This window comes from Physella acuta, unplaced genomic scaffold, assembly GCF_028476545.2.
Source record: "Physella acuta isolate Inbredline_101_S28 unplaced genomic scaffold, ASM2847654v3 ptg000117l, whole genome shotgun sequence".
Taxonomy (NCBI): domain Eukaryota; kingdom Metazoa; phylum Mollusca; class Gastropoda; family Physidae; genus Physella; species Physella acuta.
This window is the reverse complement of record NW_026731637.1, coordinates 202,340-346,518: the sequence shown is the minus strand read 5'-3', so window position 1 is coordinate 346,518 and position 144,179 is coordinate 202,340. Positions and strand designations below refer to the sequence as shown.

At 38.6% G+C, this 144,179-nt stretch overlaps 8 protein-coding genes across 13 annotated transcripts in view; 6 read left to right on the top strand and 2 right to left on the bottom strand.

The window, feature by feature from the left end:
* The window catches only part of LOC131934759 (rho-associated protein kinase 1), an 88,069-nt gene extending 56,868 nt beyond the window's left edge, over window positions 1–31,201 (top strand). Inside the window, exons 3-10 of the mRNA XM_059290875.1 lie at window positions 22,091–22,169; window positions 22,335–22,387; window positions 27,161–27,306; window positions 27,620–27,685; window positions 27,781–27,913; window positions 28,028–28,054; window positions 28,780–28,898; window positions 30,936–31,201. Coding sequence (XP_059146858.1) covers window positions 22,091–22,169; window positions 22,335–22,387; window positions 27,161–27,306; window positions 27,620–27,685; window positions 27,781–27,913; window positions 28,028–28,054; window positions 28,780–28,894 — 619 coding nt within the window. The 3' untranslated portion in view covers window positions 28,895–28,898; window positions 30,936–31,201. The remainder of the gene's footprint in view (window positions 1–22,090; window positions 22,170–22,334; window positions 22,388–27,160; window positions 27,307–27,619; window positions 27,686–27,780; window positions 27,914–28,027; window positions 28,055–28,779; window positions 28,899–30,935) is intronic.
* Window positions 31,202–33,451: 2,250 nt separating this feature from the next.
* On the bottom strand, window positions 33,452–49,207 carry LOC131934779 (uncharacterized). Its single transcript, XM_059290904.1, is given in 4 exon segments — window positions 33,452–36,481; window positions 47,695–48,037; window positions 48,039–48,356; window positions 48,897–49,207. Coding segments are annotated over 3 exon segments (3,201 nt in total). The 5' UTR covers window positions 48,162–48,356; window positions 48,897–49,207; the 3' UTR covers window positions 33,452–33,746.
* Window positions 49,208–53,427: 4,220 nt separating this feature from the next.
* Window positions 53,428–91,442, top strand: LOC131934760 (zinc finger FYVE domain-containing protein 9). Of its 4 annotated transcripts, XR_009385836.1 has the most exons (18): window positions 53,429–53,796; window positions 55,027–55,088; window positions 55,315–57,264; window positions 57,787–58,064; window positions 58,303–58,402; window positions 59,071–59,214; window positions 59,856–60,008; window positions 60,119–60,223; window positions 60,388–60,444; window positions 60,547–60,615; window positions 60,788–60,967; window positions 61,225–61,449; window positions 62,216–62,403; window positions 62,657–62,837; window positions 63,135–63,378; window positions 63,676–63,958; window positions 64,458–65,199; window positions 91,433–91,442. XR_009385836.1 is itself a non-coding variant. In XM_059290876.1 (17 exons), exons 2-17 carry the CDS (start codon window positions 55,040–55,042, stop codon window positions 64,596–64,598), a joined length of 4,347 nt encoding a protein of 1,448 aa, XP_059146859.1. In that variant the 5' UTR covers window positions 53,429–53,796; window positions 55,027–55,039; the 3' UTR covers window positions 64,599–66,610. The 4 variants fall into 4 exon arrangements, 3 of the variants coding, with proteins under 3 accessions (XP_059146861.1, XP_059146859.1, XP_059146860.1); XM_059290876.1 differs by lacking the exon at window positions 91,433–91,442 and having other exon boundaries at window positions 64,458–66,610; XM_059290877.1 differs by lacking the exon at window positions 91,433–91,442 and having other exon boundaries at window positions 53,430–53,796; window positions 62,657–62,807; window positions 64,458–66,610.
* LOC131934765 (putative dimethyladenosine transferase) lies at window positions 67,367–70,840 on the bottom strand. Its single transcript, XM_059290884.1, has 12 exons — window positions 70,582–70,840; window positions 69,577–69,650; window positions 69,397–69,483; window positions 69,158–69,219; window positions 68,979–69,072; window positions 68,808–68,857; window positions 68,520–68,643; window positions 68,215–68,307; window positions 68,062–68,126; window positions 67,840–67,903; window positions 67,593–67,699; window positions 67,367–67,496 (listed from the first exon to the last, which is right to left on the bottom strand). The coding sequence occupies exons 1-12, from the start codon at window positions 70,667–70,669 to the stop codon at window positions 67,454–67,456; spliced, it is 951 nt and encodes a 316-aa protein (XP_059146867.1). The 5' UTR covers window positions 70,670–70,840; the 3' UTR covers window positions 67,367–67,453.
* LOC131934762 (acid sphingomyelinase-like phosphodiesterase 3b) lies at window positions 74,709–81,707 on the top strand. Its single transcript, XM_059290881.1, has 7 exons — window positions 74,709–74,840; window positions 77,032–77,224; window positions 77,424–77,680; window positions 78,528–78,691; window positions 78,996–79,173; window positions 80,549–80,742; window positions 81,019–81,707. Exons 1-7 carry the CDS (start codon window positions 74,777–74,779, stop codon window positions 81,349–81,351), a joined length of 1,383 nt encoding a protein of 460 aa, XP_059146864.1. The 5' UTR covers window positions 74,709–74,776; the 3' UTR covers window positions 81,352–81,707.
* On the top strand, window positions 85,350–116,116 carry LOC131934761 (acid sphingomyelinase-like phosphodiesterase 3b). 2 transcript variants are annotated; one of them, XM_059290879.1, is made up of 9 exons: window positions 85,352–85,488; window positions 92,978–93,170; window positions 93,620–93,876; window positions 94,840–95,003; window positions 97,910–98,087; window positions 98,650–98,843; window positions 99,379–99,646; window positions 109,835–109,980; window positions 115,981–116,116. In XM_059290879.1, exons 1-8 carry the CDS (start codon window positions 85,422–85,424, stop codon window positions 109,900–109,902), a joined length of 1,389 nt encoding a protein of 462 aa, XP_059146862.1. In that variant the 5' UTR covers window positions 85,352–85,421; the 3' UTR covers window positions 109,903–109,980; window positions 115,981–116,116. The 2 variants fall into 2 exon arrangements, with proteins under 2 accessions (XP_059146863.1, XP_059146862.1); XM_059290880.1 differs by lacking the exons at window positions 109,835–109,980; window positions 115,981–116,116 and adding an exon at window positions 101,283–101,392 and having other exon boundaries at window positions 85,350–85,488.
* A 265-nt stretch (window positions 116,117–116,381) lies between these two features.
* LOC131934763 (acid sphingomyelinase-like phosphodiesterase 3b) lies at window positions 116,382–123,545 on the top strand. 2 transcript variants are annotated; one of them, XM_059290883.1, is made up of 6 exons: window positions 116,382–116,450; window positions 117,416–117,672; window positions 118,817–118,980; window positions 120,795–120,972; window positions 121,519–121,712; window positions 122,284–123,545. In XM_059290883.1, exons 1-6 carry the CDS (start codon window positions 116,407–116,409, stop codon window positions 122,614–122,616), a joined length of 1,170 nt encoding a protein of 389 aa, XP_059146866.1. In that variant the 5' UTR covers window positions 116,382–116,406; the 3' UTR covers window positions 122,617–123,545. The 2 variants fall into 2 exon arrangements, with proteins under 2 accessions (XP_059146866.1, XP_059146865.1); XM_059290882.1 differs by lacking the exon at window positions 116,382–116,450 and adding an exon at window positions 116,913–117,005.
* Window positions 123,546–126,777: 3,232 nt separating this feature from the next.
* Window positions 126,778–138,415, top strand: LOC131934788 (acid sphingomyelinase-like phosphodiesterase 3b). The gene is made up of 7 exons (XM_059290920.1): window positions 126,778–126,893; window positions 128,063–128,255; window positions 130,224–130,468; window positions 131,793–131,956; window positions 134,283–134,460; window positions 135,408–135,601; window positions 138,001–138,415. Exons 1-7 carry the CDS (start codon window positions 126,830–126,832, stop codon window positions 138,334–138,336), a joined length of 1,374 nt encoding a protein of 457 aa, XP_059146903.1. The 5' UTR covers window positions 126,778–126,829; the 3' UTR covers window positions 138,337–138,415.
* The last annotated feature ends 5,764 nt before the right edge of the window (window positions 138,416–144,179 follow it).

The following is a 144,179-nucleotide window of genomic DNA, read 5'->3' as shown; positions in this document are numbered from 1 at the left end:
TTAAAATGGTTTATAATTGCAGCTATCGGCTCTGTTGACTCATTTGTCACAATACCCCCAGGTGTCATTTAGCCGAAGGGCACCCCGCCGACGTCCAGAGGCGGAAACAATTTGTTATAATTGCCATCAGCGGGGCCATCTCGCCCGTCATCGTCAGAATGCAAAGAGGCAGGAGCCTGCAGTGATTCAGTCTTACTGCTGCTGGTGGGCCGGGCCCAAGCTCCAGCATTCACAAGCTGGTTGGACACTGTCCTACCCTGACTGTTTATTTAAAAGGTGTACAGGTGACGGCTGTTATAGACAGTGGTTCTCGGGTCAGCACGGTCACCGAGACATTTTTTAACAAGAGCCCTAAAAACATTAGTCTAAGAACAGGCACAACCCTATTCCTGAGGGCAGCAAATGGGTTGGCCATCCCATACAATGACTATTTTATTACCGACCTTGAGGCAGGAGCGGAACTACAGTGCCGCCAGACCTCGCAAAGCGGGGGGGGGGGGGGGGGGCACGCCATTTAGGGGGCCACAGCCGACCAAAATAATTTTTTTATATTTAAAAAAAATAAAATAATTTCCTTGCTTTTTTGACTTGATGGTTTTGTAAAAAAGATTACCGTAGCTTCTATAGACACCATCCGAAAATAAACATAACACGAGACACCATAACTTACATACAAAGCTTTCATGGTTTATATTCTTTTGAACGACTAGAGGTTAAGAGGTCTCATAGCAGAGTTAAAATAAAACTGATTTTTACAAAACTCACTAATGCACTTACACACATGGCATAATGTTGTAATTTGATTTAATTGAAAAAAACACAATTTTTTTCAAAACTCGAACAGGCCAGCGATGAATATCCTATGTTCCTATATATATATATATATATATATATATATATATATATATATATATATATATATATATATATATATATATATATATATATATATATATATATATATATATATATGTATTGGGGGGGGCTAAAAAATTTTTTGCGGGGTGGCCCTTTTTTTCTAGTTCCGCCACTGCCTGGAGGTCAACCAGGAAGAACTACGTGACAAGGGGTTCCTTGTCATAAAGGATCCAGTTGGTGTCTCAACTCCACCCTGCCTGTTGTGTATGAAAGTCCTAAAGGACCTGACCACATTGGCCCATCTGATCAAGCCTCCTGTGGTCACATCGAAAGCATGGAGAGGAGGCAAGGCCCTCAGCCCCAGCGAGAGAACTCTGGTGCCCGCCAAGAGTGTATCAACCATTCAGGCGACTGGAGAGGACCTCAGGATGAAGGACAGGGCGGTACAGCCATTAGATCAGCCTTTTCGCCCAGATCCGTCGATGGTATCAGGCCCAAAATCCTACCTACACGCCAGCATGACCACTGTAAGGGTGGACCGACCTGAGGAACCAGAGGCAGTTGTTCCACCTAACCCATCCTCAATTAAGACACCGGGTGGTGGTGCTGGGGTACGCCCCCAGACAGAGGCAAGCAAGAAGGACAAGCAGGTCAAAAATACGCTAGTAGCTGAACTAGCCATAGGCGACCTGGTTCTTCTTAGACAACCCCCACTAGGCAGGCGTAAAATGGCTGGCCTGGACGGCCCAACGGTATATGTGGTGGTCGAAATTCCCCCGATCACTGGCGGGTGTTACGCCATAAAAAAAGAAGAATGGTCCTTCTAGCACCCGCAGGGTGTCCAGCACCCAAATTAGGAAATATGTGCCTCCCAGGGTTCAACCGCCCTCCCCAAGGCCTGTAAAAGTTGAATCGCCTGCACCTCCAGGCTACAATCATGTAGTGTACAAAGTCCAATTACCAGGACCCGGAACATCCGGTAACCCCACAATAACCGTCATACCACTGCGTAGGTTGACCAGGGAGCGCAAAACCCCCAGTAGGCCGGATTTGTATGTATGCCCTGTGGGCTGATTTTTTTGTCAAATTGCAATTTGTAAAAATTTATTTTTGTAAGATATTGCTTTGTAAAAATTATTGGTTCTTATGAACCCTAAGGGAATTTTTTTTAACTGGCTACAATACTTTGTTCTGTTCACATGTCTGGTATCTGCATTTTTGAATTTGTTTGCTTGTAGGTACTGCAGGCTTTAAAGGGGGTGAATGCAATGGGCTGGGGAATTATTTTATTATTTTATTACAAAAAGGTGAATGTCTTTTTGTGTTCCTCTGAGGATTGTTGTGGTTTCTAGTTAAGTAGTCCGCTATTCTGGCGCTGATATGATTAGGATTTTAAAATGGTTTATAATTGCTTTGTCTTGTTTATATTTTGATGTTGTTTATGCAAACATTGTTTTGGAATGTTGCTCCACATTGCTTTATGTCCTGAATGTTAGTTATTGTTGTATTAGTGACTATTTTGTTGTGCGTAGAATTGTTTTTTTTTGTTCGTGAATGTGGTGTATGGACAGGGAGAGACATTCTGCGGGAATGTCGAGGCCTGTGTGTTGAAGAGTGTCTGTGTCACATTTATGTGGTGTATGGTAACGTAGGGTTATTTTTATAGTGTTTTATTATGTTTTCCTTTTAATAGTTTGCTTATTTTGTATACAAAGTGACTACGTACTATTTAGTCACTTCGACTTTGAGAAGTCTCAATGGTTGTTGTATCCAGACCACCGTTGTAGTATGATGGCCTGGGTTTAGTCATGGATTAATGTAGATTTTACTTTCATTTATGAGAGCCTCTTGTTTAGGCTGCTAATTGTGTGCATTGAACTAGTAGTTTTATGCTCAGTGACCTGATATTTACGTTTAAGTGTGTTCTTTGTGAACAACTTGTGGATGGTTAAGATTTAATCTTGTCACCCCTCATTTGAAAGTTCATTTTGTACAATATCCATTTTATTTTCAATTGTGTCAACTTAGTACCTTGTGTATAACTTTTTTTTACATTTTGAATTGATTAGTCTATTTTTCCTCTTTCTGGGACGGTGGTCCGAAATATGGTGTTTTGTTCCGTTGAGCTCTGTTTCTGTTTTGTATGTCTCGAGTGTTTTGTTTGTCTAGATCTAGATTCTAGATTCTAGTTTTTTTAAGCTTTGGTTCCATATTTTTGTTAAATAAATTTTATTATATTGTTAAAGTTTTTGTTTTATTTTTAGAAGGTTTTTTATTTAGACTAAGGTTAAGAATAAGATTAACCACCGTGGGTTTCACCACGGTTGCACTGACCCGGACAGTTATATAGATAAGCCTAGGTTAGATAGAGTAGTCATCCCCACCCATAGCAGGGCTTACATCTGTATAAGGTGCCTTTATAAAATATTCTAATCAGCTGACAAGCAATGGACCTGCAGTTTCCTTTCCTGCTAGTATTGACATAACAAAGATAAGCAAAATTGTATTCTACGGGGCCTCTTTAGGTAAACAATAACCCAAAGATAACAGGCCTCCCGTATAAAGAAGGATGGCTGAATTTAGCCTGACAACTCAAGCAAAAGCTACACTAGTGAGTTAAGATCGTGAGTTAAGATCGATCTGTATGTGGTTGACGTTCTACATACAGCCGGTGTGACCTAATTGGTCTTTCTTTTTTTATTATTTGATTTTACAATTATTTAATTAACCTTGAGTGGTCTGTGCTGCAATCCAAAGAAATTTTTCATCACGCTATGTGGTGGAAATCACCAATAATTTCGATTGGTTGATTCGTACTTTGGCGACTTCCTACCCAATAGTCTTTTGACTTTGAGGTGGACATCCCATAATTCTGGGGTCGCATAAATACCAGGAATGTTCTTCTCTCGTGGCAGTTGACCAGACATTTTGCCGAGAGAGAATGCCATGTACGACGCATTTTGTATGATCTAAGTAAAGCAGCATTTTTCCTCTAATTACCTGTGCATTAAATATTTTTCTGTGCCTCAATTTAGTATCGTGTATGTTGTGTTGATTACCTAAGTACTTATCCATATGTTAGTAGTTACCTTGTGTTATTCTTCAACTCGTAATTTGGGTCTTTCATTATTTGTATATTTTTAATATTGTACATAGAATCTAGAGTTTATTATTTGGACTTGTATACATTTTGAAAGGTTGTAAATTGATTAAAATTATTATTAGTTACAGAAGTTCTTCGTGTTTTCCCCCTAGACATAAGATACGAGTTCACGGAGAGTTTTTGTTGACTGGTAATATTTTAGTTTCGTAAGTCATCAGTCTACAACCATCCAAAAGAATTCGGGTCGTGCGTTATCTTTACCAGTGGTAGAGTAGCTCCGTAATACCGGGATAACTCAAACCGCAGAAGTACATACGCTTAAGTGAATAAACAGTGTGGCAAAAAAAGCGACTCGCACATACCTGGCGCTGAGCTAGTCGCAGATAAATAAGCCAAGAAGTAGGCTGTACAATATATACTTGCGATGAGTTATTAAAAATGTGATATTTAGAATACATAACATGCTAGTTTTGAATTCTTTGATTCATAGTTTTAGTTTGTGTTGGCTGTTGCTGTTGACTTTTTTGTTTTGTGTTTCGAGGAACTTGTTTACAATGTTATTTAATTATTCTCCGAAAAAGGCGCCACTATCCACAAAATTGTCGTAGGGAAAGTGGCCGCTCCCAACTACGTACGTTACTGTTCTCAATTGTGTGACATTGTACTCCATGCTGCTACCAACTGCTAATAATTACTCTATCTTTTATTGTAAAATTCCGCATGTGTGGTTTTTTAAACAATTACTTCTTGTAGTTGTAGAGAGTAGTATTACTTCATTATCGGGAATTAAAATGATGACTATTACTCTTTTGCCAAATAAACAGCGGTTTATTGTCGAATGCCAGTTAAACGTGACACGGAGTAACTTCGGTGATTATAAGTGTTGTCTGAGCGCCAACTGTACCTTTGTTTTAATGATGTACGGTTGCCAGTCAAGTGCGAGACACCCTATGTCTATGTATAACTCTAACTCGCTCTGAAAGTCATTCTAGTACGCTATGCAAAATGGTGCAAATGGGCGATGCATAATCGAAATTTTAATTGTTTGAAATGGAAATCACAATTGAAAAAAAAAGCTTAAAACAGAAAGACGATAAATGTAGACAAAATAATGGCGATACTGATAAGAGTAAACAAAGCTTTATTAATTACTGCTTAATTTATTAGTATCACATCTAACGTGTATGTATGAGAAATTAAGCGATATTTATTATAATTGTTTTATTATAAGATTTAAGGATCTTGTTTAGTTACGACATGACGAAGGGTTACGAGGTAGGGTCTGAGTCTAGGCCTCAGTATAGGATGTAGATGAAAGTTTTTGGAATTTATTCTCTATGCTGCTTTAATTGGGTAAAGTGAATATGTGTGGAATTTAGATTTATTGCATTTAAATAGTCTGGCTAATTTAGGTTGTGTGTGCATTTTTTCTCTTTATTTATGTGAGCGGGTGAATGGATTATTTTGTATTAATTTATTTGGTGCGAATCTGTGAGTGCATGGTGGTCCAATGGGGAACGGCCACGGGGTTCCCCTTCCGCCCGAAGCGGTCAGTATAAATTGACCGCTCGGAGGATTTTCTTTCTTTTGACCCGAGGCAAGATCTAGATAGGGTCGGTTTCTGTGTGGGCGCGTGGCGCACCGCACGCGTGGAGGTATTTGTTTTTTTATACTTTATCTTTATGTGATTTGTATGAATGCGACTGCCGATGTTTCTCGTTTTCTTTCATTTTCGTATAAAACGAGATAGTAAGCATCGGCATGTCTGGTATGCACGTGATGTGTTATTTTGAAAGATTAAAAATATATGTTTGTATTTTCTAAACTCTTGGCGTGTGTTTTCGGACCACGTGGTTTAGGTCAGTGTGTTTAGGAATGTTTCCTAAACTGTTGCGAATGCGTGTGTGCATTTACTTGTTCTACTATATTATGCTGTGTTGTTATTGTGGGTTCCCCACGATGACTTGGATTGGCTTAGTCAATAGTCAGCTGTTTTAGACAGTAATTAGATTAACATATTTTAGTTGCCTCGAGTTTTAGGTTGTTAAAAATTAATGTGTGTGCTGTTTCGTGCAACGTCATGTTGAGTATCGCTTGCTTTGTGTCTGCCTTCATTGGGGCCTTAGCGGAGTGTGTTAACTTTAATGTTATCAATATGGATGTTGTTTAGGTAGACCAATGGCTTCGGGCTGCTCCTTGTGTAGGAAAGATTGGTTCTACAATGAATTTGTTTTACACGTTATTTTTAAGTTGCTAGTTCTTGGTTAGACAGTGGTTAGTTGTGTTTTTGAGAATTGCTTTAGAATTGTAATAATAGGGATTAGTTTTACTCGAGGCTTTAGCTAGATAGTAGTAGTAGGTAGCATTTTGAACTTGTGTATATATTTATGTATATATCTGCCATTACCATGCATTTTGCTTACGTTTTCCTTTTCTTTTTCTCTCCCCCCCCCCTTCCAGTGAGGTTGCTTGTGCAACTTGGCTGGGTGTTTTGTTTGGTGTACGTATTGTTTTCTACGTAATGTATTGTACGTAACGTATTGTACGTAGTGGTTTTACGTAGTGTTTTGTTTGGTGTGGACTTTTGGATGTCGAGAATGGATGAAGGGAGGTTTCTGTGTGTCAAGACCTGGACCATCCTAGACATCATAAGTCGGTGCAGCACCATCAAATAGTCGAACGTAATGTTTTGTTACGTTAAATTGTTTTGCATATATTGTTTTGTCCCGTTGAGTTTCTTTAGCCGGGTTTTGTGTATTCAGTAGTTTTTTCATTTTTTATATTTTGATTGGTTCCATGAAATAAATTTTATTAAATTGTTAAAAGTTTTTTTGTTTTTAATTTAGACTAAGGTTAGGTTATTAACCAGTCTGGGTTGCCGGACTTGCACTGACCGGACAGTAGTAGATAAGCCTAGGGAAGGGTAAGATAGATTTTAAGGTATCCCCCCCCCCCAGCAGGGCTTACATTTATAAGTCAGGAACGCTTTGCATCTATTTAATATTTTCAATATTTCCTCTTTCAGTGACTATCTATATGGCTTTCTGGAATGCCGCGCAGAGTAGAAGACTAAATTTTAGAGGACAATATCTGTGTGACAACATAGTTTAAAGGACTATTGCTTGTTCTTTATAGGTTTACAAACAGATTAAAACTATACAATATTTAGCTTTAATTATTTTTTGTGTGTTTCCCTTAGCTTAGAGCTGTGTTGTATCTTCATTCTCATTATTTTGATTATTTAATTTAGTTTAATACACATCGTTAAATATTTCAACGGATTATTAACGTATTTTTCTAATTAGTCTTTCGATTTAATGACATTTTGGGAAAAAACTAATCTATTCGAAGGTCTGTATAAATGATGATAACTAACTACTAAACCCGTTCAATATACTATAAGTGTACTAACAACTCTGAAATAATAATGTCAATGTTATTAGCCACAATTATATCTGTTTTTTAATTTGCTAAAAATGTCTAAAAAATAAATGATATCTGCAGATAGCTACATGATGGTAATCTAGCTGTGTTCTAGTTATATTATATATATTCTAGATATTATTTAAAACATCAAATAAGGAAAAGAAAATGTGGTAAAAGACAATCCACAATGCTATCAACAAACCTGACATTTTCTTGCTCAGGATCAGATAGCTTTTACTAAGGTAATTTTCAAGTTTCCCCCTAAATTTATTGTAAAATACTTAATTAAAAAGATTCATCAATAAACTATTAAAACATTGTTGTGTGTTTTTAAATAATTTTTTTCAGTATGAACACAAGCTTCATTTAAAATTCATTTAATTTATTTTAAGGGCAGGTTAAACCCCCCAAAATACATATTTAAGTAAGAATTATTGATTTTTCAAAATCTATTGTTTCTGAAACTACATTCAATTTTGAACATTTTTGTATAATTATTTTGCCAAATTACGTATGGCTAGTATTTTTTACAATTTTTTTATTAATGAGAGTAATGAAGTAATTCACCTATAGTAAGCAACATTTGACAACATGAAATTTAAAAACTAATTAAAATAGATGTTCTAATTGCTGAGCAAGAGGCTCCAGATGCAAATTATGTAACTGGGAGGTTTTAAAAATGACTTTTTTGGTATAGTTTTCGCTTTTTCTCGTTTTTTTTTCAAATTTAGTATATTTTTCACTATTTAGCGTTTTTTTTCAAAGTGTTACTTTTCAACAAAATCGTACCAGTTAAATAACTATAACTAAAAAACTACTTGAGATATTTAGCTGAAATTTTGCACACATGTTCCCTAAACACTGCTTGTTAATTCGAACTAAAAGAGTGTCAATATCTTTGAAACTTCACATGTTATTAAATAAAAAGCTGTCTACTCTCTACTTTTTTTGAAAATTTTAGGTCTCACATTTAAAAAATTTGGCTAAAATCCATTTTTTATTATTTTCTAATTGTTTTAGTTCATCTTTTTTGAAACTGTGTATATAACACTATGATAACTAATAGTACTAAAGTACATTGTACGATTTTGTAACATTTTTTTAAAAGTTAGTTACGTTAAAACCCGCTCTACAAACTTAGTCTAAGATTGTTGGTAGGTGTGTCTGTGTGAGGGGTGCGGGCGCTTTTTTCGCGAACAAAAATCGCAAGTATTTGTTCTGGATTGTTGAGTAGATAACTCTTTTATTTTAACAATTAGAAAAGAACCAATAGTATTAACGCGTAATGTACAATTTTACTAACCATTTTTGTTAAGAAATGACGCGACTAGTTCTTGGTAAGATTCTTAATATTATGATTCTCTCAACTTCAACGTGAGAGATCAGACACTTTTACTTGATTTGATTACATCTTGATTGGATCATTGTATTTAAAAGAAATAAATCGTGTGACCTACTTAGATTTTTCTTTTTTATTATTTAGTTTTACATTTATTTAATCGACCTTGAGTCCAGAGAATATTTCCATCACGCTATGTTGTGAAATTCATCAATAATTCCGATTGGTTGATTCGTACTTTGGCGACTTCCTACCCAATAGTCTTTTGACTTCGAGATGGACATCCCATAACTCTGGGGTCGCATAAATACCAGGAAGGTTCTTCTCTCGTGGCAGTTGACAAGACATTTTACCGAGAGAGAATGTCATGTACGACGCCATGTTGTATTTCATAAGTTAAGCAGCATTTTCCCCTAATTACCTGTGCTTTTAGTATTTTCTGTGCCTCAATTTAAAATCTAGTAGATTGTTTTGATTACCTAAGTGCCATATTCTATGTTAATATATACCTTGTGTTATTCTTCAACTCGTAAGTTGGGTCTTGCATTATTTGTAAATTTATAATATTTTACATAGAATCTAGAGTATATTATTTGGACATGAGTTCTTTGTGTTTTTCCCCTAGACGTTAGATACGCGTTCACGGAGAGTTTTTGTTGTCTGGTACTCTTTTTGTTTCGTAAGTCATCAGTTTATAACCATCCAAAAGAATTCGGTACGTGCGTTATCTTTACCAGTGGTAGAGTAGCGCCGTAATAAGTGGGGGCTCATCAGGGATATAATTTGTAATACAAGTTTAAAGTTGTGACACTAGATTTAGATCTAGAACAGGGGTCGGCAACCTGCGGCTCGCGAGCCGCATGCGGCTCTTTTGATATCAAGATGCGGCTCTCCAATTCCTTGAACAAATACTAATAATCTTAATAAAAAATAAAATATTTGAAATTAAAAAATGTTATTGGCTCTTTGAAACCAGGGACATTTTGAAAATTGTAACTTTTGGCTCTTCCGCTTCAAAAGGTTGCCGACCCCTGATCTAGAAGAGTTAGTTTTCTCCCTGTCCAGAGGCCGTGTAAACCGCTCAGGGCTACTCCTTTGTTATTTAGGTCAGGAGGTCAGCTTCGTGTCCTGTGTAGGGCGAGTTCATAGTAATACACGTGTTGTTGATCCTTGTTGTGTGTTAATCGAGAGTTCTCTTTTCTTAAAACTGTGTAATCATACAAGATGGAGTCGTTTTTATTGAAACCTTCAGTTGAAGAAGTAGCGAAATTATGTAGGAAAGATTTAATTGGTGTTGTGAAGGAGTTGAAATTAGAGTACTCTGGTACTCTAACTTCACGAGTTTTAAAGGACAAGATTATTGTGTACTTCATTAATGACGGCGTTTTGAGGAGAATCTTTTAGCAGATGTTCTAACTAGTGAAGTGAAACCTGTAGATAGGGCGTTAGAAGCTAAGGAGTTGGCCTTAAAAGAAAAAGAGTTAGTGGATAGGAGTGCTTTAGAGAAGATCTTAAAAGAAAAAGAATTAGAAGCTGAAATTGCTTTAAGTGAGCGGCTGGAGTGTGTTAATATTATTATTTGTAACTTAGAAGGCGAATGTATCGTTTCGTTTCATGTCGTAAACTGTTCGTACTTTTTAGTTGTGTAGTCCCGTATTATGGCGCCGCTGTCTAACTGTTTATGTCCCTGTTTACAGCTAGTTTGTATATATTTCGTTTAAATTGTTGTTAATGTTTATATTAAGTGTCTTTTTGTATAATTCTGTCGTATGTTTCGTGGCGTTTTGTTTGTTATCGTGAGTTAGGGACTATTTGTTTACGTGTAGTGTGTGAGGTGTGTGAAAGCCGGTTTCCGGCGTGATGTTCGGTTCACTTTTGTATGCCAAAGGGATTAGGTAAGGAACGCGATCCTTTTACCATCCGATGCTACTTAGTCAGAAGAACGTCTATCTAGCTTTCTTTATTTGTGTATTTGTTCATTGTAAGCCTGGTAAGTTAGATACCAAATTTATTTTATTTATTTTGCAGTTTTCTTATGGTTGTTGGCCATGAGCTTTTTTCCATATATATATATATATATATCTATATTCTAGGGGGGATAACTAAAATCTACCCTTCTAGGCTTATCTAACTACTGTCCGGTCAGTGCAAGTCCGGCTAAACCCAGACTGGTTAATAACCTTAACCTTAGTCTAAATAAAACAAAAAAACTTTAACAATTTATTAAATTTATTAAATGGAACCAATCAAAATTGTAAAAAAAAAAAGAATACATAAAAAAACTACAGACACTAAACAAAACAGACTTTAACGTGACAAACAATATATGCAAAACAATATACACAAAAATAATTCGTTCGACTATTTGATGGTGTTGCACCGACTTATGATGTCTAGGATGGTCCAGGCTCTGACACATAGAAACCTACCTTCATCCGTTCCCGACATCCAAAAGTCCACACCAAACAAAACACTACGTACAACCACTACGTACAATACGTCACGTACAATATATTAGGTACAAAACATTACGTTCCACTATTTGATGGTGCTGCACCGACTTATGATGTCTATGATGGTCTAGGCTCTGACACACAGAAACCTCCTTTCATCCGTTCTCGACACCCAAAAGTCCACACCAAACAAAACACTACGTACAATACATTACGTAGAAAACATTACGTAGAAAACATTACGTACAAAACAATATATACAAAACAATATATACAAAATACCCAGCCAAGTTGCACAAGCAAACTCGCTGAAAAGGGGGGAGGGGAGAGAAAAAAAGAAAAGGAAAACATAAGTAAAATGCCTGGAAAAATATATACAAAAATATACTCATTACTGTCTAAAACAACCGACTATTGACCAAGCCAATCCTAGGCATCGTGGGGAACCCACAATAACAATACATCATAATAACATAATAAAGTAAAACAATCAAGTAAATGCACACACGCATTCGCACACAACGACTGTAATGATCGCTCTCCGACAGCCGCGGAGGGAGCGAACACCCCGGGTTCTTTTGGGATGGCACTGACAGAAGTCACTACTAATGAATACACAACAACTTGACGTGAGCTCGTTATTGATGTCTAGGGGTAAAGCACGACAAATTGAAGAGACTCAATACGACTTAAAACTGTCAATACCCTTTTAATAAGTGTACAAGAAACAATAACACTGGGTCTATACAAAATGGTACAGACTCTAAGAGTACAATAAGCAAACTCAAAACTCCAACTTACAGTTAAAGAATATCACTAGATATCACAGCTGTGGCTTAGGATATTAAACACAATCAAGGAAAATTACTTGAAACAACTGAATGGCATTATAAATACCACAAATATTAATAAGAGACAAATTGCCGCTACAATCACAAAGATGGCGTCACACACCTACGGCACATACTCTCTTCAAGTCCAAGGTCAAAAAGCTTGTCTTGGGACTTGCGGAGAGCGAGTTATATCCAGTCCAAAACTAAGGGAGATGACTCTCAAGTCATACGACTATTGGTTGAGGATCTACTAAGGATCCTCAATGTCGCAAGATCATTGGTCGAGGATCTGCCAAGGATCGGGATAAACAATCACATTCCAATTACATCAGGTGACGGAGTTCAGTTGACCGAGGAGATCAGGTGACCCAACAACTCTCTCAAGGTCAACCACATAATTCAAGAAACTAAATAATATAAATAAAGAAAAGACCTAGGTAGGCCACACGTGGTCCAAAACACAAGCCAAAGGGTTTAGGAAATATAAAATTATATTTCAAAAAGAACACACCACATGTGTACCAGACATGCCGATGCTCACTATCTCGTTTTTAGACGAAAATGAAAGAAAAAGAGAAACATCGGCAGTCGCTTTCATACAAACTGTTATGATGCATGTTTGACTGGGGAAATGGTGCGCAGGATTGATGGTGCGGCCTTCTATTGAACGAGTGAATGTGTGACGAGATACGAAAGATAGTGACGTTTTAGAGAGTTGGTTGCTATGAGTTTATGTGTGAGGAGTTGAATCCTTATCGTCGGTGTGGAAGGACGTGTGTTGTTGTAGATACGAGATTAAAAGATCTGTACACGGATTACTTGGTTCCTCTTATCTCTGAGCGTCGTAAACTCGTTTGAATGTGACATAACCTAGTGGTTATCAAGGTGTAATACTCTCTCCCTGGTATTGGAGACGAGTGAAATGGTAGCTGGCTGAATCAAATAAATAAACCCTCTCACTGCACTGCAACATAACCGTAACATGGGGAAGCAGTATAACATGGTGGAGCTAGCCAAACAACGATATATAAAGCCAACGACCGTCCTATGAAGACTCTGTTTGTCTGGAAATCCGACTGGAAAGAAGAATCTATTCTGAAGTTACCCGTGTTGTGAGAACCGGTGGAAATATATATAGGTCTAGGAACAAGATAATCATCGATATAGATCTACGTCGTTTCAGTACAGCACAATTTAACTACGGACATTTCTGATTGTTCACCGTTAGCTGAATACTCCGATGACCTCCAGTCAGCTGTGTCAGCGCAACCTTGACCGTGAACCGTTAACATGGCGGCGGCAGGAAGAAACTAAAGTGATGTGTGTATAAACATTGATTCTGTATCAAGTATCAACGTCAATTACTTCATTTGTGTAAGACAACGAGAAGAACCTGTGTGTCTGGACTTATTTAACAAACCAAGGGGATCTGTGTTGTATGCCGGGACGTATTGGACAAGTCAAAGTCAAGGGGACCTGTGTTTCAAGTTTCAAGACGTGTTGTACAAGTACAAGCAAGACTACTGCAAGGGGATCTGTGTGTCGGGACCTGGATCTGTGTGAATTCGTTTTTTAAGATAAGTGCCACCATTTTCTAACTATTTAGAGTACATCTGTGGGGTGTTTTACCACATTGTTGTTTCAGCTATCATATGTAATATTAATTATATATTAGTTGTATAATTGTATACGTTAGGAATTGGATCTAGAATCTAGAATAGATCTGGATTCTGTGGTTAATCACAGTTAGTGAATTTAATGGTGATCTGGCTGGTAGATCTAAATATTCTAAATTGAAGGGTCATATATTGTGTCATATAAATATTAAATTAGAGTGTTGTGCGTAAGAAGGTGATTTGGTCACTTCTTAAACAGGTGAATCTAGGGCTCAGATCTAGATTGATTTGGATCTATTGGTGGATACTTTTTGTTGGATCTAGAATGGACACAGAAGAAATTAGGAAAATGTATAAGTTAGGACAGAGTCTGGAATATAAGGGTGAAGATCTAGAGAACTGGGTAACAAGGCAAATGAAACTGGTAGAGGAGACAGCTAGTAGGGCCTATAAATGTGAAATGGCCAAACAGGAATTAGATATAGAATCTAGAGAAAGTTAGGATTGAGGCTAATGAGCAAGCTAGAATAGAGATAGAAAAGGTAAAGTTGGAATATGAAGCAAAATTGGAACAGGCTAAAGTAGATAATGTGGGCAAACAAGTAACTAAGAAGTTTAGAAATTCTGAAAGTAACATTTTAGGGAAGATTCCAAAATTTGATGAGTACAAGGACAACCTTGACTCGTACATAAGGAGGTTTGAAACGATAGCAAGAACTACCAATGTTCATGAGTCACAGTGGGGGACACAGTTATTGGTATTGATAGGAGGTAAGGGATTGGATGCATGCCAGGGTTTAACAGAAGTTGAGATGAAAGACTATAGAATTCTCAAAAAGACTTTGTTAGAATATTACCACCTAACAGAAGAAGCTTACAGAGTAAAATTTCAGGAATTATTACCAGAAAACACAGAGGATTTCAAGATTTTTTCAAATAATATTAGAACAAGTTTTGACAAATGGTATGATGCTTCGGGGTTAGATTTGACAGTGGAAAATTTGAAAGAATTTATTCTAGTCAAGAAGGTTTTGACCTCAGTCCATAAAGATTTATTTGGTTATCTCCAAGAAAGGAAACCCAGAACCTTAGCTGCATGTACTGACCTATGTCAAAAATATCAGGCAGCCCATCCAGATAAAACTATTAGGAAAGAGACAGAATTTGGTCATATGTTTTTAGCTCAGGGAGTAGAAAGGAATTGTAGTAAAATGATAGACAACAAGAATATCAGAAGGAATAATGCAAGTCCAAATGTAGCTTCCCAGGGATCATATAATTGTTATAATTGTCAAAAGGCAGGTCATTTAGGGAGAAATTGTCCTGATAGGGTTAGAGTGAGGGATGAGGTAGGAACCAGACCACAATTGAGATGTTTTGGTTGTAATAGGCCTGGGCATATGAGAAAAGATTGTAGAGAATTCCAAAGGTCAGGGAGAAATAGTTATAATCAAGATCAGGATAGTGTATACATAGCAGTGTTAAATAAAAATTGTCAGGGGATGAACACTTTCAAAGCTTCAGTGAATAGGATGAACACAGTGACAATTAGGGATTCTGGTGCCTCCATTATTGCTGTTAGAGATAAATTTGTTAAATCCCATCAGTACACTAATAAAAGGAAGCGTGTAAATGTGTTTGGAGGTAGGAGCTATAGCTGGCCTGTGGCTAGAGTTTTTGTCAGATCAAAAGAGATTACCGGATATGTAGATGCTGTGGTTTTTAAGAAAGGCCCGTATGACTTGATTATAGGAAATGTTCCTGGGGTAAGAGATTATAATGAAAGTAGTAAAGTCCAGAACTTAGAAAACAAAATCAGCATCCTTGAAAAGGAAATAGGAAAACTTGTTAGTAAAGTACATGAGTTGACCAGTCTGATAAAGTTTGATGGCTCTGACAAGGTAGATAATACAAAGGTAAATATAGGAGATAGGAATCAGAATAGAAATAGAAACAGAAAGTGGTGTAAGGAAGATGATACAGAACAAAATAAGGCACAATGTTTTATGGCTAGAGATGGAGATGAGGAATTGAATGATTTACAGTGTGCTCTAGTGACCTCTGCTGATGGAACTGAGACTATAAAGATTAATGATCCAAATTGTGTTTGGGCTGACATATTTGGAGCAAATTTGCCTGATACTAGTGATTGATTTTTGTTTAAAATTGAGGTAATCGTCAAAGAAAAGACTGTAGTGTAAGGTATGATATATATATAGACATGTTGATATGTTGATGTGCTTGATTGATAGTACTCTGAGGAGTTTTGTCTGATTAATATATGACAATGTGGGTTGATGAAACTGTGACATAAAAATTGTTCTGGAGATATTATACTTATGAAAATGGTAAATAATGATATGATAAGTTTTTTTTTTGTTGTGGCATGATAATTACACTAATGTTATGAACTAATGATGTCTATAGTCACTTTGATGGGGTTTGATTGCTTTTGATATGTGTTGATGTGATTATGCTTACTTCTCTAGGTTGATGAGAATCTTAAGTTACCTGATCTAGGATGTGGAAATTATGTGGTACTATAATGATTTACTGAATTGATTATTTTCTAGGTTGAGAGAAGTTTTATGCTGAGTTGATATGGTTATATTATGTATTAATAGGACTTTATTACAGGAGCTGGGGGATCCAGTGCCATGTTGATTAAGCTGTATTAGTGATATTATATGTAAAGATGGGAACAACCACAGATGTCCACTAAATGGTGGCACTGGGGGCTCTGTTCGCCATCACAAGTTGTATTGGTCTAAACTAATGGGATGTTGGGTATAATTTTTCTTTTCTAGCTACTGGTGTCAAGAGATGGACATTACAGAGTATGATGATGATGAGAAGTGTGTGAAAACCCAAGAATACTTATCTAAGGGAGATATTTCAAGAGAAATTATTTGTTGAATGCGAGTGATTAAAATAAAATTGTGTGGGAGTAAAATTACAATGTAATGTAGTAATTAAGACTTGGAAATAGAATCGATGTTCATGTATAGCACCTAGTTGATATTGTTAGGTTAAAAGTATGGTGGAGATGATATGTTGGTAGACATATGTTGAATTTATGGAATTGTTTGAAGCTAATGGGATTAGCTTAAATGGGGAGGGGGGTAATGTTATGATGCATGTTTGACTGGGGAAATGGTGCGCAGGATTGATGGTGCGGCCTTCTATTGAACGAGTGAATGTGTGACGAGATACGAAAGATAGTGACGTTTTAGAGAGTTGGTTGCTATGAGTTTATGTGTGAGGAGTTGAATCCTTATCGTCGGTGTGGAAGGACGTGTGTTGTTGTAGATACGAGATTAAAAGATCTGTACACGGATTACTTGGTTCCTCTTATCTCTGAGCGTCGTAGACTCGTTTGAATGTGACATAACCTAGTGGTTATCAAGGTGTAATACTCTCTCCCTGGTATTGCAGACGAGTGAAATGGTAGCTGGCTGAATCAAATAAATAAACCCTCTCACTGCACTGCAACATAACCGTAACATGGGGAAGCAGTATAACACAAACCAACATATAAAAGTAAAATAAAAAAAAACAAATACCTTCACGCATGAGGTGCACCACGCGCCCACACAGAAACTGACCCGATCTACATCTCGCCTCGGGTCAAAAGAACGAAATTATCGAGCGGTCAGTTTTTATACAGTTTTTCATGGCAAATGGCTTAAGGGTGTAGTAATGCATTAAGAAGAGAAAAATAACACAAGCAGAAAACTTTCTGGTTTATTTTTATACACTAGCCGTACCGACTAGGCTCTACATTGGCATTTGAGATGAACTTATCTGTAAAGGGCTGTGACGTCTGCTCATTAAGCTTCATATACCCCGCGCACCCCGGTGTCTGAGAATATATAACATTTTCTACTAAATGTCTATATCAAAATATGGACGTATGTAAAAATATAAACACAAACGCAAACATAAACGCAAAAATAAACAACGCAAACGGAAATATAAGCACAAAAGCAAACTAAAAAGGCAAAAACAAACGCAAATATAAAAGCAAACAAACAGAAACGCAAACACAAACATAACGCGAAAATAATCTTAAACGCAAACGTAAACATAAACGCAAACATAAACACACACACAATCATAAACCCAAAAATTAAAGCAAACGGAAACTCTAACGTTAATATAAACGCAAACAATAATGAAAAAAAAACTTAAACTCAAACACAAACAATAACTGAAACGAAAAGATGAATGTAAACATAGAGTACGTTTAGGAACGGCTTCTAAACTATTATTGATTAAAAATAATAATTAGTAATCAGTACATTCGGTGTATAAAATAGATAAAAGGTAGTATTTAAAATACAGTCTTTTATATACAACAGTGCTTTATATCAATCCATGTGACCTATATAATTAGTTTCCAGCAACAAAACAAACAAAAAGGAAGGATTTTTTTTTCTGATTTAATTTTTTTGGTAGGTCATCTATCAAGGGAAGTAATTGGTACAAAAGATAGTTATTTGTATAATATAATTTTTTTCAGAAAAAAAAGATATTTTTTAAGGGTATAAACTTAATGTAATTGTGTTTTACGTCAATTAAAATGTTGAATTGTAAAATGAAAATTTGTTTAGAAAATTGTAATGATCAATACTGAGTTTTCTAGTACATAGAATAACATTTGTAAAATATTATACAATAACGATGAAGTCAAGTTTTTCTTACTATACACATGTCACCCATAAGTCCGCCACATATGTGAGCGGCTGGAGTGTGTAATTATTATTATTTGTAACTTAGAAGGCGAATGTATCTCGCTTTGTTGTCCATCAGGGTGAGGTCGACTGGCACAACCTCCAGAAGCATGTTGGCCAAAAGATGACCCTTAGGCTGGTGCACCTTCAGACCAGTCATTTTTGCGTGCTGGCAGCGGTCACATGCCTGGCAGTACTGGCGTATATCTGCCTGCATCCCTGGCCAGTAGCATCGTTGCCGTAACAGCTGCAGGCAGCGGTCTGGTCCTTGGTGGCCGTTGTCGTTGTGACTTAGACGGAGTACCTCTGGTCGTAGTTGATTGGGGATAACGCATTGTGCGATTTCACCTTGACCTGGCAGTTTCACCGTGCGCTGCAGGATACCGTCCTTCAACCTTAGTCTCGACTTTTGTCTCAGGAGAATATGTGCTGGGAGCGATAAAGTCGAGGAATGTAATCTGTGGTCGGCGTCAGGAAAGGTATGATCTCCTGGATTATTGGGTCCACCTGTTGGGCATTCTTCACATCGGCCGGTGAGGCCGAAGACAGGAAATTGCAGTGGGCCTCCAGAGGGACAGGTTGATACTGACACCTCTGGCGGGACCCGGGTGGTGACCTGGTACACTCCGGAATACTGGTCTTCGGGATCTCTTGCTGCAGGTTTGTCCACAAGAAACCTGGACAGGACATCAGCGTTGGCATTGGATTTGCCGGACCTGTACTTGACCTCGAAGTCAAACACATCTAGGTCTGCAATCCAGCGGTGCTCAGTTGCACCGGTCTTGGATGATTTAATGTAACTGAGGGGATTGTTATCCGTCAGCACCAATGTCTTACTAACCAGCAAATATCCTCTGAACTTTTCAGCCATGGCCCACTTCAGAGCCAAAAGTTCTAATTTAAGGGCACTATAGTTCTTCATGTTCTTTTCATTCACGCGGAGTGGCCGGCTGGCAAAGGCTTTTACCTTCACCCCATCCGCCTATTTCTGGCTTAAGACTGCACCCAAACCGTAGCTGCTGGCATCTGTTTCCAGAATAAAGGGTCGGGTAAAGTCAGGGTAACCCAGAACCGGCGTAGTGGTCAAGGCAGTCTTAAGCTGGGCAAAGGCTGATTGTTGTTCTGGGCCCCACAGGTTGGTTATGTCCTGCCGTTTGTTTCGCTTGCCGAATTGTTCATGAGTATTGGTGACCACTTGGTGAAGGGGCTTGCGATGTTGGCAAAACCTTTAACAAATCTTCGGTAGTAGCTGGCAAGGCCCAAGAAGGAACGGAGTTCTTTTAGGGTCTTTGGGGGCTGCCACTCGCTGATGGCTGTAATTTTCCCTGGGTCAGTCTTCACACCATCCTTGGACACCACATGTCCCAGGTAGTGCACGCTCTCCGCCCCAAACACACATTTCTCAGGGTTAAGTTTGAGGCCGATATCCCTCAGCCGTGCGAGTATCGTGCGCAGGTTGGCCAGGTGTGAGGTGAAGTCTGGGGCATATATCAGGATGTCATCCAGATAGGCCAGCATGATTCTCATGATGTGCTCACTCTTCACCCCCTGCATCAATCTGGAAAAAGTCTGGACTGCACCACATAGACCAAAGGGCATTCTGGTCCACTGGTACAGACCAAAGGGAGTAACGAAGGCAGTCTTTTCCTGGTCTTCTTCAGCCATGGCAACCTGGTGGTAGCCACTGGCTAAGTCCAGCGTGGAGAAGAAGGTTGACCCCGCCAGGGCATCCAAAGTTTCGTCAATTCTGGGCAGCGGGAACGCATCTTTCCGGGTTATGCCATTCAGCCTCCTGTAATCGCAACATAACCGGATCTCGTCATTCTTTTTCTTCACAATGACCATTAGAGCTGCATAGGGGCTGGTGCTGGGTTGGATAATGCCCCTGGTAGTGAACTTTTCTATGTGTTCTTTAACTGAAGCGAACTCTGTAGGTGGAAGTCGGCGGTAGGGTAACGCCACCGGTATGTCACTAGTTAGTGGGATGCTGTGTTTGAATTCCTGGAGTAATTTCTCCAGAGACGCCCGCTGTGGTGGATCTAGGGTTTCTGCCATCATGCTGGAAAACGAGGGCTCTGGCATGGAAGTGTGGGTCTCGCTTGACAGGGATGAATCTATGACCACCTCAGCAGCCAGAGAGTTGACCCTGAACTGCAGGTTTGGAGGGACCAGCTCGAACGGGTGGATTGTTGCTAGACAGGTCCTACTGGAGATGTAGACGGGCTCCTCAGACAGGTTAGCCACCTGTACCGAGAAGAATCCATCACGGCAGGAAGTTAGACCTGGCACCACGAGCAGGTCTGGGTGAAATGGCTGTTCCAATGGCTGTACTAGCATGTCGTCCACCATCCTAAGGTCCCCTCCCGTCGCCCTAATGGTTGATATACTCTTGGCGGGCACCAGAGTCCTCTCGCGGGGGCTGTGGGCCGTGCCCTCTCGCCATGCCTTCGGTGTCGCCCCAGGAGGCTTGATCAGATAGGCCAATGTGGTTAGGTCTTGGAGGACGTTCATACCCAGCAGACAGGGTGGAGCTGAGCCACCTACTGGATCCTTTATGACAAGGAACCCCTTGTCACGTAGTTCTTCCTTGTTGACTTCCAGGTCGGTAATAAAATAGCCATTGTATGAGATGGCCAAATCATTTGCTGCTCTCAGGGATAGATGGGTGCCTTTTCTTAGAATAATGTTCTTAAGGCTTCTTTTAAAAAATGTCTCTGTGACCGTGCTGGCTTGAGAACCACTGTCTATAACTGCCGTCAACGGTACACCTTGTAAATACAGTCAGGGTGGGACAGTGTCCAACCAGCTTGTGAATGGTGGAGCCTGGACCCGCACCCCCCCCCCCCCAGCAGTGGGACTCCGATCTACTGAGGGCCCCCGTTTTTTGCTATCCGGCAATAACGGACTAGGTGTCCTTGCTGGTTACAATTGTAACAAATTCTTGTTTCCGTCTCTGGACGTCGGCGGGGTGCCCTTCAACTAGATGACACTTGAGGGTTCTGTGCCAAATGAGTCAACAGAGCCGATAGCTGCTCTGCGAGTTTGTCCACCATGTCTTCTAGCCTGGACCTGGGCTAGGCGCGGTCTTCTTTAGGGCGAGCTTCTGCCCCTGGTTCTTCATCTCCAGACCACCGGATGGCAGCGTCTCGTAGGGCCATAAAGGGGGTCTTAGGGTCTTGAAAAATAAGCTCTTGCATTTATGTCAGTAATCAAGGTGAATAATTCCGCCTTGAAACGTAAGTTTGATTATTTTGTCTTTTGGAATTGTTTTAAATATTCAAGTGATGTTTTATTAAATATGGGAAGACAGACCATGTCGTTTTTGTATTGTTTTTTTTTTTTTTTGCTTTTAACATATAATCCTTTGTGATGTCTAACCAATGTAAATACATCTAATAAACTGTTTGTTAAAAATTATTTTTAGTTTAATATTAATGTTGTGTCAGTGTGTAGATATTAGTTTGCTCAGGTCTGTTAAACCGCATTGTAGCAACAAGGATGCGCGGAAGTGAGAGAAAAAAAAATATCACCACTCTCTCTAAGCTCTATCGGTAACTAACAGATCAACAAACCATTACATACAGTTTGGGTTATATCATGCTTTTCATTTACTTATAAGCAGGTGATTTAAAATATTTAATTTTGAATTGAGTACTATATTAAATAAAACCAGCAAATTAAAGCATACATTATCTTTACATTATTGCTGGTTAAAATGTTGTCTTACAGCAAAATCTTCTTTGTTCGACCAGTGACACAGGGAGATGTGTACAGGGCAGATGCCAAAGATATTCCTAGAATTTTTCAGGTAATTTGTTTAATATAACTTGAAATCTTGTACAAGCTTAATCAGACAACAATGTCTAGACATTCATAGTGGTTTCACTATAATGGTATCATAAGTACAAATATATTTCAGAATGCAAAAATTAAATCACTTTTTAAATTTACTTGTTTTTAAACCTGTTTATAGATTTTATATGCAAGTGAAGGTGAGAACAGAAAACCAGACGAGGTCAATCAAGAAAGTGCATTTGCTCCTTTAGATCGTGTAATATAGTGAGACTTGTGAAGTCAAGGGAACTCACTCTTCTGTATTAGTATTATATTTATATTGTTATCTTGAGTGATGTCCCTTACATGTTTATGTATATAAGTGTCTCGCCACTTCCGTCCTCTCTCTCTTTCCTCATGGTGTGAATAAACTACTGTTAACAATCAATGTGGCTTCTCGTCAGTGATTCCAATCCAACACATTGGCGACGAAGATAAATAATCCACTAGAAAGAGCACCTACTTACGCAAAAAAGAGGTTTGCTAGAGCATATTGGCTAAGTATTTCTAGAATAATGGCGCTGTATGGCCAAATAAAAGAATTTGATTCGAATGATGAAATCATTCATGATTACCTAGATAGGTTAAGCTTTTACCTTGAAGCAAACAACGTGACGATAGAAGCCAAAAAGAGAGCTGTTTTGTTAACAGTCATAGGGCCTCAACAATTTAGGCTATTAAAGGACTTATGCGCACCAGCTAGTCTAACTACCAAGAGCTTTAACGAGCTGAGCAAATTGCTAACAGACCACCATGCGCCTACCCCATCAAAGTTTCTATGTCGAGCTAGATTTGACGGTAGGACTCGTCAACCAAACGAGTCAATATCAGAATATGTTGCTGCTTTACGTCATTTAAGTGAATTTTGTGAATTCGGCGATACGCTGTCTGACAGACTATGTGAAAAGTTTGTGACAGGTGTAAACAGCCCTGATATTCAAAGAAAGTTGCTGCTCGAGTCAGATCTAACATTAGAAAAAGCAATACAACTAGCAACTTCATTCCAGCAGTCATCTGATGCGGCGAGATCTCTAGCACCTTCAGAGATCCATGCAGTAAACAGCAGGTTAGTCAACAAACACCAACCCCATCAGAGCATTTCAACTTATGCTAAACAGCCTGCACGTTCAAAGCCTAGATCTAAATCTAGTAATAATTATCAAAAATGTCATCGATGCAAAGGTCCCCATGCATCTCATCGGTGCAAGTTCAAGTCTGCAACTTGTTATAAGTGCAGTAAGCAAGGTCACATTGCCAAGGCCTGCTTTGCAAAGTCTTCGTCTGTTGCTAAATCTAGCCAGTCAAGACAGTACCGCAACCAAAGGCAGCACTATGTTAACTCTCACCAAGACTACCTAACCCAACCAATGAACCACTCTACCTGTGAAAATGCTCAAACTGATTCGCAGCCGGATTTCAACCTGTTCTCTGTGAAATCAATAAGTCATGCTCCCATCAGTGTACTAGTTTATATCAACGGTAAGAGCATCAGCTTCCAACTTGACACTGGAGCATCTCTAACAGTCATCACAAAGAAGGACTTTGACGCTGTCACAGGAGGATCAGTGCCTCTACAACCATGTCACAAGTGTCTAACAACATACACTGGTGACAATGTTCCGGTAATAGGAGAGTGTTGTTCATGTAAGTTATAATGGTCAAAGTGTTAAACTTCCTATTCTTGTGGTTGAAGGAAATGGACCACCATTACTAGGTAGGAACTGGTTAGTTGATCTTAAGTTAAATTGGGAGAGTATATGTTCATTGATCAATACAAGAGAATCTAGTCTTACTTCAATAGATAAAGTTATATCTAAAAATAAAAGTGTTTTTGGTAATTCAGGTTTACTAAATGATAGAACAGTGAAGATAAGCATTAAAGACACAAATCCAAGATACTGCAAAGCTAGAGTTCCACCTTATGCAATGAGGAATAAAATTGAAAATGAGCTAAGTAGATTGGAATCTAATGGCATCATAAAGAAGGTAGACTATTCCGATTGGGCAACGCCCATTGTGCCAGTGTTAAAGAAGGATGGTTCTATAAGAATTTGTGGAGATTATAAAGCTACACTGAATAAGCAAATAGAGCTAAATAGGTACCCTATTCCTAACATTGAGGAAATTTCTTTGAATTTGGCAGGAGGAGACAAATTCACTGAATTAGACTTTAGTCATGCTTACACTCAACTAGAACTGCATCCAGATTCAAAAGTCTATACGACAATAAACACACATAAAGGACTCTACCAATATGAAAGACTATGTTTTGGCATATCATCTAGCCCTGGAATTTTCCAAGCTGTCATGGACAGTATTTTTAAGGATATTCTAAATGTTTGTGTTTACTTTGACAATGTGTACATAACTGGTAAGAATGACACTGAACATCTTAAAACACTTGATAAAGTCTTGAAAATAGTTGGTGAAAAAGGTTTAAAGATAAACAAAGATAAATGTCAATTCATGATGACAGAAATTAGTTTTCTTGGTTATATATTAAGCAAGCAAGATATCAGACCTCAACCTGAGAAAACAAAAGCCATTAAAGAAGCACCCAAACCTGAAAATACCCAACAACTAAGAGCTTTTTTGGGCTTGATAAATTACTATGCAAAGTTCATAGGGAATCTGTCTGGTAAACTATCACCACTGTACAAGCTGCTACAGAAAAATGCAACTTGGCACTGGGGTAAACAACAAGAAGCTGCTTTTAATACAGCAAAATAAGCTTTGTCTTCTGACACCTTACTAACTCACTATGACCCAGGGAAAAGACTTATATTAACATGTGATGCTTCACCAGATGGTGTAGGAGCAGTCTTGTCCCACATGGATGAAAAGGGTGACAGACCCATTGCTTTTGCCAGTAGATCTTTGAACCAGGCTGAGAAAAATTATTCTCAGTTAGATAGGGAAGGCTTAGGCATCATTTTTGGTGTTAAGAAATTTCATAAGTTTCTGTTTGGTAGGAAGTTCACCATCTTTACAGATCATAAACCATTGCTAGGTTTATTTGGAGAAAACAAAACCCTACCTGAGCATGCCTCACCAAGAATTCAAAGATGGGCTATCACACTAACTGCATACAATTATGAATTGAAATACAAACCTGGATCTGAGAATAGTGCAGATAGTCTTAGTAGATTACCTTTAAAAAACCAAAGCCTTAGCTATGTACCAGAAGATGTATTTGTTCTCTTCACTATCATGGATAACTCCAATATAAATGTGAATGATATTAAAAGAGAAACACAAAAAGATGAGTGCTTAATAAAAGTATATGAGTACTGTAAGAATGGTTGGCCTGAAGAGTCTGTGAATGATGACTTAAGGCCATATAAAATAAGAAAAATGGAGTTAAGTCTCGAAGATGGATGTGTACTATGGGGGTCAAGAGTAATTATCCCCAAAATGTTACAAAAAGAAGTTTTAAGAACTTTACATGATACTCATCTTGGTTCTTCCAAAATTAAGAGTCTGGCAAGATCATGGTTCTGGTGGCCACATATGGATGCTGATATTGAAAAATATGTAAAGCTTTGTTCAAGCTGTGCACAACATTCAAAGCAACCAGCTACAGCACCCTTGCAAAACTGGGACTGGCCAATCGAACCATGGAAACGTATACATATAGATTTCGCAGGACCTTTCATGAACAAAATGTTCTTAATTGTTATTGATTCACATTCTAAATGGTTAGAAGTTAAAATCATGAACACAATCACTGCAAATGATACCATTATAGAACTTAAGGAAATATTTTCAACTCATGGATTACCAGATCAAATTGTTTCAGATAATGGGCCTAGTTTCACAGCTCATGAGTTTAAACTGTTTTGTGTGGCAAATGGTATTGAGCATATAACCACATCCCCCTATCATCCTGCTGGGAATGGTTTAGCTGAAAGAGCGGTAGGCATATTCAAAACCGCTATGGTAAAAATGAGTACCGGTAACAAGTTTTCTCTTAGAGAAAGAGTAAACAGGTTCTTAACCAAATACCGCACAACTCCTCATATAACAACAGGTGTTGCACCATGTGAATTGTTATGTGGTAGGAAAATTAAAACCCACCTTGATCTACTACATCCAACTGTTCAAAGGTCTGTTTCCCAACATCAACATACACAAAAAGTAAATCATGACAAATCATCCATTGAAAGAGAATTTGGAGTTAATGATAATGTGTATCTAAGAAATTATGGGAGAAAGGAAAAATGGATACCAGGTCAAATTGTTCAATGTACAGGACCTGTGTCTTATAAAGTAAAAACAAATGATGGACTTATTGTCCGTAGACATGCAGACCAGTTAAAAATAACTTGTGCAGATAATAAGTGTGAATCTATCAATCCCACCAAATCTGAACAGTTCACACCAACTCAGTTTGTTCCACAACCAAGTTCTGTTGATATGAGTGAACCAAGTTGTCTAGAGTCAGAAAATGTAAATTCTGGAGTTAATGATTTAAATCCTAGACCTCCTGAGATAGAGAATCCAAATGGTCAGAATATTGAGTCACCAAATCAAAGGCCACTGAGAAGGTCAAACAGGACAATCAAAGTCCCAAATAAGTTAGACCTATGATTTTAAAGGTCAAAAGGACTTTGACATCATTGTTTGTATTTTAATTATGTTGTAACATATTGTGCATTGTTTGTAAGGATGTAATCTACCATAGTATTCATGTTACAATATAATTGGTGATTTTTAGGATACTGTAAATTGTTCTATTGAGAGATGTGTTGTGTTTACTAAGGGTAAAGGGATGTAATATAGTGAGACTTGTGAAGTCAAGGGAACTCACTCTTCTGTATTAGTATTATATTTATATTGTTATCTTGAGTGATGTCCCTTACATGTTTATGTATATAAGTGTCTCGCCACTTCCGTCCTCTCTCTCTTTCCTCATGGTGTGAATAAACTACTGTTAACAATCAATGTGGCTTCTCGTCAGTGATTCCAATCCAACACAGATCGCACAGGTGTTATCATCTATAAAGGTCATGATTTAGTTCCAATAAGCTTTCGTACACCAACTTCCTGTGACTCGTGCCATAAAACTGTCTGGCATGTGATTCACCCACCTCCAGCCTTGGAGTGTAAACGTAAGTGCTCTATATTTCTTTTAATGTGCTTTTCTTATCATAGAAGCATTTTTTTAAAACATGGAAATAGCCTATATGGGAAGATGAAGTAGAATTCAGGTTTCTTGACATGTTGTGGCCAGCACTTTCCCTAATGTGAGTCAGGTCCCTATTAGAGCTGGGTTGATGACCTGCAGTTTAGAGAGCGGACTAAGATCCTAACTCTAGGCCTTCCGTCTAGCTATTGAGCTCCCTACCACCTGACCAAACACTCCAAATATTACAAGACTATAATTTTAAAGAGCCAAGTGATTTAAACAAGTTTTTTTACCAGGTTGCCATGTAAAAGTACATCGAGACCACTATGACAAGAATGAAGAGTTTCTACCCTACTGTAAAGGTGAGCCTTGCTTTGTTTACTCTGTAATACATAAAATAGACATTTAACTTGCTTTGATCAGATAAAAATTCACATCTTCAACCCTTTATTTTCAGTAAATTATGATTCAAGTATTCAGGCAAAGGAAATGTTACTGCTGGCAGAGTCAACTGAGAAACAGAAAAACTGGGTTCAACATCTTAGTAAAAAAGTATCTAAAAAAGGGATAGTCAGTACAGGAAACCTCAGGTAGATACACAAGTTTGTCATGTACAGTACATGTGTGTGTTCATTCTCATACCTCCATATCACAGCATGTAGCTCATCCAGCTCATGGCTCAAATATTTTACTTTCTACATTAGAACTGCTTACTCAGATGGTAATGTCAGGTAGGTCAACATAGGTGTCCTCTTCCTTATTGGTTAATTTTTTTTTTACCTTCAGTGTTCTTGTTAAGTACAATGTGCTTTTAGCCCAGGTGTTTCTTTTAATTTGCTATCTGTAAGTAATTAATCTGTTGATTTACACAGTTTTATAGTGTAGTTTTATGTATATTAGTGTGATCAAATCTTTGCTTTTTTACTGTAAAAAACTTCTTGTTAGCTAAAAATAGTTGTTGTATTTATTGTTGTTTAGCTTTGTTTAGACAAGTGAACTACAGTGAGTGGAAACAAATTAGTTAAGAAAAAATATGATTTTACTCTTAAAAGAAGAAATAGCTTAAGAAAATGAAAAAAAAACTACATGTAAAAATTATTTGTTCAACATCTTTTCTTCATCTTTCCATACTTTAATGCTTTTAATTTATTTGCCAATGGGAGAAGTAGGCTAAGTTTTAAAATAATTTTTCAATTCATTAATTTTATTGGTATTAAGTAATTTATTAATCTTTTATACATTTTACATTCAATATATTTTTTACTAATGTTTAACTCTGAATCAACATTTTAAACTTTGTTATTATATTAACTTTAACAAATCAATATTTGTAGCTGGTTTAGACCTTCTATTTTGGTTACTGTTTTATTTGATTGTGACAAGGGGAGGATCCAGCAATATTTTGGCTTATGTGTTGTGGGCTAACATTTTTATTTCTGTTGTTTATTTTTCCCAGTACTGGTACTGTCAGGGGCACAAAGCAATATTCTTCTTATGGACCTCAGCAGAGGGGCCACCCCCAGGCTGGTAAATCTGCCACATTGCCGCCACCTAACGCTCGTAATTCATGAGCCTGTACAAATGGCTTGTTCAACTGGATTAAGTCTTATTAATTCAACCATTTAGTTATTTTTTTTTTACATCATAACCAATGCTCCTTAAATTGTTAGTATAAATATTTGTTTACCAGACCCACTTCATCTAATGAACAATGTTATATCATTAAATCCCTTCCATTTATCAAATTATTCTTTGCTGTACCGCATAGCCTAGTATCCCATTAGTAGTATTTTATACATTCAGTTGAAAAAGACATATTCAGACATTAAAAAATAAATGTTAAAAATATTTATTAACTTACAAGCTGCCTGGTGTATGCTTCAGTAATAGCCAGTGATTGTGTCAGTTTTCATGCTCTTTTATTTATTCTCTCCCTTCGAAAGCTGCGTAAGTGAAAAAGCTTGATTGCATGTGTCACAATTTCGTTTCGCTTTATATTTAAGTTAAGCTTTTCTACCGTTCATTTCAGTGCTTATACCTGCCATGTAGTGTTCTAAAATGATATTGTTTTTTTATTTAAATATTATTTAAACTCAGTGCTGCAGAGTATATTGTTGATAAGTCTTCTCTTGTGAGATATATTTGTTTGCCAGGAGCTCTTGATCATTCCACAAAGTTCTCTATGATCATCATGATGTGATGTTTTTGTTTGTCACTAACATCAGCCTAATGAAGTTTTTGTTTGACACTAACATCAGCCAGTTTTCTTGCTAAATTAACTTTAAAGATGTCTGTTAATATTTAAAAAAAAAAAACATTGATAAAATATGTAGATAGCTATTAATAGATTTGACCCACCTTTCTCCATAATTATACACCATTACAATTTGTATAGTTTTAGTAATTATTTGATTTGTTATTTTAAAAAAATAACATTTAAAAGTTTGCCCAAACTGTCTCAATTTATTTAGATGCTTTAACAAAATATTGTTTTTAACAATTTTCAAAAGTTAACAATAAATATCTACTTAATTCTACTATCCCTATTTTAAAATAAAGTAAGAATAATACATAAATGATGGAGAATTATGCCAGATTGAACTTAGCTGTTGTTAATGTGTACTCGCTGCTGAATGTTTCTGGTGTCATAATAAACTGGACTCAAGTATTCATTGTTATACTCACTCTAATAGGGTTATGGGAAACTTGACATGATTACACTTTCATTTATTTTTGTACTATTTATACATATTTTTAACATTTTCATGTACAAATTATTTTAACTTCTGCAATCAATGATTAAATCTGGTATTTGTTTTCAAAAGTATTTATCTTGACCAACCTAGTTATTTTGTTTGTTAGTCATCTGTTAAATCTCTATCGACTTTCTACTACAAGATTTTGTGCTTAATTGTTAGTACAAAATCTCTTCAAATTTATTAGGCCTTTTTAAATATCTTTTTAAAAAAATTACTTTTTTTCAACGTTATGCTATACATTGGTTTTTCATTCTTTAAAAATTGTAAATTAAATGTTTCCATTGGCATTTTAAAAAGCTCTTCAATAAAAATGGTACATTTAATGCAGTGCTTGGGAGGGGCATAAGGTTGGTGATCACTTAGTCAAACACAATACACTAGCTCCCCTCTAATTGTGTTGTTGGTGGTAATGTTACCACGTGGTGTGTTGTTATTGTCAATTACAACGTGGTGTGTTGTTATTGTCAATTACAACATGGCGTGTGTTCACCCTTACATGGTACATCACTTTTTTATTGGATCAAAGCTCTTGTGAACACATTTAACCAAAGTTGTTCTTGTGATATTTTTTAATAACTCATTGTTTTGACCTCTCTTACAACTTAGAAAAGCTCTCTGAACATGTTTGATCAGTTGAGTTAATTCATTTCAAACAATGACCATACAATCAGAAATATTGGCTGGGATTTGGTCAAGTTTGTTCTTGTTGTATCGATTTCCTCTTCAATGACTTGTAGAAATGATACCTAACTTATTTCTTTTATAGATTGTTTATTTTTTGTACTTAAGTGTTGTGTAGACATTTTCTTATTCACCAATTCTTTCCTTTCTCTCCTTTTTTTTCTTCTTTCAGTCAGCCAATTAAAGAAAGAGGTTACTTGCGCAGTGCAAAAGGTGGACAATCCTAACATTTCATGACCACTTTTCTTTTCACTTTCTGCAACTAGTTTTAAAAATGTTCTGTTTTGTTTACAGTAGGATAATAATATTTCAGTATTTGGAATAGAATAGAAATGTTTAAAGTAAGCAATTAAAAAATCATGTTAACAGTTTGTATATTTTAGGCTTCTTAAAAAAAAATAATAACTTACTGTTTGGCACTAACAGAAATATTTTTTTAGCAAATAATTTGAAAATGTTACTGTTTTAAAAAAAAAAAATTTACAAGTAGGCCTAACAAATTGTTTGAATGGCAACTATAATTTAGATTATTTTATTAAGTAATTAGATCTATATGTTAAAATAATAACTATGCAATTCTAACCTGAATGTTTTTTTTATATTACGCCCAGCTTGTCATGTTCATGTCTCTTGCATGAATGGTTTTTTTCTCTTGTAGTTATACATGGGGTGGTTCATCTCTCTGCTTTACTAGCATGAATGTTTTTTTCTTGTAGTTATACATGGGGTGGTTCATCTCTCTGCTCTACTAGCATGAATGGTTTTTTCTCTTGTAGTTATACATGGGGTGGTTCATCTCTTTTCTTTACTAGCATGAATGGTTTTTTCTCTTGTAGTTATACATGGGGTGGTTCATCTCTCTGCTTTACTAGCATGAATGGTTTTTTTCCTGTAGTTACCACTAGCTGTTGGTGAGGTCTTGAACCTCACTAAACTTTGTATTTTTGTTGTTGAAACAAGACTTAGGATATGTAGTTGCCTTGTGTGTGAGCGTGTGTGTGGAACTAGTTTAACAAGTACTAGAAGTGTGGGGTTGGACTAACACAATGCAGCTGTGTGTGGATGAGAGGGGCTGTACATTTTCAGTTCCTTTTTGTGATAGACATTGGCTAAGTTTGTACATAGATATAGTTCATCTTGTTACTGTAAGCATTTCTTGATTTGTCCAGTGTTTTCACCAGCAAGGGTTGGCCCTGGCCATTGCCACATAAGCCCATCATTATTTGGTACTAGCTTCTCATAATTCTTTTGTACTACTTGATTTGGCCAGTCATGCTAAATTTTATTTCAACAGTTTACATGGGTATACCATGGTTGCATTAAGGTTTTCTCTTGTACATCTGAGTTGATTTTAAACAGATCGGGTTTAATTAGCACAGGTTAATTGATTATTATTTTGTAAATTGTAAGAAGAATTTTTCTTGTTGAATATTTATTTCTGTATTTGAATCACTAATGATACAATGTAATTTGTTTGTGTTACATTTCTTCCAGGGTTATTGTTCTTATCTCTTGTATATATGTGAACTCTATTTATACAAAGTACATAATGCTCTATTCAAATCTATATTCCACCCTGTAACAGCTCCAGATAAGCGAACATGAGATGATCTGTTTTAGGCAGTTACCAGCAGTATATAACTTTAGTAGCAAATATATCAAAGCCTTTGTATGTTTTCATGCTGTCATATTGAAAGTGGCATTCCTATGGTCCCTTCCTTTGTTGTCTTCTGGCATGACATTTATTCCATGAATAAAATGTTTGATACATCTTTTGTTTGTCACTTCATCAATGTACAAATGGCGTGTCTGTTTTAAGTGTGTACAGCAACATGTACTAAGACCAAAGCTAAGCGTGATATAAGCTGATCAGTTTGTCACTTCATCAATGTACAAATGGCGTGTCTGTTTTAAGTGTGTACAGCAACATGTACTAAGACCAAAGCTAAGCGTGATATAAGCTGATGGAGTGATGGGTTGGCATTGACATTCACATGTGTGTTGGATGGTCCAGTTTACAGGAAGGAGAAGGGGTGAGAGCAGTTAGTTAACTGTACAGATAATCTGGTGGTATTGATTAACTGGATCAAATAATGTGGTCAGGCGTGGTTTTGTTTCTTCTAACTGTTCGGCTCACCCCATCTTCTTGACTAACTGAAATTTAAACTAATCAAATAGCAATTGACAAAATACTTTTATACAGTGGCCTAGCGGTAGAGAACTAGACTGCTAACCCAAAAGTCGAGTTCAAATCCGTTAAAGTCAGTAGACTGTCGAAGTCCACCCAGCTTTGTTGGGTACCTAACTCACGTTGGGAAAAGTAAAGGTGGCTGGGCATAGCGCGAACCACACTATCCCTTCATTTTCCGAGGTCACAGAAGCAAGTGAACTCTACTTCACTAGCCACACAGACCGGCAGGTGTGAAAAGGGACTTTACATACTAAAATACTTTTGAGAACACCAACAAATACTAGTATTAATAAATCCAGGGACGGCATGGTCTTGCATTAGAACTTGCTCTTGCTAACCGCAAGTCACGTGTTCGGTACATAGGCTCAAGACTGGTATAATGTACAGGGAAGTAGGTAAAGGCATGGCACATACCAGATTCTCCATTTTCGGCTTATGATAGAGCAAATACACCGATACAATGATTATTAGGTAGTGAGGATTTGTTTTGACGGTATGTTTATTTGGCAAAATATTTGAACAACATAACAAAAATATATAGGGAGCAGTATCACAGTAAAGTATATAGTTGTGTGGATCTGTTGGGAAAAGTTTACCAGAGCTGGAAGATGCTAGTTCAGCTGTTGAGACAGAATTGGCTTTACAAATGTATCCTATAGTGGTAGAACCGCAGCCGAAAGAACACACCTCTGAAGCTTTAGGAAGGCTGTATAATATATTTACACTGACAATGAAAACGTATTTTAGATTTTACATTAACTTGACGATAATAGAACACTTATAATTACATAATTAGTTTTTCTTGGGCCTCCATCCACCAATGAAGTCCAAGATCTTTTTAATTTCTAATCCATTTAGCTCCGGAAACCCTTCTTTTAATAGTTTTTTATCTAATGAGCTCAACAAGCTCCCATCTATTTGTTCGTTAGAGAATCTTATGACGACCCTGTCTTTCATGCCGATGTAGCGCAATGATCTGGACACCTCCTGCACACTCATTCCCTGGATGTCCGCAGGTGGCGTCCAGCCGTCGTCCTCCTGACGTGGCACGTACTCGCTGTAGCTGTACTCGCTGTCATTGGGGAAGCCCGGATCTCCCCGAGAACACACGGAAATAGCCGAGTCGTCGCCATGTTTTAATAATCCTTCGTTAAATCCCCCGACGGAGCTGCCTCGATCTTGAAAGCAAGGCTCGCTTTCGGCATAGTGCATGCCGCCATATCCGTAGGTGTAGATGTTGGTTGGCTGCTGGGAGTCTATCATGCTAGGGTCGACGGATCGACTGTTGTACAACACTGGACGGCTGTCGTAAGAAAAATGTTGGGATTGTTCAGCGTAGGAATGTACGCTACGGAGATCTTGAAAAGAGTCCTCGCGCCTGGAACCGTTCTGCGAGTTTGAGAAAGCACCCATCACCCCCGGCCGCATCTTGATGTTGTGCACACGTAAGGTTGCGTTAGGGTTAACCTGGACCTTTTGGTTATGACCTGAGCGGTGGGATGATTTATAACGGTTCCCCGTGCTTTCAGATTTCGTGTTCCTGTCGCGGAAATCTGTTCCCTGTCGCCACTGCGCCATTTTGGGCTGGCTGTAAATCTGAGACGTGCTTGTGGCGGGCTGCCGTGTGAGACCGTCGCCCTGGGAGACGTTGTCGCTGTAGGCAAAGCTGAAGAGCTCGTCGATGTCCACGGGCAGGCCGTCCCTGTTCCGGGGCTGGCTGAAGTCCAGGTGTTCGCTCTTAGCTTTCCGAGACCTTTCCGATTTGTAAGAGTCGTGCGGCGTTGCGGGTCTGTTCCGGAGCTGGTACTCTGACTTTTTAGCGTAGCGGGGTTCTTGTATCCGTAGCGGCACCATGTACCCGTCCTCATCGTCGTCCACCACAGCTTGACTGGGTGCTGGTTCGTCTTTAGCGCTGCGAGACGGGGGGCGGGGCGCGGGTGGGAGGTGCTCGTACAGCGACTCTTTGGACTCGTCCAGCGTGTGGACAGGAATGATGAACTCGCCGTGATCTACGGGGGAAGACGGTAAACTGGCTTGCGGCGAATCGGGCGGAATCGGAGGCAGATCGCGATTTTTCATGCTGGATTTCCGGCTCGCGATTGCCGCGTCGCCGGCATCGCCGTACGTCGGGTTAGGGAAGCTGCTGCCGTAGACGTTGCCGCTTCCAAGAGAAGAGCTGCTCCTGTAGGTTCCGCTACTGCCGAGCCCGGAGTCGTCCTGTTTGGCCTTGACGGCGTCACTGCTTTTCGGCGTGACGTCATCGTCGTCCAGCCCCGTGAAAAACTCGTGGTAGCTGATCTCGCTCCTGGCGATCCTTTTCGAGAACACGTCCTCGCCACGGAGCTCCTTTAATTTAGCTCTTTCCTTTTTGACTTTCCGGACGCTGAGTTTGTCCAGAAGTCCTGTGGATTTTGACTTCTTCAGCTCTCTCGGAAGTCTCTTTGGTAACTCGACGTCTGTGCTGGGAACCTGAACTGAGTCTATGGTAGTGTCGGGCGTACTCTTCGATGCCACGGCAGCAGATGTGTCTTCACTGAAGACATTAGACGTTGACGGGGCATCGCTCAGAGAAGTGTCTGCACTAGGGACTATTTTATTGCGGTTAATGTCTTGGTGTTCTTCGGCGCCCGCGGATGCGTCGGTGACACCACCAATTAAAAATGCTGGCTTCGGGGCGGTGGTTAAATTAGTTCTAATAGGCGCGAAGGTTGATACATAGGTATCGGAGTGAGGTCTGAGATCAGTGGTGTCTACAGACTGGGCCCTGAAGTAAAGGACGTCCCTCGGAACTTTTGTGTCTTTGCGGTCATTCACGATGGAAAGTTTATCCGGGGCGGAGCTTGTGTCCACCAAGCTGGCTTTGATTGACGGTTTCTTTTTGACCACACCCCTGGAGAAGAGAATGTCTTTGCTGACGGGCAGTTCAAACGTGTCGCAGCTGGAACTGTCCGCGCTAATGGCGCCGTCCGGTCCGATCAGGCTCGCCACCACCAGTTCCTCCTCCCGCGTGCCGTAGAGCCGGAGCACGCCCCGCGGGTACTGGAAGGTTTCCCTGTGGTTGGTGTGGATGAGCTGGCAGTTGACGGGCAGGCCAAACGCCATGATGAGGTCCTGGAGCTCGTACACAGCGTCGTAGTTGGCCGTGGTGGCGTCACCGACAGGGCTGAACACCCCCGACATGATTAACGGGATCATGATCTCCCTGTGGTCGGGGTCGAAGCACTGCAGGTACTTGAGATCCTGTTCTTTCTTTACCTTGCTCTGCTTCAGCAGCCGCTTGAAGATGTTCTTCTGCGGCACCATCTTGTTTTTCTTGCTGTCGGAGTGGACGAGGCCGGTGGTCAGCACCTCCCCGGGCTTGATCTCGATGGGAACCCAGCAGGTGGCGCCGTTGTCGTCTGGCTTCAGCTGGTACCCAGCGGCGGATGTCCGGACTAGAAACTTCTTGGAGCGGATGCTGGTGATGCCGCCGATGGTGTCGAAGTACTCCACCGGACGGCCGTCGTCCGGCACCACTTCCAGCCAGCCTGGAACACAAGAGGGGAAGGGAGAAAGATAAAGTAATATAAAATGTAAAATAGAATAAAACAAACATAGGATAAACGCAGTATAAAGGTAGGATAAAAACTTAGAATAAAAGACTAAAGAAATAATTATACCATGTTCGACTATCAGTCTTCATCAGAACGTTTACATTTTAACAATTTTGTTATGAACTCTATATATATTTTAATGATCCAGCTTTTGTTATTTATAATTCGTTTCGTTAAGCTAAAGAGAATATATTAGAAAATCCCCAACCAGTATTACTTATTATTCAATTTATTTAATTTAAACAATTTATTCAATAACGGTAGCAACAGTAGGCACGGAGGCCTTTTTATTAAATGGCCGTTAAAAAATGTAGTAAACACATAGCAGTAACATAGCATTCAAAGATTTGGAATAAAGAAAAATTATTATTGATATTAATGTATCGGAGTTGGCAGGTATCGCTCGACCTAACACACATGTACAACATTAACATGGCGCCCCCCCCCCCCCCCCCGAGTAACCTGAATATAGAACCCACATTCACTGATCATTACCGCACCAAAATGGCGTCAACCACGACAGCGCTGAGGGGGGGGGGGGGGTGTGAATAACAAGACTTGCCGCCCAAGAGGCAATGACATTTGGATGTTGACACGACACACAGGTTAGCCAGCCCCCAGCAGAAATGTTGACATTTGGATGTTGACACGACACACAGGTTAGCCGGCCCCCAGCAAAAATGTTGACATTTGGATGTTGACACGACACACAGGTTAGCCGGCCCCCAGCAAAAATGTTGACATTTAGATGTTGACACGACACACAGGTTAGCCGGCCCCCAGCAAAAATGTTGACATTTGGATGTTGACACGACACACAGGTTAGCCGGCCCCCAGCAAAAATGTTGACTCGCTCCGTCTCTGCCGCGAATTCCACGTCCCTATTAATCCCCGCGATGTCATATTCATCGATTATCGAATTGATTGAACAATCAGCTTATCTAACCTCAGAGGGAATTGAATCAATCGATACAACCGTGGCCCTTCTGTGACGCACATAATACAAACGTCAGTAAAGAAACGAAAAACAAAAGCAAAAAACATGGACAGTATACTATAAGTAGCAATGAGTCGCTTCACTTAGAAGTCAAGACATTTGAAAGAACTCAAGGCTACAAATTAACCTGATCAAGAATTTAATTAAAAAACAAACAAGAATAATAATCAATGGCAGGGATACATCAAATATATTTACAGGAAAAACAATGTGTATGAAAATTACGTTGATCATGGTATGGGTTGTGAGATTATTTTGTTGTTGTTGCCAATTCAGGATTTTGTCTTTATCTCTGTCTGGGCACTGAGCCGTCTAGGTAGTGAACCGTTTGGGAAATAAGCCGTCTGAGTACTGAACCGTATTGGTACTAAGCCGTCTGAGTACTGAACGGTATTGGTACTAAGCCGTCTGAGTACTGAACGGTATTGGTACTAAGCCGTCTGAGTACTGAACGGTATTGGTACTGAGCCGTCTAGGTAGTGAACCGTATTGGTACTAAGCCGTCTGAGTACTGAACCGTATTGGTACTAAGCCGTCTGAGTACTAAGCTGTCTGAGTATTGAACCGTATTGGTACTAAACCATCCGAGTATTGAACCGTATTGGTACTAAGCCGTCTGAGTATTGAACTGTATTGGTACTAAGCCGTCTGAGTACTGAACCGTATTGGTACTAAGCCGTCTGAGTACTGATGTTTGTCTAAGTAAGTAAAGACATCTGAACAATCTGTCTTTAGTTAAGTTTACAACAGGAAAACTCGCAGTAGACATTAATAGCCAACGGTGATTACTTCAATTGAGCTGCGTTATTACTGTTAAAAAATTCGCGCAAACAAACCTTAATAATAACCCACCACTTGTAACTGTCATGTCAACGATTTTCACACACCACCATGACACTCCCATCCCCACCTCCACTTATTACTGTCAATCTGTCTTGAGGATCACCATCAATCAGTCTCACTAACCACGTTACCCACAATTCTTGCTTCTACTGTCAACTAATCGAATGAAACCTCCCTGACTTACAACATGTTCACTGATCCCCTTCATGTTTTCGTTCAACGTTTACCGGCCACCGAACCACCTACACACCTGGGGCTCAATGTTTACACACAGATGGGCTGACACACATGGCCTTTCATATACTCGCTGCCATGAAATGGCTAGAATCACTTAGGTGGGTGTTTCAATATTAGTTAGCCATGCGGTATTTTTTTTAATGTGACATCGGAGACGGGAGAAGTAATTGGTTAAAATACATGAATTATATATAGGCCATTAGCATACGCTGTATACATTTCATGAACACATAGTCATTTAGGCCTACACATTGTGTATATACAAATATGGTAAACGGAAAAAAAGTCACAGGAAAAAAAAAACACAGAAAAAAAGTCACAGTTTTTGCTAGGAAAAAAAGTCACAGAAAAAAAGTCACAGTGGAAAAATTTTATCGGAAAAAAAGTCACAGAAATAAAGTCACAGAAAAAAAGTCACAAAAATCTTTTTAGAAATATTTTTATTAATTTGTTAAGAATTGTAAAATTTTGTATGTTTATTGTTGTGGGTTGTATTTTTTAATAGCATAAATTATTTATAGACGTCAAAACCATTATGATATATAACAATTGTAAGTAAAAATACTCTAAGATAATTTACACAACAATCTCAATTTTTGTTTTGTATTTAGTTAAATACGCGGTAGAAAAGTTAATTATAAAAGAAATGTAGGTAAATTTTGCCGTAGGCTATTCTCTGGTCGGCCTCTCCTCAGTAGGCATTGTCCGAACATATTTTGTGTTGCTGACGTTACGCGTCAATGACAGCCTTTGAACCTTGTCGGCTTTCTGCTTTGATCCTAAGTTTTGTTATGTAATGAGCGTGATAAATGTGGGCAGTAAAGGTGGTTGAACTAAACATAACTATTGTTGCCATGAATTGAGGGCAGCAAGTCAGATGAACTTACCATTTCACGGTAATTTAATATTGGTATTAAAAAAAAACACGGTGAAAACCGTGGACTTTAGAGCATTCTATTATATGCTACTAATCTTAAGTATAACATAATTACAATCTACATACTTCATAATAAATATTTTTAGATGAATTATAAAAATTCCTATGCGTATACAGCCTACAAACATTACATTATATTTAATTAACCCTAAGTTAATTTGCACTCTCTAAATATTTAATACATAAAAGTATTAACAAATATCATGCAAATATATATTTGTGACTTTTTTTCCTGTGACTTTTTTTCCTGTGACTTTTTTTCCTGTGACAATTTTTCTGTGTTTTTTTTTCCTGTGTTTTTTTTTTCCTGTGACTTTTTTTCCTACAATCACAAATATAGGCTCCTATATATATATATATATATATATATATATATATATATATATATATATATATATATATATATATATATATATATACTAATATAGGCCCCTCTATATACATATAGACCTAAATATATATTATATATATATATATATATATATATATATATATATATATATATATATATATATATATATATATATATATATATATATATATATATATATATATAATAGACATATTATCCTATGTATACTTATGGCATGGCCTCTATTATTTATAAGTTTAATCCTTGACATCACTCATGCAATGATAATCCACGGTTAAACTGCCCACAGCATGTTTGATCAGCTGACCTATTAAAATCAGCATCTGATCAGATACATCTAATGTAGGCCTTCATACAACTGAACGGGTATGTGTAGGTTATAAGTTAGACGCGATCGTCAGATGAAAATGACAAAAACAAAATACACGTAGAATATGCCAGTGGTGTGTTGTTTTGGGATGACACCATCTGATGGGGGTGACATTATCTGATAAGAGAACACCAACTGATGGGAGGACAACATCCCGTGCGGTGACACTATTTGATGGGGTGACACCATACAATGGGGTGACACTATGCCAGTGTCATCGAAAACTTCAAAATTTACTGGGGAAACAACCCTTGTCCAGTTAAATTATCAAGTTATTCAATGCCAATATATCGATCAGCACAGATTGCCATTATCCTACAAATAGGGGAAGGGGTGGTTACAGAAGCTTAGGCAGGGGAAGGCGGGTGGGGCGGCCACCCAGGGCGCTGACCCTAAGGGGCGCCAAACAGGGTATAGACAAATAAAAAGCTTATTTTCAGTTGTATTACACTGTAGACGTTTTTAAAAATAGACTACTTAGCTTGACGAAATAATACCTTTTAATTGTACAGTGGTAAAAAGCGTCCCGACCTCTCCAAGTTTAGAGGGGGGGGGGGGGAAGGAGGAGGCACTTTTTCACACACGTCACGTGAATAGCTATATAAAATTGGGGGGTGGTGCGCCCCACGCCGGAATAGGTCGATACGACTCTGGGTGGTGAAGTATCACAAAAAAAAAAATGGCTACATATAAAGAGAAAACAGTAGAATACAAATGAGAGCATGGCATGACATATCAACCAGAGCTTGGGATGGGATGGGGGGGGGGGGGGGCAAATGACACCCTGAGTCACCTTATCACCGTGACACCCGATCTAGTGACACCACAGACGTTGAAATAGTATCTACCTGGGTAAAAGACTTGCCTACGCTGAGAGATCTAGTAGCCTATATCGGCTAGAGCCAGTTATGTCTGCAAGTTACTAAAAGAATACTCGAGTACCTACAACTCAGCTTTACACGTGAAGATTTGAACAATAATTTTCAGCCGTTTTCATTTCTTTTTGCTTTCCTGTCCTTTTTTATAACAATTAGAACATTTACCATTGGGTATACAAACAGTCTAAAAATATACATATGCATAAGCTTAGACACGTACACCAACATATACATATTTTTTATGATATGCTTTGGTCACACTCTGTTAATTTTTAATTCAGCTACGCATCAGTGAACACGAAGACTACATTGTACGTTTTTTACGCCATAGGTGCACGTAGTGATGACACCTGAAGTTTCCTTGCAGGTGAAAGTGTCTGTGTTGGGGGTAGATGTATGGCTGTAGCTGTGTGTGGAATAGGTGTATTAGTGTTATCTGTGTTGGGGGTAGATGTGTGGGTGTAGCTGTGTGTGGAATAGGTGTATAGGTGTTATCTGTGTTGGGGGTAGATGTGTAGGTGTGTGGAATAGGTGTATAAGTGTTATCTGTGTTGGGGGTAGATGTGTGGGTGTAGCTGTGTGTGGAATAGGTGTATAGGTGTTATCTGTGTTGGGGGGTAGATGTGTAGGTGTGTGGAATAGGTGTATAAGTGTTATCTGTGTTGGGGGTAGATGTGTGGGTGTAGCTGTGTGTGGAATAGGTGTATAGGTGTTATCTGTGTTGGGGGTAGATGTGTAGGTGTGTGGAATAGGTGTATAAGTGTTATCTGTGTTGGGGGTAGATGTGTGGGTGTAGCTGTGTGTGGAATAGGTGTATAGGTGTTATCTGTGTTGGGGGTAGATGTGTAGGTGTGTGGAATAGGTGTATAAGTGTTATCTGTGTTGGGGGTAGATGTGTGGGTGTAGCTGTGTGTGGAATAGGTGTATAGGTGTTATCTGTGTTGGGGGTAGATGTGTGGGTGTGTGGAATAGGTGTATAAGTGTTATCTGTGTTGGGGGTAGATGTGTGGGTGTAGCTGTGTGTGGAATAGGTGTATAAGTGTTATCTGTGTTGGGGTAGATGTGTGATGTAGTTGTGTGTGGAATAGGTGTATAGGTGTTATCTGTGTTGGGGGTAGATGTGTGGGTGTGTGGAATAGGTGTATAAGTGTTATCTGTGTTGGGGGTAGATGTGTGGGTGTGTGGAATAGGTGTATAAGTGTTATCTGTGTTGGGGGTAGATGTGTGGGTGTGTGGAATAGGTGTATAAGTGTTATCTGTGTTGGGGGTAGATGTGTGGGTGTGTGGAATAGGTGTATAAGTGTTATCTGTGTTGGGGGTAGATGTGTGGGTGTGTGGAATAGGTGTATAAGTGTTATCTGTGTTGGGGGTAGATGTGTGATGTAGCTGTGTGTGGAATAGGTGTATAGGTGTTATCTGTGTTGGGGGTAGATGTGTGGGTGTGTGGAATAGGTGTATAAGTGTTATCTGTGTTGGGGGTAGATGTGTGGGTGTAGCTGTGTGTGGAATAGGTGTATAGGTGTTATCTGTGTTGGGGGTAGATGTGTAGGTGTGTGGAATAGGTGTATAAGTGTTATCTGTGTTGGGGGTAGATGTGTGGGTGTAGCTGTGTGTGGAATAGGTGTATAAGTGTTATCTGTGTTGGGGGTAGATGTGTGGGTGTAGCTGTGTGTGGAATAGGTGTATAAGTGTTATCTGTGTTGGGGGTAGATGTAGCTGTGTGTGGTATAGGTGTATAAGTGTTATCTGTGTTGGGGTAGATGTGTGATGTAGCTGTGTGTGGAATAGGTGTATAAGTGTTATCTGTGTTGGGGGTAGATGTGTGGGTGTGTGGAATAGGTGTATAAGTGTTATCTGTGTTGGGGGTAGATGTGTGGGTGTAGCTGTGTGTGGAATAGGTGTATAAGTGTTATCTGTGTTGGGGGTAGATGTGTGGGTGTGTGGAATAGGTGTATAAGTGTTATCTGTGTTGGGGGTAGATGTGTGGGTGTAGCTGTGTGTGGAATAGGTGTATAAGTGTTATCTGTGTTGGGGGTAGATGTATGGGTGTAGCTGTGTGTGGAATAGGTGTATAAGTGTTATCTGTGTTGGGGGTAGATGTGTGATGTATCTGTGTGTGGAATAGGTGTATAAGTGTTATCTGTGTTGGGGGTAGATGTGTGATGTAGCTGTGTGTGGTATAGGTGTATAAGTGTTATCTGTGTTGGGGGTAGATGTGTGTGGTATAGGTGTATAAGTGTTATCTGTGTTGGGGGTAGATGTGTGTGGTATAGGTGTATAAGTGTTATCTGTGTTGGGGGTAGATGTGTGGGTGTAGCTGTGTGTGGAATAGGTGTATAAGTGTTATCTGTGTTGGGGGTAGATGTGTGATGTAGCTGTGTGTGGTATAGGTGTATAAGTGTTATCTGTGTTGGGGGTAGATGTGTGGGTGTAGCTGTGTGTGGAATAGGTGTATAAGTGTTATCTGTGTTGGGGGTAGATGTGTGGGTGTAGCTGTGTGTGGAATAGGTGTATAAGTGTTATCTGTGTTGGGGGTAGATGTGTGATGTAGCTGTGTGTGGAATAGGTGTATAAGTGTTATCTGTGTTGGGGGTAGATGTGTGGGTATAGCTGTGTGTGGAATAGGTGTATAAGTGTTATCTGTGTTGGGGGTAGATGTGTGGGTGTAGCTGTGTGTGGAATAGGTGTATAAGTGTTATCTGTGTTGGGGGTAGATGTGTGGGTGTAGCTGTGTGTGGAGGAAGCTGTGTTAGCGTTATCTGTGTGGATGTAGGTGTGTTGGTGGTAGCTTTGTTGGTGGTAGCTGTTCTGGTACTTTGAAAATTCATTGATAAGACGGAGATAAACATTAAATACACGATTTTGCTCCTCTTTAATTCATCATAGTCCATATTTGAACATTTGATATTTCCCCGACTCTTCTGTTTATTCTTTTCTTCTGGCAAACTTTGTGAAATCAAAGCAAACATTGTCGTTTGCTTGCAAACAATACCGTTTCTTTTCAAAATTCTGCGCCAGCCGTAGTTTCGTATTTAACGAGTATCGCCACTTTTATGGTAAACACACATGTCCAATGTGTGTGAAGTCATTAAAGGCTCGTACGTCTAATGACGCTAGGGACCCTAATGTGACCTTATCTTTAGTGGGCTGACACACGACCTGACGTCTGCTCCCCAATTAACGACCAACGTTCAGTGACATTCAGGACAGGTAGCGTTGGTTTTACGATGGCGTCGCACAGCCAATAACTATTGGTGTAGGGGGGGGGATTTAAACCTCGTTTAAAATGTAGATCTAGATACGTTGGGATTTAGATAAGGAAAGATAAAATAAATCTTCAATCGATTTTTTTTCAAGTGTTGCATTTTAAAATGTTATAAAATATTTCTTGATTTCTTGTCTGTTTTACATTAAACCTTAGTGAAGTTTACCTGTTGTAGAACTACTTCAGGAGATCGAGAAAGATGTCAGAAAATTTTGAGAGAATCACATATGGTGCCTTATTGACCCCAGAGGTTAAGGGACGCCTGATTGGGTGATTGAAGCAAAGTTTAAATTTAAAGGTTGATCTGTGTTTAGTGTCTGCCGTTTGATTGGTTTTCTCAGTCCATAGTAGCCTAGGATGTGGCGTTAAAACCGTGAAATGGTACGAACATTCTACATCTACACAATTGTTAACTAACTAATTACTGCGGCTGGGAAGCTGTCTCTAGTAAAATAGTTATCAACCAGGGTTCGATCGAATCCCAGGGGTTCAGTGAGTCAGTCTCAGTGGTTCGGTGGAGGTCAACACACACACCCGACTCATTCAGGATCGGATTTTGTGAGTGCAGACGATAGAACTATAAGGAAGGGTTCGGTGAATGCACATGATACTGGTGGGGTTGGGTACGTCCAAAAAAGTTAAGACGCTATGCTCTGGCGGATCTAGCGAGTTTTTAGTGTTTGAACCTTTTTGCCTTAAATAGCGGTGCAGGTTATTTCAGGTAGGTCTACAGCAAACAAAAATTAATCCAGTCATCATCGTGGACTTGAACGCAGATTTAACGAATCACACAACACACTCGTGCATCACCATCACTAGCTCTCCACATCATCACCACTAAATCACTACATCACCCCTCGCCATCACATACAAATTAGATCACCATCACTTTTCAATTACTCAATAAATCCTCGCCACTGAATTACTAACACAAATTACCACCACTGTGTCACCAGATCACCATCACTAAGTCACCAGATCACCACCACTAATCAGATCACCACCACTGTGTCACCAGATCACCACCACTAATCAGATCACCACCACTGTGTCACCAGATCACCACCACTGAGTCACCAGATCACCACCACTGTGTCACCAGATCACCACCACTGAATCACCAGATCACCACCACCGAGTCACCAGATCACCACCACTGAGTCACCAGATCACCACCACTGAGTCACCAGATCACCACCACTGAGTCACCAGATCACCACCACTAACCAGATCACCACCACTGTGTCACCAGATCACCACCACTGTGTCACAAGATCACCACCACTGAGTCACCAGATCACCACCACTAACCAGATCACCACCACTGTGTCACCAGATCACCACCACTGTGTCACCAGATCACCACCACTGAGTCACCAGATCACCACCACTAGCTCACCACTGAGTCACCAGATCACCACCACTAGCTACCAGATCACCACCACTGAGTCACCAGATCACCACCACTGCCTCCCCCAAGCCCACCGTATCACCATCACCTGCCTGTCCAGATTCAGCAAATCACACCTCATTTGGCGGCTTTAGCAGTTTCGTGAACAAACAGCGCCGAGTTTTTTATTTACCCACGGTCTACAACACGATCAAACAAAATGGGCGACGTTGTCTGACGGTTTTTTTTTTTTTTGCTTACCGGAAAAGCAAACATGCTCTTATACCTCCGGCTACAGCTGGGTGTACAAGTCTACCGGCCACAGCTGTCTGTAAAAGTACAACCAGCCACAGCTGTGTGTACAAGTCTACCGGCTACAGCTGGGTGTACTAATACCAGTGGCTACAGCTGGGTGTACATGTGGACCACCGGCTACAGCTGGGTGTACAAGTCTACCGGTTACAGCTGGCTGTACAAATGTACCACCGGCCACAGCAGGGTGTACAAGTGTACCGGCTACAGCTGGTGTAAAAGTACCACCGGCCACAGCTGTGAGCAAGTCTACCGGCTACAGCTGGGTGTACAAGTGTACCACCGGCCACAGCTGGGTGTACACACGTACTAAACCCTCTTGGTGAGCATTATTTCAACAACCCCCGAGCCCTCATATAGCCAATCTCAAATAATACATAGGCCTACATATAAACATGGTCTATATGAAAACAATCGAAAATCATCGTTGTAAAAAAACAACCCACAAACCATTTTGTTAATGAAAGTAATGTTTTGATACTTGATGACCACATTCTGACATACTTTAAAAAAATAAACTAAAAGTTTCAATACCCTTATGGATTTTGATTAAATGGTGGAACACTAGTTTAAACTCGTTTAAAATTATGTTGTATGTTGTGCTTGTTTTTCGGGGATTTTAAAATCTACCTTTTGGTTTCGTGTAATAAAAAAACAACATTTAACGATGGTAAGACTTTTTAACACTCTGTAAATTATAATCGGGGTACACAAAATAGCCTAATATGGGTAAGACGCTATACAGTGAGTGTACTGAAGGTAAATGTAAGGTGCTCACAAAAACTGCCGTTGACAATTCTGTTGCAGTTTGTAAATGAATGATTCACGTGTTGTGGAGGGTGTAAGTGAATGATTCACGTGTTGTGGAGGGTGTAAGTGAATAATTCACGTGAGCTGCAGGTTGTAAGTGAATGATTCACGTGCGAATCCAACTAAGCAAAAACAGCCAGAATAAAACAGATTTAATGAAAAAGATGTAAAAACAAATATTCACAGACCGCACTGTCGAATTTTTCACATCTTATTTTTTTAGCCCCCCCCCCCACCTTACCCCAATCGTTACAAGTCGTCACAAAAAGCCTGACCTTCACTAAACTAACGTCACAACAAGCAAAAATCTGACGTATATAATGTTTTTATAAGTTTTGCTCTTATCTTAGATCTGCAAAGTAAATGCGCGCTCCATTTTTTGAGCCAATACTTTCGTCACACTGCGTCACATAATTCTCAACCCCACCCACCTCATTCTTATGCGTGTCGTCATTTGTGACGATATTCAAACACTGGCTTTCGCGTTTGAATTTCAATGTAACAACCACTCATTTTTTGTGGCAATCAAAATATCTATAAATAATCTCCAATTCAAATAGTAGCATACGAATACAGAAGTTACCAAAATGTGCATACAATCAAAGCTTCGACAAATAATCTCCAATCCAAATAGTAGCATGCGTACATAAAACTTAACAAATGTGTGTCGAACAAAGAGTCTATAAATAATTTCCAAAGAATAGCACACGTACACAAAAGAGTTACTAGACGTACCTTTGAAAGATGCGGGTATTTCCACTTGCTCGCCCGTCACAACGTAATCGTTTTGGCGTTTCTCCCACGTCATCTTGCGCGCTAAAATTATTTTCCTACGCCTTATTTCGTGAATCTGTAAAACTACGTCAGCTGAAGGTACCTGACCCAAAGGGCTATCCTTGCCCATTGGGTCCGGGTTCGAATCCCAGCTAGAAGATAATGTATTGTGGTTTGCAGAATTGAAAGACGACGATGGGTCATCATGCGTGACGTTTTTAAAACAATATTTCGAAATATCGCCATTTTTTAATTTCACAGCTAACGGTAGACGGTAGGAAGAAATGAGATCCCGTAAAGATCTGGTTTTTTTCTTCCCAGAGCAGTTCCTGAACGTTGGTGGGCAGGAAGAAACTCGAGCCTCGACTGTCTTTGGGTTTGTCCAGGCCCAGCACACCGTCGGCCATGTTTGTGGAACCTAACAACATGACGCTACAAGTTCATCCGAGTGGCCTCCCATTGATCAGGTGAATTCCAAGCTACGCTGGGGCCCGATTGTTTTATCGATTGCAGTTCCATTCAGCCACAGACATGGGCACAAAAGTTCCAGCGACATGTTAGCGCTAAAACAGCTGACGACATACATATGTTTATATTTCAGTCACTTTCTTCTCAAATACATTCTGGGAATAATTATATAATTATATAATAGTATGCACATAAATAAATAAATACGCAAACACACACACACACTCACACACACACACACACACATATATATATATATATATATATATATATATATATATATATATATATATATATATATATATATATATATATATATATATATATATATATATATATATATATATGAAATTTATGAATAGAATGCCAACCTGAACAATTAATATAATTAATAGAAGAATCGATCCAGCTAGTCTTGAACTATCTTTAGAATGATAAATTTGATAAATCCACTGACACTAACACACACACTAATACATGACGTGTCACGAATGTATACATCTTGTACTAATACATACATGTGTACAAGTAGTGAGTAACCACACACACACATATATATATATATATATATATATATATATATATATATATATATATATATATATATATATATATATATATATATATATATATATCAAACAGAAACATTCGTTAAAGGCAATATTGTGGAATGTGAGAAAACAAGCAGGACTTACTGTTGGCCAAATTGCTTGTGCAAAAAAAAAAATATCCAAACTGAAAGCACACATAAGCTTACAGTTAATACAACACAGCCTAAGGAGTTATTAAAATATTTCCGCAGAAAACATTCCGAAACAAAATGTATTGAACACTTCAGTGGAGTGTGTACAGTGTGTTAAACTCGGAAGACCTGTTTTAAAAAAACAACGCATGATCGTTTCATGCGTTTGTTGACAGTAGTGGAGTTGATTCTACACGCTCAGATTTGGCTTTGACAAGTACGTTTGGCTTGAATGGGCGGCCTGAGAAGGCGGCACAAACTGTCGCAAACTCCTGACGCAGGAGAGTGGCCTGTTTGCGCATGACTGGTCTAATTCAAAGCGAGATCTTCGAACCTCAGCAGGTACGTGGGCTTGGCAGGGCTACGGCTACGTGAAAAGACTACGTTAGATTTCCCCCCCCCCCCCCACTTCTCCTACACGATTAGCTGTGTTTAGGAAAGTAAACTATGCTGTGCACAGTGTTTGATTAAAAACGAACAATTGACTGTTTGACATCATCGGTATTTCTTCCTATACAGGTTTAGACTGAATTGAACAGTGCTCCCCCCCCCCCCCCCGAACACGTCCCATAACCCACCCCCTGCCGGTACAAAATAAAATGAGAGATACAATATATATATATATATATATATATATATATATATATATATATATATATATATATATATATATATATATATATATATATATATAAAATATATATATATAAAATATATAAAATATATATATATAAAATATGTAGGCCTACTTTAACCCCCCCCCCCCCATCACACGTAGAAAATATCAGAAAGAAACCTTGTATTTGAATGAGCTAACCGTTGAAAATGAAAGCGTGTGTAACAGGTTACGTACATACCGCTTCTGTTCTGTTCATAGTATTCGTATAGTCATGAAAAATCGTGTTCTGTCTACAATCGATTCAAAACATTGCGCATTAACAAAAGTAAAAAAAAAAAACAAAAAAAAAACTGTAAAAATAAAATACAATTAAATTGACAATACTGCAATATCTAAAAAAAAATTTAAGAATTATCGATGGTATTTAATTAACGATACAGAAAAGTTGAGATAGTTTGAGAAAGGATAACAACAACAACAAATAGACGAATAACTAACAAAGTGAATAACACTAAATATGTCTCTTACTCAAGTCGTCGTATTTCTTCGTTCTTAAATGTAACATTTGAGTAGGGCAACCAAGTCCAACGTCGTAGACAACTGCACAGCGGTCTCCAAAACTCCAACTGAGCAATTCTGATCCCCATAGAAATTGTATGACTGAGTTGGCTATTCACACTTCAGAACCTTGACTGCGTTGGCTGATGCTAATTGCGGTATTGTCGTACATGTTCGGTATTTTCCAGAGCCATACCACAATGTAATGTCTCTCTGAAACCAGCTTCCATCTTTAGAATCACGTGCTGCCTCATCCTACAGTGGTCTATTCACTAAACAGAAGACTACTCGTTGGCCCTTGTTTGTCAGCTTGTAGAAGACACCATCTTTAGTTGTGATAAGAATCAGCCTTTTGATTTGCTTGCTCTTTACAATTACTTGTACTACTTGCAGGTGTAGTGACTCCTGTGGCATCTTGATGTCCTTACTTTCGGTTTCAGTACCATAATTTGGGTGTGGCGTGGAATCTAAAGTAACTTTTGTCTCCCGGCTAACATTATAATTACATGTTTTCGTGCGATGGGTTGTATGTAGGTACCATCTGACTTTTTTAAGATCTGCTGGACTGTAGGACCGAACTGATCAAGAAAACGGACTGGACTCTTTTCTTCAAGTTATCCTTCATTTTATGTCGTGGAGAAAAAAAAAGTGGAGGGGGGGGGTGCAACACTTTATGTGCACTACGGACACTCATGGGTGCCTGCAGCAGTGGCGTAGGCAGGGGGGGGGGGGGTTAGGGGGGGTCATAACCCCCCCCCCCCCCATAGACCCCTCGGTATAGATATATAAAGTATCAGGGGGTGTGTAAATCGAAAGTTTGAGGGGGGGGGGGGGGTGCAAATCGAAAGTTTGAGGGTGGGGGTGCAAATCGAAAGTTTGAGGGGGGTGCAAATCGAAAGTTTGAGGGGGGGGGGGTGCAAAAATCGACAGTTTGAGGTGGGTGCAAATCGAAAGTTTGTACCCGGGTAAAGATTGGAACCCCCCCCCCCCCCTTGAGACGATCCTGGCTACGCCACTGGCCTGCAGTATTTATAGGTCATAAATAACTAAGGAAATACGAGAAATATTTCTAGGCTGACTAGAGAGTGAGCAAGTTATCTAGATCTATGTTTTACTGAAAATCCGATTTCCTCCCGAGTGACAGTGATCTCTCCTACGAAACATGGGGCCATCTTTTGGTACTGAGTGTCATTGTCAGGCATTTTTTTCTCGCCACCTTTAGAAACCCGAGACAAGCTACAAACACAATCAACATTTTACACAGAAGATACTCTGACTGCAGGTTATTTCTGTTCTTGGTGTAACGTGAAGGAAAAAACGTGCATATCACAATTCAGGATTAAAAAAACAACAAAATAATGAAGTAGTATTGGTTTCAGTTTCAGGCACAACAACAAAAGAACACAACATATTTCTGTTCTTTATTGTGTCAAAAAGTATAAAGGGAGGTGACTCGCTAGTCGCACAAAATATACAAGCTAAGCGATAGTAAGTATTAGCTACAGTAAACTTTGACTACTTTACGTCAAATAAAATATAAAGCTTTATTTTTACCCTACTGTAAAACACAATAAGTGTTCACTGTGCATCTACAAACACTTACATTAACAGGATCTATTTTATGTCTAATGTAAAAATAACGTCTACACACAATAAAATATAGTACTTTATATGGACTTTAGTAAACACTCCAGTCATTGACAATCTTCAGCCGAAATAAGCCCCCCCCCCCCTCATAACCGTTTAAAGGGAGAGGTTAAAAAATAGGGCATTTCATCGCCTCGGGGTGAATAGATATTACATCTGACACGACTGGAGTTACTTGCCCATTTAACCCCTCACAGAGTTCTGGGGTGGAGAGGTACTTTTGGATATATAATCTTGTGTAAACATACCTAGGCCACAACAGTTGGAGTGGTGTGGGTGGCGGTGTGGGTTGGGAGAGGTATTTAGACGGATCAATCTGACCTACTTAAATGTTTGCCGAGTTGTGTCAACGCTGGAGCGGACAGACTTATCGAAGGGATCCAAACTTTTATTGTCAATCAACGATCGATATTTTACTTCGACACTTAGGCTAAGAGTCTCTTAAGACGTTTGTCGAGAATGTTCTTGGGTTCTGTTTTACTTGTGGAGAATTGTGTGCAGGGGCAGTGGAGAATAGTATGAAAAGAAGAAGGGGGTGGGGGGGGGGGGGTGATGAGAGGGATGAGTTTAGAAAAAAATGATGTCAATCTACCCAAAAACAGCAAGTCGAAGATATCTATAAATTAACAAACGAAAAAAAAAATGACGTCACACTCAAATAGGAAAGGATGGGGTTGATGGTGGTCAGACTAATGTCACGATCAGTGTTTCTTTCAGGCATCTTTTCGGGGGGGGGGGCGATGTCAACCCCTACCCCCTCCGGAAGCACGTCTACCATCCCACCCCGAACGAAATATAACTTATATAGTAAAATTTATACTTTTACCTGTGGCCCCCCCCCACCCCCCTGGAGAATTTAGTCCGCCCCCCACGAGAAAAATCTGAAAGAAACACTGGTCGTGGGGTGAAGCTACTTTTACATGTTTTAGAAATATTTTAAAACCAAAATTCAATTTAATTTTTCAATTTAATTTATTCAATAACGGTAACAAACAGTGTTTCTTCCAGACTTTTTTCTCCGGGGGGGGGGGGGGCGGTAAACTTTCTTCGGGGGGGGGGGGGGGGGCGGACACTGTTAAAAGTATATATTTTCTATAAAAATTGTATAAATTTCATTCTGTTCGGAAGAGATGCCTGGTAACAAATTAACAATAGTAACCACGGAGGCCATTCTACTAATTATAGACATTGTTTCTCATTTCAAATTTCTATTTAATGGATTGTAATAAAAATTATTAATATTTCCAATCTTGATGGTCAAGTGGTAGGGTGCGTAGGCTGAAGTTTAATGTCGTTTAACGGGAGTCTAATGTTTTGACAATGTGTGACAGTAGGAAAGAGTGTTATAAAAAGCGACAAAAAATCGTCATTACGGAGTACGGACCCTCCACCCCAGCTCTTTAATTTGCAATGGTAAAGCGACCCTCAACGTTTTAGCTCGATGTTTTAACTGTCGATAATAGAAATATACATCACACACGTTATTAAAGAAAGGCTATTATTATACCATCCAGAAAATTAGCAGTTTTGGTAATTCGATGGCCACTTTCATTTGAATGCTTATATTTTATCATTTAAAAAAAAATAAAATAAATAGGAAATTCCCAAAGTAACGCTATTTATAGAATAATGAGTCATTCTCCAATCACGTGATAAACACATTCCAAAAATGTGTGCTAAGTCATAACAAATTAATAAACATAATGCCTATGAGCATTAATTAAAAATAGTTTCGTAACACGATTCTTCTTTAGTAATTTTTGTGATATAATAGTTCTGTATTTTATTTTATTTAGAAATGGGACACCACTTTGAAAAAGAATGAAATAAAATAGACTAGGCCTAGACCTAAAAATCTCTTGTTTTACTTATATTAATCCACTAGGGGGCGAGAGTGTCGGAGAGAAAATATGGCCACTGAGATACTACGGCATAAGATGTAGCCTTGTTTTATTTTCAGAGCAATTTTTCACTTAAAGTTATGATAATCTTCTTATGATGCGATATGTATAAGCGTAAAAAAGACAGGGTAATTGAATTGCTTATTCATTTTGATACATGCATTTAAATACTATGCAATAACATTCTTCGTTTTGTTATCTCATATTCATTGGATGTTGTGTTGTCTCCGACTCAAGTCTATTGTTGACGTACGAGTTCTTATCCTAGTTTTAAGTTTTTCTAGAGTCTAGATCATAGATCTAGATCTAGATCTACATGTTCATTAGTGATGTTAAATACTCAGAATACTGGCATTCCCAACTGTCCCAACAAAATTTGTCTCTTATGTTGGCCATCCAAAGAACTCATTTAGGTTTAGCTAAAGGCTAAAATAATAAATTAAACATAGGCCTATCCTTTAAACTTTAAAAATATCCTTGTAAAATTATCTAGGCCCTAGGCCTATCTATCTACTATCTAGATCTAGTATCTATCCTATAGAATAGACAAGATGCAAGTCATCACTACTAGATCTAGATCTAAAATCGTCCAATGATTATAGATACTGGTGTCCTATAATAGACTCTTCCATAAAATAGGTGTGTTGGGTTGTTAGTAGTATTGTAATCTCGACTAATTTTATGGTTAGAAATTTGGGTAAGGTGTATGTTGGGGTTAGATGTATGTTAGGGTTAGGGACAGGTTAGCACTGACATTATCCAGCCATGTGTGTATTTAGTTAACTACCAGTAGCCTAACACCACTTTTTTAAAGAAGATTCCATTATCGGACACCGGTGTAAAAATTCTCCCGAATCGTCTATGTCTAGAGCACAGTACATCAGTAAGACTAAGAACTAAGAAGAGTTTACTTCAGTGGACTATGACTAGTAGAGTAGAAGGTAGAATTAATCTAGACCTGTTATTAACAAGCTGTTAAATAGGCCCTACTAGATCTAGGCATAGGATAGTAATAAAAAATATTAAACTCTTAGAGTTTAAAAGCTTAGGAACTGGAACTAAAATCTAGTCACTTTGCATATAAAATTAAAATGAAAGCATTGTAATTCTAGCAAATCTGCGACACTGCTATATGGACACTCGGAATGGTGTCCAGGTGTTTTCCCCCTGACACTATCTGCAATAAATATTTTATTGATGTGGAGACTGCTAAAGACTAATGGTGTAGGCCTATGTTCATTTTATATGTAGGCCTACTACTAGTAGTCTCATAGTGCTCCATTCATGTATGCTTGGTGTTTCAAGTATTGATTAATATTGTTTAAAAGTTTGATTAACCTTTGATATGATTTTTACAGGGACTAAAGAACAATGGATTTTGTTGACTTGGATAAAGTTTTAGATGAATTTGAAGAAGAAGGTGAAGCTTTTACATTTTGTAAAGATAAAAGATATAGCTAAAAAACAAACTCAAATTAGCTTCAGAATTTACTGTGAAAATTAAATTTTTTTCTTACAATTTGAGAAATATGATTAATTTTATCAACGTTAGATAAAACCATAAAAATCTCACAAATTTCAAAACCTTACTCTATTTAAAAAAAAAAAGATATGAAACATAAAGTTTATAAATATAATATCCCCAGAAAAACAAGCACTCTCTATAATACCTGGCCAGGAACTTAAGCCGAGTGGATACACAGAATTCTTAGAAAAGCACCAGAACCAAGACTGGAGCTCTCTGAATCCAAGCAAATTCCCTTCCTACAGTGGCTACACACTTGAGCGTAGATCAGTGAGAGAGCCAGTGAATGTACCCTATGATGACCCGTATGACAACTTCTCTGGCTCTAAGCTGGGTCTTATAACAGATGACAACTACTCCTTCAATGGGTATGAACGGAAAGATGAAGGCAGAAAGAGGAATAATCAAAGTGAGATTGTTACAAACCTAACCAGAATATCAGTGAATGGGGATAAGGTTAATACCGTTTACTCCTCCACTAACTCTTATGACCGTAAAGGCATAGCCAATAGCACTGAGCGCAAGGGAACTATTGCTTACCAGCCAATCGAGGTTCAGACTGATGCCCTGTCTCCTGCTAGTGAACATGAATTGATGTCCTCTCCCTTTCCCAAGTCAGATATCATAGTAGATGGGCATGGTGATACATCTGTTTCTTGTGATACAAAGGTGTTTGGTGAAACTGATCAAAACCACAGCCCAATCTATGCAAGCATGGATGCTGATAATTTAGTCCCAGACACCCAGTCTTCCCAACATTCTCCTATGGATAACAATCAACAGTTGTCAAAATCTCACGCAGATGATTGCTCACCTGGTATTGCTGTGACTGGTCTCATGTCTGATCAAAACACATTCAGTTTAAACACAGGTAACACGGGCACGCAGGTATCAGCAGTGGAAGAAACCGTTGGGTTTCACGACACTGTTGATGAAGACATAGATGACAGTGAGGTGAATATGTACCTTAATAACTTCGATGATGGGCTGGTAAGTAATTTTAACACTTCAAAAGACTACATGACATCCACAGTTGAAACTAACTACAGCTCTTCACATGTACCAGACATACATATTGACCACAATACACATAAAGTTAATGAAAATAGAAGTCTTGCTGATGAGCTGAATGAAGCAGAACCTGAAGTAGACCATTACTCTGTGGTCCATGATGGTTCTCAGCCTAAAAAATTATGCTCCGGTAGTGAAATCTCTGAAGCTGGTGTCTGCCACCATCAAGACCCTGACATTGTTGCTGACATTGCGGCCCACACAACACAGGACATTCTCCCCACACACAGTGGTGTATCTGAATCCTCTGATGCCATTAGACAGAGAGTTTATAATTCTGTTATGAATGGTAGAATGGAAATTGAAGGTATTCTTCAGGATAAGGAACAAACAATTATAGGGGAGAATTTGATGAGAGGGAAGATGGAAATTGAAGGCATTTTAGAACAGATAGAGACTGGAAAACATGTTTTACGTGAATCTGATAAACCTGTGTTTGTTGGTGGTCACAACCAGCCTGATGTGACCCAGAGGTCAGATACTGGGGCCTGGGTCAACACCAACGACCCCAGCTCACTCAGCCCAGGTCACACATCAAGCGGTGTGACGAACAGTTTGGGGATGAACATGGGTGTTGGGGCGAGGCCCAAAGATCCATCGGCGATAAAGAAGAATCGGCCCAACAGTTTGCTGGGGCTGTCAAAGGTCAACCTTGATTTCCCTGCGACTGAGAGCGTCGTGGAGGCTGCAGTTGATGAACCAGGTCACCCAGCAGGAAGTGAGAAACCCTCACACTTCCCAGATGTGACCATGCAGCCTGGTCAAGCTTTGACTAGTGACAGCGCTGTGCTTAGAGACGCCAGAGCCCATACAACCAGCGAGACTGTCCCAATTATACATGATTACTCACCATCTCACATGGGATCAGACCAAGATATTTCCTCCACTTCCCCTCCAGACCATCAAAACTCTCAGAAAACAAAAAGGCCAACATCTCTGAGTATCCGCAGACCTGAATTCAGCATTGAACAAAGTGAAGGAGAAAATATAGAGCATGAAGGTAAGTTTTTAAAAAGTAAACATTTTAAATTCAATAGGTGTTTTAAAAAAACAAATGCTTGTGTTTCTTGGTTTTTAATAATTAGAGACTTAGGTCAAGACCATTTATACCTGAGTATTAGCAAAAATGTTTTTTTAACTTAATGAGGAAACAATGTAGAATTATAATTTTAAAAAGTTACGCTTTCCTACAGCAGATGAAGTAGAGTTCATCTGTTTCTGTGACCTCTGCATTTGAAAGGATAGGGTGGTCAGCTCCATGCCCAGGCACCTTAACTTTCCCTAATATAAATCAGGTTCCTACTCATCAAAGCTGGACGGACTCATTGAAGTCCTATGGACCTACCCCTGGATCTGAATTTTAGGCTTTTAAGTTAGCAGTTGTGTGCTCCACGCCTTCCTACTTACAATTATAACCCTGAGTAATTTTTATATTCAGTGTGAATGTTAAAATGAAAACGTATTGTAAATTTTAATGATTTTATTTGTATTCTTACATCCTGTGTATATTTTCTATTTTTAGTTTGTTCAGATGAGCCATCACCTGGAAGTGCTGATCACCCAGAAATGAATTTACCTGACCAAACTGAAGTGAACTTACCTGAAGAGGAAACAGCATCAGAACAAAGTTTAGAATCTTACCCAGGGTCCACTCTGATGCCTCAATCAGTGTCAATGTCCAACAGTTTAGGTTCAGCTGCTCCATTCTGGATACCTGATGCTGATGCCTCAGAGTGTATGATGTGCAGACTCAAATTTACTATATGGAAAAGAAGACATCATTGTCGTGCCTGTGGGAAGGTAAAGATCATCATTTTACTATGAATGTTACAGTTACTTTTGATGGGAGTGGGGAAATTAAACACAGTGATTATTTTGTGGATAGATTTTCAATAAAAATAAAAAAATTTATAATAATTAAACTATTTAAAAAATTAGGAAACCCAAACATAAAATATCTTGTGCATTTCTATACTATATTTATACTGTTATGTAAATATTTTTGTTTAAGTTGTCAAATAAACTATTTTTCAAAAAGGTATTCTGTTCCAACTGCTGTAGTCAAAAAGCATTGCTACCTTACATGGAGAACAAAGAAGCTAGAGTTTGCCTAGAGTGTCATATACAACTTAGCTTAGGTAAGCTTTGATTCAGTGTAGCAGCAATTTGTTCAAGCTATTTCATTTACATAAAATTTGCTAAATGGTAAAGGTATATCCAGTAATACATTTTTCACTTTTTGTTCATTTTTTTAAAAACACATTTTAAAATACTCTGTTTTGAAACACGTTATACATTATTAAGTTATAAATCAATGAGAAGCCTGTATTAAAGTACATTGTACAATATTCTCTTTAAAAGTTAAAACAGAAAATACATAAGTCTTTTTACAGTTGAAATTTCTGGACATACCATGATTGTCTGATAGCTTTTTATAAAATTTAGATTTGAATAACAATGTGTAGAAAATAAAAAAATAGCATTATAAATTGTTTTGCTTTTCAAAACTAGACAGCCAATACAAAAATCATTTCTCTGCACGACATGTTTATCAGAAAGCATGGCTTGTCCAGTTTGATTTAGAGCATGCCGCATTCTTTCTACATAGCTTATTTTGCATTCTTAAATTGAATTTCTGCATAAACTGCTTAAACTTCTATTCCTGCTTAATCCCATTTGTTTACAAAATAATTATTCCTTGAGACACACTAGGACACATTGGAGACATGTAAAGCACAACGTTAGGTACTCTAAACCCCACCGTTGTTTAACTGCTGACATGCTTTTGTCCTGATTCCCTTTGCAGCCCCTGGCACAGCTGCCAATCCACGTTGTCCCAACCCAAACAATCCCAATGAGTACTGCTCTAAGGTTCCACCCAATCAGCAGGCCAGCAACCATGCCATTCCACCAGTTGTCATGGTGCCAACAGGCGTTTTAAAGCCATCAGGTCAGTTGCTGGTGACATCAGTTTCTTGTTTAAACTTAAGTTACAGAAAGTCCAAGCAAAGTTAACTTGGTCTGTGTAAGTCAGCTATATTTTTTTTTTACTCAATTTAAAAAAACAAACTTGGTGTCTTGGGATGATAGTGCAATTACTTTTGTTTCAAAATTTTGTCTCGTTTCTTCTAATGCGATGGCTGTCAGTTTTCTTTATAACATTTTGTAATCTAATTTTTAACACTTTTTTTTTCAATTTTGTTTTCAACCTAGATGATACTTTTCTTTAAGTTGTATTAGAACTGCATAGTGAGAGTGACAATACTTTAAGTAACAAAAAAACAACTCACATTTGTTTTAATAATCAGCATGTTTAAGAATGCTAAAAGTAGTCTCAACATTTTTGTTCTAGTAATTATTCTTTCAAACTTGAACTGTTTTACTTTCTTTTGACAATGAAACTACTAATGAATGACTGCTTTTTTAAATTCTAATTTTAAATTTTAACACTGTAGAATTTCCTGTAGTCCTCAACATGAACACAAAACTTGAACAACATTTAGTAGGAGCATTAAGACATCGTAATTCTTGATACAATGCTTAATATTTTTAAAAATTTGAATACAATGTATTTTTTAAACTGTTAATTAGGAAGTCAGCGGCGGTCAGGTGAACCAAAACAGGTGATGTTTTCTGATGGCATAAGACCAGGTGGTGATTTGACAGAGTTGGACGGCCCTGAACAGACAAGGCCTCAGCGCAGATCTGCTCGTGCTGCTAGAAGGGGACCCCCACAGCACCAAGGTACTGATAATCAAAAACATTTTGTTGTTGTTATGATTTGATTTTTTGTGGGTGTTTGATTGACTGTGATGTAAGTATATTTTGATAAATCTGTTAAATATATATTTCAGGTTCTCCACCTGCCCGTAAAATCAAAGATGAGAGCATTTCTAGAAGTCCTTGTTTAATACCTGATGATGGATTCCCCCCCTTGTATATTATCCAGGGTGATTCAGGTAAATTAATGTATTGATTAGTGTCTGGAAATATGTTAATAAACATGTACTATTCTTATAAACAAAAGACTTTTTGGAAGTGATGTCGTACACTCATAAAACTTTAAAGTTGTTAATCCTAGCTCATTTGATTGATGTTGACATCTAGTTTTTTCTCTCTGTAGGTTATATTGAAAGGGATGATGCTTTAAATCAGATAAACTACACTGAGGATTATAAAGGTGGATTGCAATATGTTTTGTGTCCATTTCAGTACTTATGTGTATAGCTATTGTTTGTTTGATCTATTGATATTACAATGCCAATCTTTTATTTTATTTCAGCGGAAGGTGGACCATTGATATATTATGCTGTCAACAAAAATCTTGCCGTTGGTATCAAAGTTATAAACAGTAAGTATATTGGTCAAACTTAACAATAGTAACAATTCTCCCTTGATGGTCATTGCAGTTAGTAGGGGTACAATGTACAATTAACATAGGCTGAAACTGTAAATGCTTGAATATATTTACTATTTCTTAGCTTGAATTGTTCTTAAAATTTTACATATTTCTTTATTCCCAGTGGATTGTTGTGTGAATAGGCTGTGTTGGTATTTTGTTACAAGAGGAATGAACACAGCTGGTCAGAGTGAGCTGGTGATTCTGCTTGAGTTGACAGAGGAAGAAATGGAAAGCACCAATCTTCTGCCACCAAGAGATATGTTTATTCACTTCCAAAATGTGTATGAGGAAGCATTAAAAGGTTTTATTTTATTATTTATATCATTTTTTTTGTTTCCAAAGCTGTTATATAATTGATCATTTCATTAAACTATATAAACTTTTTTTCATAAAACAATGACTATTGGTTTCTTAAAAAATAGTCAAAATAGTTTTGTGAATTTATTTGCTCTTAAAATAGATAAGATACAAAGGTAACTAGATATAATGTACAAATATTTTATACTTGAATAAAATATTTCAATGAAAGTTATTAAATATTATTTTTTTAAATTTCAGGTTATCCCATACAGGATATGGGTTACTCTATTTTCCACCAGAATTTTCTCGGAAATCGTGATCATGGTGGATTTTTGTATATGCGTCCAACGTTTCAGTGCTTGAATAAGCTACCATTGCCAGAGGCACCCTACTTGTTTGGCATTCTTTTGCAGAAATGGGAAGTACCTTGGGCAAAAGTATTTCCTATCAGACTCCTGCTACGGCTGGGAGCAGAGTACAGATGTAAGTGTAGATTACATAGCCTTGTAAAATTACTAATCATAGGTAGATCTTGTTTATATTGAAAATTAAGGTAGACTACAGAGACACTTTTTCTGCTGGAAACAATGTTAAAATGAACACAGATTCAGTAGCTAATCGCCTATCCAGGGCATCAAAACTATTTAACTTTCCCTAGAGCCGAGCAAAAATATGAACACTGTACTTTTAAAAAAAAAATTATTTTAAAAATAACCACTTACGTTAAAAAAAAGCATCATACAGAAAATTGGTTTGAATTTATCATGTATGTGGTAAAATAGAATAAAGGTTACTTTAATTAAAAAAAACCCCTAATTCTAATATTATTTATATAAAATTTTTATTTTACATGCTAAAAAAATTCAGTAGTAGTCACTGGAGCTGCTTTCTTTTTTATTATCACTGTATTAGTTATATATTATACATAAAGCCCAATTCAGCTGCAGAGGAATTTTAATTAGAGTTTTTTCACTATTTATATTGCCTGTAATTTTGGAAAGAAAATTTGTACCTTTAAAAAAATCATAGAAAATTAACCATGATTACTAGAACAACGAGTAAATAACATAAATGAAACTTATTTCCCCGCTTTTGCCGGTTTATTCAAAATCTTGTTACCAATGAGACTTCCATTACTACATGAAAATAATCACACTGGATTGTACCACAAAAAATAGGACTGGAAAGGGTGAATAATACATTAAATGGAAATCTTTTTCTTTCTTACGTTTCTTTTATTCATTTCCAGATTATCCCTGTCCACTTGTTGGTGTCCGCAACAGAAAACCTGTTTTCTTTGAGATAGGACACACAATTATAAATTTACTGGCAGATTTTCGCAACTACCAGTACATGTTGACCCAGATAAGAGGGGTGGTAATTCATATGGAGAATAAGAAAACAGTCATTAGTTTTCCACGTAACAGATATAATGAGGTTAGATTTTTATTCGACTTGTAATAAATGTCAGTGATTGTAAATAACAGACTTTTAACTTAATTCTTTGCATTTAAATAAAATTTCAAGCACGGGTTAAATGATTAAAGTTAGTAACATTGACCAGTTTTATTCTTCTCTTGAACCAAAGTTGTATTGTCAAAGGAATGCAGTATTATCAGATATGATGATTGTTATAAAATATAAAAATGAAACGAGGGTTAGTGTTATAGCACATTGTTGTTTGTTCCAGGTGATGAAGGTAGTAAGGAGCAGCAATGAACATGTGATGGCGCTGGGCTCATCCTTCAGCTCTGAAGCCGACTCCCACTTAGTCTGTATCCAGAATGAGGATGGCAACTACCAAACTCAAGCTATAAACATTCAAAATAAACCTCGTTTAGGTATGGCAGAAAGTTTTGATAACCATCTCGGTAAATTTTGTATTTCACATTTGCTTGCTATTTTTAATTAAATTAATTTATTAGTCCAAATCAATTGCATTAATTAACAAGTATTTTTAATATTTTTAAAAAGTGTTTTTAAATACACTTTGTCATCAGTCAAATATTGATTTAAATGAGCTTCAGATTAAAAAAACAAGTTTAATGTACTCTATTACATTTGATGCACAAAACAATTACATTTCAAAGCTCAAAGAACATAACCTGCTTTAGAATAATGTGTTTGCTTTTAAACAGATGGTAACCTTTGTTTCTTTGCTTTTTTAGTCACAGGAGCAAGTTTTGTTATATTTAATGGTGCTTTAAAATCCAGTTCTGGATTGAGAGCTAAGTCCAGTATTGTAGAAGATGGACTGATGGTCCAAGTATTGCCTGAGGCCATGGTTAGTATCAAAGAGGCATTAAAGGAAATGAAGGACTACACCATCCTCTGTGGGCCTGTGGAGTCTAATACACCTGAGGAAATGGTGGAACTTAAATGGGTAGACAACGACAGGAATTTCAATATTGGGTATGTACATTTGTATTAAAAATGTTTATGAATCTATATCTTTACTTTGGTACTTCAAAGAATACCAACACAGCTTATTTAAGCAACACTGACAGAACAAACTCTTAATTGTATCACTCTCTGCTAATCATTGAAAACACCAAAGTTCAGCAGGAAAAGCAACTTTTTAAAAATAGAAATCAAAGGTTTAAATCTTATTTTTACTGCAATATTTTTCACTATTTGTGTACACTACTTTAGAAATTAGAAAAGAATTAGAAAAATATGCTGATATTAATAGGGTCTAGTGATTTTCAGTGTGAAGAGTTACATAGATGACACATCACTAGAGGGTGTGGAGAGTGTCACAGTAAAGACACCTTCAGACTTCATTGGTGAAAACCTGGCTATCCGTTGGACTCGAGTTTATTTCCTTCAGCATGAGGACACCACTTCTAGTCATTTTGATCCGCTAGACCTAAGTCGTCTAACGGAGGACATTGCCCAGGCTTGTTGTACAGCACTAGTCAAAGATTTGGATGAGCTGAAGAAAGAAGGTCAAATCAAACTGGGACTCAGAGTCAACCTGACCAGAGATTCAGTAAGTTTATCCTTTGTGGAAACTTTTTTTAACTGCTAGAGATTCATTAATTTTATCCTTTCTGGAAACTTTTTTAACTGCTAGAGATTCAGTAAGTTTATCCTTAGTGGAAACTTTTTTAACTGCTAGAGTTGAACTTTGTTAATGAACTATAAATAGATCTTCATTAATTTGATTTAGAAGGTTGTGGTAATAAACAATCTGCAATATAAAATTATTGGCAAAAAAGTCTCTAAAATAGAAAGTTCCATGATTTCTGGTTGTTATGAAAAATAATGATCTTATAAATAGGAATTTTGAAAGAGAGAATATATAAGGATAGATCTGTCATGTTAATATTGCAGAGCCTTTGAACTAAGGATGTCGTGAAGTGATCCTTTGCATTTAAAAAATTAATAAATCATTTGTTATAATTAATAGTTATAATAATAATGTTAAGTTGATGGAATATTAACATAATGGAAATATCAATGTGTAAGATGATAATTTATTATTTTAGGTTGGATATGAAATAGGATCAAAAGGCCACTTGTTGCCACCTGCAATGATAAATAACCTGGACACTTTCCTTGTTCCTATTGTCCATCAAGCATCAGAAGAGGGGATTGTCATGGAGCTGGTCTTCAATATTGTAGATTAGGGAGCGCCACTGGCAGACATTGTCTGACCAAATTTTATTATGTCCTTTATTGTTAAGTTCTGTGATCAATATGTCAACTGTGTGATTTTATTTTTCATCTCCCCCCTTAAATGTTTTTTGAAACATCTTAAAGTTTGAATTTTGGTTGAAATTATACAGTGTTAATGTATTTGATTTTATAGCAGCTGCACATGAAGTGTTTTTTTCTATACAATTTTGAAATAATTATAAATTTGTGGCTATTTTTTTGTCAGTAGAAATAAGGAAGTCACCAATAGGCAATGATATACTGGTCTGTTGTTTTGCAACAAATGTGTCTGAAAAAATTGAACAACCTAAATTAAAATACTCGTTCCTGCTATGTAAATCATAGAGTGGATCACCATATTTGAAATAATACATTAAATAACTAGGAATATTTATTTCTTTTGAATTGCAGTATTTCCCAAATTCTCACCAGTAAATATTTTTGAATGAAACAGAGGGATAATCCTTTATTGATGTTTGAAAAGGAAATATAATTGATAGTTATTGGTGTGTTGGGCAAACTGGCCAGATTTTGTTAGAAAATTTAAATAGCTGTGAGCTTGTGAGGTTATTTGTTGGTACTTAACTAGATGTCAAGAAAATTCTTTGTTGATTAATATAATTCAGTTTGTTTAGATGGTTGAAAGATGTAAAAAAACATTTCTGTCTAAAAACACCACACATCCTTAAAAATATTGAATGAGTGATAGAATTTTTTTTGGAAAGCTTAAGGTTAAAGTTTTTTTTTAAATTACTTGAATTGTCGCAGAATAAAATAGATAATCTCTATTCCTTTGAAGAAATGAAAATAAAATGTTTTAGATTATTTAGATATGCTACCTTTTTGGCCAACATGCAGAAGATTTTAATATTGCTCAGTTTTAATAAACTGCTTAAATAATGTATAGTGTTCTCTAACAAAAGAATTAACCTGATAAAGTATGTCCTCGTTTTAGATGGGCATCTTGTTTACTTTGTATTTTTATTACACACTAGTGCCCTGGGAACACAAGTGTTGATGAAATAAAGATGATACCTCACATTGTTAACTTTGTTGTTTTCCTGTGACTGTTACCATTAGGGCATTTGGAATGTTGTACAATATATATATATAAGCATGTTTCCAGTCTTGTACTCATCATGTATTGTGACATTTGATTTTATATTTATGTATCTACCCAATCCATCGATGGAAATATTGCAATAGATAGGTGTTTTGTGATAGATTGGTTCTCCTACAACACACTGTTCAAATCCCTCAATATTTGAGCCAGATTGTGTTACCTTTAGAGTAGACTAGACAATATATGTATGCACTGTTATGGTTAGTGATGATCAGCCACTTGGCATGGTTCTCAATCAGTTGTCAGCCTCTACATTTAAGATTGTTAGTATTGCCATGGTAATACACTGTCATTATTTTTAAGTCTATGATGGAATATTAAGTATTTAAAACATGCAAATTTTGCTAATATTGCTAAGCATTACTCAAGAGAAGTTGTGACACAGTTTTTTTTTTTTTTTAAATTGAATATTTAGGGAAGAATACATTAACTATTACTGTTAAATTTAAATATATACATGGTATGTTACTCCATTACTCATTAAAAAAATCAATTATAATTATACTATAAGGTGATCAAGATTTCTTATGTAAACAAAGCTATATGGACGGAGGAATGCATTACTCATTGTGTCTAATAAACCATCCAAGATATTACCAATGTAAAATTTGTTGGCTGTGTTAAAAATTGGCTCTGGCTATTTTGTTAACTGGGTGTTAGTGTTAACATTTTGTTCTGGTTGCCAGGATTTTGATACCTTTTAAAGACTATTTTTTGTTGTGTACAGTCACAGTATACCTATCTAGTTTTGTTGGACATTTGATGATTATCACTTAAGAAATTCCCAGAATTTGCTTTATTTGTACATATGATTATTTATTTTAATTAAGCACAAGAGAAAAAAATGTATTGCCCACAGAAGTTTTGTCTTTTGTTTAATTTTTTTGCAAAATAACTTAGCCCAAAAATGTGTTGTCATCATAAGCACTTTGTTAAATAAAACATAAAGCTAGAACAGGAGATACTAGTTGTATTCCTGTGGGACAGTGTGGACTGCTAACATAAAAGTCTTGTGGGTCCTACTGATCCTGGGTGCATCCAGCTCCAAGTGGTGAAGTTCCCTTTTTGAACCTGACGGTCCATGGGGCAAGTTAAGTAAACTTCACCTTTCTTTCTGTGACCTTGGCGTATAAAGGGATAGTGTTGTCAGTACTGTGCCCAGCTGCCTTTACTTTCCATAACATGATTTAGGTACCCATCAGAGCTTGGTGGACTCCGTGACTTGAACACATGATTTTCAGTTTAGCAGTCTAGTGCTCTACTGCTAAGCCATGCTGCCCAATAGCTCTAAGGGGTACATTACTTATTTAGTGAAAGTAAAGATGGCTGGGAATAGAACTAACAACCACTATCCCTTCATTAGCCAGGTCCCGGAAACAAGTACCCAACATCAACCACAGTATTAACTGTCAGGTTTGAAAGGGTATCTTTACCGTAACTAGTTGTATTTCTTAAGTTCTGTATATTGGACTCCAATATAAACAGATCTGCTCACTTTTCATGCACTATAAATTAGAATAAACAGACCATAACTGTTTTCACAACAGCCGTTAATCTTAAAAAAAAACTCCAAATATAACTGCTATAATTTAACAAGAAAGAACTATAATCAATCTCAGTATTTTATCCATATATTTTAATCACCTTCAAACCAAAACTTTATACAATATACAAGCCCAGAAACAAAATCGCATTTCTACCTGTTCACATAAAATGAAAGCCAGCTTCATTGAAGAGGTTAAGCAATCTGTAAAGAATGTAAGCATTTTATTAGCTTCTTTATATGAAATCATTAGTCTAATAAAGTAATATTTCCATAAAGATGATCTAGTATTTGACTTACTCTATGAAGTCTTCTATTGACATAGATCTTGCTCGTTTCTCCTCAAAGCCACTTTTCTGTAAGAGTTCTGTTACTCTTTCTTTAACATTAAAATCATCTGGGACAGTCTAAGACAAAGCATTCATAAATTAAGTTTATTGTTACATTAATGATTCTTTACTGATATACAAGCCACTATGCTTTACATTAAAAAGATCAACAGGTTGACAGAATATATTTATTAGTTTTAATACATACTGTTACTTACCACATTTTTTACAGAACATGAAACCCTGAAGTTTTTTTCCAACACAGCTAAAACTTTAGTAAATCTACAATAAAAGATAGGCAAAAACAATTTAACTTTAGTTAAAAGTAAGAATTAGCATTGTAAATAAACTCTCCACATTAAAAAATTTTTTGGTTGCATCGCTCTAGTATAAGTAAGACAAAGAAAAATGTACAAATATTTGTAAAAATAAAAGTTAACCTGAAGGAAGCTCCGATAGTTTTATTTTTTCTGGAGAAACAGATCCTCACTAAGCCATCCCATTCCTAAAAGTCAAAAGAAGTATTACCGTTGTAAATAAAGAGGGTAAATAAAAAATAACATTGAAAGTGATTCATTAGAAGGTTCATCTACCTTAAAATTAATTGGAGGTGGAGGATTTCTTGGCTCAATTCGTACTACACTAGACTCAACTTTTGGTGGTGGTCGGAAGTTATTTTTCCCAACCTAAAGAAAAATAGTTGGCATGGTTTAAATAAAGAAAAACAAAATATAAATAAACAACCTACATTAAATACAATTAACTGGTTAAAATGTTGTTTATATAGAAAAGTATCTCCATTTTTTTACCTGATTAATTACTAAAGAAACAACCAGTCAAGTATTAGACATTTCTGCCAGTCAAATGAAATAATTATTTTAGCAAAACTCATACACACCTTGATGAGGTGGTCAACCCTGGCTAGTAGTTGTGTGTTGACAGAGAGACGACAATATAACTTGTCACCTGGCTGCGCTACCAGCCTCTGAGCAAACTCTCTCTGAAACATCAGTACAGCACACCTGTAACAAATGAGAACATTTATTTCAGCCGACAATTTTCCAATCTTTGTTACAATTTATTTTTCCTATATATATATAAAAAAAATCCAACTCAAAATTAGTCACTAAAAATGTTTATCTAATTCAGGTCTAATAACAACCACTAATTACTAACGTTGACTGACCTAAAAAATGGTCTGTGTAGGAGAAGTTTAAAGACAAAAGGGGAAGAAATCTGAAAAAGAAAAAACCCATAACATAAAATTTCACTGCTAGCGCCTCAAAAAGTATACAATGTAGCTTAACAACAGAAATGGAGATTTTAAAGCAAACAATAAAATTGTGGTTTACTCAACCTGATAGGGTAAGTTGGCAACACAAACATCAAAGAAAGGTAAATCTGTTTTTAGGACATCGCCTACCATCACCTGCAGCTTTGAGGCTTCGGGACTGAAATTTAATTAATTATTAGCTAAGAAATAAATATCAGATATATTGCCATCATTTGGAATTGGATGAGTAAAATGACACTTACGTCCCTTGAACCCTTTTGTGTAACTCTGCCACCATTCTAGGGTCAACTTCACAAGCTATCACCTGAATAAAATAAAATTATACATAAAAAATAAATAATAAATCTACTTAATTTGCCCTATGGATCACTAGGTCTTAAATGGAATCTTTAATTTACTTTAAAGATGAGCCTACTTTTAAATTTATTTAAATTCAGATGCATGTAAGTTTTTGATAGGCTGTTTAAATGCTTAAAGCTACCTTTTTAACTTTTTCTAATAGCTTGACGGTCATGTTACCAGTACCAGGACCAACTTCAAGTACAACATCTGTAGGGCGTAGAGCGGCCTATGACAAATGTATAGGAAAATGTTTATTCATTATGATAAAGAAAAACATTAATTATATTTATTTGAAAGTTTAAAAAAAAAAATCGACTACCTTTTCAACCATGTTGACAACAATCATTGGATTCTTTAAAATATGCTGTCCAATTTCTGTTCTAAAAGCTATTCCTGAATGAGTAAAAAGGGAAAGTCAGTTAACTAATAAGTTACATAATGTCAAACATATTTTATTGTGTCCGTTACTGACAAATAGACTAATGTAATATAAACACCAAAATTTTAGTTAGCCTAATTATTATAACTAAGTAAGAGTTTTGTGACAAAAGCTAATAGTAAAACAAAATCTTCTAATCTAATATGCTGTGTTTTTAACAGTAAATTGAAGCCTGCTGTAAATTAAATTAATTTTAATAGGCTTATAAGTTATATCCTAGAATCCTAGAATTATGTAGCACTTCACTACTGTCACACACTATGAATGAGAGTGCACTGTGTAGCTACCTAACATTTTTGTGTATTTTGGTTGTGTTTATAATAAAATACACTCAACCGGAGGTGAACGTGAAGCTGCGAATAAAATACGCTAAAATGGAGTTTTACTACCAGGACTTAGCTTACTAGTCTATATTAACTATATATATAATTCTCTTCGTGGAGACCATAGAAAACACCACGCAGCTTAGCCACCACCCTCATCCCCACCTGTCAGGTGAGTTGTGGTTCATCCCGAATGTTTACAATCGTAGAGCCGGGTTATAGTCGGGGTTAGTGATGGCTTTTTTAGGGGCAGATAATTTAGTATTAAATGATTTGAAACAAAGGGGGAGGTAACAATTTCTGATTGATCTTTTCTTTGTCTGTAAACGGCTGCTTTCAATGGGCAGGAGGGGGGGTGGGAAGGGCGTAGTGTTGAATTCACAGATTATGAATTGCTGGATAAGATAAGCCAGATAAGCAGAAAATAAAACAACTAGATGGCGGCGTATACTACGTAGCAGGTCAGCTCGTTACTAGATATTGTTAAAAGTAGCTAGTAGCCTTATTACACAGTTGAGACGATATTGAAAGATTTTCTAACATTTTTTAACATACAACTTACCTTGTCGTTGGACTTGGGTTGCAGATCTCTGAACTTGAGCTGTTTGTTGGTGGATTCTTGATTTCTTCTGGATTCGTTCTTTAGGCATTTTAAATATTCTTTTGTTAAACTAAGTGAATAAGTTTTGCCTCGTGTAATTTGATTCAATTAGATACAATTATATATTAATGTATTTAATACTTAAAACTAAAGTTAAAACTTAAGTTAAAACAATCGGAGACCTCGCCTAGATCATAAATATAAGTGTATACTTTGTACTGATATACAAGGGAGCTAACATTTAGATAGAAGAACAAAGTATTCGATATAGTGCCAAATATGGTTCGCATTTTTAATATCAAATTTATTTTTAATATTTAACCCCCCCCCCCCCCCCCCCCCCACACACACACACACAATCGATGGGACCTACACGGTAAGCCTAAAAAGTGGGTAGACTTTACTACATTTTATTCGTGAAATAAAAAGTTTAAGAGGATAGGCTAAACTAGAAACGTTTTTTCTCACATTACTCAATGTCGTCAAACTGCTGGAGCTCGTGTATATTATAACACCAATTTGTGGGGTAGTAGGTGGTGGCTTATCATATTGTTTTATTGTGTTATATGGCGGGCGGGGGTGGTCAAAAGCAGTGTTAGTTTTAATACAACACTTTTAAAAAATGAAATCGATTTTATTTTTCAAAATGTTCTCTTCTCGTTGCTTAATGACACATTTCCCGACAACTTACAGGTACCGTATTGCTCTGTGTGTATGGGTTGATTTCTGTATTTGTTATATAATATGGTGGTGGGCCCACATGAATGATGATGAGGATAATGATGTCACCGATAAGGTTCAGGAGAGGCTGATATTACTGGTACTAGGGGGAGAGGGAGAGCAATACACTCGTAGAGATGCCAGAAGAACAGTGTCTGATTTCGCTGAGGTTTGTATCCAGATGGCGAGTAATCATTAAACTCTGTTCACCAAATAAAATCAGGGGGCGCTACTTTAATACTGATAGAGCGCATGACTGACATAGTTTGTTCCCTTGAATTAAAAAAAAACAACAACTTTCTATATCTTATGAGAGAACATTCTCTTAACTGATATAGGCTAATCACAAATCACAAGCAAAACTCATTGTCTTCAATATACACCCTACCCAATCATAGTTTCTTCCAGGCATCTCTTCGGGGGGCTTCGTCCCCCCCCCCCCCCCGAATTTTTTTTAACGCCCCCCCCCCCCACGAACGAAATGAAATTTATATAATTTATATAGAAAATATATACTTTTAACAGTGTACCCCCCCCCCCTCCCCGAAGAAAGTCTACCGCCCCCCCCCCTCCCCGAAAATTTCAAGTGCTCCCCCGGAGAAAAAAGTCTGGAAGAAACACTGTACCCAATCCTCTTAGAAAATAGTAATGCGAGCTAGTTTGCTGAAATATTTGCACATCGTTTACAAAATGGTTAACTTTAAAAAAAAATACTATCCTCCTCCCATTTTGCATTATGAGCCCTCCCCCTGTGCTTCGCGTTGCTGCTCTTTATTTTCTTATGTAATTTATTTAAATTTTAAAAAAAAGTTAAATGGTTAATGTTTTAAAAAATGATATCGTATCAAACAGTCATGTTGTTTAGTTCAAGTCCCGTTTGGAACTTTTTATCTCTGTGTTTGTGTCAACACATCAGTCAGCACACTCAACAAGGTTCATCAAGAGACAAGAACCAAACGATTACAGAGATGCACAGAGGCGAGAGGCAAGGAGAGGTCACTCTATTATTTACGACATTGTTTCAGCAGGGTACCCAGGTAAATATTTAAGGGGCCACTACCTATGTTGATATGGGACGTCGTGGTCTGGCGGTGATACACACGACTGATAGCCCGAAAGTCTCGAGTTTGGGTCCACGATTCGAGTCTGTCGGACGTCCCTGAGTTTACCCAGCTCTCATGAATTCCTGAGTTAGGTTAATTAGAGTAAGGGTGCCTGGGTATAGTGCTGGCAACACTGTCCTTTATTACATGCCGAGGTCACTTGATAGCTGAACTCTACTTCATCTGCCCTACGGACTGCCAGATCTGAAAGTGTAGGTTACTTACCTATAAAATCATCTTAGAATTAAAGGTGGGCTAATTAATTGTGACAATCATTTAAATTGTTCTGATTCAGAGGCGTAGTCAGGGGGGGGGGGGGGCGGGGGGCATATATCCCCGGGCGCCGACCATAGGGGGGCGCCAAATTGAAAGTTTGAGGGGGGTGCAAACCAAAAGTTCGAGGGGGGGGGGTGCAAATCGAAAGTTTGAGGGGGGGGGGGTGCAAACCAAAAGTTCGAGGGGGGGGGTGCAAATCGAAAGTTTGTCCCCGGGCGCCGGGAAGGGTCGCTACGCCTCTGTTCTGATTTCATGTATTTTCCACAGTATTATTATTATTAGCACTCTATTTTCTCAAAGGTGCGTGTCTGTGTGTGTGTGTGTAGATGAGGGGGGGGGGTTGGCGTAATCACTACTCCCCATCGCTGGTAGTGTAGTGAATTTGTTAGGAATGAGTCAATTGTGCTTAGTAGGGCAAGAAAAAAATAATTCCTATCATAATAAATAGTTGTTGATATAGCATGAAAATCGGATGGACTATTAGGCCAAGATATATCTTTAATAATTAGAATATCTTAGTGTTAGTTTGGACCGAGACAATATTATGGAAATCCACTTTGATTAGGTATACGTAATGATTTTTACATTGTTTGCATGTTGTAGGTATTATTGTTTATGAACCACTTATTTATGTTTTATGTAATTTATATCATTGTAAAGGGGATTGCCTGTAGTTCATGTTAGGATTTGTTACAATTCTAGGAGATCGCGTCAAGTTTTTATATAGAGTTATTTGGGGTAGGTTAGCACAAAAACAGGGGAGATTTTCACAGGTAAGCGCTAGAATTTGCGCCGAAAGCAAGGTTTCAACCGAGACACTCAGGGGTGGGGTGTATAAACCGGCGGGTTAGCCTTAGAGGGGATGGAGAAACGACGGCCCTAGCCAGTAATTTATGCAGCACAAGTTTAGATGCACGCTACACAGGCAATTCCCGGTCAAGCCAGATACTGTACTGTTTGCACAGTGAAATAAATATTTACAGACGACTTCTGCATTTTTAATCTTCTGTAACTGAGAGCAAGAAGCTGTAGAAGAAGAAAGAACATTACATTTGGTTGCAGCGAAAACATTACAATAGTTTAAAAAAAATTGAAAGTAAGTGTTATATAACTTTGTTATATACCAAGACACCATTTCATATAAAACACTATATTTTCGGTATATAGATCTATATGTAAGCAATACTAAACGATTTAACGAAAGCTACACCCAAACAGTAGGGCGGAAAAGTGTAGCTACATCCCATTGCTCCTCAGGGGCTTCACAGGATTAAGTCAAATATATGTCATACGATATGCGAAGGCAGCCATGATGCTGCTGTTGACTGAAGTCCCTGATTGATTCAACTGAAATAGCCAAACAGTATGTGCCCACTTTGTCACGTGCAAACATTGAGTGTATTAACGTTGAAACTTCAAAGATAGCGAAATCAACAGCTAGGATTTTCGGGACCTTTACACGCAAATTATCAGTGGGCCCCTTCGTCAGCCGTTAGGCTACAGTTGAGTTAAATGTGGGCAGCCAAGAAATCGACTACTATTTATAACGAGGGAGGGGTTTTAAATCAAATAAATAATTTGTACATTGGCATTTTATACGTCCTGATTGTAAATGTAGTCTGTATTATTATAATGTAGTACCCCATTACGTAAGTTACATATATATAAGTCTGGAAGAAACACTGCAGGGAAAGGTGAAAACCACCCTATTGAGCAGAGGGGTGCAATGTGGAGACGGCCACCCTATTAAATTACACTACCAGCTATGCTTCGTTATTTTGATTCAATAAATGGGTCACGTTGCACTAGTACTTACACACTCAGTCCTCATTTCTATTCCCGGATAGCCTAACATTACAAATGTAATTCCCCTCCTCTCGTGTTTTTCCCATATTGCACTACAGCTCAGGCCTCTCCTTCCCACCCCAGCCCGTACTAATAACTGCGACACCGCTGCCTTCACTTTATTTACCGCCAGTGTCAAAGGTCGCGCCCAATGACCGATATTCACAACAAGGGGCAGACAACGCTCGTTTGCGCAAAGGAGCTGTTTAGGAATGGGTTACCTTTTCCTAGGGCTGCTGTTGGCTGTACTCGGCATTGGAAGATGCGCTGACATTGGTGAGTCACGTTTAATTAGTTAATTAATGAGTTAATTAGACAGGCCTAATACCGATTGACACAGAACCGAGTTGAAGGTCATTTTTAACATTGTTATTTCAGTTTTATTGTTAGAATTAGGGTTAGGATTTGGGTAAATGATAAAGTTAGTTAGACATCAGCAATACTAGACCTAGTTAACAGTTTGTTACATAATAGCAATTTTTACTAGTATCGTAACACATTCTTTCCTTTCATAGTTTATTAGGCTTCTTTTTTTGGGGGGTTGGGGGTTGGGGGTGGGAATGCAAGGTTATCCGCCCCCCCCCCCCGTCAAAACGAAATAGAAAAAAAAAACAATTTTATATAGAAAACACGCTTTAAACCAGTGTCCCTCCCCCCCCCGAATATGAAAGATTTGAAACTGTACTCTAACACGGTACATCCGTATTAATTCTAGTATTGACAGAATCATGAATATAAGGCACATACGTGTGTTTTAGTAGTTATATATATTGGATGGTACTCTATTATTGATTCTTAAGTAAGCATGTTGGCTGGTTATTTTACTCGTTTTTTTTGGCTAATGTTTCCCCCACCCCTAAACCACATGATGGCGCCCGGTTCTCAGGGCGCGGGGTCTGCCATGGTGTCACGAGCTAAATTATGAGCGTGCGCAGTCGTGGACTGCGGCCGGAGATCAGCCTGACCGGACCCTAGGTGTGAGCATGATTTTGTGTTTCGATTTAATGTCCTGTCCGGCCAATGGCCGTCTCCTTAATTTATGGGTGAAATCAGAGTTTCTTCCAGGCAAATTCTACCGCCCCCCCCCCCCCGAACGAAATGAAATTTATATAATTCATATAGAAAATATATACTTTTAACAGTGTCCACCCCCCCCCCCGAAGAAAGTCTACCGCCCCCCCCCCCCCCCGAAAAATTTTATTGGGACATCTGCCCGGACGTTGGGTGTGTTTTTTCGAGACCCCCCCCCCCCCACCCCATCTGTGTTAGCCTCACGCTGTAAACAAGTGTTTGCTGGAAAATATTACTGTCCTGGTGTATGTTATTTTATGTTTTCTAAATTGTTTTTGGGAAATTTTCGTGAAGATTATGAACAATAAAATGAATGTCACGCGTTTTATTTTTGTTAAAGTGCGAAAGTATTTGTCGGTAATAAAATATGTCATTATGTCAGATGATAATCTAACCGAAGTTAGGGTTCCTGACAAGAGTTATGGTTCATAGCGAATCGCAATTTTATTTGTCTAATGCCATGTCAATGATGATTGTTTATTTGGTTCTGCTGGGATGTAGACCTACTTTACATTAATGTGGTGGTGCACAGGCCGTTATCTTTAGTCAACTTTACTGAAGGAATGTGCATGCACAATACCAACATAATTTATGAACAACAAAGTAGATAAGCGATGCCAACATCTGCGAAACCTCTGTTAAAAGCTCTGTCTAAATATAAAACATGTTTGCTTGTGACATATAAACATTCTATTTGTTGATTTAATCCACTGCACACACACACACACACTCTCTCTCCCCCCTCACTTCTTTTAGAAGTTCAACTCGTTATTATTTTCCAACAAATGCCGCAATGTTTTATCACTGTGACTCTGAAAAGTGAACGTTATGTCCTTTTATAATCTGAAACATAAGACCACCTCTCACAAATCACGAGAACACACCACAAAAATCACGAGAACACCCCTCACAAATCCTATACTTAAAACCAAAGCTCATGTCATGAAATAGCTAAAAATGAACATTGTACAATCACACGGCATCGTTCTAAAGTGAGAGTTGGGGAACTAAAATAACGCAAGAAAATGCGGCCCGGTTTGGTGGGCTGTTGACACAAAACAACAACAACAACAAAAACACAACACTAGAATTCATGAAAAAGACTGGCATTTTGAAAGTTCCTCAGCTAAATTAAAATAATATACTCCTCTTTCTCTAACTTCACTAACACACACGTTTGAATCCTCACCTCCGTCTCACTTAAGACTCTGCACACTACCTCCTCCCTACTCCTCTCTCTCACTTAACACTACTCCCTCCCTACCTTCACACTACCTACTCCCTACCTTCATACCCGTCTCCTCATCTAAATTCACCCCCCCCCTACCGTCACAAACACAAGACCCCTCCCCTTGACCTTACTCACCTGACCATAACCATCTCCCCCCTCCCCCAGGCTACTTCTGGCACGTGACCGACTTCCACTATGACCACACGTACGCGACCAGCAAGCTGTCCTGTAACGAGGAGGTGCCAGCCCTGCAGACGTTCGGCGACTACTGGTGTGATGCCACCTGGGCCCTGGTCACTGACAGTGTTAAAAGCATGGCTCGCATCAAACGTGATGTCGACTTTCTCATTTGGACGGGGTAAGTAAGGCTCGCATCAAACCTGATGTCGACTTTCTCATTTGGACGGGGTAAGTAAGGCTCGCATCAAACATGATGTGGACTTTCTCATTTGGACGGGGTAAGTCAAAGGACACAGACATCAATTGTTTATTTTAGGAACACTCTCAACAAATATTTAATCCTTGTAGGAACACTCTCAAAAAATATCTCCTTATAGAGACACTGTGGCCCACATAGCTAACAAGGACATGTCCATTGAGCTGAACCTTCAGATCATCCAGAACATCACCGACCTGCTCAACACCAGCTTTGTGGGAGCGCCCGTCTACGCATCCCTGGGCAACCATGACTTCTACCCCAACGGTCAAGCCAACTACACAGAGGATGAGTTCTACAGGGGCATTGATGACATGTGGAGGGACTGGATCATCAAGACTGTGGGCAACAAGAAAGAGAATTATTTTGTCAAGGAGGGTAAGTCTTGGAGTAAAGGATGTATACAGGGGATGTGTACCAGGGTATGTACTAGGGGATGTATAGCAGGGGATGTACTAGGAGGGGATATGTATATATATATATATATATATATATATATATATATATATATATATATATATATATATATATATATATATATATATCTAGAGGGTGCAGAAGCTGTCGGAGAGATGCTGTCGCTGTACCTGTCGTCGTGATGTTGACCTGTCCTGTCGTGTGAGATCCTGTTGCTGTACCTGGAGTGTCGTCGTGATGTCGACTTGTCCTGTCCTGTGAGCTGCTGTCGCTGTACCTGTCAGCAAGATGCTGTCCAGTACCTATTGTGATGTCAACCTGAGGCTGTCGTCGAGAAGCTGTTCTGTTGACAGTCACTGTCATGTAGCTGTATGTCTGGCTGGGTAGTTTGTGAGTACCGGTACTGAAAGTATCTAGAGTGATGATATTGTTATACGTTCTGATTATTGAAACACTTTAATCTTTTGGATCGTCTGGAATAGGTAAATAAATATATTGAAATGTGGGTTAGCATGTTTCATTTATAGTTTAATATTGGTGTTGTTTAGACGTATTGATTATTTTTGGCAAAGGTCTGGTAAACCTCCTTGACCCACAAGGATGCACGGAGAAAATAATACCACCACCATCTCTCTTCATCAGTAACTCAATACCTACCTAACACACACACACACACACACACACACATATATATATATATATATATATATATATATATATATATATATATATATATATATATATATATATATTGATATATATTATATATACATATAGGTTGGTACTAAAATCTTTATTTCTCATGCAGGCGGGTACTACTCTGTGATTGTGAGACCTGGCCTAAGACTTCTGGCACTGAACACTAACATGTACTACACCACTGACAAGCTGACCGCCAAAATGACTGACCCCACTGACCAGTTCAAGTGGATGAAGCAACAGCTGCAAAGTGCTAAAAATAAAGGAGAGAAGGTAACGCTTGAGCCGAACATGATGCATATCCTTTAAATACCACCTCAAACAGAGGTGTCTCCCATATCAATATAGACACACACTGTACTGAAGGCTTCACACCAAAATCAGAGAGACCTACCTCTCACATATCTAGCATAGTAGTATATAGATAGATGTTGAGAAGCTGGGAGATTTAAAAAACCCGCTGCTGAATGTTTTTGCTATGTGATTTAAAAATCTGTTTAGTAATTTTTAAACTAGTTATGAGGAAATTATAAATCCTATTTTTGTTTATAATATTTAAATTTTTGGCTTGCTACAGGTGTTTGTGACTGGCCACGTCCCACCTGGCCTTCTATTCCCAGGATATGCGGATTGGTTTTATCCACACTTTAAGAAATCTTTTATGGATATCATCCACAACTATTCTGATATTATTGTGGCAACTCACTATGGACACGACCATATGGATAGCTTTAAAATCTTACAAGATGAGAAAGGTACAATTTTGCAATCACTACACATCAGCTACATTATTTTTACATAGCAGCAGAATTTTAAAGAAATTGTAGCATTTCAGACATAAAGTTTACCTTCCACTGTCTTAAGACCTAACGATCCACAAGGCAGATGTAGAAGAGTTCACACGTTTGTTGGAGGGATGGTGTGGTCAGCACTAAATCCAGCCGCCTTTACTTTCCCTAATGTGAGTTGGGTAACACATAGACCTGGGTGGACACAAAGCATCCTATAGTAGCAAGTCCAGACCGGGATCAAACTCGAGACCCCCAAGCTAGAAATAGAGCACTCTACCATGCCATCCCATATCTCAGCCATGAGGTGGTTGATGTAGAGTTCAGGCATGAAGTGGTTGATGTAGAGTTCAGACATGAGGTGATGTAGAGTTCAGGCATGAAGTGGTTGATGTAGAGTTCAGGCATGAGGTGGAGTTCAGGCATGAAGTGGTTGATGTAGAGTTCAGCCATGAGGTGGTTGATGTAGAGTTCAGGCATGAAGTGGTTGATGTAGAGTTCAGGCATGAGGTGGTTGATGTAGAGTTCAGGCATGAGGTGGTTGATGTAGAGTTCAGGCATGAAGTGGTTGATGTAGAGTTCAGGCATGAAGTGGTTGATGTAGAGTTCAGGCATGAGGTGGTTGATGTAGAGTTCAGGCATGAGGTGGTTGATGTAGAGTTCAGGCATGAAGTGGTTGATGTAGAGTTCAGGCATGAGGTGATGTAGAGTTCAGGCATGAGGTGGTTGATGTAGAGTTCAGCCATGAGGTGGTTGATGTAGAGTTCAGGCATGAGGTGATGTAAAGTTCAGGCATGAGATGGTTGATGTAGAGTTCAGGCATGAGGTGGTTGATGTAGAGTTCAGGCATGAGGTGGTTGATGTAGAGTTCAGCCATGAGGTGGTTGATGTAGAGTTCAGGCATGAGGTGATGTATAGTTCAGACATGAGGTGGTTGATGTAGAGTTCAGGCATGAGGTGGTTGATGTAGAGTTCAGGCATGAGGTGGTTGATGTAGAGTTCAGCCATGAGGTGGTTGATGTAGTTCAGGCATGAGGTGGTTGATGTAGAGTTCAGCCATGAGGTGGTTGATGTAGAGTTCAGGCATGAGGTGGTTGTTGTAGAGTTCAGCCATGAGGTGGTTGATGTAGAGTTCAACTTTCTGTGATGAAGGGATGGTACATCTGTAACCTGTATGTACAGATACTGCTACTTGTCGGACTTTTCTGTGATGTATATAGGGCTTGTGCAGTAGTAAGTTGTATGTACATATACTGCTACATATACTACTACTTGCCTAGACTTGAGGCAGATACCATTGGTATCAATGATAAGTTTACATAACCTTTCACTTCTCTAACAGGTGAAAGGGCAGTAACCCAGTTTAATGCCCCATCAGTAACACCATGGAGGTTTAAGATACCAATAAAGACAGGAGATGCTCACAACCCTGGCATTCGACTGGTCAAGTACAACAGGGTCACCGGTGTCAACCTGGACTACACTCAGTACTTCACCAACATCACAGATGCCAATAAAGAAAACAAAGCTAACTGGGTAAGTCAGTATTTCATCATCTGTATTTCACCAACATCATTTAGAATACAAACCTATTGGACAAGTCAGTAATTCAGCAATGAAAAATGACAGTAAATAGGGCAGATGGAGTAGAGTCCATCTGTTTTAATGGCTTCACTTTCCTCTCAATTAATGTAGAGTACCCACTACAGCTGGACAGACTCTATATTTAAATTAGTCACCACAATGCCATATGACCACACACATGCATGCACTAATGTTACTCCTAATCAACTTGAACTACTCCCTCACTAGACCGAGCTCTACAGCTTCACCACCGCCTATGATGTTCCAGACATGAGCGTCCCATCCTTGAGGAAAATCTTTGAAAACTTGAAAGCTGACCACAAGAGCAAATACTACCAGAGGTTCTGCAACTACTGGGTGGTCAGCCAGCTCGACAAGAAATGCACAGAAGAAATGAAGGCAGACATTCTGTGTGGTGGCCTCAATTACAATTTAGCGCAAGCTAAGCTTTGCTCAGCTGAACGCATCAACAGTTATAAAAATGATCAAACAGGTTTAAATGGCAGTTTTGTCACAGTCATGATTTACCTAGTGTGTTTAGTGGCTCTCTTGCTGATTTAAACATTTATTAGCAGTTTGAAATAGGAAATACTGCCTAATGCATGTGTTCATTTGATTGACATAAAATGTCCGAACTTATATAGATCTACATTTTTACTTTAATCTTTCAGAATCCACTAGTGCAGAAGGGACAATAATTAATTAATCTATTTAATCTGATTTGCATAATGCATTTTTCTGTTAATGGATATGAAGTGTTTGAATGACTTCTTTTGATAAACTGATTCTAAGAATATTGGTTGTGCTGACTAAATACATGTTAATGGAGCCAATTAATCTTTGCCTATGATCATTATATTTATAATGTAGGTTTTAAAGCTTAAATCTGATGATATCAAATAATTTGTTGAATAAAATTTTCAGATAATTAATTACTAATTTATTGTTATTGTTGCTTTTTTCTGTTTTTCAAATTAATTTAGCATTTTATACCTATTAAAAATGTTGGTATGTTAAATTGTTAATTGTAAATATTTAAATTAACAAGATAACTCTGCAGAAATTTTCATTCAGTTAACTTTTGATATGAGTTTTGTGTTTGTCTTTGCAGTTGGTCCATGTTTGAAAGCCAGTTAATTGCTGACATTAGTTTTGTGTTTGTCTAGGCAGTTGGTCCATGTTTGAAAGCCAGTTAGTTGCTGACATTAGTTTTGTGTTTGTCGGCAGTTGGTTCATGTTTGAAAGCCAGTTAATTGCTGACATTAGTTTTGTGTTTGTCTAGGCAGTTGGTCCATGTTTGAAAGCCAGTTAGTTGCTGACATTAGTTTTGTGTTTGTCGGCAGTTGGTTCATGTTTGAAAGCCAGTTGATTGCTGACATGAGTTTTGTGTTTGTCTTGGCAGTTGGTCCATGTTTGAAAGCCAGCTCAATGTTTGAGAGAAAGCCCTGAAGGCAAATACTGGGCTAAAGCAATTTTCGAAATCTCTTCCCATTTTATCGGCCTACAAACTAAGTGACCAGATACCACTAAACACTTGTAGCATTGATTTTTAATTGGGTGAAATGTATCATCAGTTTGTTTGGTATAATTTAGCCATAGATAAATTTTGTTTAATGTTGGGCAGCTGAATGTACCCATGTTGAGAAAATATTAGGTTGATTATATATATAAATTATTATAAATAATGAAAGGGACTGCATTGAACACTATTTTCCACGACCATATTATTAGCACTCTATTTTTCCCAAATGTATGTGTGTGGTGTGCATGTTTGTGTAGGGGGGGGGGGTGCGCGCAATCATTACTCCCCATGGCCTATAGTAAAATATAATTTAAAAAATAATTGAAAGTTAGTGTTACATAACTTTGCTATATACCAAACACAATTTCATATAACACTATATTTTCGGTTTATATATGTAAGCCCTACAATACTAAACGAAAACTATACGAAAACTAGATTCTATACCCAAACAGTAGGGCGGAAAGGTGTAGCTACATCCATTGCTCCATAGGGAGGATATGTGGGCAGCCAAGAAATTGACTACTGCTTATAACGAGGGAGGGGTTTTCAATCAAATAAATAATTTGTACATTGGTATTTTATACGTCCTGATTGTAAATGTATTCTATATTATAATGTAGTACCTCGTACTATATAGGGTCCTATATATATATATATATATATATATACTAGCCGTCCCGGCCAGGCCCTGCTCTGGCTTCTGTGAAAAACCTTTCTGTTAAAGACCATTACCTGTGTGTTTAGTAATCATCATAAACCCGGCATTGCCCACCCAAACCACAACCAACCAAAACAACAAAACGCAAACATAACGCTAACACAATTACAAATACAAACAAAAACAAAAACCTAACGACAAACCCAACCACAATCACAAACACCAATACAAACACAAAGAAAAAAACAAACAAAAAAGCAAACGAAAACAAAAAAACTAACAACAAACCCAACCACAAACACCAATACCAACCATTAACAACACAAAAAAAACGAAAAAGCAAACGAAAACAAACCAAATCCAAACGCAAAACCAACCAAAAACACAAATACAAACCCAAAGAAAAAAACACAAACAAAAACGAAAAAAGAAAGAACAAAAACGAACCAAATCAAACCGCAACCACTAACGCAAACCCAACCTAAACACAAAGAAAACACTAACGCGAACATAAACGCAAAGTGCTCACAGTCTAGCCCGGGGCGGAATCGCCTGTTTTAGCTTAATAAACGACTATAGTACCCCAACTTATTCATAGTCTTTTGCACTCACTTAAACGAACGCGCCTGTTTCAATTTAATGAACAATTATAATCCTCCAAGCTTATCCATAAAATACCTACAACAATTTGCACTTAATCAATCCCCGCTAATTATGTAATTATTTTTTTCCCAACACCAAAACAAAGTAATAAAAAGTAAATTCTTTTCCACTAATGCAATGGTTTTATAAAGGGAAGTAATTGTGTTTTCCTAATTTATCAAAGGGAAGTAAGTGCTATAGGACTAAATAAAGACATAATTAGAATTTTTGTAAAAGGTGATATTTTTTTAAAACTTGTGTTTTATGAACATGCCGACAATTATTACTATCAGTTTGAAAAATGAAAATTATTTCCCAACACTTTCAATAGAAATTTTTTAACTCATAAATTTAGACAAATGCGCACGATAATAGTCTAACACTTTAATCCATCAAAGTATGTCAACGACTAACATATGTAGTTTTACATACAGAATTGAGCTTTATATATATATATATATATATATATATATATATATATATATATATATATATATATATATAAATTTTTTCGTTTGTATGTTAATGTTACGGATTTTATAATATTTTCTACTGCAGAAAAAAAAGCTGATTTCCAATTAAATTTTTGTTTTGTATAAACAATTTTTTTTCAAGGAGAGATAGAGTCCCTATGTTCCTTGGACCCCAATGCCCTGTTTAAGCAAACTTTACGTTATCTAAGCCGATGAATACAAAGATACAACAGCACAATAATGTTTTCGTCTAGAGCCTCTTCAGGAGCCTTATCGTCAAGGTTGAATAAAAAAAATAACAACCCGCAATACAATTTCTTTACCTTTTAAGACCATATTGCTCCATTGAAGTGTTAACAGCGATATGAAAGGAGGTAGGGTTCTACGTCACTCATACTGGTTTAAGGGTTTCTTCCGGGTATCTCTTCAAGGGGTGGGGGGAAACTGCTGGTTTAGTATTTGTTCTACCTTTTTAAAAACTGTTACTGCACCTGTAAATTTCGAAGCGATCTGATCTAGAGAACTGGTTTATTGATATGAATTGATTAAAAATGTTATCGAATTATCCAATTAGAAACTGAAAATATTCGCCAACAAACGCTTAGCCGCCAATATTTGTAGCTGAATGTGGGGCAGAAGTCAGATCATAAGTCCAAGAGAAAGGACCCCATGCCCTACAAAAAAAGACCTCATAAATAACAACAGACATGAGAGGGTTGCACGTGGAGAATATTATTATCAACCAAACGACGTGTGTGTGGAGGGGGAGGGAAGGGGGTGTTGTGGTGGAGACCGCCTCTCTTCTAATGACCAGAGTTTCTTCCAGGCATCTCTTCGCCCCCCACCCAAAGAAAGTCTACCACCCCCCGAACGAGATGGAATTTATAAAGGAAACATATACTTTTACCAGTGTACGCCCCCCCTCCGAAAAAATCAAGTTCCGCCCCCCCCCTCCCCCGGAGAAAAAAGTCTGGAAGAAACACTTTTCAGCAGAGGGGTGCAATGTGGAGACGGCCACCCTATTAAATTACAATACCAGCCATGCTTCGTTATTTTGATTCAACAAATGGGTCACGTTGCACTAGTACTTACACACTCAGTCCTCATTTCTATTCCCGGATAGCCTAGCATTACAAATGTAATTCCCCTCCTCTCGTGTTTTTCCCATATTGCACTACAGCTCAGGCCTCTCCTTCCCACCCCAGCCCGTACTAATAACTGCTACACTGCTGCCTTCACCTTATTTACCGCCAGTGTCAAAGGTCACGCCAAGCCATCGGTATTCACAACAAGGGGCAGACAACGCTCATTTGCGCGAGGGAACTTCATAGAGATGGGTTACCTTTTCCTAGGGTTGCTGTTGGCTGTACTCGGCATTGGAAGATGCGCTGACGACATTGGTGAGTCACGTTTAATTAGTTAATTAATGAGTTAGGATTTGGGTATAGGATAAAGGATTAGGCATCAGCAATACTAGACCTAGTTAATAGTTTATTACATAATATCAATTTTTACTAGTTTTTTAAGGATATGAAGCATTTGAAATTGTACTCTAAAACGTACATCAGTATTTATTTACTATTTATTCTAGTATTGACAGAAACATGAATATAAGGCACACACGTGTGTTTTGTGTTAGTAGTTATTTTTAGTCGCCTTTCGGTCTAAGCGTCAGGTTTAAAGGCCAATTAAAGTTACAGAACTTTGACTTGAGATTATTTATTGAACGGGAGTATCGATACCGGTATTTGATTTGAATTTTGTTGATCCGATACAGCGAGCGAATTGACATAAAATGAATAATGAAGAACACATAATGATATCACCATTTAATAATGACCATATAATAATGACCATAAAATGACCATATAATAAATATAATTTATATTATTATTTATATATAATACATACATTACCATGTAATGATGACCTTGTAATGATGACCATGTAATGATGGCCATGTAATGATGGCCATGTAATGATGGCCATGTAATGATGACCATGTAATGATGACCATGTAATGATGACCATGTAATGATGAACATGTAATGATGAACATGTGATGATGACAATGTAATGATGACCATGTAATGATGACCATGTAATGATGACCATGTAATGATGACCATGTAATGATGACTATGTATTGATGGCATCCAATAGAATGAACCAGTTGCCACCTCGCTCTATTGTCGCCCCCCCCCCCCCCCCCCAAACACTCAGATATAAAAAAACAGCAACAGATTGAGTCATGACTTGTACAACAGCTGACGATATTTATTTGCATTGCCGACCAGACGAGCAAGTATCCCAACCATTCGATAAAACACACAACCTCGTGGCAGCCCAACGTTAGACTGTAACGGTCAATTATTTCACAACCCGCCTTTGGGTTGTAACAGCTAACCATTTGGCAACCAGTCATTGGATTGTAATAAGCAACCACTTGGCAACCACTTGGCAACCAATTGTTGGGCTGTAACCGGCAACCACTTGACAACCCGTTGTGGGCTGTTCATTAGTATGGCGATGAATATGCTAATGACTTTGGTTGCTGGCTATTAATTAAAAGCTGTAAATAACAAGTTATCGATCGCTCCATGGTCACAATGTTCACGTCAACCAAAGGTGATAAAGTGAAAGTTGTGTTTTTTTTTTTTTGGGGGGGGGGGGGGGGGGAGGGGGGTAGAGAGTATTTGTGTAAAGTGAGTGGTGTATTGCTGGGGTAGAGAGTATTTGTGTTGTGGAGGTTTTATGAGGTGAACGTATTATGTTATTTGGGGTACGAGAGTGTCGAGATGATATAATAGTAACTTGGACATTTTTGTTCAAAAGTTAGTCCTTAGAGTTAGCCCTGAAGTCTAGATGTGAACATGTTTCCGGATAGTTTTTGTGTTGTAGGAATTTTTAAGCAGTGACTCATTGAGCCTCAGCAAGGTGTGTATGTCTCCGTCAAAATAGTCGTATTGAAAGCAGTCCTTGCCTATGTGGTGCAAGCTTTATCATGATATTTTCGCAAATAAACCAGTCAACCATTAAAGACTTTTCATCTGTAACTTTCATCTGTGGAGTTTAAGTTCAAGAAATTAGCAATGGGCCTACGCTACACGCTAGATCTTTTGAAAGTCAAAGGCGTTTTCTTTGAACGGTAGAGGTCTACCAGCATCGCAAAAGTCAGCCCCCCCCCCTAAATTGTATCACCCACAAGTTTATCTCAAATTATTGAAAGCTTTATGTTCTAAACCGTACACACTGTTTTACATTACGTTTCTACAATCAAGGTGCATGAAAAATAAGGAAGCTTAATACAAAGTTTAATACAAAGTAAAGGAACAAACACTACCAAAAACATTCCGACATTAAATAATAATAAAAATAATAATATAAGTGTAAACATGTTTTTACAATCAGGAAACTATGAATAAAAAATGTGATAACGAAAAAAGCCATTGCCCTACGTAAAATGACAGAGACAATAGAACAGTAACAAAGCACTGTAGATGTAAACACATTCCGTTCTCAGTTTTAGAGTATAGTTGGTTGACACTGTGTGATTTGAAATGGGATGTCTGGGTTAACCCGGGGGTATATCTAATTAGGTATGGGGTGGGGGGTGGGTAGGGGGGGTGTACACTAATGACGAGTGTGGCAGCTTCATTACAAAAACACCCATCACAAAGCCCGTGATTACTGTCGCATAATCAAATCAAAACCATCATTTTATCTGTTCTAAAACAGACGCCATCTTCTCGAATGATTGGGTGTGTTCAATGTTTACATAGGTAGCAGTCGAGATGATGGAGATAAGTTTGCCGAGAGATGGCGCCATTTATTCTATTTTTGAAGATGTAGACTACATTCATTCAAAGAGCTTTAAATATAAAGTGAACAGACTACTCGAGAGGTAGCCTGTCATTTATTCTTTCATTCCATTCAAAGCCTCAGTGATTTTCGGAATAAAATTTGTTTACTTTTTCAACTGAATCAAAGACAAGTGTAATTCTACTACACACGGATATGCACACCCCCCTCCCATTTTTCTAGGATAGTGTGTGTAACACAACTATTGGATTTTTTTTGAGTAAAGTGTGTTGAATACATCTATTACAATTTCAGTATAGTGTCTTTGTGTGTAGCATATTTATCAGTAAGTGATGTTTTAAACGTTGATTTTGATTCAGTTGCAGTTGCTGGCACTAAAGACGCCTTGCTTGTGGTGGTTCGGTATGATTTCAGTAAAAATGATCCTTGCAGCGGTATAGAGAGATTTGTTAGTGGTTGAGGTGGGGGTTAGAACCCCGCTCAAAGCTCTGAAAATGACAGTAATTTAAACAAACATTAATCAACGGCTCGTTCATGTTGATTTTAAAGCTTTCTGTTTCAAAATAGTGATTACTGCAAAACTAGTTTTATGTATATATAACTTACTATATAATTATATAACCTATATATAAGCATTAGTAAAACTGGCAAATTATTATTATGTCAGTTGAAAAAAAAACACGCATTTTATAAGCAGAAAATTATGACACGCTTCCATGAAACTATGACGCAAGACAAGCGATGACGTTAAATGTTGGTTAAAAAAAATCCATTCAAAGTTTGCCGACCAGAGATGGACAACTATTTCTCTCTGTCAGACCCTTCAGACTCGGATGCTTCACAACGGTACCAGGTCAACAATCATCGATCATTTACAGCGCTTTACACACATAAGAAGAGGCAGACAACTTTTCTTGTAATCTACGACTCTAGACAGCAGGACATTTAGAACTGAGCAGTGGCGTAACGAGGTGGGGTGTCACCCGGTGCGGCAACTGACAGTGTCGTCCCCCCCCCCGAGCCCCTCCCCCGTATATATATATATATATATATATATATATATATATATATATATATATATATATATATATATTCCATATACACTTGTAAGTATGTGTATACACATGTGTATAATTATATATTGAATAATTATTTAAATGTTTTTACTTTCTCGTATATACGAAGTATAGAGAAAGTCTTGTAATCGTGCAAAAAAAAAAAATCGAGATTTTTACAAATCTCGACGTTTCACACCTCACTGATACGGAAAAACATAATTTTGCAATCTTGTCCGTATGTCTGTGTGTCTGTCTGTGTGTCTGTGTGTCTGTCTGTCCGTGTGTAAACACGATAACTTGAGTACCGTTACAGCTAGGTTGATGAAATTTCATATATAAGTATTTTATCAAAATCGTAGATCCGTATCAACTTTTGAGCGATTTCCGATAACCGGAAAAGGTACTTTTCCTACTTTGAATTTTTCAAAAGCCTATAACTTGAGTACTATTTCAGATAGATAAATGAAATTTCATATGTAAGTAAAAGATCTAATTCTCTACCTTCAATTAAATTTTGAGTCATTTCCGTTGACTGGAAGTAGTACTTTACGCTACTTTCGATTTCTCAAAAAACTAATGTAAATTTTAAAAGTACTAATAATATTGCGCACCATTATGCGCTTTTTTATTTGGCGTTCACTTGGTGTGCAATTAATTTGTCTACGAGATTTTATTCTATTTTTAAAACTTTAAGTATTTAAAATGGATTAAAAATCATGTCTATAGCCCGAATTCCCATCCCCTGTTATTTTATATAAGAATATTCGAGAAAGTTTAGGGGAGATCACTCCCGGTTTATTTTTTCTGCTGAATGTATTTAATTTTTTTAATCCCCCCGCCCCCAATACATGGTTTAACATATAGCTTATTACGATTCTCAACCAAACCGTTTTCCTCAGGCATATATATTGCAACACTGAGTTGATGTAACTCTCCCTCCCCTCATCACCCCCACGGTGATTGCTTTAAACTGTGCTCAGATAATACCTACGATTTGCATCTATATTCGTTTATAATTTCAGCTGAATTTCGGGATTTGTCCACTTTGCTCTTAAAAGACTATTTAATTCACTCTAATTAATCACTTAATTAAGTGAAATTGTCATTTTTCTGTATATACTTTGCTTATTTTTGCATTGGTGTCACCCCCCCCCCCCCTAAATGGTGTCACCCGGTGCGGTCCGCACCCCGCCCCCCCCCCCCCCTCGCTTCGCCACTGCAACTTAGCCAGCTGAGTCAAGTGGAGTAGACTGTCTTATAAATTATTTGAAACAGTGCTCAGCCAGCATCAGAAGTTGACGTAATTTATTTCCATATTTACTTTTCAAAATACTTGAGTCGGTTAGGTGTGGTGGAATAAAGTTGTTTTTTCTCGGTCTATGGGTAAGGCATTTGGTGTGTAGGGCATCCGTCCGGATATTGTGTGTAGGACATCTGTCCGGACATTAAGTAGGATATCTGTCCAGACATTTTGTGTAGGACATTAGGTGTAGGACATTTGTCCGGACATTGGGTGTGTAGGACATCTGTCCGGGCATTTTATTTTTTCTAAATTGTTTTTGGGAAATTTTCGTGACGATTATGAAAAATAAAATGAACGTCACACGTTTTATTTTAATTTAAGTGCGAAAGTATTTGTCAGATGATAATCAAACCGAAGTTAGGGTTCCTGACAAGAGCTATGGTTCTTAGCAATGTTATATGTCTAATGCCATGCCAATGGTGATTGTTTATTGGGTTGTACTGGGATGTAGACCTACTTTACATTAATGTGGCGATGCACAGGCCATTATCTTTATTAAACTTTACTGAAGGAATGCGCATGCGCAATACAAACATAATATATAACTACAAAGTAGATAAGCGATGCCAACATCTGCGACACCTATGTTAAAAGCTCAGTCTAAATATAATTTTTTGCTTGTGACATATAAACGGTGCACCTCCAAAACGGCCCGGGACAAATCGGCCCCGTCAAAACGGCCCCGTTAATATGACCCCGTCAAATCGACCCCCAACAAAACGACCCCGTCAAAATAGCCCCGTCAAATGGGCCCCGACTTATTGGCTCCCGTCAAATGGGCTCCCGTCATACTGACTCGCGACATGTAGGCTCCCTACAAATGGACTCCCGACATATTGGCTCCCGACAAATAGGCTCAGGACATATTGGCTCCCGACAAAAGGGCTCCCGGCATATTGGCTTCCGACAAAATGACTCCCGACATTTGGCTCCAGACAAATGAATCGTATTACCACTATTGGCATAAAAGTAACCATTTGTCCTACATCCACTACCACTATAACCTCTTTTAAATGGCTACATGAAATTGTTTTTCATGAACCAACATCAATTCACAAACAAATCTAGCCCTTATAACAGCTAAATTCCACCAATTCTAAAATTGTGATAATGTTTAATTTACAACAGAAAAGATCTGTTGGTTAAAAGCTAGCACAGAAGTGTAAATGTGTGATATAAGTGATGTTTACAGGATAATGACATTTTGTTTTAATAATCTACAAGCATACTATATGTAGGAATGTACAGCGTGGACCCTTCTTCACACACACTGAGTTGGAACAGCCTATAACCGACTCAATTATGGAAGTCATAGATAGATAACCCTTAAATTAAAACATACTATTTCTTACAATACATAAACTGTTATAAAAATAAGGCCTGCCGAACAAGAGATGCATAAGCTGTATTACTTAGAGTGCTGGATAAGCTAACTCTAAAGAATATAGATGAATGGGTCCCACTGGCAGGTGTCATATTCAATGAGACTGTTTTGCCGGGAGACTTATTCTCTACGGAAACTGTATTGTCAGTGGTCCTTTTTTGGGAGCCAAATTGACAGGAGCTTATTTGTCGTGAGCCAAATTGACGGGAACCTATTTGTCAGGAGTCGTAATGACCTGAGCCGTTTTGTGGAAAAACTAAATGGCGGGAGCCTATTTCTCGGGAGTCGTAGTGACGGGGGCCATTTTATCGAGAAACTAAATGACGGGAGCCTATATGACGGGAGCCTATTTGTTGGGAGCCTATATGACGGGGTCCATATGTCGCTGGCCTTTTTGACGGGGTCTATTTGACGGGGCTCTTATGTCGGGGCCGATTTGTCGGGGTCGTATTGACGGGGCCGTTTTGTCATTGGCCGTTTTAACGCCGCACGGATTCTGTTTGTTGATATAATGAACTGCACCATATCTAGTGGTCTAACGGTAGAGAGCTGGACTGCTAACCCGTAAGTCTCGAGTTCGAATCCGGGTTCAAGTCAGTAAACTGTCCATGAGTCCACCCAACTCTGATGGGTACATAACTCACGTTAGTGAAAGTAAAAGGCTGGGCATAGTGCTGACCACACTATCTCTTCATATGCCGAGGTCACAGAAACAAATGAACTCTACTTCACTTGCCCCATAGACAGTTAGGTTTGAAAGGGAAACTTTACTTTACTTTACCGTATTCCCCCCCCCCCCCTTGTATTAAAAGGTCAACTCGTTATTATTTTCCAAGAAATGCCGCAATGTCTTATCACTTTGACTCTGAAAAGTGAACGTTATGTCCTTATATAATCTTAAACATGAGACCACACCACAAAAATAATGAGACCACCCCTCACAAATCATGAGACCACCCCTCACAAATCATGAGACCACCCCTCACAAATCACGAAACCACCCCTCACAAATCCAATACCAAAGCTCATGTACTCATGTCATGAAATAACTCAAAATAAACATTGTACGATCAAACGGACATCATTCTAAAGGGAGAGTTGGGGATCTAAAATAACACTAGGAAATGGGGTCCGGTTAGGTGGGTTTTTTATGCGAAATAACAACACTAGAATTCACACTTGACACTTACCACTACTTCTTCCATACCCCTCTCTCACCACAACTCCCTCCTCATCTTAATTCACACCTCCCTAACGTTATAAACAAGACCCCTCTCCCTGACCCTACTTCGCTGACCCTAACCATCTCCCCCCTCCCCCAGGCTACTTCTGGCACGTGACCGACTTCCACTATGACCACACGTACGCGACCAGCAAGCTGTCCTGTAACGAGGAGGTGCCAGCCCTGCAGACGTTCGGCGACTACTGGTGTGATGCCACCTGGGCCCTGGTCACCGACAGTGTTAAAAGCATGGCTCGCATCAAACATGATGTCGACTTTCTCATTTGGACGGGGTAAGTAAGGCTCGCATCAAACATGATGTCGACCTTCTCATTTGGACGGGGTAAGTAAGGCTCGCATCAAACATGATGTCGACTTTCTCATTTGGACGGGGTAAGTAAGGCTCGCAACAAATATGATGTCTACTTTCTCATTTGGACGGGGTAAGTGTTAAAACAAATACTAGCATCAAACATGATGTCGACTTTCTCATTTGGACGTAGTAAGTGTTGAAACAAATGCTAGCATCAAATCAGATGTCAACCCTCTCTTAAGGATGGAGTAAGTAAAAAGGCTCTGGCACCAAATATTTATTTTAGGAACACTCTTAATAAATATTTTCTAATAGTGAAACTCTCAACAAATATTTTCTTGTATGGACACTCAGCAAATACTTTTTTGTAGTGACACTATCAACAACTATTTTCTTGCAGGAATCATCTTAACAAATATCTCCTTACAGGGACACCGTAGCCCACATAGCTGACAAGGACCTGTCTCTGGAGCTGAACCTTGAGATCCTCCAGAACATCACCGACCTGCTCAACACCAGTTTTGTGGGAGCGCCCGTCTACGCATCCCTGGGCAACCACGACTTCTACCCCAACGGTCAAGCCAACTACACAGAGGATGAGTTTTACAGGAGCATTGATGACATGTGGAGGGACTGGATCATCAAGACTGTGGGCAACAAGGAAGAGAATTATTTTGTCAAGGAGGGTAAGTCTTGGAGTTTGGGATGTGTACCAGAGGATGTGTACACTAGGAATGTGTTCTAGGTATATTCACCAAACGTATTACTTACTCATAACGAACAATTTGAAGTAAAACTGCGTTTCAGTTTTTCAACTTTTTGCAATGTTGTAATGTAAATAAACCGGGAGTGATCTCCCTAAACTTTCTCGAATTTTCGTATAAAACACTACGGGGGATGGCTACTCGAGATATAGAGAATATTTTAAATTAATTTTAATTACTTAACTTTTTAAAATAGAATAAAATCTCGTAGAAAAAAGAATTACACACCAAGTGAACGCCAAACTAAAAGTGCATGATAGTGCGGGATATTATTAGTACTTTATAAATTAGCATGCTTTTTTTTGAGAAAAATTTGACAGAATGCAGAGAATTAGTTTTACTGACATGTGAAATTTCATTTGTCTATCTGAAATAGTACTCAAGTTATAGGCTTTTGAAAAATTGAAAGTAAAAAAAGTTCCACTTCCGGTTATCGAAAATCACTCAAAAGTTGATACGGATCTACAAATTTGATATATATGAAATTTCATCAACCTAGCTGTTACGGTACACAAGTTATCGTGTTAAAGACACAAGTACATACACACACAGAAATACGGACAAGATTGCAAAATTATGTTTTTCCGACTCAGGGAGGTGTAAAACGTCATGATTTGCTAAAATCTCGATTTTTATTTTGCACGCTTACAACACGTCTTTCTCTATACTCTGTAGGCCTATATACGAGAAAGTAAAAATTTTTAAACAAAGGTCAGTTTGGTTATTTCTGAGTTATTTGGATAGTATCAACAAAGAACCATACCATACCTTAGGTATATATATATATATATATATATATATATATATATATATATATATATATTAGGGCCTATATATAACAAATATACATAAATGTGAGTACTAAAATCTTTATTTCTCATGCAGGCGGGTACTACTCTGTGATTGTGAGACCAGGCCTAAGACTTCTGGCACTGAACACAAACATGTACTACACCACTGACAAGCTGACCGCCAACATGACTGACCCCACTGACCAGTTTAAGTGGATGAAGCAACAGCTGCAAAGTGCTAAAGATAAAGGAGAGAAGGTAACGCTTGAGCCGAACATGATGCATATCCTTTAAAAAACACCTCAATCAGGTGCACCACTCTTATAAATAATGTAGACATACAATGTACTGTAGGCTACATACCAAAGTCAGAGAGACCCACCTCTCACATTGTAGACATAAACTGTACGCCCTAAGTATAATGGTTCTCTTAAGGCTAACTGAATTATTTTAATTCAAACCATTAAGGTCTATGAGTTTGTTAATTTATATTTGGAATGCAATGTTAAAATACAAGTTTTTGTAATTATTTTTATATTTGGGATGTAAAGTTAAAATATCACTGTTTTTGTTACCATATATTATATATGCTGCATGTCACATGGACACAAATAATACATCACACCTGTTTTACGTCCCTTTATTTTACATCTGTTTCCTCCATAAAGTGTTCACAGTATAAGACATTAGGCAAAAAAAAAAAAAAAAAAAATAGGTAGAAAAACAACTGGTAATTGTTATGTAGTCAATATTAAATTGAGAAAAAAAATTCATAAAAAACGTTTTAATAACAAGCTTTTATGTAATAATGCACTAAAAAGTAGAAAATAAATTATAGACTACAATTTAAATAACTATAAAGAAAAGCGTAGGTCACTTTAGTATCTATTGGATACCTTTACTAATGTTAAGGAAGACACCCACGCTTTTCTTTATAGTTATTTAAATTGTAGCCTATAATTTATTTTCTACTTTTTAGTTCATTATTACATAAAAGCTTGTTATTAAAACGTGTTTTATGAATTTTTTTTCAGTACTTTAAATGTTTTATTTACAATAGAGTTACATGACTATAAACCATTGCGCGCCTACTGAACGTGATGGCGCAGCCATTTAACGTGATGGCGCAGCTATTGAACGTGATGACGCGTGTGGTGTGGTTGGATAGACATGCCTACTAATTCGATCCAAATTTTAAATAATTCATAAAAAATTAATTAGGCATCCAATTACGTCAAATTTAATTTTAGATTGCATTGTCTTAATGTCTTGACCCACGTACCAAGTGTGAATCGTATCGGTCAAGTAGAAGTTTCCGAAATTTCACTCCGGCGTTTCGGTCTAGACAGACTGACGACAGAGGAAGCAAGTTAAATAAAAGCTTGTAATAAAAATGTCAATTTTATACGAATTTTTTAATTAAAATTACATGCTTGCATAAATAATTAAAAAGACAAAATTAAATCAATGCTTACATTTAGAAAAAGTTAAACATTTTGAAATGTGGATAAAGCAAATAGTCAGCAAGGAATAAGGTTATAATGATACAACTAGACTACCCAAGAGTCATCCATAATGACGTCAGATTTATTTGATAATTTTAAACTTTTCCCTCCCCTCACTACTGTCACTAATTATCACAAAAAAACAGACCCCACATTAAAAAAGACGTCACACCCCAGACATTTTTTTTTCTTTTAAAACACAGATTTCGGTTGAGCATGGGTCTGACCACACTATCCCTTCATATGCTGATGTCACAGGTGAACTATACACCTACCCCACTCTACTTCACCTGCCCCGTGTCCCGCCAAGTCTCAGACAACATGTTTTTATCGTTTAAAAAAAAGATTTTGGCCAAGTATGGCTCTGACCACATTATCCCTTTATGTACTGAGGACAAAGAAACAGATGAACTTTACTTCACCTGCCCTGTATCCCGCCAAGTTCCGATAGGCAACTTTATCATTCACATTTAAAAAAAAAATAGAAAAAAAAACATAAAATAAATGGTAACTAATACACTAACACCTAAGCTATCTAGGCTCGTAGGATCACGGACGTATTTACTGATATATTTTACTTTTATTCTGCATAAGGTACTTCATCTAGTAGGCCCTAGTATTATTTCAAATTAAATTTTATCCTAAATTAGCCAATTCCATAGCTAAACAAACAAAGATTTATATAAAATAATTAAGGCCTGAAATAGTTAAGTATTGGCATAGATTCTAGATCTAGATAGAGCTAGATATAGATTCTAGATGTAGAATTTACGTTAAGTCTAGTTTTTTTCGTAGATCTAGATTCTAGATTTTGAACCTAGATAGATAAATCATAAATCCAATGTATTATCGAATTAGATGATCATTGAAGCTAAAAAGCAATGATTTATATTAAATATTTAAGGACTAACATAGTTTTATAAAGACACTCAATAACTTATTGTGATTTTATAATGGTTTTTATTTTTAACTAATTAATTTTGGTTTGACCTAGACTCTAGATTTTAGATCTAGGATTGACTCTCTTTTCGACCGTCCGTCAGCTGATCTCTAGATCTAGAGAAATTTATTGTATACTCAAATTAGAACTATTAAAAAGTGATAATAGTCTTGGAACCTAATAAACGGAAGTATCGTTAAAGCTATAGCCGACAGAAAATTAGCTTTGTAATGCGTTAAACTTAAACGTTTGGATGGGAAACAAAATATTCAATGGAAGCCGCCATTAATGTTGTAAAAAGTAAATAAATCATGTGACGTCAAAATAAATAAAGTCATTGTTCTGAACTTTAATAATTAATGTGGTTTAATCTAAATCAATCAATAAATAAATTAACGTCTTAAAATTAATTTGTGATTAACAGCTTGGTCAAAAAGAACATTGTTTCCTACTTAATTACGTATTTTACAGCTATACACATAATGCAGATTCTCTCCTATAACCAAACAGACAAACAAAAAAAAATTATTCAAACGTGTAAAAAAACTTGAGTTTTTGTAGTATATAGATAGTTGTTAAGAAGCTGAGAGTTAAAAAACTGCTGCTGAATGTTTTTGCTATGTGATTTTAAAATATTGTTTAGTATTTTTTAAACTAATTATGAGGAAATTATAAATCCTATTTTTGTTTATAATATTTAAATTTTTGGCTTGCTACAGGTTTTTGTGACTGGCCACGTCCCACCTGGCCTTTTCTTCCCTGGATATTCGGATTGGTTCTATCCACACTTTAAGAAATCTTTTATGGATATCATCCACAACTATTCTGATATTATTGTGGCAACTCACTATGGACACGACCATGCTGATAGCTTTAAAATCTTACAAGATGAGAAAGGTACAATTTTGCAATCACTACATTTAAACTACATTATTTTTTACATGGTAGCAGAATTTTTAAAAAGTAGTAGCATTTCACACATAAAGTTCACCTTTCTTCACTGTCTAACAATCCACAATGCAGATGAAGAAGAGTTCACCTGTTTCTTGGAGGGATGGTGTGCAGCACTAAATCCAGCCGCCTTTACTTTCCCTAATGTGAGTTGGGTAACAATTAGACCTGGGTGGACACAGAGCATCCTACAGTCACAAGTCCAGACCGATATCGAACTCGAGACCTTCAGGCTAGTAACTGAGTGCTACCATGCCATCCCATATCTCAAGGCATAACTTGGCTGATGTAGAGTTCAGGCTCCTTGCCTAAACTTGAGGCAGATACCCATTGGCTAGTCTCCATTTTTGGCGATGCTCACTGATGTTCTTAGCCCTAAGTTCAGCCAACTTTACTTTACCGGGTATCCGTAAGTGTAATCCAGTATTCGTCTTGCTCTCATGCTCATTACTTCAAATTGTGATTGGTATTAATGATATGTTTACATAACTCTTCACTTCTCTAACAGGTGAAAGGGCAGTAACCCAGTTTAATGCCCCATCAGTAACACCATGGAGGTACAAGCTACCAACAAAGACAAGAGAGGCTCACAACCCTGGCATTCGTCTGGTCAAGTACAACAGGGACACCGGTGTCAACCTGGACTACACTCAGTACTTCATCAACATCACAGATGCCAATAGAGAAAACAAATCTAACTGGGTATGTCAGTATTTCATCATCCGTATTTTACCAACATGATACCTAATAAAACCTATTGTACAGGTCAGTATGTTACCAACATAACAATGAAAACAAATGAATTGGGTAAGGCAGTATTTCAGCAACTTCACAAGTAAACAAAGTTCTCTGTGTAAGTCATTATTTCAACAATATCCTTATATGTAAAGTGTTCATAAATTTAAAATTGCACTATTAGATATAAAATCTATTATTTTATATTCCTAAGATAAAGAATAGTAAAGTTATTGATATTTAAAAAAAATATTACTGAGACTGACGTTTTTTTATATGACATGGGAAAGGTGTTGAATGATCTGATGTAATCTGACAGTAAATCAGGAAGACGGAGTAGAGTCCATCTCTTTTAATGGCTTCACTTTCCTCTCAATTAATGTTGAGTACCCACTACAGCTAGACAGACTCTATATTTAAATTAGTCACCACAATGCCATATGATTACACACATGCATGCACTAATGTTACTCCTAACCAACTTCAACTCCTCCCTCACTAGGCCGAGCTATACAGCTTCACCACTGCCTATGATGTTCCAGACATGAGCGTCTCATCCTTGAGGAAAATCTTTGAGAACTTGAAAGCTGACCACAAGAGCAAATACTACCAGAGGTTCTGCAACTACTGGGTGGTCAGCCAGCTGGACATGAAATGCACAGAAGAAATGAAGGCAGACATTCTGTGTGGTGGCCTCAATTACAACTTAGCACAAGCTAATAGTTGCTCAGTTGATCGCATCAACAGTCTTAACCCTTTATCTACTGACGGTACGTATGAGTACCACTTTAATTAACCGACTGTATTGTTTTAAATTTAAGATGAAGTTTAAAAAATATTGATATAATTGATAGTATTATCTCCCTTGAGTCACCCGTAGGCCTATGTGGTGGAGGGGAAGGGGGAGGGAAATCGATGTTTTTTTGAAAATTTTTGGTGCGTCGCTATTTTCAATATCTTCCTGTATCGGTAGTTCACAGATCTCACATGTTTTCTTAATTTCTTTTCGTTTTACCTTATTATTCAAGTTTTCAACCCCAAATATTTTTTATTGGCATCTTCAGCAGTCAGGTAAGTGTGTTAAGCTTCTATTTATTCAATCTTAGTCAAATAGTCTTTGTATTAGATCAGTGTTTACACGAGTATTTATGAGTACCGTCAGGGCACACGGTCATTATTTTTTAGGATTTCTTGGAAATGGTAGAATTTTGATGTGGAGTGACATACATATTATTTTGATAACAAATTATAGAAATGTACTCAAAAAAGTTATTTATACATTTGAAAGAAGGTTAGCATATGGTTTATCTAAGAAATATTGTAATGCAATGCAGATTTGTAGTAGTAAAAGTGTAACAAGAATGAAGATAGCAGTTGCAGGCTAGTTTACTCGGTTTAGTAAAGTTTATTTGTATGCCAAAGTCTAGTTCTAGTAGTAAGATTTGTTAGTTAAATTTATTGCAAAAAAAATAAAAATCTAGCCTACAATAAATAACTAACATGTAAATAATGCATATCTGTAGATTAGTAATATTCCATACAATTGCATATAATATAAATCGTTATGCAAATTTTTACCAGTAGACATTAAACTGTTGGCCACTAAGCCTATTATAACCACATGAAGCTCACTTCTATGTATGAAGTTTACACTGTAGTGTAGGTTTGTCCTCACATTCTAGTAGGCTATTATTATACTAGTATTACTACTAGTAGTAGTAGTGTACTGAATTTGTTTATGTGGCTTATTGTATAGCTATTTGAAGCTTCCAGCAAAAGCAGGTTCAGTCCAGTAACTGTTGTAACACCAGAATGACCAAAGACAAGAATGTGTCAATTAGAAATGAATGAGCATGACACCTCGGCACCTATTGCTGTGTTTGAGGTCTAAGATGTATTCCGATAGAAAATCCAATAAAAGTCGTACTCAAAATATAAACGTGTTCTGTGTTGATGTGTGAAAATTACAAAAAGAAAACAAAAAGAAAAAAAAACGTTTGTTATAATGATTACCATGTTATTAGTAAATAAATTGTACCGTTTGTTCTTGTTTTGTAATTTTTATAAATTTTTTGTTCTACATTCCTGATGGTACTTATAGGTACCAATATATTTATGGGCCATTAAAAAATTTATGAAACTAAATTTTCTTTGACATATACTTCAAGTGTGCCAAAACCAATATGATAACACATTGCTTTAGAAAAAAAAAATTAATTCAGAAACTAATTCCGCAAATAAAGGCTAAAACAGTTGTAAATGGATGTTTTGTCACAGTTTATAGTGGATGTCTTGTTGATTTAAACAATTGATCAGCAGTTTATAAATAACAAAAAAAAAAATAAATAAAATGAGTGTGTTTATTTAATTGACATAATTACTTAATCTATTTCATCTGATTTGCAGAATACGTTTTCCCATTGATGGAAATAAAGTGTTTCAATGACATACTAATAAACTGATTTTAAGAATATTGGTTGTGCTGACTAAATACTTGTAATAGATTGAGATAATTGTGAGGTCAAGGGAACTCACTCTTCTGTATTAGTATTATATTTATATTGTTATCTTGAGTGATGTCCCTTACATGTTGTTATCTATAAATAGTTGTCGCTCGCCACTTCCTTCCTCTCTTTGCATCATGGCTGTCTGTAAATAAAAGGCTGTTAACACCAATGTGGCTCCTCGTCAATCCATCACATTTTGGCGACGAAGGATAAACATCTACTAGAAAGAGCACCTACTTACGCAAAAAAGAGGTTTGCTAGAGCTTATTAGCTAATTATTTCTAGAATAATGGCGCTGTATGGCCAAATAAAACAATTTGATGCGAATGATGAAATCATTCAGGATTACCTAGATAGGTTTAGCTTTTACCTAGAAGCTAACAACGTGACGATAGAAGCCAAAAAGAGAGCTATTTTGTTAACAGTCATAGGGCCTCAACAATTTCGGCTACTAAAGGACTTATGCGCACCAGCTAGTCTAACTACCAAGAGCTTTAACGAGCTGAGCAAATAGCTAACAGACCACCATGCGCCTACCCCATCAAAGTTTCTATGTCGAGCTAGATTTGACAGTAGGACTCGTCAAACAAACGAGTCAATATCAGAATATGTTGCTGCTTTACGTCATTTAAGTAGATTTTGTGAATTCGGAGAAACGCTGTCTGACAGATTATGTGAAAAGTTTGTGACAGGTGTAAACAGCCCTGATATTCAAAGAAAGTTGCTGCTCGAGTCAGATCTAAAATTGGAAAAAGCAATACAACTTGCAATGTCATTCCAGCAGTCATCAGATGCGGCGAGATCTTTAGCACCTTCAGAGATCCATGCAGTAAACAGCAGGTTAGTCAATAAACATCAACCCCATCAGAGCATTCCAACTTATGCTAAACAGCCTGCTCGTTCAAATCCTAGATCTAAATCTAGTAATAATTATCAAAAATGTCATCGATGCAAAGGTCCCCATGCATCTCATCGGTGCAAGTTCAAGTCAGCAACTTGTTATAAGTGCAGTAGGCAAGGTCACATTGCCAAGGCCTGCTTTGCAAAGTCTTCGTCTGTTGCTAAATCTAGCCAGTCAAGACAGTACCGCAACCAAAGGCAGCACTATGTTAACTCTCACCAAGACTACCTAACCCAACCAATGAACCACTCTACCTGTGAAAATGCTCAAACTGATTTGCAGCCGGAGTTCAACCTGTTCCCTGTGAAATCAGAAAGTCATGCTCCCATCAATGTACAAGTTAATATCAACGGTAAGAGCATCAGCTTCCAACTTGACACTGGAGCATCTCTAACAGTCATAACAAAGAAAGATTTTGACGCTGTCACAGGAGGATCAGTGCCTCTACAGCCATGTCACAAGTGTTTAACAACATACACTGGTGACAATGTTCCGGTAATAGGAGAGTGTATGGTTCATGTAAGTTATAATGGTCAAAGTGTTAAACTTCCTCTTCTTGTGGTTGAAGGAAATGGACCACCATTACTAGGTAGGAACTGGTTAAGTGATCTTAAGTTAAATTGGGAGAGTATTTGTTCATTGAAGAATGTAAAAGAATCTAGTCTTACTTCACTAGATAGAGTTATATCTGAAAATAAATGTGTTTTTGGTAACTCTGGATTACTAAATGATAGAACAGTGAAGTTAAGCATTAAAGACACAAATCCAAGATACTGCAAAGCTAGTTCCACCTTATGCAATGAGGAATAAAATTGAAAATGAGCTAAGTAGATTGGAATCTAATGGCATCATAAAGAAGGTAGACTATTCCGATTGGGCGTCGCCCATTGTGCCAGTGTTAAAGAAGGATGGTTCTATAAGAATTTGTGGAGATTATAAAACTACACTGAATAAGCAAATAGAGCTAAATAGGTACCCTATACCTAACATTGAGGAAATCTCTTTGAATTTGGCAGGAGGAGACAAATTCACTGAATTAGACTTTAGTCATGCTTACACTCAACTAGAACTGCATCCAGACTCAAAAGTCTATACGACAATAAACACACATAAAGGACTCTACCAATATGAAAGACTATGTTTTGGCATATCATCTAGCCCTGGAATTTTCCAAGCTGTCATGGACAGTATTTTTAAGGACATTCCAAATGTTTGTGTGTACTTTGACAATGTGTACATAACTGGTAAGAATGACACTGAACATCTTAAAACACTTGATAAAGTATTGAAAATTGTTGGTGAAAAAGGTTTAAAGATAAACAAAGATAAATGCCAATTCATGCTGACAGAAATTAGTTTTCTTGGTTATATATTAAGCAAGCAAGGCATCAGACCTCAACCTGAGAAAACAAAAGCCATTAAAGAAGCACCCAAACCTGAAAATACCCAACAACTAAGAGCTTTTTTGGGCTTAATAAATTACTATGCAAAGTTCATAGGAAATCTGTCTGGTAAACTATCACCACTGTACAAGCTGCTACAGAAAAATGCAACTTGGCACTGGGGTAAACAACAAGAAGCTGCTTTTAATACAGCAAAAGAGGCTTTGTCTGCTGACACCTTACTAACTCACTATGACCCAGGGAAAAGACTTATATTAACATGTGATGCTTCACCAGATGGTGTAGGAGCAGTCTTGTCCCACATGGATGAGAAGGGTGACAGACCCATTGCTTTTGCCAGTAGATCTTTGAACCAGGCTGAGAAAAATTATTCTCAGTTAGATAGGGAAGGCTTAGGCATCATTTTTGGTGTTAAGAAATTTCATAAGTTTCTGTTTGGTAGGAAGTTCACCATCTTTACAGATCATAAACCATTGCTAGGTTTATTTGGAGAAAACAAAACCCTACCTGAGCATGCCTCACCAAGAATTCAAAGATGGGCTATCACACTAACTGCATACAATTATGAATTGAAATACAAACCTGGATCTGAGAATAGTGCAGATAGTCTTAGTAGATTACCTTTAAAAAACCAAAGCCTGAGCTATGTACCAGAAGATGTATTTGTTCTCTTCACTATCATAGATAACTCCAATATAAATGTGAATGATATTAAAAGAGAAACACAAAAAGATGAGTGCTTAATAAAAGTATATGAGCACTGTATGAATGGTTGGCCTGAAGAGTCTGTGAATGATGACTTAAGGCCATATTAAATAAGAAATAAAAACCTTTGTGAAGATAATATAAAAGATGGAGAAGATGCAGTCCATTATCAGTCAGAGTTGCCTAAACAAAGTATTTGTAACTTAATAAATGATTATGGTGATATGGCAATTTCAAATGTTTTAAAGAGAATACATTAGTAAGAAGGAATGTGATCATCAAACAACTTTGCTAACATCATTAGCACTTACAGAAACTAAAAGGGTAACATCAAAAGAAAAGAGCAAAGATTTTTGCCATTGAACACACCCACTTCAAATACTGGATCACAGTTGCAAAGTGATATTGTCCAGGATATTACTTTTAAACAGTATGTTTGGTTACGAAAAAGCACTATCAAATTACCTGAGGAAATTGATCAATCAAAGAAATCTATGCCAGTTAAGGATCTGAATAATAGCATAATACTTTCAGATGCCAATTAAAAAAGTAAATCATGACAGAACACCCATTGAAAGAGAATTTGGTATTAATGAGAATGTGTATCTAAGAAACTATGGGAGAAAGGAAAAATGGATACCAGGTCAAATTGTTCAATGTACAGGACCTGTGTCTTATAAAGTAAAAACAAATGATGGACTTATTGTCCGTAGACATGCAGACCAGTTAAAAATAACTTGTGCAGATAATAAGTGTGAATCTGTCAATCCCACCAAATCTGATCAGTTCACACCAACTCAGTTTGTTCCACAACCAAGTTCTGTTGATATGAGTGAACCAAGTTGTCTGGAGTCAGAAAATGTAAATTCTGGAGTTAATGATTTAAATCCTAGACCTCCTGAGATAGAGAATCCAGATGGTCAGAATCTTGAGTCACCAAATCAAAAGCCACTGAGAAGGTCAAGCAGGACAATCAAAGTCCCAAATAAGTTAGACCTATGATTTTAAAGGTCAAAAGGACTTTGACATCATTGTGTTGTATCTTGATTATGTTGTAGCATATTGTGCATTGTTTGTAAGGATGTAATCTACCATAGTGTTCATGTTACAATATAATTGGTGATTTTAGGATACTATCAATTGTTCTATTGAGAGATGTGTTATTGTGTTCTAAGGGTAAAGGGATGTAATAGATTGAGATAATTGTGAGGTCAAGGGAACTCACTCTTCTGTATTAGTATTATATTTATATTGTTATCTTGAGTGATGTCCCTTACATGTTGTTATCTATAAATAGTTGTCGCTCGCCACTTCCTTCCTCTCTTTGCATCATGGCTGTCTGTAAATAAAAGGCTGTTAACACCAATGTGGCTCCTCGTCAATCTATCACAATACTGATTTTAAGAATATTGGTTGTGCTGACTAAATACTGATTTTAAGAATATTGGTTGTGCTGACTAAATACTGATTTTAAGAATATTGGTTGTGCTGACTAAATGCTGATTTTAAGAATATTTGTTGTGCTGACTAAATACTGATTTTAAGAATATTGGTTGTGCTGACTAAATGCTGATTTTAAGAATATTGGTTGTGCTGACTAAATACATGTTGATGGAGCCAATTAGGTTTTGCCTATGATCATTATATTTATAATGTAGGTTTTAAAGCTTAAAGGTGATGATATTAAATAATTTGTTGAATACAATTTTCAGATGATTAATTAATAATTAATTTTTATTGTTTTCATATTTCTTTTTTTCAATTTAATTTAGCATTTTATACCTATTAAAAATGTTGGTTTGTCAAATTGTTACTTGTAAATATTTAAATTAACAAGATAACTCTGCAGAAATTTTCATTCAGTTAACTTTTGATATGAGTTTTGTGTTTGTCTTGGCAGTTGGTCCATGTTTGAAAGTCAGTTGATTGCTGACATGAGTTTTGTGTTTGCCTTGGCAGTTGGTCCATGTATGAAAGCCAGTTCAATGTCATTGTGAAAATCCTGTCGCCAAATACTGAGCTAAAGCAATTTTTGAAATCACTTCTCATTTTATCAGCCTACAAACTAAATGACCAGATACCATTAAACACTTGTAGCATTGATTTTTTATAAGGTGAAATGTATCATCAGTTTGTTTGGTATAATTTAGCCATAGATAAATTTTGTTTAATGTTGGGCAGCTGAATGTACCCATGTTGAGAAGCTATTTGGTTAATCATATATAAATTATAATAATTAATGAAATGGACCGCATTGAACACTATTTTCCACGATCATATTAGCACTCTATTTTTTCCAAAGGTGTGTGTGTGGTGTGTGTGTGTGTGTGTGGGGGGGGGGGGGGGTTAGCTCTCAATCATTACTCCACATTGCCTATAGTAAAAATATAATTTAAAAATAATAATTGAAAGTTAGTGTTATATAACTTTGCTATGTACCAAACACCATTTCATATAACACTATATTTTCGGTTTATATATGTAAGCCCCACAATGCTAAACGAAAACTATACGAAAACTAGATTCTATACCCAAACAGTAGGGCGGAAAGGTGTAGCTACATCCATTGCTCCATAGGGGCTTCACAGGGTTTAAGTCAAGTCGATGCCATACGATATGCGAGGGCAGTCATGGTGTTGCTGTTGAATAAAGTCCCTAATTGATTCAATTGAAATAGCCAAACAATAAGTACCAGAGTTTCTTACAGGCATCTCTTCGGGGGGGGGGGGGGGCAAAGCCCCCCCCAAAATTTTTTACCGCCCCCCCGAACGAAATGAAATTTATATAATTTATAAAAGAAAATATATACTTTTAACAGTTTCCGCCCCCCCCCCCCCCCCGAAGAAAGTTTACCGCCCCCCCCCCCGAATATTTCAAATGCCCCCCGGAGAAAAAAGTCTGGAAGAAACACTGATAAGTACCCACTTTGTCACATTCAAACATTGAGTGTATTAGAGTTGAAAGCTTTCAAAGATAGCGATATGAACAGCTAGGATTTTTGGGCCCTTATACGCAGATTACCAGTGGGTCCCTTCGTCAGCCGTTAGGCTACAACGGGAGGAAATGTGGGCAGCCAAGAAATCGACTACTGCTTATAACGAGGGAGGGGTTTTCAATCAAATAAATAATTTGTACATTGGTATTTTATACGTCCTGATTGTAAATGTATTCTGTATTATATTTCCCACGTTTCTTTAACTTGCTTTCGCCTCTGTTTGTTTGTTTGTTTTTCCAATCAAATCTTGCGATCGAAATTTCGTGCACTTCCCAGTTAGCTAGCGCGCTGAAATTTTCAGGGAAGCTTTGTTTCGGATGACAATAGAATATTCAACTGTTATTATTACTAAATTGATCCATGGAAACATTTTATTGATCATTTTATACCCCTATATAATAATAATATAAAAACGTGGGGAAAAAGGGACATAACCCAGTAACTGTAATTTGATGAAAAGAAGGTTCGATACTCTCCCTCTTTTTGCCTACTGAGTAGTTGTCACGCGTTGTTTGTCTACAAACAACCAGAACGTAACAACTGGTGGCCAGTATGGGGGAGAAGATATGGTCGAGTGGTTGGGCACACGATTGCTAACCCACTCGACACGGGTTCAAATCTATGTGTTCTAGTCAGTAACGTATTCACACAACGTGTTTTTTACGAGTTGTCTTTTTACGAGTTGTCTTCGTTTACCCCAAAAAAAAGTGAAAAGATAAAATCGATAGCAAGATTTGAATGCAAACAAACATACAAAGACTAAAAAGTAGAAAATAATAATCATTAAAAAAGTTTAAAAAAAACCCACGTTTTCTGATTGAACTAAAAAGTAGAAAATAAATGCTATACATCACAATAATGCAAGCGATCACTCTACTATAAGCGATGAAAAACGTGGGGCGCCGTGATTTTCTTACAGTTTCTAATACTGTTGACTCTCTACAAGCTCCCTAGTAAAAGTCAATAGTATTATCTAATCAATAGTAATATAACTTTTACTTCGGCGCCCCACGTTTTTCATCGCTTATAGTAGAGTGATCGCTTGCATTATTGTGATGTATAGCATTTATTTTCTACTTTTTACTTCAATCAGAAAACGTGGGTTTTTAAAAACTTTTTAAATGATTATATATATATATATATATATATATATATATATATATATATATATATATATATATATATATATATATATATATATATATATATATGTAAGTTTTTTCATTTGTATGTTAATGTTACGGATTTTATAATATTTTCTACTGCAGAAAAAAAAGCTGATTTCCAATTAAATTTTTGTTTTGTATAAACAACTTTTTTCAAGGAGAGACAGAGCCCCTATGTTCCTTGGACCCCAATGCCCTGTTTAAGCAAACCTTACGTTATCTACGCCGATGAATACAAAGATACAACAGCACAATAATGTTTTCGTCTAGAGCCTCTTCAGGAGCCTTATCGTCAAGGTTGAATAAAAAAAAATAACAACCCGCAATACAATTTCTTTACCTTTTAAGACCGTATTGCTCCACTGAAGTGTTAACAGCGATATGAAAGGAGGTAGGGCTCTACGTCACTCATACTGGTTTAAGGGTTTCTTCCGGGTATCTCTTCGAGGGGTGGGGGGAAACTGCTGGTTTAGTATTTGTTCTACCTTTTTAAAAACTGTTACTGCTCCTGTAAATTTCGAAGCGATCTGATTTAGAGATCGGGTTTATTGATATGAATTGATTAACAATGTAATCGAATTATCGAATTAGAAACTGAAAATATTCGCCAACAAACGCTTAGCCGCCAATATTTGTAACTGAATGTGGGGCAGATGTCACATCATAAGTCCAAGAGAAATGTCCGCATGCCCTACAAAAAAAGACCTCATAAATAACAACAGACATGAGAGGGTTACACGTGGAGAATATTATTATCAACCAAACGACGTGTGTGTGGAGGGGGAGGTAAGGGGGTGTCGTGGTAGAGACCGCCTCTCTTCTAATGACCAGAGTTTCTTCCAGGCATCTCTTCGACCCCCCCCCCCCGAAGAAAGTCTACCACCCCCCGAACGAGATGGAATTTATAAAGGAAACATATACTTTTACCAGTGTCCACCCCCCCCTTCCGAAAAATCAAGTTCCGCCCCTCCCCCCCCCCTCCCCCGGAGAAAAAAGTCCGGAAGAAACACTTTTCAGCAGAGGGGTGCAATGTGGAGACGGCCACCCTATTAAATTACACTACCAGCCATGCTTCGTTATTTTGATTCAACAAATGGGTCACATTGCACTAGTACTTACACACTCAGTCCTCATTTCTATTCCCGGATAGCCTAGCATTACAAATGTAATTCCCCTCCTCTCGTGTTTTTCCCATATTGCACTACAGCTCAGGCCTCTCCTTCCCACCCCAGCCCGTACTAATAACTGCGACACTGCTGCCTTCACCTTATTTACCGCCAGTGTCAAAGGTCACGCCAAGCCATCGGTATTCACAACAAGGGGCAGACAACGCTCATTTGCACGAGTGAACTTCATAGAGATGGGTTACCTTTTCCTAGGGCTGCTGTTGGCTGTACTCGGCATTGGAAGATGCGCTGACGACATTGGTGAGTCACGTTTAATTAGTTGATTAATGAGTTAGGATTTGGGTATAGGAATTGGGTAAAGGATTAGACATCAGCAATACTAGACCTAGTTAATAGTTTATTACATAATATCAATTTTTACTAGTTTTTTAAGGATATGAAGCATTTGAAATTGTACTCTAAAAGGTACATCAGTATTTATTCTAGTATTGACAAAAAGATGAATATAAGGCACACACGTGTGTTTTGTGTCAGTAGTTAGGTTTAGTCGCCTTTCGGTCTAAGCGTCAGATTTAAAAGCAAATTAAAGGTACAGAACTTTGACTTGGGATCATTTATTGAACGGGAGTATCGATACCGGTATTTGATTTGAATTTTGTTGATCCGATACTGCGAGCGAATTGCCATAAAATGAATAATGAAGAACACATAATGATATCACCATTTAATAATGACCATATAATAATGACCATAAAATGACCATATAATATATATGTATAATTTATGTTATTATTTATATATAATAAATATATTACCATGTAATGATTACCATGTATTAATTACCATGTAATAATTACCATGTAATAATGACCATGTAATGATGACCATGTAATGATGGCCATGTAATGACGACTATGTAATAATGACCATGTAATGATGACCATGTAATGATGGCCATGTAATGATGACCATGTAATGATGGCATCCAATAGAAAAAACCCGTTGCCTCCTCGCTCTATTGTCGCCCCCCCACCCCCCCCCCACCCAAAAACAAAACAACAACAACACCCAGATAAAAAAAACAGCAACAGATTGAGTCATGACTTGTACAACAGCTGACGATATTTATTTGCATTGCCGACCAGACGAGGAAGTATCCCAACCATTCGATAAAACACACAACCTCGTGGCAACCCAATGTTAGACTGTAACGGTCAATTATTTGACAACCCGCCTTTGGGTTGTAACAGCTAACCATTTGGTAACCAGCCATTGGATTGTAATAAGCAACCACTTGGCAACCAATCGTTGGGCTGTAACAACCAACCAGTTGGCAACCCATCGTTGGGCTGTAACAACCAACCAGTTGGCAACCCATCGTTGGGCTGTAACAACCAACCAGTTGGCAACCCATCGTTGGGCTGTAACAACCAACCAGTTGGCAACCCATCGTTGGACTGTAACAACCAACCAGTTGGCAACCAATCGTTGGGCTGTAGCAAGCAACCAGTTGGCAACCCATCGTTGGGCTGTAGCAACCAACCAGTTGGCAACCCGTCGTTGGGCTGTAGCAAGCAACCAGTTAGCAACCCATCGTTGGGCTGTAGCAACCAACCAGTTGGCAACAGGTCGGGGTTGTCAACCACGAGCAGGATGGGAGAGATGGTCTATCGCAACCACTTGTCAACCCGCTGTGGGCTGTTCATTAATATGGCGATAAATATGCTAATGACTTTGGTTGCTGGCTATTAATTAAAAGCTGTAAATAACAAGTTATCGATCGCTCCATGGTCACAATGTTCACGTCAACCAAAGGTGTTATGAAGTGAAAGTTATGTAGTGGGGGGGGGGGGGGTAGAGAGTATTTGTGTAGTGGATGTGTTATAAAGTGAAAGTTGTGTTGCTGGGGTATAGAGTATTTGTGCAGTGGAGGTGTTATGAAGTGAGAGTTGCGTATTGTTGGGGTAGAGAGTATTTGTGTAGTGGAGGTGTTATGAAGTGAGAGTTGCGTATTGTTGGGGTAGAGAGTATTTGTGTAGTGGAGGTATTATGAAGTGAAAGTTGTGTTGCTGGGGTAGAGAGTATTTGTGTAGTGGAGGTGTTATGAGGTGAACGTAGTATGTTATTTGGGGTACGAGAGTGACGAGGTGACATAATACTTACTTGGACGAAATTTTTGTTCAAAAGTTAGTCCTTAGAGTTAGCCCTGTAGTGTAGATGTGAACATATTTCCGGATAGTTTTTGTGTAGTAGGAATTTTTTAAGCCGTGGCTCAGTGAGCCTCAGCGAGGTGTGTATGTCTCCGTCAAAATAGTCGTATTGAAAGCAGTCCTTGCCAATGTGATGCAAGCTTTATCATGATGTTATTTTCGCAAATAAACCAGTCAACCATTAAAGACTTTTCATCTGTAACTGTAACGTTCAGTGGGTTTTAAGGTCAAGAAATTAGCAATGGGCCTACGCTACACGCTAGATATTTTGAAAGTCAAAGGCGTTTTCTTTTAAATGTAGAGGTCTACCAGCGTTGGCTTTAGGAAATTTTTTTTTTGCTCCCTCATACGTATTTTTACACGCTATCGCAAAAGTAAGCCCCCCCCCACAATGACGTCAAATAGTATCACCCACTAGTTTGTCTTAAATTATTAAAAGCTTTTTTTCTTCCTAAACGGTACACAAAATATGTTACATTATGTTTCTTGCTACCCACTCCATTTTAAATATGACATCATTTATGGATATCTTTCACATTTACCATATTCATAGAGACAGAAATATAAATACAATGTATAAAGAATACAGTTTTTCAAACGATGTACAGTGTTTATGTAGACAACTGACATCATATACATCCCAACTTGAATGACTTAATGATGACTAAAGACGCCTAAAAAACAAGGAAGTTTGATACAAAGTTAAGGAACCAACACAACCAAGGATATTCTTACACAAGTCATACTTGCGTGGTGCTGTGAATTAGTATGTGGTTGTGTTGTGAATTAGTATGTGGTTGTGATGTTGTTTTAGGTTCGTGTTGTGAATTAGTGTGTGGTTGTGATGCTGTTTAAGTTCGTGTTGTGAATTAGTGTGTGGTTGTGATGCTGTTTTAAGTTCGTGTTTTGAATTAGTGTGTGGTTGTGATGTTTTATTTAGTCTCGACGTGTTTTACGGGTAGTACACTGTCATTAGTTGTATCTGACAAGTGTTCACGCGTGCAATCAAGGTGCATGAAAAACAAGTAAGTTTAATACAAAGTAAAGGAACAAACACTACCAAAAACATTTTGACATAAGGCCAAAAAATGTAAAAATGTTTTTATAAAATCAGTTTACACTCCGGAAACTATGAAGAAAAAATATGATAGCGAAAAAAGCCGTACGTAAAGTGACAAAGAGACAATAGAACAGTAACAAAGCACTGCAGATATAAACACATTCTATTCTTTGTTTTAGAATACAGTTGGTAGACACTGCGTGATTTGAAATGGGTAGTCTGGGTTAACCTGGGGGTGTATCTAATGAGCGATGGGGTGGGGGGGGGGGGGGTAGGGGGGTGTACACTAATGACGAGTGTGGCAGCTTCATTACAAAAACACACACCACAAAGCCCGCGATAACTGTCGCATCATCAAATCGAAACCATCATTTCATCTGTTCTAAAACATACGCCATCTTCTCGAATGATTGGGTGTGTTCAATGTTTACATAGGTAGCAGTCGAGATGTTGGAGATGAGTTTGCCGAGAGATGGCGCCATTTATTCTATTTTTGAAGATGTAAACTCTAGCCTACATCCATTCAAACAGCTTTAAATATAAAGTCAACAGATAATTCTAGAGGGAGCGTGTCAGTTGTTTATTCTTTCATTCCATTCAAAGCCTCGTTGATTTTTGGAACAAAATTTGTTTACTTTATCAACTTAACCAAAATCTAATTCTACTACACACGAATATGCACACCCCCCCCCCCCCCAATTTTTGTAGGATAGTGTGTGTAACACACCAATTATTTTTTGTTAGTTATGCGTGTTTAACACATCTTTTACAATTTCAGTACAGTGTCTGTGTGTCTATCTATCAGTAAGTGATGTTTCACACGTTAATTTTTGGTACAGGTGCAGTCAGTGCTGGGGGCCAGGTTATTTAGCGCCCTAGGCAAAACTTTTTACAACGACCCCTGCTGCAAATTTTTTTGCCACCCCCCCCCCTTATTTTATATACATATATATCTATATATATAACATATCATTGGTACCAGTCAAGGGGGATAAATAATAAGTTATAATTTATTGGCTTGCGGCCCCTGTGGGACCGCAACTGTTGATGTCATTTTTTAAAATTGTTCTTCTGTCAGCGATTTTTACCCGTGTTCCATGTCATGTGACCTCTGGGACTCTGAGTAGTTCGTAAAAGTGGCAAATTATTATTATCCAGTTGAAAAAAACATGAATTTTATAAACAGAAATTTATGACACGCTTCAATGAAACTATGACACGAGACAAACGATGATGTTAAAAGTTGGTTTTTAAAAAATCCATTCAAAGTTTGTTTACCGACCAGAGATGGACAGCTATTTCTCTCTGTCAGAGCTTTCAGACTCGATGCTTTGCAGCGGCACAAAGTTAACTTTCATTGATCATTTACAGCGCTTTAAACACATAAGGAGGGGCAGACAACTTTTGTTGTAAACTACGACTCTAGACAGCAGGACATTTACAACTGAGCCAAGTGGAGTAGACTGTCTTATAAATTATTTGAAACAGTGCTCAAACATCTTCAGAAGTTGACGTAATTTATTTCCATGTTTACTTTTCAAAATACTTGAGTCAGGTGTGGTGGGATACAGTTGTTTCTTCTCGGTCTAGGGGTCAGGCATTGGTCGTGGGAAATATGGTGTGTAGGACATTGGATGTGTAGGCCATCTGTTATTTTATTGTGACCACTTAGCAGAGGCGTAGCGATGGGGGGCAGGGGGTACATATGTCCCCGGGCGCCGACCTTAGGGGGCGCCAAAATGGGTTGTAAAAACAAATTACAATGTCATTTTAGCTGAATTTTTGCAGGGGGGGGGGTGAGGGGGGGGGTGCAAACCGAAAGTTTGAGGGGGGGGGGGGGGGGGTGGGCAAGTTGAAAATTTAAAAGGGGGGGGGGGTGCAAATTTATAATTTGTTCCCGAGGGGGCGTCAAATGGAAAGTTTGTCCCCGGGCGCCGGGAAGGGTCGCTACGCCTCTGCCACTTAGGGGACGAAATAAAAATGTATTGAATCAGCATAACAATCTTCTTGGTCCATCTATGTTTAACACACGCTGTAAACAAATGTTTGCTTATAAATATATTTTCCTGTTGTATGCTATATTTTATGTTTTCTAAATTGTTTTTGGGAAGTTTGTGTGACGATTATGAAAAAAATAATGAATGTCACACGTTTTATTTTAATTAAAGTGCGAAAGTATTTGTCGGTAATAAAATGTGATTATGTCAGATGATAATCTAACCGAAGTTAGGGTTCCTGACAAGAGTTGTGGTTCATAGCAATGTTATATATCTAATGCCATGTCAATGGTGATTATTTATTTGGTTTTACTAGACCTACTTTACATTGATGTTGTGGTGCACAGGCCGTTATCTTTAGTTAACTTTACTGAAGGAATGCGCATGTGCAACACCAACATAATTTATGAACAACAAGGAAGATAAGCGATGCCAACATCTGCGACACCTCTGTTAAAAGCCCTGTCTAAATATAAAACATGTTTGCTTGTGACAAATAAACACTCTGTTTTTTTGATTTAATGAACAGCACCCCCCACCTCCCCCCCCCCCCCGTCTATAAGGTCAACTTGGAATTATTTTCCAAGAAATGCCACATGTCTTATCACTTTGACTCTGAAAAGTGATAGTTATGTCCTTACATAAACCACCCCTCACAAATCCTATATATTAAAACCAAAGCTAATGTCACGGAATAACTCAAAGTCAACATTGTACAATGCAACGGAAATCGTTCTAAAAAGAAAGTTGGATCTAAAATACCCCCACCCCCCCCCCCCTCCCCGCAAAAAAAAAAGACACGAATACAACACTTGAATTTATGAAAGAAACTGGCCTTGTGAAAGCTCTCCAGCTAAATTAAATGAATGTACGACTCTCTCTCACCTCACCAACACACACTTAACACTACTCCCTCCCTACCTCCTCAATACCTTCACACCCGACTAATCTTAATCCACACCCCTCCCTACCGTCACAAACACAAGACCCCTCCCCCTACTCAGCTGACCCTAACCATCTCCCCCTCCCCCAGGCTACTTCTGGCACGTGACCGACTTCCACTATGACCACACGTACGCGACCAGCAAGCTGTCCTGTAACGAGGAGGTGCCAGCCCTGCAGACGTTCGGCGACTACTGGTGTGATGCCACCTGGGCCCTGGTCACCGACAGTGTTAAAAGCATGGCTCGCATCAAACCTGATGTCGACTTTCTCATTTGGACGGGGTAAGTGTTAAAACAAATACTAGCATCAAACATGATGTCGACTTTCTCATATGGACGGGGTAAGTAAGGCTCGCATCAAACATGATGTCGACTTTCTCATTTGGACGGGGTAAGTGTTAAAACAAATACTAGCATCAAACATGATGTCGACTTTCTCATTTGGACGGGGTAAGTAGGGCTCGCATCAAACATGATGTCGACTTTCTCATTTGGACGGGGTAAGTGTTAAAAGCATGGCTCGCATCAAACGTGATGTCGACTTTCTCATTTGGACGGGGTAAGTAAGGCTCGAATCAAACATGATTTCGACTTTCTCATTTGGAGGGGGTAAGTGTTGAAACAAAGGCTCGCATCAAACGTGATGTCGACTTTCTCATTTGGACGGGGTAAGTAAGGCTCGCATCAAACGTGATGTCGACTTTCTCATATGGACGGGGTAAGTAAGGCTCGCATCAAACATGATGTCGACTTTCTCATTTGGACTGGGTAAGTAAGGCTCGCATCAAACATGATGTCGACTTTCTCATTTGGACGGGGTAAGTAAGGCTCGCATCAAACATGATGTCGACTTTCTCATTTGGACGGGGTAAGGCTCGCATCAAACGTGATGTCGACTTTCTCATATGGACGGGGTAAGTAAGGCTCGCATCAAACATGATGTCGACTTTCTCATTTGGACTGGGTAAGTTAGGCTCGCATCAAACGTGATGTCGACTTTCTCATTTGGACGGGGTAAGTAAGGCTCGCATCAAACATGATGTCGACTTTCTCATATGGACGGGGTAAGTAAGGCTCGCATCAAACCTGATGTCGACTTTCTCATTTGGACGGGGTAAGTGTTGAAACAAAGGCTCGCATCAAACATGATGTCGACTTTCTCATTTGGACGGGGTAAGTAAGGCTCGCATCCAGTGGCACAGCTACCGTAAAGCTAGCGTAAGCAAGGCATAGGGGCCCAAAGCAAATAGGGGCCCTCTTTCGAAAGTTTGAGGGGGAGGGGTGCAAATCGAAAGTCTGAGGGTGGGGGGGGGGGGGGTGCAAATCGGAAGTATGTCGCCGGGAAGGGTCGCTACGCCTCTGAGAGGCCCGCTAACACTTTTTGCATAGGGGCCCAAAAATCCTAGCTACGCCACTGCTCGCTACAAACATGATGTCGACTTTCTCATTTGGACGGGGTAAGTCAAAGGACACTGGCATCAAATGTTTATTGTAGGAACACTCTCTTCAAATATCTCCTTACAGTGACACCGTGGCCCACATAGCCGACAAGAACTTGTCCCTGGAGCTGAACCTTGAGATCCTCCAGAACATCACCGACCTGCTCAACACCAGCTTTGTGGGAGCGCCCGTCTACGCATCCCTGGGCAACCACGACTTCTACCCCAACGGTCAAGCCAACTACACAGAGGATGAGTTTTACAGGAGCATTGATGACATGTGGAGGGACTGGATCATCAAGACTGTGGGCAACAAGGAAGAGAATTATTTTGTCAAGGAGGGTAAGTCTTGGAGTTTGGGATGTGTACCAGAGGGGATTCTAACCTTACTCAAGAATAATAATTCTTACTCAATAATTAAAAAGTTTTCAATACAATTTTAAATTCAAATACTAAGTTTCTAAAAAATATCTATATATATATATAATTCTCTTCTTGGAGACGTTAGAAAACAAGCTTTAAGCGCGCCTTGCAGTCCCCTCTCTAGGAAGTCTAGTGAGCTGTGGTTCACGCTCAATGTTTACAATCGTAGAGCCGGGTTAAGTGACGGCTATTAGGGGCAGATAATTTAGTTTGAAACTATTTTAAACTTAGGGGAGGTAGCTAAGAGGAGGCTGCTTTCACGGGGGGGGGGGGGGGGTTATCGTCTTTAACGACTTACTGATAGTGGGTCGGCTCGTTTTATGTATTTACCAAATGTAATACTCATAACAAGCAATTTGCAGTGAAACTGCGTTTTCAGTTTTTTTAACTTTTTGCAAAGTTGTAAGAGGTCGTCCATAAATGACGTCACACTCGTAGGGGGGAGGGGGGTCCGTAATTTTGTGACGGTGTGTGATGAGGGGGAGGGGGGGATTTCAGATGGTGTGACGTCACTTTTTTGCATTATAAAAAAGCATTTTAGAAAACGAGTTGTAGCCGTTATTTCGCGTTTTAGAAAACTGTTTTAATAAATTGTAATAGGAATTGATCAAAATACTCTATGTTGACAGCATTCTGACAAGATTTTGGAAAAATGTCGATTTTTTAAGAAAAATTCAACAGCAATTTTGAAGGGGGTTGTAGGCTGAGGTGTGACGTTATTTTAGGGGGGGGGGGTCTGGTTTTTTTGTAACGACGTGTGACGGAGGGGAGGTAGGGAGGTAAAAATCGTCAAAAAGCGTGACGTCATTTATGGATGACCCCTAATGTAAAAATGATAAAACAAAGGTCAGTTTGGTTATTTCTGATTTATTTTACTAGCATCAACAAAGAACCATATCCTACCTAGGTATATATATATATATATATATATATATATATATATATATATATATACATACATACATACATACATACATACATACATACATACATACACATATAATATATCATATATAACAAATATACATAAATGTGAGTACTAAAATCTTTATTTCTCATGCAGGCGGGTACTACTCTGTGATTGTAAGACCTGGCCTAAGACTTCTGGCACTGAACACAAACCTGTACTACACCAGTGACAAGCTGACCGCCAACATGACTGACCCCACTGACCAGTTCAAGTGGATGAAGCAACAGCTGCAAAGTGCTAAAGATAAAGGAGAGAAGGTAACGCTTGAGCAAAAGATAATGCATATCCTTTGAATACCACCTCAAACAGGCACACCACTCCTATATATAATGTTGACATACACATTATCCCTTTATATGCTGAGGACAAAGAAACAGGTGGACTTTACTTCACATGCCCTGTATCCCACCAAGTTCCGTTAGGCAACTTTATCATTCACATTTAAATAAAAATTGAAAAAAAAATAAGATTGACATGATGTGTCTCTATTTATTTCGTAGATCTAGATTCTAGATCTAGAACCTAGATAGATAAATCATAAACCCAATGTATTCTCGAATTAGATGATCATTGAAGCTAAGAAACAATGATTTATATCAAATATTTAAGGACTATCATAGTTTTAGAAAGACACTCAATAATTTATTGGGATTTTATAATGGTTTTTATTTTTAACTAATTAATTTTGGTTTGACCTAGACTCTAGATTTTAGATCTAGGATTGATTTTCTCTTCAACCGTCCGGCAGCTGATTTTTAGAGTCTAGATCTAGAGAAATTTATTGTATACTCAAATTAGAACTGTTGAAAATTGATAATAGTCTTGGAACCTAATAAAAATAGCAAACGGAAGTATCGTTAAAGCTATAGCCGACAGAAAATTAGCTTTATAATGCATTAAACTTTTGAATGGAAAACAAAATATTCGATGGAAGCCGACATTATTGTTGTAAAAAGTAAATAAATTATGTGACGTCACTATAAGTAAAGTCATTGTTCTGAACTTTTATAATTAATGTGGTTCAATATACAAATGATTAATTAAATAAATTAATTAACGTCTTAAAATTAATTTGTGATTAACAGTTTGGTCAAAAAGAACATTGTTTTCTGCCTAATTAGGTATTTACAGCTCTACAAATAGTGCAGATTCTCTCCTGTAACCAAACAGACAAACAAACAAAAAAAAAAAATATTCAAACATGTAAACAAACTTGCGTTTTAGTAGTATATAGATAGATGTTAAGAAGCTGGGAGTTAAAAAAAAACCCCACTGCTGAATGTTTTTGCTATGTGATTTAAAAATCTGTTTAGTATTTTTACTTTCTCGTATATACGAAGTATAGAGAAAGTATTGTAATCGTGCAAAAAAAAAATCGAGATTTTTACAGATCTCGACGTTTTACACCTCACTGATACGGAAAAACATAATTTTGCAATCTTGTCCGTATGTCTGTGTGTGTGTGTGTCTGTGTGTCCGTGTGTAAACACGATAACTTGAGTACCGTTACAGCTAGGTTGATGAAATTTCATATATAAGTATTTTATCAAAATCGTAGATCCGTATCAACTTTTGAGCGATTTCCGATAACCGGAAGTGGTACTTTTCCTACTTTGAATTTTTTAAAAGCCTATAACTTGAGTACTATTTCAGATAGATAAATGAAATTTCACATGTAAGTAAAAGATCTAATTCTCTACCTTCTGTTAAATTTTGAGTAATTTCCGTTGACTGGAAGTAGTAATTTACGCTACTTCCGATTTCTCAAAAAACTAATGTAAATTTTAAAAGTACTAATAATATTGCGCACTATTATGCGCTTTTTTATTGGGCGTTCACTTGGTGTGCAATTAATTTGTCTACGAGATTTTATTCTATTTTTAAAACTTTAAGTATTTAAAATGGATTAAAAATCATGTCTATAGCCCGAGTTCCCATCCCCTGTTATTTTATATAAGAATATTCGAGAAAGTTTAGGGGAGATCACTCCCGGTTTATTAAAACTTATGAGGAAATTATAAATCCTGTTTTTTTGTTTGTTTGTAATATTTAAATGTTTGGCTTGCTACAGGTGTTTGTGACTGGCCACGTCCCACCTGGCCTTTTCTTCCCTGGATATTCGGATTGGTTCTATCCACACTTTAAGAAATCTTTTATGGATATCATCCACAACTATTCTGATATTATTGTCGCAACTCACTATGGACACGACCATGCAGATAGCTTTAAAATCTTACAAGATGAGAAAGGTACAATTTTGCAATCACAACACATCAGCTAGATCCAACATTATATTTTACATGGTAGCAGAATTTAAAAAAAAGTAGAATCTATTAGCAATTCACACATAAAGCTCATCTTTCACTGTCACCTAACAATCCACAAGGCATGGTGTGGTCAGCACTTTGATCAGCCGCCTTTACTTTCCCTAATGTGAGTCGGGTAACAATTAGACCTGGGTGGACACAGAGCATCCTACGGTCACAAGTCCAGACCGATATCGAATTCGAGACCTTCAGGCTAGTAACTGAGTGCTACCATGCCATCCCATATCTCAAGGCATAACTTGGCTGATGTAGAGTTCAGGCTCCTTGCCTAGACTTGAGGCAGATACCCATTGGCTAGTCTCCATTTTTGGCGATACTCACTGATGCTCTAATCACTTAGTTCAGCCATCTTTACTTTCCCAGGTATCCATAAGTGTCATCCAATATTGGTCTTGCTCTCATGTCCATTACTTCAAATTGTCATTGGTACTAATGATATGTTTACATAACACTTCACTTCTCTAACAGGTGAAAGGGCAGTAACCCAGTTTAATGCCCCATCAGTAACACCATGGAGGTACAAACTGCCAACAAAGACAGGAGAGGCTCACAACCCTGGCATTCGTCTGGTCAAGTACAACAGGGACACAGGTGTCAACCTGGACTACACTCAGTACTTCATCAACATCACAGATGCCAATAAAGAAAACAAAGCTAACTGGGTAAGTCAGTATTTCATCATCTGTATTTTCACCAACATCATTTAGAATACAAACCTATTGCACAAGTCAGTAATTCAGCAGCCTCACAAAGAAAAAAAAAATTGTTTGGTAAGTCAGTATTTTAGCAACATTACCAAAAAACCTAGCCGGATAGTCAGTATTTCAACAATATCACAAAAAAAACCTAGCTGGGTAAGTCAGTATTTCAACAATATGTTAAATGCAAATTATTCTTCAATTTCACACTTTATTCTTAAAAAATAAAAACTTAATTATATTTCTCAGAATAAGAATGAAAAACTTGTTAATATTTGTAACAAAAATATAAATGAGACTGACTTTTTTAAAATGACTTGGGACAATTTTTAAAAAGTCCACTGAAAAATGACAGTAAATAGGGCAGATGGAGTAGAGTCCATCTGTTTTAATGGCTTCACTTTCCTCTCAATTAATGTTGAGTACCCACTACAGCTGGATAGACTCTATATTTAAATTAGTCACCACAATGCCATATGATTACACACATGCTACTCATGTTACTCCTAACCAACTTCAACTCCTCCCTCACTAGGCCGAGCTCTACAGCTTCACCACCGCCTATGATGTTCCAGACATGAGCGTCTCATCCTTGAGGAAAATCTTTGAAAACTTGAAAGCTGACCACAAGAGCAAATACTACCAGAGGTTCTGCAACTACTGGGTGGTCAGCCAGCTGGACATGAAATGCACAGAAGAAATGAAGGCAGACATTCTGTGTGGTGGCCTCAATTACAATTTAGCGCAAGCTAATAATTGCTCAGCTGATCGCATCAACAGTTTAAAAAATGCTCAAACAGTTTTAAAAGGCAGTTTTGTCACAGTCATGCTATCCATAGTGTTTTTAGTGGCTCTCTTGCTGGAATAAACATTTATTAGCAGTTTGAAATAGGAAATACTGCCTATTGCGTGTGTTCATTAGATTGACATAAAATGTCCGAACTTATATAGATCTACATTTTTACTTTAAGATTCTATCAGAATCCACTAGTGCAAATGAGACAATAATTAATTAATCTATTCAATCTGATTTGCATAATGCATTTTTTTATTAATGTACTTGAAGTGTTTGAATGACTTCTTTTGATAAACTGATTTTAAGAATATTGGTTGTGCTGACTAAATACATGTTGATGGAGCCAATTAGGTTTTGCCTATGATCATTATATTTATAATGTAGGTTTTAAAGTTTAAAGGTGATGATATCAAATAATTTGTTCAATACAATTTTCACATAGTTAATGACTAATTAATTGTTATTGTTGCATCTATCTGTTTTTCAAATTAATTTAGCATATTATACCTGTTAAAATTTTTTTTGGCTTGTTAAATTGCTTATTGTAAATATTTAAATTAACAAGATAACTCTGCAGACAGTTAACTTTTGATATTAGTTTTGTGTTTGTCTAAGGCAGTTGGTCCATGTTTGAAAGCCAGTTCAATGTTTGAGAGAAAGACCTGAAGCCAAATACTGAGCTAAAGCAACTTTTGAAATCCTTTCCCATTTTATAGTCCTAAAACTAAATGACCTGAGACCACAAAACCATTGATTTTTAATTAAAGTGTATCATCATTATTTGGTATAATTTAGTCATCCATAAATTTCGTTTAAATGTTGTGCAACTTAATGTACCCATGTTGAGAAGCTATTTGGTTGATTATGAATTATTATAAATATTGAAAAGGATTGCCTTGAATATTGTTTGTCTTTCTTGGAATAATCTTACTTGTTTTAAAAATTAAGCCACTTATTAATTATTTTACCAAAATAAACATGTATTAAAAATTGTGATTAATTATATTGTGTTTTCATTTTTATATTGACTGCTACATTTGGTGATTATTTACTATATTTAGTCATTTTTTTTGCTACTCAACATCAAACATCACTGAATAAATAATGATGATATTAGAGAAAACATGATGTTACACAATTATTCAAGAGAGTATTCTAGAGCATACCAATAAAAAATACATAAAGCATAGCACTGCTGTCCTAGCCAGAGTTTCTTCCAGGCATCTCTTTGAGGGGCTCTGTCCCCCCCCCCCCCCCCGAAGAAAGTCTACCACCCCCCCCCCCCCCTCCTGAACATTTCAAGTGTCGCCCCCCCCCCCCGAACGAAATGAAATTTATATAGAAAATATATACTTTTAACAGTGTTCCCCCCCCCCTGAAGAAAGTCTACCGCCCCCTCCCATAATATTTCAAGTGTCCCCCCCCCCCCCCCCGGAGAAAAAAGTCTGGAAGAAACACTGGTCCTAGCTGAATCACAACTTGGTAGTGGTAGGTTAAAAATGTTTTATGGAAGGTTAAGGTATAGTATTCTATATAGGGCCTACTAAAAATAATATAATTTAGTACTAATAATTGTAGGCCTTACTAATTGCACAAACACTAAAAGTGACTAAATCTAAATTTTAAAACTAGTAAAACTTATGTTCTCTTTGTTAACATATAAATGTATTTAGTGTAAGCGATGTAGTAAGCAACAGGCAGGCCCTGCCCTATGTCTATAAATCTTGCTTTAAAAAAAAACCACTTTGCTTTTTGGCAACTGACGTAAGAATTTGGATTTTAAACCGACCTGAAATTTGGACTCTCTAATTTCCTAAACGGAGAAAAAATCGTGATAAATCAAATCAATCTAGATTTAGAATCTAAATTAGATCTAGACTAGATCTCTCTTTAGTCTTTAGCTTTGGTTGATTACAAAAATTATCTATGGTTTAACACAAAATTTAAAGATACGGTGTAAATGAATTATAAACGGTATCTGCTTTTGTACAATTTATTGTTCCTCATTTCATATAAAACTAATTATAAACTATTTTGGGTAAAATCACGATATAGCATCGGAAATTATATGGCAATGTTCGTTGAGTTTCGGTAACATTCGTTACTGTAAACCAGGGGTCTCCAAACTACGGCCCGCGGGCCGGATGCGGCCCGCGAGGTCCTCTCATTCGGCCCGCGCAGATCTTTTTGTCCACGGAAAAAACGTTTGTTGGTGATGGCTGAGGAACTTTTTCAGAAAAATCAAAGATATGTCCGGAAGAAACTGGCCCCCAAACTGAAATTTAATAGTTAATGTGGCCCTCGGACTGAAAAGTTTGGAGACCCCTGCTGTAAACAATAGTTTATTTGACTGGTGAAAGAAAAATAAAGTCAAGTGCATTAAATTAATGTTTTAACTTAATTTAATGTTTAACTGACAAAAAATTAGCAACAATTAGTAAATCTAATTATTATTAATTAATTCGAGTGTAGTAATTAATGTTTTTTTTTAGAAACAGAAAAAACCTGCAGAAGATTTGCGACAACCAGCTCTAGTTCTGTTAGTAAAAATATTAAGTAATAAGTAAATAAGACGATTAGATTAACTAAAGTTAAAAGTAGTAAGAATAACTAGAATAATGTTTAGTAGCAGCAATAATTAGCACATACACTTAAAATAATTAGAAATACAAAATAATTAGCTAAACAGTATTTAAAATGCAACTAAAATCAATCCTTGCACATTTTTAAACATTATGTATTAAAAATAATATGGCGGCAAATAAATGACAGTTTACAGAATTTCCGGTGGTTTCCGGAAAGGCTCGACAGACTACGCCATGGTTTTACTGTTTTTTTTTTTTTTACTGCTGTACAGTTCCGGAATAATAACCGACGCTATTTCGTGATTTTACCCTATTTTGTGTATTTTAAAAATAGCGTTTAAAGTAACAGTTTAAAAAACTTAAATTAAAGTTCATAATTAATTTCTACCTCTGGAATGCCATTCCAACCAATTAATTCATAAAGAATAAAATGCTTATTGTATGGCGGATTTTAATAATTTCAATTTCACAAAACGTGACCATAAGATTGGTTATTATTTTCACACAGGTTTTATCCACATAAAATTTCTCAAGAATAGTTTTAATAATAATAAAGCTCAGTAGCGTAGCGAGGGGGGGGGGGGCGGGGGACATATGTCCCCGGGCGCCGACCTTAGGGGGCGCCAAAATGGGTTGGAAAAATAAATTGAAAGGTTGAGGGGGGTGCAAATCGAAAGTTTGAGGGGGGGGGGTGCAAATGGAAATCTCGAGGGGGGGGGGGTGCAAATCGAAAGTTTGAGGGGGGGTGCAAATCAAAATCTCGAGGGGGGGGGGGGGGGGGTTGCAAATCGAAGTTTGTCCCCGGGCGCCGGGAAGGGTCGCTACGCCTCTGATAAAGCTAGAGGTTACCCAGACATTTGTGGTCAAAGGGACGTAACAATGAAATAGTTTTAAAAAAGAATACAGTTAGAGTTGCGTTTTGCAATTATTTGAACAAAACCACCTCTTAATTAAAATGAAATTAAGTCTCTGGTTGCATTACAAAATGTATAACTAAAAAAGGACTGGAAAATTTTATTGACTGACTCATGCATTTTCAGTTTTTTAAAATTTATACCTCTTTTAAAAATATGTATATATAAAAAACAAACAAAAAAACCCCCCAAAAAACAAACTAAAAATAAAAGATAAAAAGCAAGGGGCACAAATCTTAACTAGTCTAAAAACTATAATTATTACACTGTTATTTCCCTTAGTTAAATAATGAACTCAGTCGCACTTCTTTTTTACCGAAAAGAAACAGTGTACACAGTATCAAGAAGTAAAGCAAGTCGCACTTAAAATAATACCCCCTCGGCCTCCATTTTTCAAATTCCTATCCTAGTCTGATAAATCTAAACAACATTTTTGCTGAATGTTAAATAACAGCAAAAAGCATTAAATGGAATATGTGCTATTTTAATACATTTGAGAAAATAAGCATCGAATCTTTTTTTGATTAAAAATATACGCTAACATATTACACGGCAACAGCACTTAAAACTACTAAATAAGAACATAGAGATACAATTTCTGACTCTTGACCTAACTGGGTTACGGTTGAATTCTCTTGGACTACTTTGTCATTTGAAGTTTTGAAGAATTAATTTCCTGCTACAAGTGTGGCTAGTCACAAACCTTGGCTTACTTCCCCTTATCTTCTCACAAGGGCTGACTGGTTCACATTTTCGGTCAGGAGTTTGGCGTGAGAAGCAAGAGTTATGGGACTTGTGCAGTTGTTCGGTGTCGTCATAGCTGTGTTCAGTGTGGTGACGGCTGATTCAGGTTAGTCTTCTAGAATCTTCTAGATGGTTGAAGTCATCTATAAAGCTTTAATAACAAATGTGAGTAAAGATGTGTACAGTACATGTACAACATGCGTACAGTATTGACCATCTGTACAAAAATGTGCATCTGTAACACAACACAACCTGTTTTTCAGCATTGTGTACTTGTAGAAGTAAGGGAAGGTAATCGTGTATTGATCCACAATTTTCACGGAATCCGTGTGCTAATAACTTTTGAATTTCCCGTTTTAGGCAACAAATAAAAGTCAACACGATTATAATTTGCAATATAGATTTTTAAGCCTCACCCCACCCCCGATGTTACATGTTAAGCTTTTCAGCGTAATCAAACTATAACGACCATCTGGTTGGTGTGTATGTGGGGAGGGGGTGAGGCGGTGATCGGTTCTCTCTGGTATTCGATTATTTAGCTTTTTATATTTTAAAATCAACACTCGTTAAAAGGGAGATAGAATAGCCGGACCTTTGTATGTATACTGTGACTAACACAACAACAAATATCAAATAAGCAACACATTTAGATTTAACACTGGCTACCTGTAAACATTAGTACAACTTTTTTTTTTACATCAACATTCAAGTATGAACGTTAGATCACCTGGTTCAGTGAATAGAGGGGTTTGGTTTTAAATCATTGTACAACTCCTAGAGTGAGCAACATTGGGCCTGTTAGCTTGTCCCATTGGATTGACGTCAAACACTTATTCAGACTCGGTCGTCTTTGTCTAATTTGAAGAATGTTCAGTGTTAAAGGACATTTTTTAAGTTGAAAGTTAAAATAGGACGTATACAACTTTAAAATTATCTTTAAAATTATTTTTTAATGACTGATTTAATAGTTAACACGATTGAAATTAATTAAACATCCATGCTAAGTCAGAGGCGTAGTGACCCTTCCCGGCGCCCGGGGAAAAACTTTCGATTTGCACCCCCCTCGAACTTTTCATTTGCACCCCCGCTCAAACTTTCAATTTGGCGCCCCACCCCTAAGGTCGGCGTCCCCCCCCCCCCCCCTCTTTGCTGTATTATCGGCAAGGTTTTTATGTGGAAAGTTAACAAAGTGGATCTAAATTTAAGATTAGCCACAAAGCTACAAATATTATGACCCAACCTGTTCAAACTTGTCAACCAAATCCCCTCCCCCAGGCTACTTCTGGCACGTGACCGACTTCCACTATGACCCCACCTACTGGGGCCAGCAGCTGTCGTGTAACGACGTGGTCCCCACCCCGGGGGTCTACGGCGACTACTGGTGCGACTCCCCCTGGGTCTTAGTGCAGGACAGCATCGAGAACATGGGGCGGATTCGTCGGGACGTCGACTTTGTCATCTGGACAGGGTAAGTCAGCGGTTCTCACATTTTGTGTCACTGCTCTTAAGGTAAGTCAGCGGTTCCCACATTTTGTGTCACTGTTCTTAAGGTAAGTCAGCGGTTCCCAAATTTTGTGTCACTGCTCTTAAGGTAAGTCATTTTTGTCACTCCAAAAGGGGCATGTCAGCGGTTCCCACAATTTTCATCACAGCACCTAGGATAACTCTTTGGTTCCCGGTAACACCTCAATCAATTTGACTTTCTCTTTGACTCGGGTGTCCGATTTTTTTTTTTTTAAATACTTTTATTTGCAATTAAAACAAGTACATCAACATCAAATTTTTTAACATAATTTTGAACACCAAATGAAAACGAAAGGTTTTGCAAATGTACATAATGAATATTTACATGATGTCATGTATTTGAATATAAAAAATTGCAAAGGATGACAGTAAAAGGGGTGAAGGTCAAATGAAAGTGTCAGAAGTCTGGGTGGGGAGAGGAAAGGAAATTTTTCAGAGAGGGTCAATGGGACAGTGAAGCATTTTCTATGTAGGGAAACAACTGAAGTTGACTAGTTGAAAGGGTGTTGTAGTGGTCGCATTGAGTTTTCAAAAGGTTGCAGTGTGAAAGATGAGGGGAAAGAGACAAGATTTAGAACTTTAAATAAGTTCTGGATATTGATGTTGCGGTGGGTGGTGGGGGTCGTTGGAACAGTTAAAGGGATTGTGGGGTTATCATGTCTGAGGGTAAAGTGGATAGAGGGGGAGAGAGGAGGGGGTAGATTTTTTTTATTTTTATTAATTCAATTGTTTTAAACATTTAAATCAGTAATAATAATATATTTGATAGATTTTACACAGCATCAAAGACATGAACAATGAACATCAATTGCATATATAATAATCAAAGGGAAATAAACCGGGAGTAATCTCCCCAAAACTTTCTCGAATATTCTTATATAAAACAACAGGGGATGGGAACTCGGGCTATAGACATGATTTTTAATCCATTTTAAATACTTAAAGTTTTAAAAATAGAATAAAATCTCGTAGACAAAAGAATTGCACACCAAGTGAACGCCAAATAAAAAAGTGCATAATAGTGCGCAATATTATTAGTACTTTAAAAGTTTACATTAGTTTTTTGAGAAATCGGAAGTAGCGTAAATTACTACTTCCGGTCAACGGAAATTACTCAAAATTTAACAGAAGGTAGAAAATTAGATCTTGTACTCACATGTGAAATTTCATTTATCTATCTGAAATAGTACTCAAGTTATAGGCTTTTGAAAAATTCAAAGTAGAAAAGTACCACTTCCGGTTATCGGAAATCGCTCAAAAGTTGATATGGATCTACGATTTTGATAAAATACTTATATGAAATTTCATTAACCTAGCTGTAACGGTACTCAAGTAATCGTGTTTACACACAGACACACACACAGGCATACAGACATACGGACAGAATTGCAAAGCCCAGTTTTTCCGATGTCTGTATATTTCCTACCACACATTGAAATTGAGAGACCGATCAAAGATGGTGCTTAACTATCGCTATTCAAAAAATTACTTGCATAATACAGTTAATGGTGTTTCCTATTTCAATTAAAGTCAAATAATAATTCTAAAATTGATAAAGAATAACTGTTAAACCAATATGTAACAAACAATTTTATCATTCATGTTTATATCAAAAATAAATATTGATTCTTATTTGAATTTTATAAATATTCAATTTGTCTGCAATTTTTACGGCTTTTATAACTTTGTTTTCAGTTACTTTCCTTGGTTACACTAAATATGTGAATTGGAAGTGATTAACGGAACTAACTATTAATATTTAATGTTAAAAGTACTTACAAAACTAATGCACTTTGCCAAAACTGATTGTAAGAAGATGTATAACATTATCATGTTGATTTTAGTGACAACTTGTCAAAACTGATTGTAAGACAAGATGTAAAACATTATCACATTATCATGTTGGTTTTAGTGACAACGTAGCCCACATCAGCGACACCTACATGAGCCTCAACATCAACCTGGCCATCCTACAGAACATCACGACGGCCCTGAACAAGACGTTCCCCGGGGTGCCCTTCTACCCCAGCCTCGGGAACCACGACTTCTACCCCAGCGACCAGGCCAGCGGAAGTGTCAGCGAGATGTATCTGCGCATGTCTGAGATCTGGGCCGACTGGATCGTTGACCCGCAGCAGATAGAACTCTTTAAGAAAGGTACGGACACAGATAAGCTTTTATCTAATGCTGACAGGGACTCAAGTTTGAACACTCAGATAAAGATATAGACAACAGATAAACTTTATCTAATGCTGACAGGGACTCAAGTTTGAACACTCAGATAAAGATATAGACAACAGATAAGCTTTATCTAATGTTGACAGGGACTAAAGTTTGAACACTCAGATAAAGATATAGACACAGATAAACTTTATCTAATGCTGACAGGGACTCAAGTTTGAACACTCAGATAAAGATATAGACACAGATAAGCTTTATCTAATGTTGACAGGCTCAAGTTTGAACACTCAGATAAAGATATAGACACAGATAAGCTTTATCTAATGCTGACAGGGACTCAAGTTTGAACACTCAGATAAAGATATAGACACAGATAAGCTTTATCTAATGCTGACAGGCTCAAGTTTGAACACTCAGATAAAGATATAGACAACAGATAAGCTTTATCTAATGCTGACAGGGACTCAAGTTTGAACACTCAGATAAAGATATAGACACAGATAAGCTTTTGTTAATGTTGACCTAAGATCACATCTTAAATGCTTTGAAAAAAGCATGGATGTGGATTAAACATCTTGTTAATGTTTACAAAGACAAACCGTCTTTACATTAATTAACACATAATTCACTTTCCTTGAAAGGGTGGTATTTATTGAATAGAAACTTAGGTGCCAGCAGGACTTTAATTCGTTAGGAATACAAGAAATCCCCATCAACACATCATTAGATGTATAGAGATGGAGGGGAGGAAATGGTAGAGATCGACTAGCAATGGCATCTTCAGTTAGTACTGATTCGTACGTCAACATCCTGTCTCACAACGCCTTGACGACATGACTCGTTCCATAGTGACGTCATATAGGCCAGTACATAAACAGGGGATAATCATGACGTCATCGCGTGATCCGGTAATTCGTGACGTCATGTCGTCACCTTTTCTCTGTTTGGATGTCATAGGCGAGTATCTGCGTCGTGACATCATGAAGGTGAAGGTAATCAAACCACAGGGGCAAGCGTGACATCATAGCCCCCCCCCCCCTCTGTCTACCATGACGTCATAACTCCCCCTCTGTCCACCATGACGTCATCTCCCCCCCCCCCTCTATCCACCAGGTGGGTACTACACCAGGCTGGTCCGACCAAAGCTCCGTCTGCTGGCCCTCTGTCCACCATGACGTCATTACCTCCCCCCCCCCTGTCCACCATGACGTCATCTCCCCCCTGTCCACCATGACGTCATTACCCCCCCCCCCCTGTCCACCATGACGTCATCTCCCCCCCCCCCCCCTCTGTCCACCAGGTGGCTACTACACCAAGCTGATCCGACCAAAGCTCCGTCTGCTGGCCCTCAACACCGTGCTATACATGGAGGGTGATCACGTGACCACCAACCTCACCGACCCCGCTGGTCAGTTCCAGTGGATCGACGCCGTGCTCGCGGGGTCAAGGTCAGCCGGGGAGAAGGTGAGTACACTTTTGTCATCCTCTCCCCCCCCCCCATCCCACTCATGGCCATGGACTCACCTGGTCGTTCGAGTGAGGGTAGGGGTGGGGAGATGATGGGATACACTGTTATGGTGGGGGTTGGGGGACGGGCTTTTTGGGTGGGGGTTGGGGGACGGGCTTTTTGGGTGGGGGTTGGGGGACGGGCTTTTTGGGTGGGGGTTGGGGGACGGGCTTTTTGGGTGGGGGTTGGGGGACGGGCTTTTTGGGTGGGGGTTGGGGGACGGGCTTTTTGGGTGGGGGTTGGGGGACGGGCTTTTTGGGTGGGGGTTGGGGGACGGGCTTTTTGGGTGGGGGTTGGGGGACGGGCTTTTTGGGTGGGGGTTGGGGGACGGGCTTTTTGGGTGGGGGTTGGGGGACGGGCTTTTTGGGTGGGGGTTGGGGGACGGGCTTTTTGGGTGGGGGTTGGGGGACGGGCTTTTTGGGTGGGGGTTGGGGGACGGGCTTTTTGGGTGGGGGTTGGGGGACGGGCTTTTTGGGTGGGGGTTGGGGGACGGGCTTTTTGGGTGGGGGTTGGGGGACGAGCTTTTTGGGTGGGGGTTGGGGGACGGGCTTTTTGGGTGGGGGTTGGGGGACGGGCTTTTTGGGTGGGGGTTGGGGGACGGGCTTTTTGGGTGGGGGTTGGGGGACGGGCTTTTTGGGTGGGGGTTGGGGGACGGGCTTTTTGGGTGGGGGTTGGGGGACGGGCTTTTTGGGTGGGGGTTGGGGGACGGGCTTTTTGGGTGGGGGTTGGGGGACGAGCTTTTTGGGTGGGGGTTGGGGGACGGGCTTTTTGGGTGGGGGTTGGGGGACGGGCTTTTTGGGTGGGGGTTGGGGGACGGGCTTTTTGGGTGGGGGTTGGGGGACGGGCTTTTTGGGTGGGGGTTGGGGGACGAGCTTTTTGTGTGGGGGTTGGGGGACGGGCTTTTTGGGTGGAGGTTGGGGGACGGGCTTTTTGGGTGGAGGTTGGGGGACGGGCTTTTTGGGTGGAGGTTGGGGGACGGGCTTTTTGGGTGGGGGTTGGGGGACGGGCTTTTTGGGTGGGGGTTGGGGGACGGGCTTTTTGGGTGGGGGTTGGGGACGGGCTTTTTGGGTGGAGGTTGGGGGACGGGCTTTTTGGGTGGGGGTTGGGGACGGGCTTTTTGGGTGGAGGTTGGGGGACGGGCTTTTTGGGTGGGGGTTGGGGGACGGGCTTTTTGGGTGGAGGTTGGGGGACGGGCTTTTAGGGTGGAGGTTAGGGGACGGGCTTTTTGGGTGGAGGTTGGGGGACGGGCTTTTTGGGTGGGGGTTGGGGGACGGGCTTTTTGGGTGGGGGTTGGGGGACGGGCTTTTTGGGTGGGGGTTGGGGACTGGCTTTTTGGGTGGAGGTTGGGGAATGGTCTGTTTGGGTGGAGGATGGGGACGGGCTTTTTGGGCGGGGGTTGGGGGATGGTATGTTTGGGTGAGGGTTGGTGACGGGATGGAGGTGCTTTGGACGTGTTCAGTATGGGATACTTAGATTTGATAGACACTGAGACCAGTGTAGAACGTCCTGAGTCGAAGCTTCGAGAAACATGTAAATTCTGGTCGAGCCAGCCAGCCATAAATTATGTTGCCAATAGCAACCTAATGTCTACATAAACAATCTTATCCATGCAGTTTTTTTTATAACTGCGCGTCTTGGTAATTAGGCTTGGTGTGTTTTAATTAGCTATACTAATAAAAAATAAACTTATTTTTCTAATTTGTAGCGGCGTCTAGTAATTATCTTAATAATAGTGAATTGATAAATACATTACATGTAGTGGCGTGTGAGTGTAAGAGATATTGAGAGAGATATTGAGAGAGATATTGAGAGAGATATTGAGAGAGAGATATTGAGATGGAGAGAGATAGACAGAGACAGGTACAGTGTTTACTTGAATTGGGTTAGCCGTTCCCTTTGTGTAGATGGGGAGGGAAGGTTGCCAACTGCATCTCTTGTATCCTTATTTGACGAATACGATCAGACACTGACAGATACTTTGCTGATCCGTTTCGCTGTGACACTGTCAGTGCCATGCCTTCCTGTGACACTGTCAGTGACATGCCCAATACTTACACTGATAATGACAGTGCCATGCCTTATTGTGACACTCAGTACAATGCCCAATATTTACACTGTCAGTGACAGTGCCATACCTTACTGTGACACTGACACTGACAGTGCCATACCTTACTGTGACACTGTCAGTGCCATGCCTTATTGTGACACTGTCAGTGAAAAGCCTTACTATGACACTGTCAGTGACAGTGCCATACCTTACTGTGACAACTGTTTCGCCATCAGGTCATCATCACCGGTCATGTTCCCCCAACCCTGGTGGTTCCTTCCCTATTGAACTGGTTCCAGCTCCGGTTCCACGCCCGCTTCATCAACCTGCTGACCAGCTACTCAGATATCATCCTGGCACACCACTACGGACACGACCACTCGGATTCCTTCAGAATACTGCAGAGGGACGATGGTGAGTACTCGACTGACTGTTGATGGTGGTGATCGTGGTGGTGATGGTGGTGGTGGTGGTGGTGGTGGTGAAGGTGGTGGTGGTGAGTACATCCTGACTGATGGTGGTGGTGGTGGTGATGGTGGGGATGGTGGTGATGGTGGTGGTGGTGGTGGTGAGTACATCATGACTGATGGTGGTGGTGGTGGTAGTGGTGATGGTGGTGGTGGTGGTGATGGTGGTGATGGTGGTGGTGGTGATGGTGGTGGTTGTGGTGGTGGTGGGGATGGTGGTGGTGGTGGTGATGGTGATGATGGTGGTGGTGGTGGTGGTGATGGTGGGGATGGTGGTGGTGGTGGTGGTGGTGATGGTGGTGGTGGTGGTGGTGATGGTGGGGATGGTGGTGATGGTGGTGGTGGTGGTGGTGAGTACATCATGACTGATGGTGGTGGTGGTGGTGATGGTGGGGATGGTGGTGGTGGTGGTGGTGATGGTGGTGGTGGTGGTGGTGGTGATGGTGGGGATGGTGGTGATGGTGGTGGTGGTGGTGATGGTGGTGGTGGTGGTGATGGTGGTGGTGGTGATGGTGGTGGTGGTGGTGGTGGTGGTGATGGTGGGGATGGTGGTGATGGTGGTGGTGGTGGTGATGGTGGTGGTGGTGGTGATGGTGGTGGTGGTGGTGAGTACTCCCTGACTGATGGTGTTGGTGGTGGTGATGGTGGTGGTGAATACTCCCTGACTGATGGTGGTGATTACTCCATGACTGGTAGTCAGTAGATCTTGACGAATCTACCTCAAGCCACACAAGTTCTGCGTGAAAAGTTTAGCTCTGGTTGTTTAACCTATAGCCGCCACTGTCTCATTAACCACAACCTCAACCTTAACCCTTTAACACGTTGCTCAGTACCTGCCTATGTACTTACTCATGTACCTGCCCATTTACCTAACACTATGTCCCCCCTCCTCAGGTATGGGAGCCACGCCCGTGTTCATCGCCCCCTCCATCACCCCCTGGAGGTACCGCATCCCCACGGAGACGGGCGAGCCCCACAACCCCGGCATCCGGCTGGTGGAGTACGACCGTGACACCGGCCGGCACCTCAACTACCGGCAGTTCTTCATCAACGTCACGGACAGCAACCGGCGCAACGCGACTCAGTGGGTAAGTGTCAAGGTCGTTAGGGTGGTGGGGGGGGGGGGGGGGGGTTGGAGTGTTAGGGAGGGGTTCGATGTTGTCAGTTTGTGGTTAGTTTTGTCATCACAATGTAGGGTTGAAACGATTATTTGAAAGTTAAAAAAAGGCGGCCATAACTTTCAAAAATACCCGTTCCTTACTCGGACAGCGGAAGTCTGGAATCAGCATGTATGGGAGTGGGGAGGGGGGGGGGGGGGCTGAAGTTGTAGGTGAGGACGTATATTAGTTTGTGCTGTTCTGTGGAAAGATTGCTTGTCCAGTGGTTAGATTAATTTTACTTCTAGAGATACTACAGTGCCCAGGGACTTACAAGTAGGGCGATATGGTGGGCGGGGCATAGAGGGGGGGGGGGGTTGTGGTGGGAGGGATGTAGTGGCGGAATAGTGAGATGGTTTGGGAGTGTGTGTGTGTGGGGGGGGGGGGGTTAGTTTGTGGTTTTGAGGGTGATACGTGTAATGTGGTATGTTCTAGAAGAAGACAAAATGTTATTTATAGAGAGGCACGTGACTCTGGATAGACATGTTGTCTATGTACCTGTCTATATATATATATATATATATATATATATATATATATATATATATATATATATATATATATATATATATATATATATATATATATATATATATATATATATATATATATACTTATGTCCCTACACATTACCTGCCCCTATGCCTGCCAATAAACCTGCCCAGGTATCTGCCCCGGTACCTGACTTTGCCACGTCATTCATTGCACCCCCACCCTCCTTCCCCACATCTTATTCTAAGAGCGTTAAAAGGTGGGTAGGGGAGGGTGTGGCCGTTGATTGCCTGTTGAATGTCAACCCTCACCACAGATATATCTCAGCCCTCCCTCAGGCTCAGCACTAAACGAATGTTCTAGAGAAAAGAATACAGCGAGTCTAAAATCTTATTGAAGACACAGTTTAAAGGATATAAAGCATTTCAAACAACCTGATTTGGACGAAAATCTTACCATGAAAAAATATAAGATAAAATTGATACACACATTAGAAATGGAAGATAGGTTTGTGACTGTACTTGTTCAACCAATATTTAGGTTAGTGCGCATGCGTGCTTGAGATGCAAGTCTATAAATATCGCTCTTATCAGATGAACTATTATTTAAATGGTGAGTTTTTTTTTTTTACGAAACACGCAGTTAGTGTAGCAAATGTGTGTATAACGGCGTTGTGGGGTCTGCTAAAATTGGTGTGTTCAGGGTATAATAACGACAATTCGATAGGGTGGTTTAAAAATAAGTACGTTCAGGACATAATAACGACAATTCTATGGGGGGGGGGGGGGGGTAAAAAGTATGTTCAGGATATAACAACGACAATTCTACGTGGGTGGTTTAAAATAGGTACGTTCAGGATATAATAACGACAAATCTATGTGGGTGGTTTAAAATAGGTGCGTTCAGGATATAAAACGACAGCTTGATAAGGTAATTTCAGTGGTTGCAGAGAACTTTTTTATCAGACGACAAAATCTTCTGCGTGTTGTCAAACTGTTTTAATAGCACCCGCCGGCTGACATTTGAAGCCACAGAGTCGGCTGTTTTATGCCGTCTGCTAATTGGTGTAGCGCGGGAGATCGAAGAAGCGAATCGATCTCATGTTTACCGCCGCAAAAAACATGAAGAAATAAAATACCGTCGCGAAAATAGTCGCTCATAATAAACACGCGAAAATAGTCAAATGTAATTTTAAAGATAGTCGCACATAATTACATTTAAAATAGGCGCACATAATTACATTTAAGATAGGCGCACATAATAACATTAAAAATAGTTGCAACAACAACATAAAAATTATTCTTGAGATTATTTTAAAAACATTTTAACAATTTAAAGCATACAGATGAAACAATGATGTTTTCATGTATTATCTCCCATCAATAGTAATAGCATAAACGTTGCTGATTATGTAACAGTTATTTTCAACCCAAATAATTAACTAATAGTTCATATCACCATACAACAATACCAACACAACAAGTGAAACCCCCCCCCCCCCCCTTTTCCTGCATACAGATGATTGCCATCATCGTAGAGTGGAAGATTTGTTGTCGTATTTTCTTCATCACTAACAAATTCCAGGAAAGGATTAGGTTTGAACGTCAAAGCCCAGGGTCCAACTGTATCGAATCTTGAATGAAACTTGCATGAAGCAGGAATAAAAAAATCAAATAGAATACTTTATTTGTACTCTACTTTACCGAAGTCCCAAATAAGTTTTGTGTAAAAAAATGTAATTGTTCATATAATTTTTTATATTTTTAACATTGTTACCTTTATTGTTATTGTTCTATAAGTTGTACATAAATAAAAAAAAAATGACCTAATTTCTCTAGGAGGAGCTGTACAACTTCCAGACGGCATTCGGAGTTCCAGACATGAGCTTAGGGTCACTGAAGGCCATCTACAAGAGCATGGACACAGTGGACAGCAGCCACATGAAGCAGTGCTGCAACTACCTACTGGTCACTAACTTGACCCAAGACTGCACGGACGCTGTGCAAGCTGGCATATGGTGCGGTGGCCAGATGCAAGAGGAAAGCGCGGCCAAAATTTGCGTCAACGAGTACGTGCACAAAAAGAAGAGGACTCTGTTTTTGGCTGACTGGGTCGACAGATTGTTGGCTCAAATTGTTCAGTTGTTTTCGAACTTTTGGTCGAAAGATAATTAACATGTTATTTTATTGTTTTGTAATTTTTGGTCGAAAGATTATTAACATGTTATTTTATTGTTCGGTAATAAAAAATAAACATTAAAACAAAAAAAAAATATGTTCTCATAGTTGGTTTATTAAAATTTGTTTATTATTTAAAAAAAAATGGAAGAGTTTTATTTTTTCTTTGGAGATTGTTACTGGAAAAGTTTACAGGAAGGCCAGACTCAACAATAGGATGGAGCACCCGCAAGCAGCTGTATGTTGCTGCTGTAGGTTGCAGCTGTATGTTGGAGCTGTATGTTGCAGCTGTATGTTGCAGCTGTATGTTGCAGCTGTATGTTGCAGCTGTATGTTGTTGATTTAACACGCAGCTGTATGTTGCAGTTGTATGTTGCAGCTGTATGTTGTTGATGTAACACGCAGCTGTATGTTGCAGCTGTATGTTGCAGCCTGTATGTTGCAGCTGTATGTTGCAGCCTGTATGTTGCAGCTGTATGTTGCAGCCTGTATGTTGCAGCTGTATGTTGTTGATGTAGATCGCTGGATACCCAGGGTCCAGTCCTTTATGGTTTAGGGTTAAACCACGGAGCTAGGGGTTCACAGAGCTTTGGGTTCACAGAGCTAGGGGTTCACAGAGCTAGGGGGTTCACAGAGCTAGGGGTTCACAGAGCTAGGGGTTCACAGAGCTAGGGGGTTCACAGAGCTAGGGGGTTCACAGAGCTAGGGGGTTCACAGAGCTAGGGGGTTCACAGAGCTAGGGGTTCACAGAGCTAGGGGTTCACAGAGCTAGGGGTTCACAGAGCTAGGGGGTTCACGGAGCTAGGGGTTCACGGAGCTAGGGGTTCACAGAGCTAAGGGGTTCACAGAGATAAGGGGTTCACAGAGCTAAGGGGTTCACAGAGCTAGGGGGTTCACAGAGCTAGGGGTTCACAGAGCTAGGGGTTCACAGAGCTAAGGGTTCACAGAGCTAGGGGTTCAAGGAGCTAGGGGTTCACAGAGCTAGGGGTTCAAGGAGCTAGGGGTTTACAGAGCTAATGGTTTACAGAGCTAGGGATTCACAGAGCTAAGGGTTTACAGAGCTAGGGGTTCACAGAGCTAAGGGTTCACAGAGCTAGGGGTTCAAGGAGCTAGGGGTTCACAGAGCTAGGGGTTCAAGGAGCTAGGGGTTTACAGAGCTAAGGGTTTACAGAGCTAGGGGTTCACAGAGCTGGGGGTTCACAGAGCTTGGGGTTCACGGTGCTGGGGTTCACAGAGCTAGGGGTTCATAGAGCTAGGGGTTCACGGAGCTAGGGGTTCACAGAGCTAGGGGGTTCACAGAGCTAGGGGGTTCACAGAGCTAGGGGGTTCACAGAGCTAGGGGGTTCACAGAGCTAGGGGTTCACAGAGCTAGGGGTTCACAGAGCTAGGGGTTCACAGAGCTAGGGGGTTCACGGAGCTAGGGGTTCACGGAGCTAGGGGTTCACAGAGCTAACGGGTTCACAGAGATAAGGGGTTCACAGAGCTAAGGGGTTCACATAGCTAGGGGGTTCACAGAGCTAGGGGTTCACAGAGCTAGGGGTTCACAGAGCTAAGGGTTCACAGAGCTAGGGGTTCAAGGAGCTAGGGGTTCACAGAGCTAGGGGTTCACAGAGCTAGGGGTTCAAGGAGCTAGGGGTTTACAGAGCTAAGGGTTTACAGAGCTAGGGGTTCACAGAGCTAAGGGTTTACAGAGCTAGGGGTTCACAGAGCTAAGGGTTCACAGAGCTAGCGGTTCAAGGAGCTAGGGGTTCACAGAGCTAGGGGTTCAAGGAGCTAGGGGTTTACAGAGCTAAGGGTTTACAGAGCTAGGGGTTCACAGAGCTGGGGGTTCACAGAGCTTGGGGTTCACGGTGCTGGGGTTCACAGAGCTAGGGGTTCATAGAGCTAGGGGTTCACGGAGCTAGGGGTTCACAGAGCTAGGGGGTTCACGGAGCTAGGGGTTCACAGAGCTAGGGGGTTCACGGAGCTAGGGGTTCACGGAGCTAGGGGTTCACAGAGCTAGGGGGTTCACAGAGCTAAGGGGTTCACAGAGCTTTGGGGTTCACAGAGCTAGGGGGTTCACAGAGCTAGGGGTTCACAGAGCTAGGGGTTCACAGAGCTAGGGGTTAACAGAGCTAAGGGTTCACAGAGCTAGGGCTTCAAGGAGCTAGGGGTTCACAGAGCTAGGGGTTCAAGGAGCTAGGGGTTTACAGAGCTAATGGTTTACAGAGCTAGGGGTTCACAGAGCTAGGGGTTCACAGAGCTAGGGGTTCACAGAGCTAGGGGTTCACAGAGCTAGGGGTTCAAGGAGCTAGGGGTTTACAGAGCTAGGGGTTCACAAAGCAAGGGGATCAGATCACGGAGTCACTTCATTACAAACACCTGATAACGTGCACAACATAAAAAAACACCTCATTATTAACACCATATAACAAACACCACATAACATCACATCAACAAAAAATCTTTCGATTTCGTTTTGTCATTAATCTTTATCTAACTTTTCAAATTATTTAAAGTAAAAATAAATTTACTCCGCAAACCTATACACCCAACTGTCTTCAAGTTGTTGTATCTTATAAAAATTATAAAATATGAAGCATGCACATGTTAATTACACATTGTGTCAGCACATGTCAGCAGTCAGTGTGTCAGGTGTAGCATGGACACACTGTGTCAGACACATCATGGACACACTGTGTCAGACACATCATGGACACACTGTGTCAGACACATCATGGACACACTGTGTCAGACACATCATGGACACACTGTGTCAGACACATCATGGACACACTGTGTCAGACACATCATGGACACACTGTGTCAGACACATCATGGACACACTGTGTCAGACACATCATGGACACACTGTGTCAGACACATCATGGACACACTGTGTTAGACACATCATGGACACACTGTGTCAGACACATCATGGACACACTGTGTCAGACACATCATGGACACACTGTGTCAGACACATCATGGACACACTGTGTCAGAAACATCATGGACACACTGTGTCAGACACATCATGGACACACTGTGTCAGACACATCATGGACACACTGTGTCAGACACATCATGGACACACTGTGTCAGACACATCATGGACACACTGTGTTAGACACATCATGTACACACTGTGTCAGACACATCATGGACACACTGTGTCAGACACATCATGGACACACTGTGTCAGACACATCATGGACACACTGTGTCAGACACATCATGGACACACTGTGTCAGACACATCATGGACACACTGTGTCAGACACATCATGGACACACTGTGTCAGACACATCATGGACACACTGTGTCAGACACATCATGGACACACTGTGTCAGACACATCATGGACACACTGTGTTAGACACATCATGGACACACTGTGTCAGACACATCATGGACACACTGTGTCAGACACATCATGGACACACTGTGTCAGACACATCATGGACACACTGTGTCAGAAACATCATGGACACACTGTGTCAGACACATCATGGACACACTGTGTCAGACACATCATGGACACACTGTGTCAGACCCATCATGGACACACTGTGTTAGACACATCATGTACACACTGTGTCAGACACATCATGGACACACTGTGTCAGACACATCATGGACACACTGTGTCAGACACATCATGGACACACTGTGTTAGACACATCATGGACACACTGTGTCAGACACATCATGGACACACTGTGTCAGACACATCATGGACACACTGTGTCAGACACATCATGTACACACTGTGTCAGACACATCATGGACACACTGTGTCAGACACATCATGGACACACTGTGTCAGACACATCATGGACACACTGTGTCAGACACATCATGGACACACTGTGTCAGACACATCATGGACACACTGTGTCAGACACATCATGGACACACTGTGTCAGAAACATCATGGACACACTGTGTCAGACACATCATGGACACACTGTGTCAGAAACATCATGGACACACTGTGTCAGAAACATCATGGACACACTGTGTCAGAAACATCATGGACACACTGTGTCAGAAACATCATGGACACACTGTGTCAGACACATCATGGACACACTGTGTCAGACACATCATGGACACACTGTGTCAGACACATCATGGACACACTGTGTCAGACACATCATGGACACACTGTGTCAGACACATCATGGACACACTGTGTCAGACACATCATGGACACACTGTGTCAGACACATCATGGACACACTGTGTCAGTCACATCATGGACACACTGTGTCAGACACATCATGGACACACTGTGTCAGACACATCATGGACACACTGTGTCAGACACATCATGGACACACTGTGTCAGACACATCATGGACACACTGTGTCAGAAACATCATGGACACACTGTGTCAGAAACATCATGGACACACTGTGTCAGACACATCATGGACACACTGTGTCAGACACATCATGGACACACTGTGTCAGACACATCATGGACACACTGTGTCAGACACACCCAGTGCCGGCGCCAGTTTATTTAGCGCCCTAGGCAAAACTTATTAAAACGCCCCCTTTCACACAAATTAATTACTAACACATGTACAAGAAAACAATTAATTAAATGTGACATATTAATTAAGTTAAAAGTAGTAAGTAAAGTAAAGTCCTCTTTTCAAATCTGATGGTCTATGGGACAAGTGAAGTAGAGTTCACTTGTTTATGTGACCTCGGCATATGAAGAGATAGTGTGGTCAGCACTATGCCCAGCCGCCTTTACTTTCCCTAACGTGAGTTGGGTACCCATTAGAGTTGGGTGGAATCAGGGAAGGTCTACTGACTGGAACCCGGATTCGAACTCGAGACTTACGGGTTAGCAGTCCGGCTCTCTACCGCTAGAACACTCCGTCCCCGTTATAAGCAGACATCGAAATCAAATTTTACTCTACCCCTTCATCACAAGTTTGCACTAATTCCTTCGATTCCAGTTTTCAAGCGTAATCACATTCTATTGAAATTGTTGCCAAGTCCACGAGTCCCCCCCCCCTCCCAGGAGAAAAAGTCTGAAAAAAAAACCACTGAAAAAACCCCACATTTCGTGTAGTGTTGGGCTTTCTGCAGACCTCCCAAGGTGAGTTCCAGAACGGAACTTATCTGTTTTAATTAGTTACGAGCCGGCCCGCGGCATAACATACGTCGCTATTTAGTTGTTTCTAAATTTCAATAATTCATAATTTGTGAATTCGACAGTACCAACGCTGACACTAAAAATATTTCTTTAAAACACTATAAGTAGCTCGTTAAGGACCATAACCCCCCCCCCCCCCTTCCTTCCCCCCCCTCCCCCCCCTACGTTTAAAATCGTTGGCTCTGCTTGTAAACATTTAGAGTGAACACAGTTCACTAAAACCATGTAGGGGTGGGGAGGTAGGGAGAGCGTTTGCAGCTTGTTTTCTAACGGCTCGAAGAGGAGAATTATATATATAGATAATTGTAAAATGTCTATATTGTGTGATTATGTAACGATTATTTTGTCTTTCAAAAATAAAAGTTTACAAATTTTATAGATTCCAGCCTATAATTGTTGTATATGCATCCCTTAGGAGAGGGTGAAAAATATGAATAAGACAATTATTATGATGATTCATTTTCGACTAAGAAGAATGTGTTGTGTTGCAGTATCTCATACTGTATGTCTACCATTTTGTTAAGAACTTCTGCTCTATATAATTTCTACAATAGCAAATAATAACTCTAATTTGTATTTATAAGTAAGCGGTCAACCTAAGGTGCAGGAATTTGAAATTAATGTAAAATTAAGCAACGAATTTGAAAATCCAAATGCCAAATTGCATTCAAGGGAAATAAC

Coding starts and splice junctions, on each gene's coding strand:
- LOC131934763 (XM_059290882.1), top strand. CDS start 116,947: ATGGACGGGGTAAGTAAGGCTCGCATCAAACCTGATGTCGACTTTCTC. Junction 117,006..117,415: donor GACTTTCTCATTTGGACGGG/GTAAGTGTTGAA, acceptor ATCTCCTTACAG/TGACACCGTGGCCCACATAG. Junction 118,981..120,794: donor CTAAAGATAAAGGAGAGAAG/GTAACGCTTGAG, acceptor GGCTTGCTACAG/GTGTTTGTGACTGGCCACGT.
- LOC131934761 (XM_059290879.1), top strand. CDS start 85,422: ATGGGTTACCTTTTCCTAGGGTTGCTGTTGGCTGTACTCGGCATTGGA. Junction 95,004..97,909: donor CTAAAGATAAAGGAGAGAAG/GTAACGCTTGAG, acceptor GGCTTGCTACAG/GTTTTTGTGACTGGCCACGT. Junction 98,088..98,649: donor AATCTTACAAGATGAGAAAG/GTACAATTTTGC, acceptor CTTCTCTAACAG/GTGAAAGGGCAGTAACCCAG.
- LOC131934760 (XM_059290876.1), top strand. CDS start 55,040: ATGGATTTTGTTGACTTGGATAAAGTTTTAGATGAATTTGAAGAAGAA. Junction 55,089..55,314: donor AGATGAATTTGAAGAAGAAG/GTGAAGCTTTTA, acceptor TAATATCCCCAG/AAAAACAAGCACTCTCTATA. Junction 58,403..59,070: donor TCATATACAACTTAGCTTAG/GTAAGCTTTGAT, acceptor TTCCCTTTGCAG/CCCCTGGCACAGCTGCCAAT.
- LOC131934765 (XM_059290884.1), bottom strand. CDS start 70,669: ATGCCTAAAGAACGAATCCAGAAGAAATCAAGAATCCACCAACAAACA. Junction 69,484..69,576: donor TTGTCAACATGGTTGAAAAG/GTAGTCGATTTT, acceptor CATTTGTCATAG/GCCGCTCTACGCCCTACAGA. Junction 67,700..67,839: donor CATGTTCTGTAAAAAATGTG/GTAAGTAACAGT, acceptor GCTTTGTCTTAG/ACTGTCCCAGATGATTTTAA.
- LOC131934762 (XM_059290881.1), top strand. CDS start 74,777: ATGGGTTACCTTTTCCTAGGGCTGCTGTTGGCTGTACTCGGCATTGGA. Junction 74,841..77,031: donor TGGAAGATGCGCTGACATTG/GTGAGTCACGTT, acceptor CCCCTCCCCCAG/GCTACTTCTGGCACGTGACC. Junction 77,225..77,423: donor GACTTTCTCATTTGGACGGG/GTAAGTAAGGCT, acceptor ATCTCCTTATAG/AGACACTGTGGCCCACATAG.
- LOC131934788 (XM_059290920.1), top strand. CDS start 126,830: ATGGGACTTGTGCAGTTGTTCGGTGTCGTCATAGCTGTGTTCAGTGTG. Junction 126,894..128,062: donor TGTGGTGACGGCTGATTCAG/GTTAGTCTTCTA, acceptor CCCCTCCCCCAG/GCTACTTCTGGCACGTGACC. Junction 128,256..130,223: donor GACTTTGTCATCTGGACAGG/GTAAGTCAGCGG, acceptor TGTTGGTTTTAG/TGACAACGTAGCCCACATCA.